Below are 124,016 nucleotides of genomic sequence, written 5' to 3'. Positions count from 1 at the left end.
TGCTGTTACTTGTCATCCCTCTAACTTTATTTTATAAAGTTTGTACATCTTAACCCCCTTCACCTATTTTACCCATCCTTCCACTCCCCCTCCCCTCAGGTACCCACCTTCAGATCTTTTATTTTATTTATTTTTTAAACTCCTTTTATTTATTTATTTGTTAAAGATTTTATTTATTTATTAATGAGGGACACACACACAGAGAGAGAGAGAGAGGCAGAGACACAGGCAGAGGGAGAGGCAGGCCCCATGCAGGGGCCTGATGTGGGACTCGAACCCCGGGACTCCAGGATCAGGCCCTGGGCCAAAGGCAGGTCCTGAACTGCTGAGCCACCCAGGGATCCCCCTTTTTTAACTCCTTTTAATAAGACTTGCCCTCTACTATGAAAGCCTCCAATGATGAGTAAGGCCTCCACGTACAAATGCCACCCCTTCCCTCCCCACCCTTCTCAGGAGTAACAATTATTTGGAAATTAACTTATTCTTCCAGGACCAAACTTGATGTATTTGCTGCTTACCTGGAGTCTTGAAAACAATATGCAACATATATTTTTATTTTTTTAAAAGATTTTATTTATTTATTCATGAGAGACACAGAGAGAGAGACAGAGACACAGGCAGAGGGAGAAGTAGGCTCCATGCTGGGAGCCCGATGTGGGACCCGATCCCAGGATCTGGGATCACGCCCTGAGCCAAAGGCAGATGTTCAACCGCTGAGCCACCCAGGCGTCCTGCAACATATATTTTTAAACGGTTTAATGGTATTTGGAAAGTATTGGTTTGCAACTTTTCTCCCTCAACTTCACACTTTCCAGGTGTTTCCACGTGCATCCCTGGAGATTTACTGTACATGTTGGGTAGCTGTTTTTCACACTATGGGTCATGGGACCCATTATTGACTCAGGAAGTCAATGAGGTGGGTTACAACTAGCATTTATTTATTTTCAGGTTTACAAGAAGGGAAGAATCGTTCATAGAAAACTTTTTATTTCAAAAATTGTTTATTTAAAAACTTGTGACAGGGGCACCTGGGTGACTCAGTGGTTGAGCGTCTGCCTTTGGCTCAGGTCATGATCCCGGGGTCCCGGGATTGAGTCCTGCATCGGGCTCCCGGCATGGATCCTGCTTCTCTCTCTGCCTATGTCTCTGCCTCTGTCTGTGTTTATCTCATGAATAAATAAATAAAATAAAATCTTTAAAAAATATATCAGGTTGCATCACATGTAGTAAGGATAAGTATCTTTTGGTAAAACCTTTATTTCTATCACATATACATGGACGTATATACTGGTGTTCCAGTTGCAAATGATGCAACAAACCTTGCCCAAACAACCACTTTGATTATGCTCATAGAGTGTGTAAATCAAGAATTTGATTATCAGGCACCTGGGTGGCTCAGTGGTTGAGCGTCTGCCTTTGGCTCAGGTTGTGATCCTGGGGTTCTGGGATTGAGTCCCACATTGGGCCCTCCCCACAGAGAGCCTGCTTCTCCCTCTGCCTATGTCTCTGCCTCTGTGTGTGTGTGTGTGTGTGTGTGTGTCTCATGAATAAATAAATAAAATCTTAAAAAAAAAAAAAGATTTTGGTTATCAACAATAGCCAAACTCTGGAAAGAGCCCAAATGTCCATGGACAGATGAATGGATAAAGAAGATGTGGTGTATGTATATACGATAGAATATTACTTAGTCACCAAAAAGAGTGAAATCTTGACATTTGCAATGATGTGGATAGAGCTAGAGGCTATTATGCTAAGCAAAATAAGTTCGAGAAAGACAAATATATGATTTCACTCATATGTGGAATTGAAGAAACAAAACAGATGAACATATGGGAAGGGGGAAAAGAGAGAGAGGGAAACAAACCATAAGAGACTCTTGACTATAGAGAACAAATTGAAGGTCAATGGAGGGTCGATGAGCCAGATGGGTGGTGGGTATTAAGGAGGGCACTTGTGATGAGCTCTGGGTGTTGTATGTAAGTGATGAACCACTGAATTCTACTCCTGAGCCAATATTGCACTGTATGCTAACTAGAATTTACACAAAATTTTGCAAAAAGAAAAAAAAAAAAAGATTTTGAGTAGGGCATGGTGGAGATGGCTTGTCTCTGCTTCATGCTTTCTGCAGCCTCAGCTGGGAAGAATTTGAAGTTGAATGAATTGATGCCTGGCTACCAGAATCATCAGAAGGCCTCTCCCTTCATTCATGTCTCATCATTGATGCTGGCTGAAGTCTCAGCTGGGCTATTGGCCGAATATCCTCTACCAAGTGCTTTTTCGGTGTGAGCCAATTTGAGCTTCCTCACAACATGGTAGCTGGGTCCCACCTGCAGGGGGCTAAAGTGCATGATGTTTTTATGATGGAATCTCAGGAGTCACATGACATCATTTCTGCTCTATTCTATTGGTGGAGCCAATCATAAAATTGTCTAGGTTCAAGGGGGAGGGGTCAAAGATTGTCAGGCAAGCAAAGGATTTTCCAGGTCATGTACAAAGAATTGTATGTAGAACATGTGGGCTTGGGCCTATTGTGGAGGTGTCTTTGGAAAGTACCTCTAGTTCACAATAAAAAGTGTATTTCTCACTGCATTTTGTTGTAAAAAAATAGTTAAAAACAGTTTTCAGAAAATCTCTGCTCAGTATTGTTCGTGGTATGAATAGGCTATAATTATTCCAGCAGGCTGCTTTTTAAAAAAGATTTTATTTATTTATTCATCAGAGACACACAGAGAGAGACAGAGACATAAGCAGGGGGATAAGCAGGCCTTCTCCATGCAGGGAGCCTGATGCGGGACTTGATCTTAGAACCCCAGTATCACACCCTGAGGTGAAGACAGATGCTCAACCACCTGGCCACCCAGGCGCCCCCAGCAGGCTGTTTTGATGAACATTTGGTTCCAATTTTTGATTGCAGAAATAATGCTGTAGTGAGCCTTCCTATTGGTGTCCCCATGTGCCCATGGGAAGGTTTCCCTGGTGTGCCCCCCAAATACAAATCTTTCCCCAAAGTTTGCTGAGAGACACATGGCCAGTGTGGTTGAAGTCTAAGTGAATGAAGGGATGAGGGAGGAGGTGCATTGAAGAGTGATAGGCAGAGAGGCCAGCCATGTATGCTTTATAGGCATGGTGAGGCGTTGGGTTTTATTCCAAGGGCAATGGGGAGCCATGGGACGTCTTTGAGCAGAGAAGAGATGGATATGATTTATGGTTCTCCTCTGGCTGCTGAGAGGACAAGACATTGAGTGGGGCAACATGTGGAAACAGGAAGAACCATTAGGAGGTAGAAGGAGGCACATGGTCCCTGATCTGCCCTGGCCTCAGGGCTTTTGCATTACCTTTGCTGTTATGATGCCTAAAACTATCTTCCAGGATCTTTTTTTTTTTTTAATTTTTATTTATTTGTGATAGTCACAGAGAGAGAGAGAGAGAATGAGGCAGAGACACAGGCAGAGGGAGAAGCAGGCTCCATGCACCGGGAGCCCGACGTGGGATTCGATCCCGGGTCTCCAGGATCGCGCCCTGGGCCAAAGGCAGGCGCCAAACCGCTGCGCCACCCAGGGATCCCTCTTCCAGGATCTTTATATGGCAGGCTCTTTCTTGTCACTCATGTTTAACTCTGCAGTCACCTCCTCTACTTTTTGAAACTTTGAAGAGATTGGTAATGAAGTAGAGCTGGTCCTTGACCTCAAACAGCTCACAGTCTTTTGGGTGAGACACACAGATAATTTTAATGGAGGTGAAAGAAGTAAGTTCCCGCACTGGGGCTGATGCACAGCCAGATGTGGGATATCTGAGCCACCGTTTCCTACCAGGCCAGGAAATTTGGGATCCACTCTAAGAAACACCAGTTTAGAAGTTAGAACTTTGATGTCAAAGTTTCAGCCACTGGCCAGGGCTCTGCACATAGCAGGGCCAAATGGAACTGGGGTGGGGTGGGGGTGGGGGGTGGGGGGTGGGGGGGTGCAGAGGGGGAGACTTCTGAGGGTAGGTAAATTTTTTTTATTAAGATTTATTTATTTATGATAGACATAGAGAGAGAGAGAGGCAGAGACACAGGAGGAGGGAGAAGCAGGCTCCATGCCAGGAGCCCGACGCGGGACTCGATCCCGGGACTCCAGGATCGCGCCCTGGGCCAAAGGCAGGTGCTAAACCGCTGAGCCACCCAGGGATCCCCCGGGTAGGTAAATTTTAAGTAAAATTTCCACAGCATAAAATTAATCTTTTTTTTTCAAAGATTGTATTTATTCATGAGAGATGCAGAGAGAGGCAGAGACATAGGCAGAGGGAGAAGCAGGCTCCCTGGGGGGACCCTGATGTGGGATCGGGTCAGGATCCTAGGATCATGATCAGAAGCAAAGGCAGATGCTCAACCACTGAGCCACCCAGGAGCCCCACATTAATCATTTTAAAGGGAACAATCGCGGGGCGCCTGAGTGGTTCAGTGAGCATCTGACTCTTGGTTTTGGCTGAGGTCTGATCTCAGGGTCGTGAGATGGAGCCCCCTCTCCCACCTCGGGCTCTGTGTTCAGGGTGGAGTTGGCTTGAGATTCTTTCTCTCTCCCTCTGCCTCTCTCACTCATTCTCCCCCCTCCCCCAAATAAATAAAGTGAACAATCCGCGGATGCCTGAGTAGCAGAGTCTGTTAAGCATGTGATTCTTGGTTTCATGATCTTAGGGTTGTGAGAGAGACACACGAGTTGGTTTCTCCCTCTGCCTGTGTCTCTGCCTCTCTGTCTCTCTGTGTGTGTGTCTCATGAATAAATAAATAAAATCTAAAAAAAAAAAAGGTGGGTGGGGGAATCCCTGGGTGGCTCAGCAGTTTAGCACCTGCCTTCAGCCCAGGGTGTGATCCTGGAGTCCTGGATTGAGTCCCACCTCAGGCTCCCTGCATGGAGCCTGCTTCTCCCTCTGCCTGTGTCTCTGCCTCTCCCTCTCTCTGTGTCTCTCATGAATAAATAAATAAAATCTTAAAAAAAAAAGAGAGAGACACGAGTTGGGCTCTATGTTCAGTGGGGAGTCTGCTTGGGATTCTTTCTCCCTCTCCCACCCCTTCTGCACCCCACCCCATGCTTCCTCTCTCTCTCTCTCTCTCTCAAATAAATAAATCTTTAAAAAATAAAGTGAACAATCCAGTGGCATTTAGAACATTTACAGTGTTGTGTAACCAGCACCTCTATCTAGCTTCAGAGCATTTCCATCACCCTAAAAGGAAATTCCATACCCATGAACAGTCACCCTCTTTCTCCCCCTCCCATCAGTTCCTGGCAACCAGTAATCTACTTTCTGTCTCTATATGGATTTGCCTAAATATGGACATTTCATATAAATGGAGTCATTTGTGACCATTTGTGTTTGAATTCTTTTACTTAGCATATTTTCGAGGTTCATCCATATTGTAAGATATCTCAGTCCTTGTTGGACTGAGTTGTGGCTCCTCAAAATTCATACGTTAGAGTGCAAACTCCCAGTATCTCAGAATGGGGCCATATTTAGAAATAAGGTCTCTAAAAAAGTAATTAAAATGAGGTCAGTAGGGTGGGCCCTAATCTAGTATGCCGGTGTCCTTATAAAAGGAAGAAATTCGGATACAGACTCACATGGGAGGAGGATCATGTGAAGATACAGGGAGAAGATGGTCTTCCACAAGCAAAGGAGAGAGTCCTCAGGAAAAAAAAAAAAAGACAGAAAAAAACAACACTAACAAGAGTGACCCCTTGATCTCAGATTCCTAGCTTCCAGAACTGTAAGAAAATTAATTTCTGTTAAGCCTCCTAGTCTGGGGTCTCTGTTATGGCAGCCCAAGCAAATTAATATGTAATTAATTATTTTTTACAGCTGAATGATTTTCCATTGTGGATTTTTTTTTTTGTAGTAACAAGATGGAAAAAAAAATGCCCTCAAATAGAGGGCTGGTTATTTAAAGTACTGAATACCTACATGATGGAATACTATGCGGGTGTTAAAAAAGAATAAAAGTAAAAAAAAAAAAAAAAGAATAAAAGTGTTCTTGGGGCACCTGGGTAGCTCAGTTGGTTAAGTGTCTGCCTTCGGCTTAGCTCATGATTTTAGGGTCCTCCGACTGAGCCCCACATTGGGCTCCCTGCTCATCGAGGAGTCTCCCTCTCCCTCTGATCTTTCCTCTTCTGCATGTGCTTTCTCTCTCTCTCTCTCTCTCTTTTTTTTTTTTTTAAAGATTTTATTTATTTATGATAGTCACAGAGAGAGAGAGAGAGAGAGAGAGGCAGAGACACAGGCAGAGGGAGAAGCAGGCTCCATGCACGGGGAGCCTGACGTGGGATTCGATCCCGCGTCTCCAGGATCGCGCCCTGGGCCAAAGGCAGGCGCCAAACCGCTGCGCCACCCAGGGATCCCTCTCTCTCTCTCTCTTAAAAAAAAAAAAGAATAAAGGTACTCTATAGATTATGGTTCTCAAAGTTTGGTTCTCAAGATTGTGGTTCTCAGATTATGGTTCTCAGCATCATCACCACCTGGGAACTTGTTAGAAATGCAGGTTCTGGGCAGCCCAGTGGCACGGTGGTTTAGTGCCGCCTTCATTCCAGGGCGTGATCCTGGAGACCCGGGATCGAGTCCCACGTCAGGCTTCCTGCATGGAGCCTGCTTCTCCCTCTGCCTGTGTCTCTGCCTCTCTGTGTGGCTCTCATGAATAAATAAATAAAATCTGTTCAAAAAATGCAGGTTCTGGGATCCCTGGGTGGCGCAGCGGTTTGGCGCCTGCCTTTGGCCCAGGGCGCGATCCTGGAGACCCGGGATCGAGTCCCACATCGGGCTCCCGGTGCATGGAGCCTGCTTCTCCCTCTGCCTGTGTCTCTGCGCCTCTCTCTCTCTCTATGACTATCATAAATAAATAAAAATTAAAAAAAATGCAGGTTCTGAGGCTCTGTCCCGAAAATCAGATACTCTATCTACAGTGAGCTTTCCAGGAGACACTGATGCATTGCTGAAGTGTGAGAGCCACCGTTGTATAGACCATCCTAGGGGTTTACAGCAGCCCCAAGGTGGTTTTTAAAAACACCAAGGTCTAGATCCCATTTCCAGAGATTCCACTGTAATTGATCTAGAGCAGGGTCTGGGAATGGATTACCCGATTAGAAATAACTCTGATCGGCAGCCAGGAATGTGAACGGCTGATTCGGAGCTAACTCTCAGAAAGAGGAAGTGCAAACATTCAGATGGAGAAGAGTCACGATCCAGATTGTTCCTTGCAGTATTGATTGTGATGATAAAAAATTGGGTGATGGGGCAGCCCCGGTGGCTCAGCGGTTTAGTGCCGCCTTCAGCCCAGGGTATAATCCTGGAGACCCGGGATCGAGTCCCACGTCGGGCTACCTGCATGGAGCCTGCTTCTCCCTCTGCCTGTGTCTCTGCCTCTCTGTGTGGCTCTCATGAATAAATGGATAAAATCTTTTTAAAAAATGGATGATGGAGAAATAAATTTGAGGTATACATGTGCAGTGGAATACTATTTATTCATAAGAGACACAGAGAGGCAGAGACATATACAGAGGGAGAAGCAGGCTCCATTCTGGAAGCCCAATGTGGGACTCGATCCCAGGACTCCGGGATCACACCCCATGCTCAACCACTGAGCCACCCAGGCGCCCCATATCTGTACTTATTTAAATGCCTGAAATAGTTTGCTTAAAAAGCAGGGGCAAGACCAATGGTATAGATTGCTTTCACTGGTACTTGTTTTCTTTTGTTTTGATGCTTAAAACAATTTTTTTTAAGTAGACTCCACACCCAGCATGGAACCACACATGGGTCTTGAACTGAAGACCCTGAGATCAAGACCTGAGCTGAGATCAGGAGTGGAAGCCTAAAGGGGCACCTGGGTGGCTCAGTGGTTGAGCATCTGCCTTTGGCTCAAGTCATGATTCCCAGGGTCCTGAGATGGGAGTTTTGCACTGGGCTCCCTGCCTGTGTCTCTCCTGAATAAATCAATAAATCTTAAAAAAAAAAAAAAAAAAAAAAGAAAGGAAAATTTAGTTTTTCTTGGATATCTTTCCACATAAAAACGGCTTCCTTAGCCCTGTACCACTGTGTAGTATTATGGGATTATGCCTTGTGAGTCTGGAGAACAACGAGGCAGCTCCGGGTGGCTGGAGAAAGGGGGAGAGGGTGGGGAAGCAGACAGTGGGGTAGTGGTGATAGGAGTGGATACCTGTGGGCTGCAGTGAGGACCTTGGCTGTTACCGCGAATGAGGTGGGAGCCCTGGAAGGTTCTGAGCAGAGGAAAGAAGTGCCTGGACACCAGTGTCCATGGGCGCCTTCTGGCTGCTGTAGAACAGGGAACAGACTTGGGAGGAGGCAGCAGGAACTGGAACACCAGGGTGGAGGGACCGTGTTGGTTCAAGTGGGACATAATGGCTGTGTCTGGGTAAGGGATCGAGAGAGGAGTGAGAAGTGGAAGGATTCTAGATAGATTTTCTTTTCTTTCTTTTCTTTTCTTTTCTTTTCTTTTCTTTTCTTTTCTTTCTTTTCTCTTCTTTTCTCTTCTTTTTTTCTTTTCTTTTTTTTCTTTTCTGATTTTTTTCAAATTTTTATTTATTTATGATAGTCACACACACACACACACAGAGAGAGAGAGAGAGAGAGAGAGAGAGAGAGAGAGGCAGAGACAGGCAGAGGGAGAAGCAGGCTCCATGCATCGGGAGCCCAACATGGGATTTGATCTCGGGTCTCCAGGATCCCGCCCTGGGTCAAAGGCAGGCGCCAAACCGCTGCGCCACCCGGGGATCCCTTCTTTTCTGATTTTATTTATTCATGAGACACACACAGACAGGCAGAGACACAGGCAGAGGGAGAAGCAGGCTCCTTGCCGGACTCGATCCCAGGATCCCAAGATCCTAGGATCCTAGGATCACGACCTGAGCCAAAGACGCTCAATCACTGAGCCACTCAGGTGCCCTGCTAGGTAGATTCTGAAGCAGCCGGATTTGCTGTCATATCAGATCTGGGAGGGGGGCCAGTCAGAGAAAGAGAGGGGTCAGCGGTGCTCCAAAGTTGGGGGCCTTAGCACCTGGCAGGACCTGCCATCAGGTGGGTCTAGAGGACAGCGAGGGGGCGGGTTGCGGGACGCTCAGGGTCTCGGAGGTAGCCGGGTGGGAGGCAAGCACCCTAGTACCTCCAGGTGGGGCGTCCAGAAGTCGGGTGTTCTGGGCGCCGCCGCCGCGCAGTCCCGAGAGCCGCCGCCAGAGGGCGAGGGCGTCCCGTCGCCGTCCCAGCTCCGCGGGGCGCGGGAAGGACCCGGCCTGCCCCTTCTCACGGCCCCGCGGCCTGCAGCTCCTCGCCTGGGTGCGAAATGGGGCCCACGGAGGTGCCAGGGCCCGGCCCGGACCCCCCCATGCGTCCTGGGGCTCCAAAGCCTGGGATGCGGCTCCCACCTGCTTTATGTGTTTCTGGCACTCCAGCCTCCACCCCCCACTAGGCTGTTCCCACCACCTCCACCACCACCCTCAGGGGTCTGCAAAAATGTCACCTCCTCAGGGAGGCCTTCTCTGACCACCCCGGGGGCAGAAGCCCCCGCCCTGACACCTGTAGGGCACAAACTACTTAAATAACTTCTTAACACTGAAGGCTCTGAAATCATCTTGCCTGCTTTCGGCACCACGATGTCAAATCCGGCGAGGCCCGTGTCTGTCTTGCCGCCCCCCTCTCCCGTGTCTCCAGGGATCAGAATGCCCGGCCTCTAATATGCACTAAAGGAAAAAACAGCTACAATGATGTTTATGGTAGTTTACTCGTGGTTCCACTGGGTATCAGCCTCTATTCCAAGCTGCTTACATGAATCATCTCTGGGGCCCTCAGAGCCACCCCACCAGGTAGGGGGTGTTAACGCATCACATATATCCCCATAACAGAAGAGGAAGCTGAGGCCCAGAGTGGTTACGGGAGTTGCCAGAGGTTGCACAGCTAGAGAGTCCCACCCTTGCAGCTGAAACCCTACCATCCTGGCTGCAACATCTGGTCTTGCCAACTGGATGGATGGTGCCCCAGACCTGGAAAGAAGCCCCTCGGAGCCTCCAGGCATTGTGCCCCTGAGCCCCTGTTTCCAGATGTGCCTTTCCCGGTCCCCGCAGCCCACACACCCACAGACCCAGCCCCTGATCCCTGCCAGGCTGGGGGGAGGGGTGGGAACCCAGCAGGCCTCAGTTTATTTTCCTCCCCACTGTGGTGGGTTTGCAGAAGTGCCTCCCCAGCTGCCCAGGTTGGGGGCAAGTCATTAAAAGTGGGTCCGAAGGGCTGAGACTCCACTCACCAGACAGCAGGGTTGACTGCCCAGGACCCTGAGCCCAGCCCCGGACTGAATGACAGGCGGACGGATGTTCCTCGGCCAGCTGACCGCTCTCCTGAGCCTGCTCTGTGGGGCCCAGCTGCACGCAGGCTCTGGGACACTGGGACTCCTGGGTCCCCCATCTCAGCTCTGGGCTGCCACCAATCAGACCCAGGCTCTGGGTCGAGGGCTCCCAGGCTCCCAGGTACAATCCTCTGCCCTCAGCAGCTGGAAGGCCTTCTTGGGACTGCAGAAAACCAGGTGGCTGGGGAGAGGTCGCCTGCACCGAGGGCAGGAGGTGGCACCCACCGTGTCTCTGCCGCTGGACCTGCAGGAAGTGGTCCAGGAGATGTGCAGGGCTGTGCCCTTCACTCAGGTGAGGGGTGGGGGAAGGGGGGTGGAGTTCCAGCATGGGCAGAGAGCCCAGACTGTGGTCCTGCACAGATCTGGGGTCAGTCTCCTATCTTCCATCTAAATAACTCCTATTCTCGGTTTCCTGTCTTATAAAATGGGGCATAAGCTTCTCCTACCTGACCATACAGTTACTTCCATCCTGGTCTCTCACCCAAGTCTATTTTCCCATTTAATGGCCAGAAGGCACCTGTGAATACCTGAGTCACATTCCCTCCCTCTTCCCCTCAGAACCCTCCATGGTTCCCACTGCACTCAGCGAAAGCCATGTCTTTCCCGAGGCCCACAAGGCCCTGCACTCTCTACTTGTCACCTCCCTGGCCTCGCCTCCTCCTCCTTTCCCCCTCACCCATTTCACTCCTGCCACACCAGACACCTGGCTTTTTATCCAGATACACCAATGTCACATTTACCTCAGGGCCTCTGCACTGGCTGTTCCCTTTTGCCTCTACCATTCCCTCTGACTCCCCAGCATTCTGTGGCTCCTTCTCTCACCTCCTTCAGGTTTTTACTCAAATATCACTTAGAAATGCAGCACCTTTCACCCTGTTCCCCTTTTCTGCTTTATTTCTCGCTGTAGAACACATCATCACCTAACATATAAAACTGATTTTGTGATTGCATTTATCATGTCTCCCTCACTAGGATCTCTTCTCCACCAGGGCAGGGATTTTTATGCCTTATTCACTTCTATAGCCCCATCCATCCCCAGGCCTGTGAGCAGAGCTAGGCCTACACTTAGGGTTTCTTGAATGAATAAATGAATGTATAAATAATAGTATCTGCCTCCTAAGGGTTATTGGGCAGTCAAATGAGACAGGTATGTTTATGGGCATTCAGTCAGTGCCCCATAAGAGCCGTGCGAACTCATGGCGTGTGTTTAGAGCCCCGGCTTTGGTGCCAGGTGTACCTAGCTTCAAAATCAGCCTTACCTGATGATTTCTGTGTGATCCAGGGGAAATGGATTCCCTTCTCTGAGCCTCACTTCCTATCTTTGAAAAACAGACTTAACGATAGATGTGATTTCATGCACAGTGTTTGGAACCATGCCCTTCAAGGCGTCAGCTCCCCAGGCCTCCTGGCTTATTATTCATTCAGCAAATTTTTGCTGAGTCCAGGTGATGCGGTGGTGATTGCATGGCCTTGGACCAGTTCCCTGGCCCTGAATCCTGCCCCCATTGGCCTGTACAGCCATGCACACTGCACACAGCAGAGGGAAACCCTGGCCTGGGGTCCAGCTGTATGCCCTGGGGTGACAGAAAGACATTCTAAGGGTTAGCAGCCCCTTCAGCAGCTGTGTGGCTTTAGGTGAGGGGTGGCTCTGAGCCTCCGTTTCCTCATCTGTAAATAAGGATCATAATGTTTCAGCTTGTAGCATTGTGGGAGGAGTGAGTTCATCTAAGGTGAGCAGCACGGGCCCAGCATGGTGTTAGAGCTCAGCAAGTGTTGGCTTTTGTTCTGATGTGCCTCAGAGGTTATGGCCATAAACAAGGCAGAGAGAGTCCCCGTCTCCAAGTAGCTTGTATTCTAGGAGAGAACAACAGAAAAGAGACAGAACTAGAAATTACTAGGAGTCCGTGAAGAAAGGGATTGGCTGGCTGAGATAGAGACCACCAGGGGGTGACATATCCCTTGGGGGTGCTTCTGAGAAAGGATGAGTTGGGATGAGCTCAGGGAAAGGTAGAGGGAGGAGTGGTCCAGGTCCAGGGCTCAGCAGGGGCAACAGGTCAGAGGTGGGCTTGCAAGTTTGGTGCCTTGGAGGAGCAAGGAAGAGAGTGGGGTGGTTAGGGCAGGGTGACCGAGGGGAGGAGGGTTGACAATCGGGGCAGGACAGGGCTGCAGGAATGCAGGGTTTAAACAGAGAAGGGCCATGATCTAGGGGTGAGTTGATAGAGCCACTTAGTTGGAAGGGATCATAGGAGGAACTTTTATTGAACACTAACTGTGTGCTAGGCAAGGGGCTAAGGGTTTTCTGTTTAATGCCCCCAGGCCCCTGTAATACCGCCCCTTCCTGCAATCCCTCATCCCTAGAGGTGGTAGCAGATTCCTATCGATTCCAGTCCCCGGGCGACCTCATCATTGTCTCCTGCTTGGGAGAAGCAGCCCTTCCCTATATTAATCCTCTCTGTTGAAAGGGCTAGATTGGTTTCTCTTCTTCCTGGTTGAACTTGCATGATTTTACAGCTGAGGAAACAGGACCAGAGAGGTTGAGTAGCTTGCTCCGAGTCACACAGCCAGCAGATGGCAGTTGGGATTTGAACCCCAGGGTGGAAGTAGATGGGAGATGATTCTCACCATTCTGGTCCCATAATCCACTGCCCTTGACCCATCTTCCTGCCCCAGGTGCTATCTCAGCCCGGCTGCACGGCAGTTCACCTCCGCAATCACCTCTGCTTTGGCCACTGCTCCTCCCTCTACATCCCCAGCTTGGACCCTGCCCCACTCGTCCTCTGCAACAGCTGTGTGCCCACTCGCCAGCGCTGGACACCTGTGGTCCTGTGGTGTCGGGCGAGCAGCCCAGCCTCCCGTCGAAGGATGAAGATGTCTACTGTGCTGGTTGAAGGGTGTCAGTGCAGCCCGAAGGCATGATCTGAGCTTGATGGATGGACACATCTTGGAGAGATGTGGAGCGGGGGGACATGTGCCCAGAAAGACACCAGCCTGGATCACGAGCACTGGGTCAAGAGACCAGGGACACAGGGACAGCCAGACAGGGCTCCAGAGTCCTTGCCCTGCTCCCGGGGACAGCACACGCATGCCTAGCTGTGAGGGTGGACCACTCATAATCATAGCACACACTTATGGAGCGCTCAGTTTGCCAGGCCCTGTACTAAGCATCTGACACGCACTATCTCATGTCACCCTCAGAGTGGCTCAGTGAGATAGATGTTAGTATCATCCCATTTCGCAGAGAAGGAAACTGAGGCTCTAAGAGGCAAAGTCACTCGCTCAGGTCACACAGCGATCTGGCACTTGAATCTTAGGCAATGTGGCAACTGATTTTAACCACCAGGCTGGACCCCCTCTCATAGAATGAAAGACACACTCCTAGATGCAGGGAGGACAGATCGTCACACACAGACCAGGAGACACAGTGATGATCTCCGTCCTAGGGACCCCAAGGAACCAAGGCAGGGAGGCCCACATAGCTGCTGGGGAAAACGTGGGCTCCCCAAATCAGGGGCAGGACCCGTGTGATCTCAGCGGCCCCTCCTGCCTTGCACCCTTAAGTCTCCACACAGTGTGGCATTAAACAGGAACCATAAAGGTTGGCCAAACCCAGTGGTGTATGTGTGTGTGTGTATGTTCCTCCAACTGGGGTTCCCTGGGAGCGGGTGCCTGTTTTGGGGTGTGGGCATCAGGGGTGTTCCTTCCTTAGCTGGGCACAGGGTCTGCAGCACATGAGGGCAGCCTGGCTTTGGGCGGCTGGAAGCAGGGCCCTAGCAGATGGGCCCGTCTGGCACAGACGCAGGGACATGTGGCGCTGTCAGGGTTGCCTCCAAATGCCCCCCGGAGCGCGGGGCGGGGTGGGGGGTGGCCAGGCCCCTCTCAGCCTTCTTCCTGCCTCAGGAAGGAAGGCCCCAGGTGAGGGGAGCAGAAGGAGGGGACCCGAGGAAACAGATGGGCCAGCAGGGCGTGGGAGCCTATGACCTCTGACCCTACAGGCCTGCACAGAGGGGTGGGAACAGGCCAGGCAGCCAGCTCCCAAGGCCCCGCTCCAAGGGCCCTGGGTGGGGGAGGGTCATGAGAGGCCCACAGGGGGCGCACTCTCCCTCCTCCCTCCAGGGTTCTGTGCCAAACCCCAGGCAGAGTCCGAGTGGGCAGCTCAGACCTGGCACCATGGGCACCCCTCTCTCTGGCAGGCACGAGGAGCCTGTTTCTCCCCGTGCCCCCGCCCCCCGTTCAGCTGTGCCCACCTCCTGCCAGCCGGGGAGCCAGCTGGGAACCTTGGTGCCAGGGGGCCCCCGGAGTCCCTGCCCCCTCCTGGGCAGTGCCAGCCGGCCCCCACCCCCGCCCCCCAGGCCCAGTAATGGGTGGGTAATGAGTGCTGGGGGAGCGGGGGAGGGGCAAGGGATGCAGGTGCCACAGGCTCTGGCACGGGGGCCGCTAATCAGGTTTGCCAACGCCATCTGTCACCGCGCGAGCATCTGGGGCTCAAGGTGACCCTGTCACCCTCAGTTACAATTATGAGTTTGGCATCTGTATTAAAGCCCGCCAGCCGGCCAGGCAGGGGAGGGCTGGGGTGGGCACGGGGGTGCACGGCAAGCCCTGTCCCGGGGGTCCTGTTCCCAGGGGCTGCATAGCTGCCAAGGCACGGGGCTTCTCCATGCTTGGGGGAGTTTGTGTGTGTATGTGTGCGTGTGTGCGCATGTGTGTACGCCTGTGCCAGCCTCCACAATTCTGTGAGTGTGTCTGGATGCAGGGCACAGAACCCAGGGTGTCCTGGGTTTTTGTGTGTCTCTGGGTATGGTGGCTGTGTGTCTGAGCTTGGTGGGAGAGGGGGTGGCTCTGAGACTGCATGGGTGCAGAAAGGAACATGGGTCCGTGTGCTGGGAGAGGACAGTATGGCAGTTCCAGGTTTCTTTAGGTGATGTTGTGTTGCCGGGTTGTAAGTGTGTGCGTGTGTGCGTGCGTGTGATTGTACTTGTGCATCTGCAGTGTGTGGCGCTGTTCATGTGATGGTCACAGGCTATAAGTTTTGGGGTGTGGGTCTGTAAGATCCTTTTGAAGTGTGTACATGTAAACACACAGGGGCAGTGGCTGGGCGAGGCTCTGTGTGGTCACTGAAGGGCTCATCTTCTGTCCTTCAGCTTGTTCCTGCCCTCACCAACCCCTGCTCCCCGGGGTCGAATGTGGGAGGCTTCCAGAAGATAGGGGGCTGACTCTGAGGAAGGCGCTGGGCTCTAGGTTCTTGATCTGAATTCTACATCGTTGTTTTTAGATTCTGGAAGATAGGATGTCTAGGTCCTGGCATTTGAATTTTAAATTCTGAAACCGGAGTTCTGGGATCTGGATTCTAGATCTTGGTATCTGGGATTCTAGATTCAGATTCTGGCTTCCGAGAGCTGATTCTAAATTCTGGGATCTGAATTTCAAGGTCTGAATTCTGGGTCCGGGTTCTCGCTTCTGGACCTTGGCTTTGGGTCTCTCCAAGCTCCTGCTAAGCTGGGCCTGTCCTCTCTGCCCTTCTATTCAGGCTGGGCCAAGGGGCCTCCCACCATCTCGCCACGTGATGGGTGCAGAGACCACACATGGCCACCAGGGGACACCCTTGGTCCAGGTTTGGGCCAAATTGACCCAGACATCCAGGAGGTAGGGGAACACCCTGGCCTGGCTTGACCCAGCCCTTTGAGGCAGAGCGAGGTTGGGCTTCACTTGGTTCCCTTCCCTTCCCAAAGTCTACTGATGACAGATGTCTGTATGTCATACATGGAGAAGTGGACCCTGCAGCCCCAGGGACCCCCAATCTGGACCAGGGGGGCAGGAAGCGGTCAATGGGACAGACCAGGGGAAAGGCACATGTGGGTCAGAGAAGATGTCACTGAATGTAGGGAGACATGTGTGGATGAGACAGAGAATTCTGTGTTTGGGGTGGGTACATATGACACTGTTCCCTGGAGCGTGAGCCTGTGTGGTGATGTGTGTCCATGTGTGACCAGGACCACATGTCTGGCAGAGTCCTTCCGAGATGGTGCATCTGTGGGGCTCTATCTGTAACTGTCGTGATGCTGTGGGGTAGGAGTCCCTGTCATGGGTGTGCCTGACTGTAACCACGACTGTCTCCGGATGTCTGTGGATGTGTATCCGTAGATATCACAGTGTCCCTGAAGTTGTCTCAGAGTGCCTGGACAGTGTCCCCAAGGACTGGATCTCTGTATCGATGGTGTCTTGTAACCCGGGTGTGAAGATGTGTAGGGCAGAGGTTTGGTGCTGAGAGTGTCAAGCAGGGGGAGGCAAGGCATGGAAAGAAAAATAAGCAAAGGGGAGTGGAGAAGGGACTGAGGTGGGTGGGCCCCGAGACCCTGGGAGCACTCCCTTCATTTCCATCCTGGGTCTCCTGGCCCTCCGTCTGGCTGGGTCTGCTCCCACCTCTCAGCGTCTCCAACTTTGTCTGGGGTCCTGCTCCTCTGCCTCCTCCCGTTGCCAGGCGCGGGCCGGGCACCGCGGGGCTCTGTTCCCAGCCTCCGTCTTCCATCTCGACCCCCGGCTCTGCCTCTCCTTGGGCCTCCTCCTCTGTCCGTCTTTCCTCGCTTGTGCATTTCTCTCCATCTCGCAGGTCTCTGCCATCTCCGTCTCCAGAGCTGTCTCTCCCCCTTGTCTTCGAAGCCTCCTCTCTCCCACCTGCAGCTCTGTGCGTCTCCCCACCTCTTGTCTCTCCCTGCCTCCCATCTCTCCCCATCTCTGTCTTTCTCCGCCCCGTCCCCGGTCTCTGCCGGCCCGGGTGGGTCCGGGTGGGTCCCGGACAGCCTGGCCCGGGCGCCGCGACGAACAATGCCCCATTCACGCGGCCCGTCGGCGCCATGGCAACGCGCCCGCCCCGCCCTCCCCGCGCGCGGGCCGCGCGTGCCAAGAGGATGCCATGGTTACGTCAGGCGCGTGCCCGCCCCGCGCGCCGCCGCCCCGCGCGCTCCTGAGGGGGCCGGGCCAGCAGGGGGCGCCCGGCCGCAGCCTCTGCCTGGAGTCCGGTGGGACCGTCCTTCCCGGGGCCTTCAGGGACTCGGTGCCTCAGTTTCCCGTTCTGTAAACCGGCAGGGATGGGCAGAGTGAGATTGTGGTGGGAGCGTGCGAGCGTGTGTGTGTGTGTGTATGTGTGTGTGAGAGAGAGACAGAGAGAGGAGAGAGAGCGCAAGAGAAAGTGAGAGAGACAGAGACGTTCATGAAGTCGCTCTTTGGGGGTGGTTGTGTGTCGGTGAGTTTGCATTTGAGAGTCGGTGGAGCTCTATGTGCGAACGTGTGGGTCCATGTTTGCACCCTTATGTAGGTATTTGATGGGAAGTAGCTTGTAGTTTGGAGGTATTCGTACGCGCGTGTGTGTGTGTGTGTGTGTGTGTGTTTTCATGCCTGTGTGTGATACTATGTAGTTTGTGTGTGATGGTAGATCTGTGTTTGTGGTTATGTGACAGTGTTTGTGTACCTCTCTTTCCATGTTGTGTGTGTGTGTGTGTGTGTTGCGTCTGTGGTTTGGGTGTGATTATGTGTTTGTGGTTGTGAGTTCATGTGATCGTGTGCCTGTCTTTGCATGTGATGGTGGTGGATGGCTGTGTTGTTGGGTGTGGTTTTAAGTTTGTAGGACTGTCGTTTGTGTGTCTGGGGGTCCATGTTCACAGATTCGCGTGTGTTTGTGTGCAGAACCCGGGGTGGGCTCTGAGGACTGCTGGGGCTGGGCTGAGCCCCTCCTCACCTGAAGGCCTCCTGGCACAGAAGGGGGTGCCCAGCTGCCTGGGACCTGCGGCTCCCCACAGGTTCAAGAGAGCCCCAGCTGATGAATATTCATGAGTTGGGGGGGCTGGCACCCACTGCCTACAGCTGCGAGTCCATTAGCCCCCTGGCTCTCTGCACACTGACTGCAGCGGGCGGCGGGGGGGTGGTGTCAGAGTGGGCCTGTCCCTGTCTCCACGACTTGGGAGGCTGGGGGGTATCCTAGTGACTATTGTGGGGGCCATGCAGAACGCTTGGCTGCTTGTTGGGACAGCTAAGGGGCTGTCTCAATGTTGTGACAGGCACTGGGGAGAGCGACTGTTGTGTGACAGGATGTTCTTGTAACAGTGGTGGCGGCTGTCATCCACGGTTTCTTTGTAGCTCTGTCCAGGGATTCTGGGTGTTGTGTGGCGGTGTGAGATGTGTGCCTGTCACCTGCAATGGTGCAGCCTTGAGTGTATGTCTTCAGAGTGTCTTTGAACACTTTTGCCGTGGCCCATACCTGCTGGCTGCCTGCTCTGTGACACCATGACAGTGAGGGGATTGTTGTTGTGTTGTTGGAGTGACTGGTTCGGCTCAAACATTGACTGAGGGACAGCTGTGTGCCACAGCCTGGGGATGAAGTGATCAGATCTGCTTCCCTTCCTTGTGACCAAGGGGGGCGGTGACTCCGTGTGGCCACGTGGCTCCCGCAGCTGCCAGGGCCCCCGGACCGAATATGTCAGGGTGCCTCTGCTGGTCAGCGTCACGCTGAGGCATTGTGAGGGTCAGCGTGTCAGGCTAACTGTGAGGACACATGAGACCATGTGGCTGAAGGCGTGTGTGACCAGAATTGTTGAGGGTGTGATGGTATTTCTGTGTGTAACAGCGTGGCTGAGGGTGTGACAGACAGTGTCGCTGGTTGAAGGTGTGACAGTGTGGCTCTGTGTGTGGTTGAAGGTGTGACAGCATAACTATGTGTGACAGCATGTGTGACAGTGTGGTTGTGTGTGACAGTGTGACTGAGGATGAGATAGTGTGGCTATGTGCGTGGCTGTGTGATCGAAGGTGTGACAGTGACACTATGTGTGTGACAGTGTGTGTGATGACATGAGCCAAGGGGCTACGACTGCCCCACCCCCATCCCCAGGCTGCACAGGGAGCCTAGCTACACTGTCACACACAACTACACTGTCACATCCTCAGCCATGCTGTCACATACAGCCTTGCCGTCATACCTTCATGCTGGAGCAAGGGGCCTCATGGCATGAGACTGGTGGCTGCCCAGTCCGGGGACACACGTGGGCCTGAGGCAGGGACACCTGGAGACCAACCTCTAGCGGATCTGTCTTCCGCAGGCTGGGTTTGGGGAGTGGCCTCCAGATGCAGCGGGGATGGGTGTGGGGAGGGCTCCTCCGGTCTGTGGGGCTCCCGCCTGGGCCCTGGTGTGTGGTTGGGTGGCCCCTGAGGCTTGGCTAGGGACATGGCGCAGCCAGCCTCACCCCCCCTGATACCTACTCCCTGGGTCAGCTGGGCGGTGGCAGCATACAGAGGCCCCATTCAGGAGCCTGGGCTGGGTTTCCAGGGCGGGTGGGGTGGGTCTCCTGCCGGCTGCAAATGAAACATTTCCCCAATGCCTTCCCTTCGCTGCCAGATGAGTGCTGGCCACGGGAGGCCTTGCTGCCTGCCTCCCCTCGGCCCTGGCCAGGCCGCGCCACCAGTGGCACATGTGAATGTGTGCCTGTTGGCCTTGTGTGCAGCTGTGGGCTGGTCTGCATATTCCCATTTGGGATTTGGGAATGTTTGTGTGTATCTTGGGGTGTTGGTGTGACCAACTAGCTTGTGTATGACCATTTCCGATCACAGGTGATCTTGTGGATCTATGTGTCTGCGTGTGTGTGTGTGTGTGTGTGTGTGTGTGTGTGATCTGTGTATCTTTGTGTGACTTTGTGTGTGCCCCATCTATGGATGATTTTGAGAGCATCCGTATGTGTGACCAAATGGATTTGTCCTGTATGAGATTTTTGTGTACCTGCGACTTTGGGTGGCCTTGTGTGTATCTGGGTAACTAGGCTCAGTGTGAATCTGGGAGTCTGTATCTGTCTCCATATGTCTGAGTGTGTCTTTGTAAGTTGGTGTATATTGGAGTCTCCATGGGGGTCTATGTGACGGTGCCGGTCTTTGTGTGTCACTGGGGTGTTACTGGTGTTATTCTGTGGATGGATCTGGGAAGGTCTGTGTGGGAGTGTCTATGTGGCTATGTGTGTGTTTGTGTGTCTGTGTGCTATTCTGGAAGGGAGCACAACAGTATCTCTGGGTGATCCTGTGACTGTGTGGGATTATGGTGCCTAGTATGACCTCCTCCAGAGGAGGAGGGTCTGTATCTTTGTGTGTATGAAGACGCCTGTGTGTCTTTGTGATTCTCTTGTGTGTGAGACGTAGTCCCAGGTGCCTGGCCAGGTGTGCCTTGGGAGAAGGTCCCATAACACCTCAGGATTAGACCCCATTAGGGGGCTCCCAGCTTGGGGTGAGGGCATCAAACACAAAGCTAGGACCCCAGGCCTGGGGCACAGACTGCCTGCCAGGCTGGGCAAGGGAGGAGGCATCAGGCTCTCTTGGAGAGTGAGGATCCCTAGTCCTGACAGGCAGGCCTAGAGCACCCGTCTCCCTGATCCTGGCAGGATCCACAGGCCGGCTCTTCACTTATCCTGAGTGCCAGATGTTTACCCACATCCCCCGAGAGGCCTGCTCAGCTGCCCCAGAGCCCAGCAATGCCTGGCCCCACCTTCAGTGGCCCAGGACAGGGCTGCCGGGGCCCAGATGTTTCAGTGCCCTCCCTTACCAACCCCCAGCATCCTGGCCAGGTAATGCCATGGGCCTGGTTCCCGATCCTCCCTCCTCCTCATCCCCCCACACACCTGCATTGTAAGAACACACCTGCCGCCAGCTGCAGCCAGGTGGGCAGTCCCGGCAGGGAGGAATGCGGGGGATTCCAGCTGTGGCATCCCAGCTGTGCCCAGCCTCCTGGCAGCGCCCTCCTCCCCCGCGATTTCTCGAAGGCCAGGTGTGCCCTAAGACCTGGGCTCTGTGGGAGAGGGGGTGGGGGGGCCCGGGTATACTCTAGGGCAGCCCCCCCCACTTTTTTTAGAGCAGCCCCTTTGCCTCATAAAAATCCTCCCAGCTGGCAGCTGTGGAGAGGGGAGCAGAGTGTGTGTGTGTGTGTGTGTGTGTGTGTGTATACACAGGGCGGGGGGGTGGTCTCAGCATGTGGAGAATTCTGAGTGCAGATATATGCATGAACATGGGGTCAAGTGTTTTGTTTGTGTGAACATAAATGGATGTAGTTTGTGATTATATAAGGAAACAAGTGTGTATATGCACACAGTGGTTTGAGAATGTGTGTAAATGGAAGAATGGGTATTGTGTGTTTATGAATGGAAGGAGGGGTGTTGTGTGTGTATCTGGATGTTGTCTGTGTATGTCTGTGTATGTGTGTAAATGGAAGGCTGGATGTCCTGTGTATGTGTATATGGATGCTGTGCATGTGTGTCTGTGTGTATGTGTAAATGGAAGGATGCACGTCCTTTTTTTGTGTGAATGTGTCTGAATGGAAGGATGGGTGTTGCCTGTGTGTGTGTCTATCTGTCTGAATGAAAGGATAAGTCCTCTGTGTGTGTGTGTGTGTCTCAACAGAAAGATGTCCTGTGTATATGGATGTTGTGTGTGTGTGTGTGTGTGTGCCTGAATGGAAGCATGGGTGTTGCTTCCACGTGTGTGTGCGCACGCTCACACCTAAATGAAAGGATAGGTGTTTTTTGTGTGTGAGTGTGTGTGAGTATGAGCAGAGTGTGTATGTGAAAGAAGGATGGACGGTTTATGTGTGTGCAAATGGAATTGTGGTGTGAGTGTGGGTGTAAGTGGGTATGGGAAGCTGGTTCAAGCAGAGCCGAGGTTTGGGGCCAGATGCAGGACTAGGAGGGTGATAAGGGAGTGGGCAGACGGAGCCCCGGGGTCTGGCATGACTGGTGGATGGGGCTGGGAGGACAGGCCATTGGGTGGGGGAGGACTGGACCCAAGTTGGGGGAGGGGACTTCGGAGGGGCGTGGCCCTTCATGGCCATTTGCAGAGAGGCCAGGAGGGTCTGCTTGGCCCTCAAGATCCCCCGCAGGCCCTCCAGCTATATTAAAGGTGCCAGACATCTCAACCCGCTCCATTTCTTCCCTGAGCCATCCAGGCCCCAGTCCCCCTTCATCTCTAAATCCCTTTCCTGTCCCTTCTTTCAGCCTCTCACCCCACCCGCCCCCCACTTCTCTGTGCAGCTTGCAGCCTGGCCCCTTCCCTTCCCTCCAAACCCTTGCTCACGACCCCCCCTGCCTTCCTCCTGCAGCGGTGCTGCTGCGAGGAGCAGCAGCAACGGCCCTGAAACTTTAAACGGTGTTAAAAGTTTCTGTTTACGAGAAGCCCTTGAATTTTTAAGGACGTATCGATTCCCTCTGCCACGGCCTTGCATCGCTGCGGCTGTGGCATAGCAGGGGAGGCCTTGTGGGACCCACAGGTTCTAGGGACAGAGCCCCTGAAGCACTGAATGATGGACACATGTACCCAGACACTTGCTCAGGCACGCAGAGACTCCCTCCCTGACACATGCACACACACACACACACACACACACACACACACACACACACACACTCAGATCCTCATCACTGCCCCAGACCCACAGAGACCACCCCGCAGGAGCACACTCCTGGTAACAGTCACACCCGTGAACACTTCTGCTGCACAGACCCTGATCACAGACTCACTGGGACCCTTACCTATGTACCCCTTGGTCACTTGCACTCTGGGACACACAGACCCATATCTCTGCCACACATACACAAGCTCATCACACACACTGGCACTCTGACGGAAAGACACTCAGGGCTGTTGCACACACTGGTCAGTTTGAAACACGCATGCTTGTTCATCCATGCAGCCACATCACCGGTACTTTCTGTCAAACCCAGACCCATCTACACCTGACTCCCACTAGAATGTCAGCCCTCTGAGGACAGGGGCTTCTGTCTTTTTTCTCACTGTGTCCCCAGTGCTTGACCCAGGGCCTGACAGATGCTTACCTTCTCTGACTCATAGACCCCCCCCCCAAGCCCACAGCGACACCCACCACTACACAACACTGGTCCACACAAAAAGACTCCTGGAGGTACACTGATCTGTGTCTCTTTTCCCCCAGAGAACACCTAGTCCCACACAGACATCTGAGGACACAGTTCCAGTCACCCTGCCTCAGTGATGTAATGTGACCAGGAGCTCCCCACCTTGGTGGGTGTGCTCTCTTTCTCTCTCCCTCTCTCTCTCTCACACACACACACACACTCACCCCCCCTTGTGTCTGCTTGCAGGGACCCAATGGGCACAGCCATGGCAGCTCCACACAGCCAGTTCTGCATGTGTGTGAGTGCATGTGTGCATACATGCATGCACACACACACACACACCTGGGCACCAACACCCCTCCAGCAGACAATGCACGGCTTAGAATTGCCACAGCTTCTTGGCCCTGGAGGGTGAGAAGGTGTTGACTGTACCTGGCAGCAGGAGAGAGCTTTGTCTCGGCAGGAGCTGCCCAGGGGCTGCAGGCACTGCCTCCCCGCCCACTTGGGGGTCACCTAAGGGCTCCCCCTGACCCCATACCAGGGTCCTCAGTACCAACCTCTGCCCCCATTCCTTTCTGCTCTGGAAATGAGGAGTCAGGGGCCTGCATGAGAGACTAGAGTCTTATGGGCAGCAGGGGGTGGGGGCAAGAGTATACATGTACCTAAGGCCTCCATGCTCATTTTTGTTCCTGCGGTTTGGGCTCTGTGGTGCTACTAGATCTGTGTATGTCCATGATCAGGGTCAAGTAGAAGTGTGTGTGTGTGTGTGTGTGTGTGTATCTGCATGAGTGACATAAAGCTAGGGTATGGGAGGGGCCTGGGTGTATACATGTCATACCTGTGTGCATGGCTGAAGGATCCTCTGGACTGTTGGTCCATGTACCCAAGGCCCAGGGGCACATCTGGGCACCAGGTGTGTCCTATGTATGTCCCTATGTTGTTGTGACTGCCAATGTCACTTTGTATCAGTGACACTATATTTCTTTCTATCAGGGTCAGTGTGCTCCTTCCCTGTGTCATTCGGCATGTGTATCCAGGTATCTAATGGTGTATGCTTGTACGATAGTGTGTTAGCACATTTCCCTTTTATTAGTGTCATTCTGTGTGTGCCGGGCTGTGTCCTCTGTGCTGCCGCTCTTGCCAAGATGTTTTGGTGTGGCTTTGTGTGTGCCTTTGGGTGTCTATATATAGGAGTTGTATGTCTGGAGTGCATCAGAGTGTGGTTGTTGTGTGATCATGCCTGTCAGTGTGTCAGCGTTAAGTGTCAGCGTGCATTGGTGTGTGTGTCTTGGTGTGTATCAGTGTGTGTGCACCCGAGGCCCGCATCACGTGTCTAAACATGGTTCGTTGTTGGAATGCGTGTGTACAGGTTATCATCATGTGACGGTGGGCCCGTGTGCCTGTCAACGCGTGGGTCGTGGGCTGGTGTGCCAGGGCGTGTGTCTATGCCGCGTGTGTGTAGGTGTCTGTGTGTGCTTCGTTGTTGGAACGTGGAACGTGTGGCAATGCGTTCCGTACGTGACATGTGTGGCGGGGTCCGAACCCCGCTGTGTGTCAGCGTGTGTCTGCGATGGAACGCGGGCCAGCACGTGTCGGGGTGGCTGTGTCGGTGTGCGCCCCCGCGCGCGCGCGTGTGTGCATGTGTGCGTGTGTGCGTGTGAGTGTGTGTGTGTGCGCGCCGGCCGCCGCTCCCCCGCCCTGCCCGCCCCTCCCCGCGCCCCTCCTCCCGCCCGCGCCGCCCGCCCGCTCCCTCTCCCCGGAGTGCGCCGCTTCCAAACTTTGTCTAAACTTTCACTTTCACAGCGCGGCGGCGGCGGCGGCGTTGGCGGCGGCGGCGGGCGAGGGTGACCGGCCGAGCGGCGGCGGCATGGAGTAGACGCGCAGCGGCGGCGGCAGCAGCGGACGCGAGAGGCAGCGGCGAGCGCGGCGGCGGCGGCGGCGGCGGCGGCGGCGGCGGCGGCGGCGGCGGCCCCGGAGCCGGCGGGGCCGAGCCTGCGAGCGGCGAGCGCGGGGCCGCGGGCCGGGCGGGCGCAGCGCGGCGGAGGCCGGAGGAGCCGAGCCGGAGCCGGAGCCCGAGCGCGGCCGCCGCCTGCCGGGCCTCCCCTCGCCGCGGCCGGCCGCCGCGCTCCCGCCCGGGCGCCCAGCTATGTACTCCCCGTACTGCCTCACCCAGGTACCGGCCGCCGCCCCTGGGCGACCGGGGAGGGGAGCGGGCGCAGGAGGCCGGCGGGCGGGCGGGCGGGCGGCCGGAGGGGGCGCGCGGCGGCCCGGGGGGAGTGAGCCCGCGGGCGGCCGCGGGGTGCAAGCCGTGCTGTGGGCAGTCCCCGCACGCATGCGGGCGTCACGGTGCGCGTGCGACCCTGGCCACCTGGCGGACTCCTGTTGGGGCTCTGGGGGTGGCCGGCTGCGTGCGTGGCGCTGCCCCCGGAGCGCGGAGCGGGAGTGCGTGTGTGTGTGCGTGCGTGTGTGTGTGTGTGTGTCTGTGTGTGCGCGCGCGCTCGACTGGGGTGCGGTGGACTCCCGCCGACCGGTGGGCGACTGTGCCGTGCACCCGGGCAGCGTGGCCACTGGCAGCGGTTGCGGGGGTGACAGAGTGGCAGGGGGTGGTCCCGAGGGCGCAGAGCGGGGACTGGGTCCCGCGGCGCTCTCCGGGGCGGGCGCGGCTTTTCCCGAGGGTGGCAGCGGCCGGCTTGCGTGGCGGCGGCCCCTGCGTGCAGCGGGGGTGCGGGGGGCCGGCCGAGCGGCCCGGGCGTCGCCCCAAAGTCTTTGTTCAGGCCTCACATGGGAGCGGGGCTAAGAAAATGGCGGGGCTCCCAAATTTCGGAGGGTTAGGGGAGGGGAGGGAGGGATGGGCGCGCTGCCAGCCGGGGCCGCGCCTCTCGGCCGACCCTGGACGTCGCAGCCGCGGCCCCCCCACCGCCCCAAACTTTCCTCGGCGCAAACTTTCCGGCCCCGGCTGCCCCGGCTGCGGCGCGGTAGCCCAGGCGGGCCGGGGGAATCCCGTCCTGCCGCCCGGAGGCGGGAGGGGCGGGAGGCAGCCGTGGATGCCGCCGACAGCGCTGCGGCCACGCCGTCGGGTCAGCCGCGGGCACCGCAGAGCCGACCTTGGCGCGCTGCGAGAGCAGAGCGCGTCCCGCCTCCAGCGAAGTTCCCTGCGCGGCGCTCGGCGGCGGCAAAAGCGCGGGGGATGCCCGCCCGGCCGGTCCACCTTCCTGGGCTGTGGCCCCAGGCTCCGAGAGGGCACAAGAACTGTCCAGAGTCCCACAGTGGCCCTGGCAGCGCTGCCTGCAGGGCCAGGCCACTGCTGGCAACACAGACTCCGAAGAGGGGACACCTGGGGGCTGCCGAGTCCTGCCTGCCAGCGGGGCCTGCGTGTGTAAGGAGAGTCTTTGGGCCAGGCCTGGGGTCCTAACTGCCTCCTCTACCCAGTCTGAGCCCTGCCAGCCTTCTGCCAAGTGTGCCCACAGATGGGAGTGGGAGTCCGAGTGAATATGGCGGCTACCAGGTGGCGGTGTGTGGCGAGGGGCAAGACAGTTTGCCGGGGTTGAGTGTCAGCCGTGGCCACGACACACGCCTATATCCACAGACTCGAGTGTGTATGTATGTGTCGATCTCAGGGTCTGCATGTGGCTCCTTTGGGTTGGCGGTGGGCAGGCCTGCATGGTATGGACTCGTGTGTGGCCCGGGGAGCGGGGTTTCCTGTACGAAACCGGGTATAAGTGTTTGTGAGGGCACACAGGCACATGTACGTATCACAGTGTGCACGCAGGTGTAAGCAGGCACTCTAGCCACTATGGCAGCATGACGGACCCCCCACCCCCAATCTGTGCCTCTGGCTGACCAATCACTCTATCTTGGGCCGCATGACAACCTTGCCCACCTAGCGGGGTCTGAGCTGTGCTTGCCTTTGGGGCTACGCTTGGCTGGACTGTGTGCTGGTATTCGGGGCCCTAGTGGGATCAAGACCCCGTGCCTGTGTAGCGCCTTGCCCACCAGCCACCGGCCCAGTACTTGGGCCTGCCCCCTGAGACCTGGATAAGACTTGGGCCCCTGGAAAAGAAAATGCCAGTTGATGGATCCATTGGTGATAAGACTAGGAAGGGGCTGGGGTAGCACCTAGGGCCATGGCCAGGGCTTGACTCTGTGACACCCCAGAAGGGAGCTAGGGCTCGGCTCTGTGTCACAGGCCTGAGTGTACCCAGGGTGGGTGGGGGGGGGAGAGCGGTCATGGTTTCTCTGGGTTGTACCCCTCAGCTCGGTGCAGGCGGCTGCTGTCAGCTGGTCAGCAGGGTCTGGTCTGCCCCTCCCGACAATCACATCTCTTGGATCTGGAGTCTCTGTTTTTACAAATCTTTCTGCTTCCATAATTTGCCCTGCCAGTCTCTGTCTTTTTCTCTGTCTCTGTCTCTATATCTGGCTTGCTCTGCCCCCCGCCCCCCCGCCTCTGCTCTTCTATATCTTTGACTGTCTCTGTCTCTCCCTGTCTCTGTCTCTGACTTTGGTTCTGTCCCCATCTCTGCTTCCCCCCCTCTCCACGAGTCTCGGACTCTCTCTGTCTCTCTGGCCTCTCTCTCTCTTTCTCCCCCTTTTCTTTTTTTTCAAACCAGAATTGGCTTCGATTTTAAAGTCAATAAATGATTGAGCAGGAACGAGCTTGGAGCAGCGGGGCCCTGGCGGGGAAAGGCACTGTGGGCGAGGGGGAAGGGCGGGGGGTGGGGGGGGAAATCTCCTTCTGGAAAAAGCATCGAAATCCAGGGCGGCTGGGCGGGGCGCTTGCTGGCGCTGCTTGAGCCCACTGCAGCCGTAGGCCTGAGTCCTGAGTCCTCGGCAGACAGGAGGGGGTGGATGGATGAGACCCCTTCCCCAACAGACAGACACACACCAGAATGTGGACAGACATATACATCACTGCCGCTCCCAAGACAGGAACATAAGTGACCTGCTCATTCTGATCATCCAGACACATGGCCATTGAGGAACCTACAGACCCAGGAAATGGTGGACCTGTGTTCGCTCCCACCCACAATGCACACACATAAACACACACATACGCACGCGCACACACACACGCACACCCCATGAGATGGGACACGTATATCGATGTAGGCTCCTGAAGACACAGCGACAGTGCCTCCGAGATACACTCCGAGACAGGCTGACTCAAGTGTGTGTTCACCCCTGTGTGTACTCACACAGACTCAAGGACAGATGGATGGACAGACACACGGCTTTATGGAAGACATAATGCTGTTGGCTCACCTGGGTGTGTATGTAGACATGCATGCTTGCCGACATTTCCTGCCACACAGCCACATGAGCAGCAGAATGTTCACGCGCCCTTGTTTCTGTGCAGCCACACACACAATCCTTCCAGGAAAGGGGATACGGGCTGGGGCCTCCCTGATGTCCCCACCTCAGCTATCTCCTTGGGTCTCCGTGGCCCCCCTTCTATCCCCATGATGCTATTGCTCCCTGTCCTGGCGCAGTGTAGGGTCCTCTTTTTACAGTGCATTTTCTCCCTGGCTCTGGCCCTGGCTGCTTCATGCCCACTTCTGGGATAGAAGGTGTGTGCAGGCATGAGTTGGGGTGGGGCAGGCCATGCTTGGGACTAGGTTGGGCTCCATTAGATGTTTTGAGGCTGGACCAGGCCACGCTTGGGGCCAAGGGCTCTGCTGGGCTGATTTGGAGGGCAGGATGCTCCCTTCTTGCTGGGTGCTAGAGCCAGGGGTCCTTGCTGAGCCAGGAATGTCTTGTGTGGCCTCAGGGGTCCCAGATGGAGGCTGTGGGTGCAGAGGTCAAGAATTGGGCTTCGTCATAAGAGTGCAGGGTCTGAACTCTGGCTCTGCATCTTTTAATCCTGTGACTTGAACCACAGATTTTCCTGGTTCGTAAAATGGGTAATAATAGCACCTATCTCTCTGGCTCTGATTAGGCTTTAGCACAGTGCTTGGCATATAGCATGTGTTCAGGAAACGGAATGAGTTGTTGTCATTTTGGTCATCATCATTAAGTCACCCCTAGGCCTTCCCAACTGAGGGAAGAGTACTTTCAGGGAGGGAAGGCAGGGTGGAACCCCTCCCAACCATAGAAGTCCGAGTGGACTGCCTGGAGGAGGAAGCAAGAAAAGAATTTGGGAGGAAGGAAGGCAGCTCATGGCCCAGCTCCTTTCCCTGGGGTGGAGTCCTATCAGCCAAGCAGGGGACAGCAGGGGTTCAAGGCAGGAAGAGATGATGGTGGGGGATGGCGGAGGGGCGGGAGAGGAGAGACAAACCCTGCACTGCCCGGTGGGGACCAGATTACCGTTTTAGGGGGCCACTGGCTGCCCCGACCCTTTCCCTAGTCTTGACCCTGACTTCAACCAGGCCCACCTTGGGGCTGGGCTCTGAGGCCCTATTCTAGAGTGTGCAGAAGTATGTGTGTACATGAATGTCCAAACGTGAGTGGGGCAAAGAGCCTGGAGTTGGGGGTGGGTCGTGATGAGGGCTTTGGGGACGTCTGCGTGGCTCCAGAGCTGTTTCTGCATTTGCATGCAGGTGGTGTCACCTGGGTCCACCATGGGGCTAGGATGCACATGGGGGATCCTATGTGGGCACCTGGCAGGGTCAGGCAGTCACTGTGGGTGTGTGCAGGGGGTGGGCACACAGCTGTGGCTGCCAGTGAAACTCCCCTGGTAGTGAGTGTCTGATTGCTGGCTTCCATGTTCAACCTGCTGGGAGCCTGGCCTTTTGTGTCTGCCTGGTCCTTGTTCTCTCTGCTCTTGAAGCGCAAATTTGGGGTCTATCGCTTCCCCCCCACCCCCGCCCCCTGGCTGCACCAAGAGAGTCAAAGGAGGCACAGACACCTGTGTTTTCCTCCAACAAAGTGCTGAGGATGGGGCTCCTGCCCCCCCACCTTGCCGCCCTCCAGCCGGGCGGGGGGGGGGGGGGGGAGGCGAAGAGGGCTGTGTATTCATTTTCCTGTCCCCAAAGCCCCAGATGTGGAGGCAGAGGAGCCAGGAGGATGGCTGTGAGTGACTAACGGGGTTCTTCCCAATCCGCATGTGTTCACTGGTGTGTTGGGCCGTAGAGCCACCATTTTGCTGCAGATGACTGTGTAGCCACAAACGTGTCTGGGTCCCTTTGCAAGTGTTCCTGTGTCTCCAAGGGTCTGTCATTGGGTGCTGCCTGCCTGTGTCTCCAAGGGTCGTTACGAGCTCTGTCTCTGCGTATCCGGGAACAGTGGGGTTGGGGGCGGGGTGCGTCACTGTGTTTATTGGGTGCCTGGTGTGGTCTCTGTGTCGTGGTGCCCCCGTGGCATGTCGGCGTGCAACCAAATGTATCCTCTGGATATCTGACTGTTGCGGCAAAGGTTGTTATCGGTGTGGTTTACCACGCGTGTCGACCTATGTCAGCAAACGTGTCAATGCCTGTGTCTCCGGGGATCACCTCCCCCGTAGCATTTTTCATGCTGGGCTTGTCCCTGTGACCACCAGGGTGTATCTCACCGCAAGGGCCCCTCTCCTTGGCCCCCTTTGGCTTTCTGGCAGCGTGTGCAATGCCCGCTATGGCGGCCAGGCTAGCGGCTGGGAGCAGGCCGGCCTCTCCATGGCTTCCCATGAGGTCGGGCAGCCGTGGTGGCCCTGCTCCGGGCCCCGCCCGTGCCCCTGGACCGGCATGGACAGAAGCCCGTTGTGTGGCGAGGTGCGGGTGTGTGTTTGGGCCGCCCACAGGCCTCCCTCTGTCTGCCGGGTGCGCATTGATCTTGGCTTCTGCCTGTGTCCGTCCTGGCCTGGCCAGCTGGGGTGTCCGGCTGTCTCTGTGGGCCTGAGCCCTCCGCCCCCGCTGCCCCCACTGTCAGGCCTGCCCTGGGTCCCACACCTCCTATGCCACCCGCTGCCCCTTTGAGGCTCTGAGAGCTCAGATTTGGAAACTGAGGGCCCCCCCCTTCTTTCTCTCTCTCTCTCTTTCCTCCCTCTCTCCTCCCCTCCTCCCGCTCCCTCTCTCCCTCTCTCTCTCCTCCTGCCAAACGCGTCTTGGCTCCGTCTGAATATCTCTCCTCCTCGATTTTTGGCTCCAGCTCTGGGCGCGTTCACTAAAAGAAGGGCTAGCTCCCCCCTCCCTGCCCCCCCTCCTCGCTGCCGCCCCCCCTCCTGAGGAGCCCCTCTGAGAGCGGGAGTGGCCGTGCGTAGGGGCCTGGGCCCCCCAAGTGGGCTGGCCAAGGGGGCACAGGCCTGATGGGTGAGGGGGCTGGATGGACAGGGCCTGGCAGCCTGAGGGGGGCGGCAGCCAGGGTGACCGTGCTGCCTGGCTGGCCGGGCGGGCAGGTGGGGAGGGGTCGGGGGCATGGAGCTGGGGTGTCTGGCTTCTGGTGGGGCTGGCAGGCCTCTGTGAGGCGCAGCTGTGCCCAGAACTCTGAGCTGCGTTTGCCACCACTACCGATGTGGCTGCGCCAGCCGGGGAGGGGGAGGCGGGTGGCGGGCACTGCGGCGATCTGTAGCCAATCGGAAGCCAGGGTTGCACTGGGGAGCTTTCCCCCTACTGGGGCCGCACCCTGAGGGGAGCTGGGGGTGGTGGCCAGCAGTGGGCAGGGGGCAGTGCCACCACCACTGCTGAGGACCCTGCCCCCTTGGCTGAAAGCTCAGCGCCAGCCTTCCTGGCACAGATTGGGCAAGGGCGGGGGTCTGTCCCCACCTCAATCTGTGGGAGCCGAGCCGGAGGAAGGGGCAGCTCAGAGGTGCACCCCATCCCCGTGGCCTGAGGAGGAGGCTTTCAATCCGGGGCAGTCAGGGGTGGGGGCAAATCATCCAGGAGATTCCATCCTAAATATTGGCTTCAGTAGAATCATCTTGGGGGTTTATTCTGGGTCCATCTCACACAAAGTCGTACACTGTCATCGGCACATGCGGGCACAAAGAATCATGCTGTCACACACAGACACGGCACACCCGGGCACAGCACACCTTCCTAAATCAGGAGCACACAGACACAGGCGTCCCCACACAAAGAGACTTGCCTTGGCACACAGACACCTAGAGACGCCCACCGCACCCGAACACATCGGTGTGGGCTACGCATGCAGGGACGTGCACACGGGAGCAGCCCCGCAGGCACACATGGTCACACAATAACATGCCACGAGACACACAGCACAGCACAGGCACATGCATTGCTGTTGCCAAACACACAGGAGTATGGAGTGTCGCACGGACCCACAGACACTCAGTGAGAAGCACATGGCACATGCACGAATTAACACTGTCAGACACCCAGAAACATACACATGAGCACTGATCCGCACCCACCCACCATCAGACACATAGGAGCACATGCACACAGTCACCCGCTCTCAGACACACAGTGATACACGCACACTTGGCAGTGTCTGGGAACATATTTGGTCATCACACTTAGAGGGGAGTTTGCTACTGGCACCTAGTAAGGGGAAGCCAGGGATGCTGCCCAACACCCTACAGAGCCCAAGATGCCCCCACCGCAAACAGTGATCCAGCCCTCAATGTCAACAGTGCTGAAATGGAGAAACTCAGCCCTAGTCTTGTCAGACACACACAGTAACACACACACACACACACACACACGAGCACAACTGACCCCCATCACATGCACGTGCACATGCACGTGCACACACACACACACACATGCACACATGGACAAGACGCTGCTGCCAGTGCAGCACACACTCGGTCTTGCTCATCAGGACCCAGGTGTTGTCTCCAATGCAACCCCCACCCCCATACATAAGCCCAGGCACAGACGGTGTGGCATTAAAGTCCCAAGTTGTCCCAGTACATGTGGATGAATGTCACACCCACACAGGCATTCACACCTGGGTTACACCTGGCCCTGTTTGGAAATGGTGTCTAAGAGATGAGACCTGGCCTCCTCGAGCCTCCCCTCTGCCTGCCTGCCCTCTGGCTGCCTTTGAACAGCCGATTCAACCACCCTGACCTCTTCTGAAGGAATTTGGGACTCTGAGCCCCTGTGCTGGTTTGTCACAGCCTGGGGGAGAAGGCTGGGAAGCCACAGGCCTACCCTGGCCCGGGACACTCCAGCCCTCTGGCCCAGCCGCCCCACTCTAACTGTCCCACTTCTGGAAGCCATCAAGACAGTTGGGGACTGAGGCAAGGCTAATTTCTGAAACTCTTGTCCTTCGTGGGGCTGTCTCATTAATCCTCTGGCTATGGACTATTCATTTTGGACACTGGAAAAAGAGCGAAGAGAGACGGCTGGCAAAACTACACGGGGAGAGAGCATCTCATAGGATTATAATGAAGTGTCCTAAAAACCATAGTGATGGCTAAAATGTGGTATGTGCTTGCTGTGTTGCACCCTGTGCTGCCTTCCCAGTTTGTCCCCGGAATCCTACCATGTGAGGCAGGTGTGGCAGGCGTTAGCTGAACCCATGTATGCGCTACTGCACGTGTCTGACATTATAATTGGGCGGAGTCTCTTTAGTTCTGCACTGTTGGCATTTGGGACGTTTGGACATTACTAGGAGTGTGGGGGCTCCAAGCCAGCTTCCCGGGTTTGAATCCTGGCTCTGCTAGTCACTGGCTGTGTGACCTTGGACAAGTCACTCAACCTCTCTGGGGCTGTAGTTTCCTCTCACAGGGTCATGGTAAAGGACCAAAGGAGTTGGCTTGTAGAAAGTGCTTTAAAATAGTGCTTGACGTGAAGTAAGTGCTTGATTTTATAGATGAGAAACTGAGAGAAGAGATATGCAGTGCCAGGGCCAAGGGCTAAGAGGTGATAGAGCCTGAGCCTCTTCTCTGATTGCCACCCCTCTACATCCTACTGATGGGACAGAGTTGCAGCTTATTCTCTGGCCCTTACCAAATTTCAGAGTGGGCCTGTACATCCCCACACCCCCATGTGGAGCTTGCCCCAGCTGTCAGCCCTTGAACCCTCCTTACTACCCTGACCTTCAGATCTTCTTCCCTTCAGGGCTCAGCGTGAGAGTGGTGGTCGGCTCACCCACTCTGCACCACCGCTGGCCAGGCTTGCTTCACTACCTCCACAGGGGGTGATGCCTTCACCCACACCTTGCTAGGCACCCAGCTGGAGCCCGAGTGCTGGGGATGCCGCCGGGGGCCTGTGCATTCCTTCAACAAATATTTACTAAGCACCTCTCAGGTGCCAGGCCCCATTCTAGGCCCTGGGGGCTCAGCAGAGAGCAAAATCGGCAGAGGTGCCAGGCCCGGTGGGAGGGCAGACAGTGAACCTGATAAACAAGGGAGTGTCCAGTACTTGAGACAGTGATAGGTGCTGTGAGGAAAAGAACGAGTAGGGCCCATGAAGTGCTGGGCAGCTGCCGTTTTAGCAGAGGTTGTCTGAGAGGCCTCGCGGCGTGGTGCTGACCTGCCACTCCATGTAGCTCTGCCACAGCTTACGTACAGCCTCATAGGCCCTTTTGTCTCTAAGAGGGGGCAAGGGTATGTGCCTTAGCATGGTTGGGGGAGGTCAAGGGTATGTGCCTTAGCATGGAGGGGGGAGGTCAAGGGTATGTGCCTTAGCATGGTTGCCCCACCCGTCGGCCCCAAATGCATGGCCTGTTGCTGCCGCAGCCTGAGATCATCCATTATCCATATGTTTGGGGTACACTGAACGCTGCCCATCCAAGACCAGGAGAAAGGTGGCTGGGGTTTCTCCTGTAGAGAAACTGGGCCTCGATGGGCACCCGGTGTTCTCAACCCTGCTGCTCTGAGCTGGGGGTGGGGCAGGGGCAGCTGGTGGCCCGGAGTGGCACTTCCACCTGGGCCCCTCGATTTAGCTCCCCCGGGGCGGGCCCAGTTTATTTTTACCCCAGCCCGTCACCTTGGCAGTGCCAGGCTGCGCCATCTTTGTAGGGTCTTGGGGACCTGCCCACAGCTTGAGGGGACCTGGCTTTGTCTGCTCTACCTCTGAAATCCGCTGGGCCCCCATCTTCCTCACCCCCCGCAAAGTTCTAGATGTGAGGGCTCTGGGCCTGGGCTGGTGGGGTCAGCGCCGCCGGCTGGCAACCACTGTGCCCAGCCTGGTGGCATTTGGTTTGGCGCCCTGCCTGCCCGCCACCCCCACCCCATGCCCGGGCAGAGCCCAGCGGCTGCTGCTGCCAGTCTCCATTTCAAAGCTTGGGGTGGGGGTGGGGGAGCGCTGGGCGCCTCCCGGCCCCCTGCCTGTCCCGTGCCACCTGGGGCTTGTCCCCCCATGCCTGCTCCCTGGAAGGCCCTGGACTGCTTTTCTCGATGCCCCTTCGCAGCCCAGAGCTCAGCGAGGATGCCCGCCTGGCTTCCATCTTCCCTGCTCGCTTCCTCCCTTGCCTGCTTGCCTGTAATGGCTCACCATTTTTGGCATCTCCTCCTCCTCCCCCTCCCATAGGCACCAATCTCACTTCCAAACCCGCCATTGCTGGCTCTCGGGCCTTCTCTGCTGCCTGGGGCTGGGACCCTAGAAATGAGAGTTTGGGAGGGCTGGGAATGTGGGCACCAGGGGTTTTGTGTGTGAGTGTGTGTGTGTGTGTGTGTGTGTCTGGAGGGGGACACATGCTCAGGGCCAGCTTGTACAACCGGCCTCAAGGCTGGCAGAGCTGGGCTGCAGAAAGGGGGCAGCACAGAAAATGTAGACCTTTCCGTGTCTAACCAGACCCAGGGACCCAGAGTCAGCCCCTGGGCTACCAGGAGACTAAGGTGGGCATTCCTGCCAAAGTCTAGGGACTGGACTGGCAAAAGCAAGGTTTTATCTGTGGGGTGCCCAGATCCTTCCTCCTCCCAGATCCCCCTCAGGGCTTCAGGATTCCTGCTCCTCCTCTTTGGAGTTTTGGGGAGGAGAACTCAGCCCCATGTTGGGCACTCGTGCCCCCAGAGGGGCAAGGGACTTTGGAGGAACCGGTTTCCTCCCCCCCCCCCAAAGCCTGCTGCCCGGGCCTCTCTGCCTCTCTCGGCACTAAACAAAGTTTGCTAAGTAACTTCAAATGTTATTTGAGGACGGCCTGGCCTCAGCCCAAGGCGGCCCTGTGGAAACTTGTTTTTCGCTGCCGAGGCTGCAAGTATCAAAGACACACTTTCGGGGGGGGGGGTGCTTCGATGCCTCTCCCCCCTCTGTGGCAGGGGCTGGCCCTGAATGGACACACAGATGCACAGAGGCCCGCACCAACAGAGGGACACATACATCCTGCTGCGGCTTGCACACCAGACACTCGACAGCTGTGGACCTTACCCTCGTGCCCATACCATACATGCAAAACATACACTTCCTGACACACGAAATGGGGGGCGGGGTTCACGGGGTGCTGCCCCTAGCCCACTGGGTCTGGGATTTTTCCAGCTAGTGAGGTTTCTGGAAACCTGAAGTCCTGTATCCTCAGGTCTCCTGGGCATGAGGTGGTGTGCAAACAAGTCCCTTCCCCTCAGCCCTTCCCCTCAGTCCCTTCCTCTCAGCCTCAGTTTCCCCAACTGAAGAGGGAAGAGATGGGCTGGGGTGATAGAAGGGGAATCCACACTGATTAGGAGGGTGCCTGGGTTTTCTCCTCCCTCCGGCAGGGTTGATATGAGGAGCGAGTCCCTAAAATCGGGGACTGAGCACAGAGCCTGGAGTACAAGCAGTGCTCTTAAGTGGCAGCCAGTCCTGCCCCCCACAAACCTGATATGCATCCACCCTGACTGCAGGCCCCAACCTCAAGGAGCTGCAGGTTCTCCAGGTCCCAGGCAAGTCTCTGGTCTTCTCACCTTTTCCATTTATTCTCCTGGCTTTTCTTGAGCTTCCCCAAATCCTTACTTCTGTCTCTACCAGCCCTGCCCAGGCCTGGAGCTCAGGGAGAGTGTGGGAAACAGGCTTGGGGTGTGTATCCCTTACTGAAGCCAGCCAGACCTGGAGTCCTCCATATCCTGAGATCTCCGGTGACCCTCCCGGGGTCCTCTGAATCCGAGCAAGAAGCTGGGCGGTGGGGTGTGGGGGGGACGTGAGCACCTTAGTTGGCAACAGTGAGTGAAGGAGAGGCTCTATCATAGAGTTCCTCCGATCCATCACCTACCCAGATTTGCCAGCAAGTAGAGTCCCACTGGACACAATAGAAAGGTCAAGGCCTGGGGGGGGGACCCTGGACTGACTCCCCATTGTCCCTGAGATCCTCCTCCTCTGTTAGCCAGAGCCTCACCGAGGTAGGTTTTCGGGAGTCCCCCAGTCCCAGCCCCACACACACTGCCTCATCTCCACTCACAGTCAGTACCCGCAACACCCCGCCACCCGCAGTCTGTCGCGCAGTGACAGCCTGTCACAGGCACTGCCGCACACCGGCACAATCTGTCGTCCACGCACAGTCTCACACACAACCTGTCACACACACGCACACACACACAGCGGCACAGTCGCACGCACAGCCAGCCTCACGCGATCACACCAAGCGTCACAGCTTGTCACAGCCATAGACTCCTCACAATAAAAATAACAGCTACCAACTCCAGAGCAATTATGCCTGGGCAGCAGGAGGAGTGTGTGTGTGTGTGTGTGTGTGTGTGCGCGCGCGTGCACGCGTGCAGATGACCTCCTGTAACCCTCCCCACATGAGGCAGGTATGAGTAACCTGTTTTACAGATGAGGAAACAGAGGCCACAAGGTCAAGTGCCAAGGTCATGGGGTTGGAGGTGCGGGGGGGGGGGGGGGGGGGGGGGGGGGGGGGGGAGGAATTACTCAGTCCGGGCCCCAGGGGCAAGCAAGGCTTAAACAGGTCACCCTGTCTTTCAACCCACTCCTATGTAGCTGAGACTCCCCCTCCCAACCCTCCCTGTGGGAGTTCCCTTCCCATTCCCCAGATGGGCAGAACTGAGGTTCTAAGCAGTCCAGCCAAGAAACAGGGGAAGGGGCCTCAAACTGTCTGCCCTCTGAGGAAATATGAGCCAGGCTCTCCACCCCAAATGCTATTTGGCTCCTTGTGGGCCTGTGGTGGCAGGATGTCGTGGGTAAGAGCCTTTGGCTGGGGCCAGGGTCTCAGTCCCTGGGGGTGGGGATGGGGGTGAAGGAGTAGGGGACTGAGGAATTGGCAGCTGTAGGCCCCAGTGAAGTCCCTCCCCGAAAGCCAGGGCCCAGAGACTAGGGCTGCCCAGCACCCCTACTCCCCAAGGCTCTCCGCATTCCAGGGCGATTCCTCCTCCTCTTCTGCTGCCCGCCTTCTCTCACTTTCCCCTTCTTTGTTCCACCCCTGCCGCTCCCCGGGGCTTCCCCCATTAGAGCTGCCCTGGCCAAAACCAACACGCCTCCAATGACTTCCCGCCGAGGCTGGCTGGGCAGCTGGCCCTGCCCCCTGGCCTGCTCAGGGGTTAGATCCAGGTTCTGCTGGTCTCGATGGTGGCCCGGCACACATGGCCGCTCCTAAGGGGCTTGCAAGCACATACATATGCCCCGGTGCAGCATCCCGGTGCACCCGGGTGCACCCGTCTGGACCCGCATGCCCATGTCCAACAACCCAGCAGGACACTCAGGCGGGCTTTCATGTGCACACATAAGCACACCCCCTCGCAGAGGCTTAGACAGGGGTCTCAAGCACACTCTTGCCTAGCACCCCCATGGGGATCCCAGGCACCGCCAGTTTATATGCACACACAGGCCTGACACCCTAGTGAGACTGCCAGGAGCACACATGCCCATAAATACGCCCTTGCCCGACATCAGATGGGGTCCCCCTAACACACATACACACACCACACACCACACCACACCACACCACATGCACTATCCTGCTTGTGCCCAGACCTGGCTCTGAGCACAGGCACTGCGCTGTGCCCCCATGGGTGTGCTGGGCTCAGGTGGGTCCACAAGCCTACAGGAGGTGCTGATGCCCACACACGTGGCTCCAGGCCCACGTAGGTAAGCACCTCCCCAGCCTGCACACGCGTGTGTTTCACGTGAGCTGCACACCTGCCAGGCCGCCCAGGGCACCTGGCTCCAAAGAAGCATTCAGGTTGTTGGGGGAGGAGACCGGTAAGCGGAGGCCTAATTCCCACCGCCAGCCGGATTTCTCTTATAACACCCGCCTCCCCAAATGTCCCTGGGGTGAAGGTGAGAGCCCCAGAACTGTTATTCGGTGGCTTTCCTGCATGTGACATATTTATATTGGAAATTTGTGCCTTTATATGTATTTTATATAGACCCTCCTCCCAATTCCTAATCCACGTTTGGACTTGGATTTTACCATCCCCCTCTCGGCTTGGTCCCAAACCTGCAAACCCATTTCGCCAAGCAGGGACATGGGACCAGGCGGCGGCAGCAGCCTTCCCCCTTCCCGCTGTGGACGCCCCACGTTCTTAAAGGCCGGGCCACACCAACGAATCCTGCAGCACTCCCCGAAACACAATCGCGGGGGTGGGTGCTGGCGGCCAGACGTTGCTTTTTGGTGTGTGTTTGCTGTTGCTGCTTAAATTAATCCTGAGTGACGGCCCACAATTCCTCTCCACAAAGAGGCCATTTAATGCCCCCTCCTCGGGCGAAACTTCCATTTGCCCCCATGAGCCCAGCTTGGCAGCTCAGACCCTGCGCTGCCCTCCAGGCCTTCCCCTCAGGTGCGCCTGGGGCGGAGGCTGATTCCCCTTGCGCACCAGGGACCTCAGGAGCGAGTGGGTGGATTTTGGAGGGGTGGGAGGTATCTTAAAATAGAAGCGCTTTGCCGAGCAGAGGTGGGGCGGGGGTTGTCTCAGGACTCCCTAGATGGTCCCACTGCCCAACTATAACGCTTTGATGCCCCAACCAGGCCGCCTCCCACCCCCCAGGTACGCGGGTGCATCACGTCGTGTGCCTTTGCGAACCTCGGCAGAAATGAGCCACCGGTATCATGTACTAGCCCCAGCATATGCCCCTTGCCAGGTGCCCACCGCCTACAAGCGCCTTTCATTGTTGCCTCCAAGGTGTTCTTTTCGTGCGTGGCATTCCCGGACCCGCCGCAATCAGCTCACGCCCGGGGTGGGCGGGCGCGGGGGTGGGGGTGGAGGTCGTGGGGAGGACCCTCCCGCGGCTCGGGCAGGGGGAGGGCTGTGTTCTTTCCACGCGGCAGGACACAGGTGCTGACGGCCTCGCTCCCCTGCACCGCACATCCCCAGGTGGAAGCGACAACATACCCCTCGACGGTGCGGGTGACCCTGGCCCCGGGGCACCGCGGGCCGTTGGCCCTGAGCGGGCCGTGCGCAAAGTCAGACGTGCGCGTGCGTGGAGGCAAAAAGGCGGGAAGCCGCAGTGCGCCCAGCGCCTGTGCCCACGACGGTTGGGTCGCTTGGGCGGAACCGCACAAGGCAGTTGAGCGAGGACTGAGGAAGGACCACCGCCCCCACGGGCAGGTGAGAGGAAACCCGAACAGGCGTGAAGGAGCGAGGCTAAGAACAAGGCCGCTGCCGCCCCCAGGCCCGGTCCCTGCGGGGGTCCTTGCCCTCCCTCCGCCCCGCGCCGAGCCGGCGGGGCTCCCTTCCGCCCCAGCGCGGCCTAACCGCCCCGGCGACCACCCAAAAGTGACCCCGCGTGGCGTCGAGGGCCAGCCCGGGTCGCGTTCTGGGGCCCTCAACCTTTGCGGCAGCAAGGCCACCGCCAGAAGGGGCTCAAATGGCGGCATTTTGGCCTGTAAGCCGCTTGGGTCCCTAGGCGCCCCGGGTGGGGCTGCGGGCCGCCTTTGCCTGTTTCCCCGCGTGCGTGCGGGTCCGGATCCCCGACCGGGAATAATGCGCGCGAGGGCTTTGGAATGAGTGCGATGTTGGTAATTCCTGATATTCTTTGGTCGCGCGGAGGACTTTTGGGGTTAAATGCCCCAGAATCTGAGGGCAGCCTCGGGACACCGATCTGGAGAGGGTCCTTTCTCTGCGCCCCTTCGCCGGCGCGTCGCTGCCTCCGGACCCCAGGCCTCCGAAGAGCCCCCGCATTTCTCCCCGCGCCGCCTCTTTTTGGGGAATGAGGGAGGGGAAATTTAGCAGGGGAGATTTTTGTTTGTTTCGAGGGTTGGCTGGGTTTGGGGGCGTTTGGCCTCCAGCAAGCACGGGGAAGAAATGTGACTAAGTGGCAGAAAATGTGCTTTCCCTTCCCCTCTCCTCTGCCTTCAGGCCCCGGGAGTTGCGCAGTCTCCAAGAACCTTTAAAAAAATTTCGCCCAGATCCCCTCTGATCAACACTGCGTTTCCTCTCAACGGATGACTTCTTGAATTTGGGGGTGCTAAGCTCCCCTGCTCCACTGCTGCCAACCATTCTGCAGCACTACCTGGGCCGGCCAAGGGGGGGAAAAGGATGGAAAATCGTGGAAAAGGAACGTGTGCACGGAGTGGGCCCGACTTAACCTGTTGGAGGAGGCTGGTGTCCGGATGAAGCCACCCAGCCACCCCTCCCGAGCTGGAGCAGCACCCCAGCATTCAGTGAAAGTGCCCCCGGGGCCTCCCAATGGGAGGCCCCTCGGAAACCAGTCATTAACACAACTTCTTATCGGCCAAATTACTTAAATGCGCTTTGGTGGTGTTAGGTCCTTTTCCTTTTCCAAGTGCAGATGACTCAGCCTACTCCAGCTGTGCCTGGGGAGGTGACCCGGGCAGCGGCTGACCCTGCCCACTGAACCCAGAGGCAGCCCATTTCAGCAGCACCCCCAGGCCCCAGACTCCCAGACTACACTGGCTACACCCCCAACACCTTATATTTCAGGTCATGTTTTCCTTCTTTCTAAAAAAATATTTTTTTTAATTTAAAGGAGTTTTATTACTTTTTTTTTTTTTTTCTTTTTTAAAGCGTGAGACAGAGGCTGATGGAACCGGGCTGTTAAAAAAAGAAAGAAAAATACATGCCGGTGGCACTCTGTGGAGCTGGCGAGGCTCGCCTGCCTCACGACAGAGCTTTTTGGTCGCCAGTTCCCTTGTAGAACCGGGCGTGGGGCACCTGGGATCTCCGACACTGAAAAGGCGCTATAGAAATGCAAGGAATTATTATGATTTTAATAAAATTGTGTCTCATTTAGGAGCGCGCTTCTGCGCTGCCTCTGTCGTCGGAGCCCGGGTTTGCCGCGGCAAAGTCTGTAATCAGAGAAAAATACCAGCTTTGTTGAGGGTTAGAATGTATCATTGGCTAATGTGTGTGGTTTTTTTTTTTTAAATAATGCTAAGCATTGGAATAATTAAAGAGTGAGAAATAACTCGTCTCTTCTCTCCCCTCGTCATTGTCTTATTTAAGGGTGAAAAGCGTGCTTTTAGGCAGAGCTGGTTAGTTTTAATGCGGGCTTTTTTTTCTCGCCCGCCTTTCCCTCCGCTCCGGTCTGATTCGCAAATCCCCAAACTGGCACAAGCCGGGAAACTTGCGGCAGCCGTTCCTCTCTTGGAGTTGGAGCCTAGCTTTCCTTTTTTCCCCTCTTTCAGAGACAACCCTCTCCTCTTCCCTCCCCCGCCTCTGGGCCCTGACCCACTGCCTGGTTTGCGCTAGAGCGATTTAAAAAAGAAAGAAAGGAAGAAAGGAGCCGGGCTCTGGTACCCCTGTGCCAGCCGAGGGCGCGTTTCCCAGGCGGCGGGCTGGTGGGAAAGTCAAACTGGGTGGGGGGGTGGGGGGGTGGGGTCTCAGAGGCAGAGTTTTGATGCCTACCCTGCACTACCCCCCCCTCCAAAAAGAAGCAAGTATTTCTAAAGATCGCAGGATTAGAGGGCTCAGATCCCTTGTCATATTTTAAATTAAGCTGAACAGTTCTTTCTTCTCAGCCCCATATGCAATAGGAAGTGAAAATTCGGTCCTTGAGCCTGACTTGGCAGCCCAGTACCCGTGGTAGGGGAGAGAACTGCCCACTTGGGCTGGGTCTGGCGTCCAGCCCCAGGACAGTACTACCACCACCCACAGGGACCAGATTTGAGGCAGGAGAACGGAGTACAGAGCCAATGGTGGGCATGGCCTGGGGAGATGTGGGAATCGAGGAAAGGGCGCTTCATCAGGGCTGTAGAGGTTTGCTTCAGGCTAGTGGGATGTTAAGTGGTGCCCCACCCTTCCCCCAGTTGTGGGGTGGATGGGCTCAAAAGGAAAAGGAGTTTCTGTAGTGCTTGGGAAGTCTTAGCTCCCTGTGAGAAAGAAAAGGGAAAAGTGGGCAAAAAATGGAGGTAGAGACTTGTGCCCACAGGCACTGCTTCGAGTTGCAAAGGAGTTAGTTATTTATTTGCTTCAGGTGTTTTTAATTAAATGTGTTTCTCTTTTATTTTCCTTGTTATTTGGTGCTTAGACTTTTTCGTGATCCCTTGCATTTTGTCTTTTTACATAAGCAGAATCCCCCCCCCTTGGAGAGATATTGTGGGAGGTACTTTGCCTTCAGTGCTTTCTCTTTCCTGCTTTTTTTAAAATTTAATTTTAAAATTATAAAGTAAATTTAGTGCGAGTGAAAGTGAGGGGGGAGCCAGCTGGGGCTGGAGCCAGGGAAGGGGGAGGCAGATGCAGCAGGATTGGGCCTCCCTTCCTGTGGCAGCTCTGCCCCAGGACCCCCTCACTCCTCACCCTGATAGACTTTTGGGGACTGGAATGAGGGCAGCCTGCCTGGATGGGTGCTCACTTACCCTTCAGGAATCCCTGGCTCTGCAGAGCCACTTCCCCATTACCCCCCACATCCCTGGAGCCCCCCAGTCTCTGCCAGCCGGCAGGGTGAACAGAGAGTCTCTTACTCCCGTTGGTCACTACGGCTATTTGGCTTTCAGCTTGGTGGGCCCTGTTTGTCCAACACACACACACACACACACACACACACACACACACACACACACACACCCTGCTGGTCTGCTAACCCTGCTGCACAGTTGGTTGCCCTGTTGATGGGATCAGAGCTGGGCAGGCACAGAGAGAGACAGAGACAGAGAGGCGAGAAACCCCTCTGCAGCAATGAGGTTTCAAGGGGCTTCTTTTCACCACACATTTTTTTGTGATCACATGAGTAGTGCATGCTGCTCTGTTAACACATGTGTATACATAGGTACTTGCATTTGACATTACTGGTGGAGGCAGGAGCTGTTTCTAAGGCATATAAACTATGAGAACTCTATAGCTTAAAAACTAAAGGCCTGTTCAGCAGTGCTGAAAATGTTATATTTCTTAATCTGGGTGGGGTTACACAGGTATGTTCACTTTGTGAAAATGTATCGAGCGCCAGACTTAGAAGTGTGCTATCTTCTGCTCTTCTTTTTACACATTTCAGTTAAAAAGTTTTTTTATTTTAAAAAAGGAAGACCCAGCCTCAAAAGAAAAGGCCTTCCCTTACAAAATAATAATAATGATGATAATAAATGATGATTTAAATAAGAATGTCCTCCAGCCTACTTTGCTTAGGTCTCCCACTAAAGAATGGTGGCAGGGCTTGTAAAAATTAGTGGGCTGATAAAAAAGCTCACAGACGTGTGGCCCACGAGGCTTCCAGACCCATCCACGTGTGTTCGGAGTGCCAGGAAACCGCCTGCAGACTCAGATCTAGTTGTAGGATTTTTAACATCTCAGGACCAAAGGATGAAAAGTGGTAAGGAAGAAGTTACTTGCCAATTACATTTTGCTGTCAACATCTGGAAAGCAAAATTGCAGCTGTTCTCTCTGCCCCCCGATTACCACCTCTTCTTTTTTTTTCTGTACACTTAAAATTTTGTATGCGTGCCATCCATATTTCGGTTTTCTGCTCTGTTAAAACATCTTCACGGCTCTGTTCAAATCGAGTTGTTGGGTTTGGGATATATATATATATATATATATATATATATATATATATATATACACACACACATATATTTTATAGTCTGAGGGTGTAATTTTTTGAGCAATTTACTTGAACAGGCTGGCAATCAAGTGATAATCCCTTCCTTTTTCCCTTTTCTTTCCCCTTCTCGGCCTTCTCAGGACTGTTTAGGCCAGAAGCTTTCAGGGAGGACGCTCTCGGCTGCCCTAGCCTCTGCTCCTCTGGGCAGGTACTACAGCTTCACCCTCCACGGCCCTTCTGCGGTGTTTTTGTTTTCCCTTCGCCCCCCAAAAATATTTGAACCAAAAAGCTTCTTTTTTTTTTCCTCCACCCACAGCAAACTGAAAGGGCTAGTGAACCGTGATTCAACAGAGCGAGGGCGCCTCTTTTCTTCCTTAGCATTAATTAACTCAAGTTCGTTAGGACGTTGGGTCTGTCGCCCACAGTTTTCTCTTGTGTGTGCTGAATCGGGTCATAGAGGGAGACTTCCCGTGCAAACAGTTTGTGTTGGAGCTGGAGGACACAGAGGGGGAGAGAGGGTGAGAAAGAAAGAGAGCCGGAGAGGGATGGATTTGTGGCCGAGGGGGTGGTCAGGTCCTGAGCTTTTGGCACCCCGGTGCCAGCTTCCGCAGGGGTTAGACATCAGGGGAATGAGAATTCTCAGGTTTTCTTGGCCACAATCCTGCTAATAAAATAGTTGGGGAGAGCAATACATTTTGAAGGATTGAAAAATGTCTTCCTTCCAACTCCTAAAATTGTACATTTTGGGGAAGCTGCTTGCCTAGGCAGGGCCGGCCCAGCTCCCCTGAGCCCTCAAGCAGTGAAAATCCCAGGCTGTTCCTATCCTGGCCACCCTGCTCTCTGCCCCTGGCTCTGGGCACTGCCTGTTGCCGCGGCAACTGCAAGAAATAGGCTCTCTGTGGGCCAAGGGTGCCAGGAGTGCAGACCGGCCGAGGGCGGGTGGGGGGGGTGTCAGAGAAACTCTCCTCTTGCCCTGGTCCTTCTGTCCTGTGGCACGGGGTAGGTGGTGGTGGGAATAGACCAGGTAAAGCAAGGCCGTATCACAGTGGAACCTGATGGAACTCTTGAAGACCTGGGAGGGCCACTAGAGGAGTCTCAGAGGTGCAGGATCAGTGTCGTGGGGAGGGAGAGGAACATCTCCCCTAGAGGATCCCTAAGCCATTTATGGGGTCGGGAGTTACAGCTGGCCTCAGGCAAATTTTCAACATTTTGCCATTTGCTCTGGCCTCTCCTGCTCTCTGGGCATTTTTACGTGGCCTCAGAGACCTCAACTTCACGTGCTGGTTTCTCCTTCCCGTGCCTTTTGTCAGTTTTTCAGTTCTCAGAGAAAGTTGTGAAGCTGGCTTGTGGGGTTCTTCCTTCTTCTGGGGCCGAGGCCATGGCTGAGTGGCACTTTCTAGTGGCACCAGGTGGGTGAGACTCAGGCTCTGCACTGTTCTTGCGCCTTCAAGTCCAAGTCCATGGCTATCCTCTGCCTTGTGCGCCCAGCGGAGGATCCCACGTAGCCCTCCAGCTGGAGGACAGGGCTCTGGCCTTCCTGGCTTTTATTTCTATTTGGTGGCATAAGGAAGTCTCAAGCTAAATAGTGAATTAAAGACTAGGGTTTTTGTTTTCTAGTCTCTGTAGAGGATGAAAGTAAATTTCCAGATGCACTAGAGAGAATAGACGGTCTTCCCAATACCTCTGTTCCTACCCTATTTTATTTGGTGCCAGGAGGGTGAGGGGAGATGCGCCTGGAGCAGGGTAGTGTTTGGAGCCAGAACGAGGCTGCCTGTTGGCCCGATCCCAGGCCACCGCTCCCAGTTTGTATGTAGACAGGAGGAGAAAAAGAAGGGAAAGGGAGGTGGTTTTATAGGAGAGGAATGTGCGGCCTGGTTCTGATGCAGGCCGTATCCTAGACCCAGCATGGGGGTGTAGGGCAATTCCATTCAGCGATCGCGAGGACGCTAGAAAAATTGTGTGGGGCTGCCTTTCCTGAGCAGAGGAAAACAGGCCCAAGTCAGCCAAAAACCCGCTTTGTCCAAATTCTCTGAGCCTCCTCGCAATGTGCATTTTCTGGTTTCCATGCCTGGCATTTCCAGATTCTTGGATGATTTTACTCTGGCTGCAGAACCCCTTCCCGCCTTCCCCCACCCCCTGGAGAGGGGAGGCCCCACCTACCTCTAGGATAAGCCGGCCTGGCCCCTTCCTTCTGCCTGCACTACAGTTCTTTTTCCATTTTTGCCCCAGGGTCCGGACACTGCCTTCTTCTGTGCCTTCTTGTGTCCCTCCTTCTGTGGGACAAGATGGGAGATATTGGGGATACAAAGTTGACCTCCTTCCGTTCAGGCCAATGATGAATTATAAAAATCCCAGGAATTGGGCAGACTAATCAGGGCTCTATTTGTGGCTTTTCACATTTTCCTGCTTCCTTTTTCACCCAGGCTGCAGATAGGCAGTAGTAAAATGGATACTGAAATATCTGGTTAGTCCTATGTAGGTTTTGTTAGTTATTTGCACTCACTGTGTATAGTTTTCCAAATTAGCATGGAAATATATATATATATATATATATAAAATCAGCATGTGTCCAGGGTCTGAGAGAATAAATTTGGGTCTTAAAGCAAGTAGGATGTGGACAAATAGGATTTTTGTAAAGATAAACGTTCAAACAGCAGCCCTGTTTTAAAGATACAACTTCTTATGCTTCTAGATGTTTCACTATTGGCAGGTATGGGTCACTTTTGAAAACTGTCTCAAGCTGGGAAGACTATTTTGTTTCCTTGAAGACTTTTGAATACTGAGGTTCTGTATGAATTTTCCTATTTTCCCTTAAGTAATCCACAAGGCTTCATTTGTTTTGTGGAGTTTTGGAAAACCACACATTTTACTTTCTTCACTTTCTTGCGATAGAAGCAGGCATTTTCCTCAGCTAGTTTTTCTTTTTTACCCCTGACCCAGAGCCCTTGTTTTTTGTCCCTGCTTGTGTTTTTTTTTTTTCTTTTTTCTTTTTCTCTTTTCACCCTTGTCTTCTCTCCCTCCATCTTTGTCTTTCTCTCTTTGCAGTTTTGGGGCCAGCTTGGCTTTCTCGCTCCAGGTTTGGCTTTCTTCTCCCTTTCTCTCTCTTATCCTCTTTTACTGTGGTCTGATCAGTCTTTTTCTCTTGGAGGCACATTATTCCTAGTGATGGCTGAAACTGGCTTGGGTATTTCAGAAATGTTTCAGTGAAAACTGTTGCTTTAAAAAAATCAAATTCTATATGCTTGACAATAAGAGAGGCCCTTCTCTCACAAAGGCAGAAAAATCCCTTTCCACAAACCAAAAGCCCATGTTAATTTTTAAAGTCTTATCTCTGGCTTCTCAGTTTTTCTTTTAAGTGAAGAAAACACCTTTCCCCCCAAATTGCCTGCTTTTCTTTTATTTTCTCTCTTGTCTTTAGTTTTGTTTTTTGCTCCCTGCTCTCACCAGCATCACTGGCTTCCTCTCCCCCCTCCCTGTTATTTTTCTCTCATCCTCTCTCCCCCCTCCCCTCTCTCAGAGGCCTGCCTGTCCCCTTGCTCCCTCCATACCCTGAACCCTTGCACTTGTGGGTGACTCAGCCCTTGGAGAAGCCTTGAATTGTCTGAGGGTTTTTTGTCTTGGCTCTTGTCCGTGTGCAGGGTGCAGAGCCTCTGAGCCCGCAGCCCAGGCGGGAGGGGAGAAGCGAAGGAGGCTGGGTCTGGGACAGGTAATCTTCCAACAGAGCCTCCACTCTCTTAACAAAAGGGGGACAGTCCCCTTTTGTCTGGGGCTCCTGAGAGGCGTGTCTAGGGCCTAGAGCCACCACTGGGGCATGGAGGAGGAGGAGGTTGCTGCGGTGGGGGCATACCCAGTGTTTCTGATGGAACCCGATTGATTCCTCTCCGTGTGTGCCCATGGAAGAGAGAGCTTCTCCCCTCCCTCCAACCGTTAGGAATACCCTGGCCTCTGGTCTCTCTTCCAAAAAAGAAACTCTCCTGCACACCCCAGACAGTGGCCCCTGTGGGAACAGGGTTAGGGGAGAGTGCTCCCTGGGAATCCACTCTGCCCACCTTCAAGGTTACAACAACTGGCAGGAGAAGGACAATTGCCGATTGTTCTCCTTCCGTGTTACTCCCCTGGGAAGGGCCTGTTGCTCCTCCTGTTAAGAGAGCATTGAGGGGGTGCAGTGGGCTCTGTATGGATCCCTGAGGCTCTATTGAGAAACTCCCCTGGCCCTCCTGGGCCACTTCTACGTCCACTCTCTCTGCCATTCCCTCGACCTTTGACCCCTCCCTCCAGAATGAATAGTGCATCTTGTCCTGTTTCCTTAACTTCCATGTGGATCTTTCCATCTCCCCACCACCCACCCTGTTGTACCACTGGTTTCTGAATCAACCCATGTTTTGCGCATCTTTTCTACCCGGCACTGTGGTCTGTGAAACAAAATATGCCAGAATTCTCCAGGAGGCCCATGTTGGCCATTTTCTGTTCGGTGTCTAATATTTAGTATAAATCAAAATGCCAGAAAAACACCCGTGTGCCAAATATAAACTCACTTCTGGTTTTTACCATCTCATCTTGACTCTAGAAAGTAAGATTGCTTCTCTCAAGGTGGAGAGGCAGGGTTTGGTATCTTATGTCACTCAGTTAACATCTTTGGCTAATTGGACTGAAGCTGGTTATTAACATGATGTTAATTATTGAATGCTACTCTGAGGCCTGTCCGCAATGACACCTGCCTCCTGCTTGCTCACCTCTGCTTCTCTTGAGGTCAGCTGTGAGCTCTCTTCAGACAATTCAGGACCTGGACCAGGGTCCCAGGTGCTGGCCCGCACCTTTCCCATTGTCAAGGTTCAGCGCCAGCCCAGGGCTGCATGTTTTGTTTTGGCACACCCCAGGCGCTCTTCCGGGAACCTTTCTGCCAGCATAAAGGCCACCGAGCACAGGGTTTCAGATGGGGAAGAAAGGGGCACGAGTGAGCAGTGACCTTTTTCTCGATGCCAGCTGAGGGCTGAGCCTCGCCTGGGGAGAGGGCAGCTGTAGGGACAGTTCTGAGCGGGATCAGTCTCTCCCTGTCTGTTCGTGTTCTCTGCTCTTCTTTTAATAACTGTCCCCTCCTTACAGCTTTTCCAAGGCCTAAGGCAGGCTGCCCAGTAGCCCCTAGCAGAGAGAACCCTGTGGAGGTGGCACTCACCCCAGGCCTCCCTCTCCTGCAATCATCCTCTCACTTGGCTGGGAGGAAGGCTGCTTCCCCATGACTCGGTTTCCCCAAAGTTGTCCGGCTTTTCCTGCTAGAGCCTTTCTTTTCTTGTTTGTTGTTTCCTGGCTTAGCTTTCTCCTTTCATGCTGATTTCTTTTTGTATGCTCTTGCACCTTGCTCCATAGGGGTTCTATGGGTGCGGGGCCCTTTAGTCTGAATTGAATTGGGGGGATAGGTGAGTGTTGCCCCTCCTCCAACCTAGAACCTAGAAGCACTAAACATGGATCAAGTAGAGAAAGCGAAGCTGGAGAAAGCAAAGAATGAAGTGTCTAGGGACTGGGGGGAGGCATCGCAAGACTCAGTGACTGTTCAGAAGTAGTGTCCATCTTCCTGCCTTTGTCACTTTTCCCTGGGATTGGCTGTTGTGTTTGTGGCTGCATGTAGTGCTTGTCAGCGGAGTGCTGTGACAGGAGGCTATTTTAATAAACTGTTGCAGTTTCTCTAGCCGAGCTGCATTGCGTTGGCATCCCTCGTCACCGCTAATGGAGCGTGCGTGGCTGGGTGTAGGCTGAGGGAGGCAGTCGAGCTCGCTGGGGGCCTGGGGGTGGGTGTACACCTCGTCTGGGAGTGTTCCTGCCAGCGGCAGCCAGGCTCGGGGAGGAAGGGGTGGCCGCACCCTGGGCGCCAGGTCCCTGCCCTGGAAGTGCTGCTGGCATCGACACTTTCCGAGCTCTCTTTCTTCTCTTTCTATTCATAGCACCGCAGGCTCGCGTGTATGGCCAGGGAGGAAAACTTCCACTCGCCCCTGTGCGCTCCATAAATAAAAAAAGAAATAGAACCAGAAAGAGAGTGTGAGGGCCTGAGAGAAAGAGACTGAAACCAAAACACAGAGAAGGCGCAGCTGCTCTCCCCAAGGCCTTCTGGGGCGCCCGCCCGAGCCAGGCCTTTATTTATTTCTTTTTCTGGCTTAAAAAAAAAGAGAAAAAAAATCCGTGTCTTCCTCAATCCTAGCACCCCCCCCCAAGCTCTACCCCCCCCTTCCAAATTTGCTGGCTGGCTGCTGCCAAATGGACCCGAGTGGGAGCCTGGAATGAAAAATTCATAACTGCTGGACTTTGCTTGTTCATTAGACGTGAACTTGTCGATTGGGCAAATTGTTTTTGGTCTCCAACTGCCGGGGGCTCTCCCCACCCTCCCGGCTCGCCTGGTTCCCTCCTCCCCTTGGACACAGCCATTGGCTGCTCGAGGATGTCTCATTGCCAAATAGGTGGATCCTTCTCTCTCTCTCTCTCTCTCTTCCTTCCCCCCCTTTTTACTGGCTTTGGCACAGGCAAATGGATGGGGATTGAGCATGAAAGGGGAGAGAGAGGGAGTTTGAGAGAGAAAAGCAAAAAAAAAAAAAAAATAAAATAAATAAAATAAATTAATTAATTAAAAAAATCCAAAACCCAACCAGCTCTCTCTCTCTCTCTCTCTCTCTCTCTCGCACTCTCTCTCTCTCTCTCTCTCTCTCACACACACACACACAGCACCATCCCATCCACGTCCTCCCTCGCTCTCTCCCTCGCTCTCTTCTTTCCTCCCTCCCTCCCTTACTCCCTCTCTCTCTTGCACGCGTCTGCCAGCGACGGTCTGCAGCCGGTCCGAACTCGTCCTTTTCCCCGGGAATCTGCGAGCTCCCCCTTTGCCTGCGATCAGGCTCAGAGGCGGAGGGAGGCAGCGCGAAGTTTACACCCCTGTGCCGCTGCCAAAGCCGAAAGCCTTTTTCTTCAGCTGCTGCTTTCCCCCTCCTGGTTTTTGTTTTTGTTTTGTTTTGTACGGGGGGGGTGGGGTGGGGTGGGGGGTGGGGTAGGGTGTACTGTGTGTTGGGGGTGATGATTGGGAGGTAGGTTTTGATTTTTAAATTTTGCATATTTTCCTTCTCTCTCTCTCTCTCTCTCTCTCTCTCTTAAAACTGAAAGAGGATGCACAGGAGGCGAAATTGAAAATTTTTTTGTTGGCTTTTGTTTACCTGGCGTGTGTGGCAACCGGCTCGCTCCCTCTCTCTGCTTGCTATCCCTGACCTTTCTTTCTTTTTGCTCCTTTTCAAAAAAAATATTAATTTCCCCCTTCTGTGCAATGGAGCGTGGAGGGGGGAGGAGGGGGAAGGGTTTGAGAATCCACCCAAGCCCGGCCCCTATTCCCCAGCACACCAATAATAACCCCCTTTAAAACATTTACCTTCCTCCCCTGCTCCTCCCCCTCCCCCTCCCCCCACCCGCCCCCAACTCACAACTCTGTTGAGTCCAGAAGCTCAGAATCGGGCGTTGGGCTTTGCCGGGTGCTTCAGATCAATGGTAATTATTTAATTTTTTCCAGTTTTATTTTTGTAAACAGAAATCAATTATTATTTAAACTTCAAACAAGCAAACAAGCAAAAAAAAAAAAAAACAAAAAACAAAAAGCGAGAGCCCAGCCCTCTGTCACCTGACTGAGTGGGAAAGAGGGTGAAGGGGTCAGTGGGGAAGGGGCTGCAGGACGCCCCACGTAGCTTTTAACCCTAATGTGGCCGAGGCAACCACCTTATTTGTGCTAACAAGAAGTGTTTTGTTCCTTATTACTGTGATTAACATTAGTATCGGTGTCGGTAACAAAGCTGAAATCACATATTTAGGATTTAGATCTGATTAAAAAAAATGCTGGGGTGGATGTTCCAATTGGAGCAGGAGAAAAGAGAATGAAAACAGCTTGGGGAGGGGAAAGCCAAATCCGGTTCCTCGCTGGCTCCTGGATGTCATGTTCGCTCTTTTTGGGGGTGGCCAAAACCCGACCGGTGTCGGGACACGAGGCGGCCCCCGCACGCCTCGCCTGTGCGTCCTCGAGAATCGGTGCAGACCGGACACTGCAGCGGGGCGAGCTGACAGGAGTTTGCGGCAGCGATAGAACATGGAGATGTCATGGGCGCGACAGAGCCTGGCGGGGATACCAGCAGCGTGTGTGTGTGGACGGCAACGTTGTCTGTGCGCGCGTGTGTGAGTGAGTGAGGGAGAGAGAGAGAGAGAGAGAGAATAGGTGTGTGCTCAGGCTCTGGGTGCCTCTGTCTGGCTGCTGAGGCTGAGATGGGAGCAAGCGGCTGGCTAGGCTGGTGGTGGCTCCAGACCACACTTTTGTAGAACAATCACAAGAGAAAATTGTTGTGGGAGGGGGGAAGAGGAGGAGGAGGAGGCGATTTTTCTTGTGCCCCCCTTCTAACGCTTCTTTTCTCCTTTTCTCTTTCCCCCTCACCCCGTCTTCCCCTCCTCCCGTCCTCCCTCGCCCCGCATGCTCCCGGCTTGCCGCCTGCAGGATGAGTTCCACCCGTTCATCGAGGCGCTGCTGCCTCACGTCCGCGCCTTCTCCTACACCTGGTTCAACCTGCAGGCGCGGAAGCGCAAGTACTTCAAGAAGCACGAGAAGCGGATGTCGAAGGACGAGGAGCGGGCGGTGAAGGACGAGCTGCTGGGCGAGAAGCCCGAGATCAAGCAGAAGTGGGCATCCCGGCTGCTGGCCAAGCTGCGCAAAGACATCCGGCCTGAGTTCCGAGAGGACTTTGTGCTGACCATCACGGGCAAGAAGCCCCCCTGCTGCGTGCTCTCCAACCCCGACCAGAAGGGCAAGATCCGGCGGATTGACTGCCTGCGCCAGGCCGACAAGGTGTGGCGGCTGGACCTGGTCATGGTGATTTTGTTTAAGGGGATCCCCCTGGAAAGTACTGATGGGGAGCGGCTCTACAAGTCGCCCCAGTGCTCGAACCCCGGCCTCTGCGTCCAGCCACATCACATTGGAGTCACAATCAAAGAACTGGATCTTTATCTGGCTTACTTTGTCCACACTCCAGGTAGGTCACTCTCAACCCCCCTCCCCATTTTATTTTACTTGCTGGCATTTGTTTTATTGTTCCTCTTCTTTCCAAAGGATACACGCAATGGGCCTAACTCGTGCGCGTGTTCTGCCCAGGGCTGCAGCATGTGTGATGTTCCCCTTTCCCTTCTTCCGTTCCCTTCCATCCTGTCCATTCTTCCTCCTTTGCTCTCTTGCCACGGTACCTACTGGATTGTCGTGCATCTCCATCTTTGGAGGACTCATCTTACCCCAAAGACGCTGCAGGGCTTAGGACTAGGACCAGGCTGCCCCAGAATTATCCACCGTGGTGAGAATTGGTGATAAACACCACCACACATGTACAAAAATCACTCGTAGCTCAGATTTAAAATGAGTCAGAAGTATTGGAAGCCGGGTGCTGGCTTCCCTGCGGCTTCCCCACAAGTCCCGGGGAAAAGCGGGATTTGGCACAAGCGGGGTGGGCAGCAGTTCGGCGGAGAGAGGGGTGTGCAAAACCCCCGGTTAGGAGCCAGGATGAATAGAAAAGAGGAAAGAAGGCAGAGGCGGAGAGATTCTGGGGCCCAGATGCCCAGGCGGGAGCTGTTTTGGCTGGGATTTGGCTGTTGGGAGAGGAGGAAAGTCATTTGACTTCATAGAGAGTGAAAAGGAGCAGGAGATTCCTTGCGCTCTCCCATCCACAGTGTGCGGCTCAAGTGGGGAGATCCCGGGGTGGCTGCCCGCAGCTCCCACCCCTCTGCTGGGCAGCAGAGATGCTCTCCCCAGCACAGGCAAGGCAGGGAGGGGCGTTTTTGCGGCAGTGGTCTGAAAGAAACAAACAATCCAAAAACTCTGCAAATTTCCCTTTTCCTTTTGTGTTCCAAAGTAGTTCCACTTCTCTTTGCTTTTCCAGTTTCACCCAGCATTTTGGGTCAGAGTGGTGCAGTTCTCTTCCTCTGTTCCTTTCACCGACTCCCCCTTTCCCTTTTTATAATTTCTTTCCGCTTTTGTTTTCTTACAAATTGAAACAGAGATGGCTGGTTAATTTTTAGCCTCCACTCAGCTACGCCCAATTTACTGCCGCCTTTGAAACCTAAACGGGCGGCACTCTGTGATTAAGCAAGGCAGAAGTGTGTTTACATTATGCCCAACCAACTTGTAATGAGAGGGCTACCAAACCTTTTTCTCTGTGTGTGTGTGTGTGTGTGTGTGTGTTTTTCCTTTCCACCATTCCGGTATTTTTTCCCCCCTTGTTTCCCTTCTTTCTCTCTTTATGCAAATGTAACAATGTGGCTTAACTTCAACTCTAGTGAATGTTCTTTCCCACAAGTGTGTGTGTGTCTTCCTTCCTGTTCATTCATAAAAAAGAAAAGCAACTCACTTTTCTGCTGTGGTCACTCGCTTGCCTGTTTGGAAAGTTGGGAGGAGCAGTATGACTTAACCCAGAGATGAAATTTTGGGGTGCTTTTAGCACTGCGTCAGGAAGGTAACCTCAACTCAGGTTAGCTGAGGGTTTAGATGTTGGACAACTCTAGGGAGGAAAAGGTGGTGTTTGAGGACTTTCTCCTTACTTACATTCTCTCTCATTCTGAGAGGTGGCTTTAGTGGTCCAATGGAGGCAGCAGACAACCCCCCATCCCCACCCCTAGAGCCGTTGCTCCTTCCAGGGATCTTTCTAGGGCTGTACCTGGCCCTGTGTGACTATCATGACCCCTCATGAAGAATGATCAGCTACCAGTCTTCTTCCTCTGTTCATCCTTTTGCTTTCTGGAAATGAGACTAAAGAAAAAATTTAAGAGTTATTCTCTCATTCCCTGTCTACACAGCAAGTCAGACTGGGGAGGGTGTGTGCCTGGTGGTGCTGGAGGTAGCTTGGGGGTAGCTTGGAGGCTTGAGTTTGTGTCTGTCAGATAGATCTTCTGCAAGGATTCTATACCTTCTCATTTCAGAACTAGGGCTTCTAAGATGGAAATCAATACTCACCTTTCTCTGGCTTCCTCCTACCCTGTTCTCTAGCTAGATTCCTATAGCCAGGCTGTTTTCCGGGCCTCTTTTATTTTGGGCCAAATTCTTGACTGGTGCCAGCATGGGGCTGAGGTAGGATGAAGTGTGTGTGATGAAGGAGACCGTTTCTGGCCAACCTTCTGGCTCCTGGACTAACCAAGCAGGTGTCTGGAGAAGGGAGGCATCCCTGCCCGCCCCCCAGCTATAATGAGATCATTTGCCCAGGAATATGAGCAAATTCATGGCCCATCGAATGTGGCCGCAGACATTTCTGTCCCGGCTGAGGTCCAGTTCCTTGACAAAAGCTGAGTGGAGAACTGAGGACATTTTAAAATTTTCTTTTTTTTTAAATTTTCATTTATTTATGATAGTCACACACACACAGAGAGAGGCAGAGACACAGGCAGAGGGAGAAGCAGGCTCCATGCACCGGGAGCCCGACGTGGGATTCGATCCCGGGTCTCCAGGATCACGCCCTGGGCCAAAGGCAGGAGCCAAACCGCTGCGCCACCCAGGGATCCCTAAAATAATTCATCTATACTCTGGCTCCCTGGACTCCAGATAGTTTCAACAAAGGTAGGATTTCTTGCTGGAATTGCTCTAATTCAAACCTGCCTTACTGCAGGAGTGGGGGTGAGTTGTTGCAGCATGGGCTACCAGTGGGCCTGGGATAGGTGGTCTCAAGAATTTGAGAAGCAGGCACAGCTTTCTCCCCAAGCCACCCCAGTTTGCTAGAAAATGTCTTTTCCTAGCTAATTCCCCAAACAGCATGGATCTGACAGTATCTGCCCTCGGACATCCCCAGCAGGGTGCCACTTCCTCCTTCTTCCTACTGTAACCTGGGAGTGGGGGCTAGGGTGGCAAGGGCTCAGACAAGAGTTGCTGTGGATTCCAAAAGAAGTACTTTTCTTCCCTTAAAACTGCGCCAGAGGACCCAGTCTGGGCTGAGCGGTGGTGCTAGGTTCGATGACAAGTGAATTTGACATGTTGGTAAGCATGAGGGCACTACTTTACCTCCAAAGCACCTGGGGCCCTTGTGTGCTCTTGTTTTGCCCTGCATGAAGCTTCAGGAGGAGTCATGGTTGGAGAGAGAATAAAGGATATGTGTGTGATGTCAGGAGCTCCACTCCCAGTGTGTGGGGTACAAAAGACCACCCAAAGTATGTTATGGCCCCCATGAGGGTTAACCTTCCTGCTGGGAAAGGACTCTTATCATGTGTCTGTCCCATTTAGGAGGGGAGGTTGAGGCAGAGCAGGGTCAGAGAGCACTGCCATGGGGAGGAGAGGTGCATCTGGGTGGTGTCCTTTCATCCAAAAAGGTTGCCCAGAGTTTAGTGGTCGGAGACAGACGGGAGTTTGGGTCCAGGAGGCCTCTGTTTGTGTGGGGATGGATGGCTGAGCTGGTCTGGAAGTGCTGCTAGACTATTTCCAAAGCTTCCATGGGGCCCTGAAGGTGAACTGGTATCTTCAAATCTGCCCTAACCTAGGCTTCAACTCCTGGAAATAGAAAAATCTTGGGCACCTGGCTGGCTTTGTTGGTGGAGCATGTGACTCTTGATCTCCGGTTGTGAGTTCGAGCCTCACACTGGGTGGAGAGATTACTTAAAAAAAAAAAATCTGAGTAATAAAATGCTTTACTGAATGGAAATGGCAGCTTCTTCTTGTCAGCTTCGTCTGACAGGCCCGTAGTGGAGGCGCATGAAGTCCAGATATGTGGATGGTGGTTCTTTCCTCTATCTTCACTTTTGCATTGTGGAGAAATTCATGCGTAGAAGGAACAGCCCCCACTACCAGTGCCAATAGTTGCCAACTTGTGGCCAGTCTGGACTCATCCATACCCCCACTGCCCACCCACACTGTTGTTTAGAAGAAAATCCAGGCTTTTCATCTGTAGATCTATCTCTGCACATCTCTAAAGATAAGGAGTTGAGGGACACCTGGGTGGCTCAGCGGTTGAGCGTCTGCCTTCGGCTCAGGGCTTGATATCGGAGTCCTAGGATCAAGTCCTGCGTTGGGCTTTCTGCATGGAGCCTGCTTCTCCCTCTGCCTGCATCTCTGCCTCTCTCTCTCTGTGTGTCTCTCATGAATAAATAAATAAAATCTTAAAAAAAAAAAAGTTGTGAAGAACGTAACCGTGGTATCACTGTCACACCTAAAAATAATCCACAGTTTCTTTAGTATAGTCCAGTCAGTCAGTGTTCACATTTTCCTAATCATCTTCTAATTTTGTTTGTTTGTCTGGGTCAGGATCAGAATCAGAATTGGGTACATACAGGGACGTCTTACTGGCTCAGTCGGTAGAGCATGCAACTCTTGATCTCGGGGTCGTGAGTCCAAGTTCCGTGTTTGGCATAGAGCTTTAAAAAAAAAAAATCAGGTGCATGCATTGCAATGGGTCACTACGGCTTTCAAGACTCATAATCTCTAGGTGGTTCTCCTCCTCCATCTTGGTTTCTTTTCTGGCAGTTTATGGGTTGTTGCTATTGAAAGACCTGGGTCATTTGTCCTGTAGGGTTTCTCCGTCTGGACTCTGCAGGCCGTGCTCCCCTGCATTGTTCAGTGCAGTGCCCTGAAAGGAGACTCTGCCTCCTTCCTCACCTCCCAAGTCCTGGGACGACTGGACCTTACCTGTCACAGAAATGGATTAGCACCTAAGGATTTGTCTAAGTGAAGTTTTTCAAGTCCACAGTCACCCGTCTCAGGTATAAGAGTCCCCTGGTTTATGCTCTGTGCTTCAGAGCTCAGGGCTTTGCCGTGAGCACTGGTTTTCAGGTCTGAGGGAGGATTCCTCATCTGGGTCCTTCCCTGGTGGTAGAGGGCATCGTTAGCCCTGCCAAGATGCAGCCAATGCCAGCAATACCCCTAAGCCTTCGCTGGACACTCAGCCTGTCTGGTGGCTCTGGTGCCAGTACATGGGAGGGGCTGTAGGAACACCAGCTGTGCTCTTGGGGAAGTAACCCCCAGTGTGGCCCCTGGGCCACCTCATCCCTAGCCTTTTTTTTCAAGGCCCAGAAATGCCACCGGTCCGCGTCTTTGAGGCAGCACCATCTGGTACCAGGGCTGGCGGAGACTGCAGGGCCCAGGAACCAGATTCATAAGATTAGCAAGTATCTACGGATCATCTTTTAACCCAATGTAAGGTCCCCTTTAGAACATCCTGGAGGAGACGTTGGTGTCGTGCAAAGGTCAACTTCGGTCGTACAATTCTTCTGTTCGTCCAACCCAGAGAACGGTTAAAGGGATGAAAGCAGCTAACATGTACAGATATGGGCACAGAGCGGGCAAGCGGTGGCTCACAGCTGCCGCACTCACTGCTGTTAGGCCTTCATGAGCCCAAGGCTGCCTCCCTATCACCTTCACCTGCCAGTTTTATTTCTGGTAAGGGATTGTGCAGGTGAGAGCTAAGTTTTCTGTAACATGGCAGCCTCTTAGATGCTGAAGCCTACTCTCATGGTTCCTTTCCACCCTTCTCCCCAGGAAGCTGTCCTTTCTCCAGGCCAAACGTTGCCAGTCCCTCCCGCCTCCCGCACTGGATGCAGCTCCTCGAGCCCTTGCCATTTTGGTCACCACTCCCTGGAGGCCCTCTTAAACTGGAGCATTTGGTATGGAACACAGAAACTCCAGGCGCGATCAGATCCCATGGTAGCTACGGGATTTGCAGGGCCTTCCACCTACGTAATTTGCGGGGCCCCATGCAAAATTAAAGCATGGGCTCCTAGTTCAGAATGATTAGGGACTGCCATGTGACAACAGTGAGAGCATTAAAATCAAGCGTGGGTCGTGTATGACTGTTCAGGTTGTACACCTGAAAAGCTGACCCAAGCCACCTGTGCTCTGTTAATGTGACATGGGATGCCTTGTTTGGTGGAATGGAAGGGTGATGGGAGCTCAGGCTAGCCTCAAGAGGGGATGTGACCCCAAAGACATCAGAAGTGTCCAGACCAGTCCTTTGACTTGTCTCATTTTAGGACTCCCCTGGCCATCTGCTGCTGTCCCCTTTGTCCATAGCTGTCTGCTCAACCGGTCAGTGGTCTGCACTGGCTGTGACACAGAGGGGGTCTTGGTGGAGTACTCACTCTGAACTGGAAGCTATAGCTCAAGGGAAAAAAGAATCACCCTTATCTAAGCTTGAACCAGTAGAGTGAGGGCTGTGAATAAGCTGGAGGGGACCTGGATGCCTGAGCATGGTGATCAGCTGTGCTCCACCACCCACCCACAGGAAAGGGGGCCACCCTGCAGCATGAGGTCTGGGCTTCAGACATGCAGAAGGACTTCCTGAGGATTCAGTTTACTTTTTGGCACTGCCACAGGATGGTCAAATTTCCTTTATTCATGAAATACGCACTTGGTGAACCTACTGTGAGTGAGGCTCTTCTAAGAATGAGAGACTCCTTCATGCAGCTGGCAGGGTTTGGGTGAAGGCCTCATGATGACTTCTAGAAGGCACTGTCCCATAGGCATGAATGTGCAGTGATCCATGCTGGAGGGGAGGGAAGACCCGCTAGGGCTTCACCAGGGGCTATGAAGAGGGAGGCAGGGCCCTTCTCTACCACTTCCTAGTGTTGCAGAGACCTGGGGCACTGGGGAGGGGTGGGCCAGAGGGGTGGAGGGCTGTGCCATGGTCCCCCTCTGCTCTGGTGTCCTGCAGCAGCTGTGCAGAGAGGGCACAGCTGAGCATCCCCTTTTCTGCCCAAGGAAGAGGGTGTCTCCCTTCCCACCCCTTTCTCTCTTTGCCCCATCGGTCCCACCCCCCAACCCTGTCTCAGGAGCTGCCACGCTTCAGTTATTTTATCCTTCAGTGTCCGATTCAGAAGTCCTTTCAAAGGCCCCAGCCGTGTCAGCGCGGTGCTCGCACAAAAGGCCTCTTTGATTTCTTGTTTGTTTTCATTTGCCAGTGGAGGGGGAGGGGGCTGGAGAGAAAGAGCTTCTGGGTTTTAAAATTTTTATTTGGGTTGCTTCATTCTCAGACGGGTCGGTTCCCTGGAACTCCTTCCTGAGTTGGGGGTTTGAAGGTGATGGGCGGTCTTCTGGGGAGAGCACTGATGCGGGAAGTGGGGGCGGCCCCACCAAGCAAAAGGGGGAAGTGTGAGGATTTGGGATATGGTCATCGGTTCACCTTTAGACATTCAGTGCTAGGCCCCAGGGTGGGAAGGGTCAGGTTAGAGCCCGCTGCTTGGGTAGGAAAAGGTCCGATATGCCTGGCACCAAAGGACATTCCCGTGTTAGCCCTGTTGGTCCTGTAAGTCCCTAGTAGAGACGTCGGCACAGCTGTAGGATTTGAGCAGTCTTGAACCTTGACTTCGCCCATTTCCCTTCAGTACCCCAGGTTCTGCCAATGTTCCCTCTTCGTTGGATGAGAAGGGAGTGGGGATCCTTCTAATGTGCACATTCCTCAGAAATTCTAAGTGTCTTCAAATACAGGCTGAGACACCCCACTCTCCATCAGAGTATGAGGTAAAGGGGTAGCCTGGTGTCCTGTTGCCTCCAGGCCTGGGACAAGCCCCTGTCCTCCCAGGCTTGCTCTCTCACCCCACCCCATACCACTTGTCTCTCCATGATGGCTGGTTTGTGAGACACTACAGCGGGGGTGCCCCTCCCAGAGGACACGGCCCATAGCTCCTGGAGGACTTTGAGGACAGGGAGCTGAGGCTGAAAGGAGATAGAGGGCTGCCTTTGCCAGCGGTTTGGGACTGGAGGTATCCAGACTGATGCCGGTCGGAGGGCATACATTAAGCACATGTAGGTGCGTCCAAGCATGCAGTAAGAAGGGGCACAGCCCATCGGGTGTTGTGCCTGTGTGGAGGCCTGACTGCCACTGCTCAGGAAGGGAACGCAGGAGAGCGGGGCTTGGGCAGGTGGTCACAGGCGTCAGCAACGGGGAAGTGTGCCCACTGGGTGAGGGGGCTCCGCAGGGCCTGGCTGGCAGACGGGAGGAGGAGGCTGGGGGGCTGAGAGATAGATAAATATAGCTGATGGCATTTCTGATGATAGGTTTTTCTTGGCACCAAGGGCACCGTGGAAAACAGCACGACAAACGCCGGCCCCACAGGCCGCCGTCGCCATTTTAAGCATGTTTGAGCCGAGGGGTTGCTGGCATCAGAAGAGGGTCCCAGCAGGCGGAGGGGCTGCGGCAGGGAGGTTTGGCTGGACTGGGCCTCACCGCCTGGGTGCCTGTGTTTTTTACTTTGTCCGTATGGATATCTGCTGATTCTCTGGCCCTCTGGGGATTAAAAAATATTTTGGGGTTGCTCTTTGTGGGCTTATCTCCCAAGTGACTTGTCCCCCCCACCAGCCGCCATGGCTTGTCTATTGGTGTGTGTATGAAGGGGTGTTCTGGCTCTTGTCCTCACTTTTGATGTCTTAATGATGACCTGGCATGCTACTGCCCCAGGTCAGGGCCACTGTTTGCTGTTATTTGTGGGGGACACCCAGTAACTTAAGGGGCACCCATTTGTTCCGGCTCCCCACAACACTTCTTGTTTCCTGTCTGATGGAGGAAGCAGCACACCTCTGCTCTCCACCCCCCTGCTTTAATTCCATTTTTTTCCATCAAAGGCCCAGTTGTGGCTAAGGCACCATGCCGAGTCCTGTCGGTGTGTTAACCATCAAAATTCTTACACTGATCCTAGTTTTAAATCTGTGCTCCCGGCTGAATGTGTTTGTGCTCAGGTGACACACAGCAGACTCCGTGCGCAGTAGAGGGATCAGTGAATCAGACCCGGGGGCCTGGGAGTCTTCCTGGAAGATGACCTGTTTGAACCACATCTTGAAAGACAGTGAGGAATTAGCTCGTTTTTGTCAGCTGGCTGAGCCTTTTCAGCTGCCAGAAACCGATTCCCTCCTCACAATGGTTGAATGATATAGGCAGGGCAGGTATTATTATCCCTGGGCCGTACAGAGACGGGAACCCGAGTACAGAGATGTCAAGGCACTCAGGTCAACGCGATGAGTTTCCGGCAGAAGGACCCCAGGATCCTGGTCACTGAATGCTTCCACCTGTGGGCCTTGCTGCTCCTTGAACTTCGTGGGGATTGCTGGCCTTGGCAGAGTCTCAGAGGAGAAAGCTGTGTGGGTCCCCATGGTCTCCGTTGCTCTCTAGGAGCTAAGACATGGGTCTGGAGCCTAGCCTGTGGCTCAGCTCAAGGGCTCCCCCAGCTGCTGAGCACGTGGGGTGGAGACAGTGATCGGGCACCTGGCCTGTCCTTGACACTGGCCTCCCTACCAGCTGGCCCCCTGCCTCTGACCTGAGAGGCAGCGTGATACGGGTTGGGTCTGCTGGATGTCTCCACCCTGTGGTGGCCAGCTTGGCTTCTTGGCACCCCTCCCTGTAGTGTGGGGAAGGGCAGGTAGAGTGGGCAGGAAGTCCAGGCCTGGGGCCAGGCAGCTCCACTGGATCTTGGGATCCCTGATCCTTGCTCTGTCACGCCCTTTTCCTGGGAGTCTGCTTGGAATGGATGTTTGAAATAAAAATGAATGTAATTATCCTAATTAACCAGATGATTGCTGGAAGTTTTGCAATAATCTTATCTACATTATCTTTTATGCTCCTTCACATAAACTCTCACCCTTACCTCTTTCTTAAAATTTGAAAACTTTGGGTCTGTGTACATTAAAAACTCTCCCAATATGTGGATGGGTGGAGTTGTAGGGATAGGCTAGCCCATGCTAGAGATTTTCCTGTTTCTGTGACTAGACTAGTAAGACAGGGACATAACCTCTTAACCACTGATAACAACTCCTGTAGAGCAGAACTTTCTTACCACGGCACTGTTGGCTTTCAGGCCAGACGATTCTGTTTTGTGGAGACTGTCCTATGCATTGTGGGGTGGTTAACATCTCTGGCCTCAACCTGCTAGATGTCAGTTGCAACACCACACACCAGGTGTGACAGCCAAAATATCTCCAGACATTTCCATGGGGGAGAGAATTGCCCCAGCTGAGAGTCTCTGACCTGAAAGAAATAGGGGGATTCCAACAGAACATTGCCCACATTTCCCTCTTGCCTCTCCTCTCAGTCACATGGCCACAGAACCTCTGAGCCCTGGCTGCTCCCCTGCATATCTTATGCCATTTTTCCTCTCTGGACAGCAGGACCCTGGGCTGAAGCCATCTGGGGTGTCCTTTGCTTCACGGGAATCATAAGCCCATCTAAGAGTCTTCTACTGAATGTCCCTCCTGATATCTTGCATCATGGTCTCTATGTGCTGGGGCTGCTGATCTGGGGACTAGAATAGGGGATCTGCTATTCAGCTGACCCAGGCCTATGTGGCAAGCCAGTGAGTCTATCAGGCCCATCCCAGACCCTGAAGAGCAGCAGACATTTGTTTCTGCAGCATGGGATGCAGAGACCAGAAGTGTCACCTGAGGCTCAGCACTACTCTTTTTAAATGCTGTATTTGATTTTTTTTATTACAGTAGTGAAACACACTATTTAAACACACTATAAAACACAATTTCTAAAAAATTCAAACAATAGAGAATTGGAAGAGACAGATAAGCTTCCCAAACAACCCTCGTGCAGCAGACAGAAACTCACTTCCCTGATCTGTGTAGGTTCTTCTAATTTTTTTCGATTCTTAGATCAAATAACTTTTAAATATGGAGATATCTATTTTAAGAGCAGATGGTGTGCTTGGGCTAATTGAACCAGGTCCAGGGAGTGCCACTGTGGTCTTGACTTTTCCCATTTCACCCGTGTCCCTATCACACCACATGTAGAGCTGATGTCTCTGTCCTCTCCCCCCCACCCTACTTCCTGGAGCAGGGTGACCAGCAGAATGTGCATTAGTGTCTGAGCAGCCAGCATCCTGCTGAGGGGCATTTCTATTGGCCATGTCACCTGGATGGTGGAAGTCAGGACCTGAGCCCCAGCCCATGCTGAGACATCACCCCTTCCCACCAAAGGCTCAGCCACCATGGCATTGGAGGTGTGACAGGGGCCCTGAGGGAAGGAGGGGCCGCTGAGAAGTGGCCTGCTTGGCTGTGCCCTGCTTGGCCTAGCCTCTCCTTTCTGGAGCCAGCTTCACAGCTCTTTCCTGGAGGCCAGAGTGATCCTCTGCGTGGGGTAGACTCTTCATCAACTAGCCTAGAGCCTTTTCTAGACCTTACAGGCTCCTTCTAGGGTCCACGGCTGCTGCTGCTTTTTTCCCTTTCTTAAAATGGGGGGTGGGGTGCCTGGGTGGTTCAGTAGGGTAAGCAGCTGCCTTCCTCTCAGGTCATGATCCAGGAGTCCGGGGATCTAGCCCACTACTATAGGGCTCTCTGCTCTGCTCAGTTGGGAGTCTGCTTCTTTCTCTCTCCCTCTGCTCCCCCCACCCCTGCACGTGGTCTCTCACTCTCTCTCAAATATATAAATAAAATCTTTTTTTAAAAAATGGGGGGTGAGGTGTCCCTCAGCCTTCTGGGATTTATTCCCTCATAATTCTTTGTGTCAGACTTAAAGATATGGCAGAGAGAAGAGTGTTCTCTCTAGGCCAGGGGCAGGGACAAGACTGGGAAAAGGAATCTAGAGAGAGCTTTGCGGTTGGGTCAGCTGGTGAAGGGGAAGCTGCAGATGACAACCGGGAGTAGGGTGACACCTGGTGACTCTTCTGGACTGGGCGGAGTGTGCAGAGAGATCAGGAGATCCCTGGAGGCGGCCTGCAGGAGGCTGACTGAGTGTAGCCTTTGAGGACTGTGTCCTTATTATGCCTGCAGATTATATCCCCATTAGCGCATAATTATTATATAATGGGTGTTATTGCATAATGGCAGTTATATAACACGTGGCCCAGAATACGGGATGTGTGTATGTGTGTGTGTGTGTGTGTAATAAGTGTATATTCTCTGGCTATAAATAGCTGCCAGCCCTGCACTGAATCTGTGGTCACACCAGAGCCACCTTATAAATACCCAGCACTGGGCTATAAATTTCCGAGTGGTGACGTAGGCAGACATGGTACCTAGTTAGGAGGTGGTGGGAGGGACCTGCAGCCCCACCCGGCCACATGACATCATTGTTTCCATAGTAATAAGAATGCTCCCTGGGGGACCAAGCAAAGAGAGGCCTTTAAAGGGAGGAGGCAAATGGATAGAAAGCTGGGCGGGGGTACTGTGCCTGGGGCTGAGCAGGGTGGGGTCCCCTGGGCAGAGGGCTGCAGGGGTGAGACAGGCCCTTTACCCTTAGGTGTTCAACCAGTGGCAAGGCAGGAAGCTCCATTTTCTTTCATCTCTTCTTTAGAGGGTCTCAGAGCCCCTCCTTGTGTGTAGCAGGTTGTACGAGACTCAGCTGCCCATTAGGGAGAATGAGGGAGCCACACGGCCTCTCTCCATTTTTCCCTCCCCCAGGTGGACCCTCTTCATAGCTCTGGTGCCACTTGAAGGGGAGCTGAACATGGGCAAACCAGAACTCTGCACCCCAGTCATGTCCTCCCCAGGGCGGGACTGTTTCCCCTACCAGAGGTTTTAGGCCAATTTGGCCTTAGTAATATAAGAAATATGTGAGCAATTTGGAGCTCGTCTCAGAAAGCCTTGTGGAAGTCATGGCACTGGGAGATGGCGCCTGGGAAGACACAGGAGACAGGATAATATTTTGGCCCCAGAAGAAGCTATGGGGTGGGATGTCATCCATTTCAGTGTATGAGACATAGTTTTATATTGGATGGTGAAGAGCTACTCTTCGCTTTTCTGAGGGTAGAGGAAGAAATCAGGTTGTTGGCAGGAGGTGGAATTGAGGTTAGTTGGGAAGAAGGAAGGGTGGGTGACCAACTTGTCACAATATGACCAGTAGTTTTCTAGTTTCAGCACTGGAAGTCCTTTGTCCCAGGAAATACCTCTGTCCCTCAAACATCAGGATGGTTGGTCACCCTAGAACAGTGGTTTTCCACGTGGGGGGACTTTGCCCTCCAGGGAACACTTGGCAATGTCCATAGACACTTTCGGTTGTCACAACCAGGGGAAGATGCTGTTGTCCTCTAGTGAGTCAAGGCCAGTGCACAGGATAGTCCCTCAACAAGGAATCATCTGGCTCCAAACATCACTAGGTGGTGAGGCTGAGAGGCTCTGCCAGGGGGCAGGGGTAAGCAGAGCTTCTGTGTCTCTCCTCAAGATGGCCCTTGCTTCTGCTAGCAAAGAGGCCACCACCGGCTGCCCCGCTCCCCCATCCCTTTCTGCATTTCTTGCAGCTCTATTTCCTGTGCTTTTCTTGGTAATGTGTAGGGTTCTGGGGCTGGGAGACCTTTTCTAGGGAATCATGGGGCTTCTCAGAGGCCACCTCCCCATCAAAGCTCAGAGGCTTTTGCAGCTAAGACAGTGCTGAGTGTAACCCCTGCTAGGAAGCATGGTGCTGGTGTGAATCTTTTGCCTGTTATTTATTTATTTATTTATTTATTTATTTATTTATTTATTTATTTATTTATTTATTTATGATAGAGAGAGAGAGAGAGAGAGGCAGAGACATAGGCAGAGGGAGAAGCAGGCTCCATGCACCGGGAGCCTGACGTGGGATTCGATCCCGGGTCTCCAGGATCGCGCCCTGGGCCAAAGGCAGGCGCCAAACCGCTGCACCACCCAGGGATCCCTGTTATTTTTTTTTTAAGATTTTATTTATTTATTAATGAGAGACAGAGAGAGAGAGAGGGAGAGAGGGAGAGAGAGAGAGAGGAAGAGGCACAGGCAGAGGGAGAAGCAGGTTTCATGCAGGGAGCCCGACGGACTCGATCCCGGGTCTCCAGGATCAGGCCCTGGGCTGAAGGTGGCACTAAACTGCTGAGCCACTTAGGCTGCCCCTCTTTTGCCTGTTATTAAATAATAATAATAATAATAATAATAATAATAATAATGGAGAAATCATTAAACAGCAATCCCTTATTGCCTACCAAAGAGTTTCCAAGAAGCAAAACCTGCCTACTTCCCTCACCTTTCAGGCAAACACTTCCCAGGTAGACCTGAGCTGCCACTAGCTGCTGGCCCAAGGGGGTCCCCAGGTGTACCATTTCCAGGGCGAGAACTTGTTTCCCCAAAAGCCCACTCCCAGACCCAGCAACTAGGGCAGGACTCTGCTACTCAAAGAGACTTTACAAATGGAACAGATGAAGGAGCTCCATCTTATTCTGGCATGTGGAGTTCACAAAAATCTGGTTTACCTGATGTCATTTGTAGCAGATTACATTTTGCATGTGTACATGAAATGTAATCATGAGAGTCTAGCACTTTCTTTCTCACCTGTGTTTAGTGCCTGTTTAGTTTACTACCTGCCTATAGTTTACTTGGTGCCCTCTGGCCCTGACCACATGCGTAGTGTGGCCAATTGGGTCATTGTTTCTTCCTGGAGGGGGCCCACAGACGGCCAATATGGTGGTTCGTTGGCCTGGTCTGCACTGGGTAGTTGGCCAGAATAGGAGGATCAGCTGGGCTGCAGGCTGCCCCTTCTGTGTGTTGAGCTCAACTTTTGAGTTTGGACTTGGGATAGAGATAGCTAATGAGCACGGACTGGGGAGGCTGGGCCCACAAGTCTGCAAGCAAGGCCCTGCCTGCTGCGCCAAGGGGAACTCTGTGGGGAGCAGTGCTGGCTTCAGACACAAAGGCCACTGCTCCATAGAGTAGTAATCCTCAGGGTATTGCCAGCCCGAGAATATGGCCAAACGAGAGGCCCCTGCCCCGAGGATGGGCCAGATTTCTCTCACTTATTTATGGTATTGTGGTTTATAAAGTGGGCCCGGCACACAGATCTCTGGGCACAGTTTCAAATACAAGCATTTCTTTTAAATTAAACACCATGCGCGCGCACACACACACACGGTCTGTTTAAGCCATGCTGCTGCCCAGGAGGGTTTGGCCACGTGGGTCAGTAACTGAGGATGATGGTCCTGAACCACCATTTAATATTAGATTTTGTAACTCAGAGATTCATTAATATAATTACTCAGATGCCAGCCTGGCTTGGCAAGGTCTCTTGAATTGTGTTCCTCTCCAACAAAGCACTCTGGCTGCAGGGATGCCCCTGGTGTGCCAGAGCCCCACTTGCTGGTTTGTGGACTGTGGGCAGAGGCATGTGTTGGCCTCTTTGGCACACCCTCTCTGGGAGAGGCTAGATGATCCCACGGTGGCAAGTCCTGCCTTTATGTGTCTCATTAGGAGATAGGCACCTCTGGAGAGTCTGCGGCAGAAGTGAACAGTCAGCGGGGCGAGGCCCCACTTGAATGCAAGTTCAACCCAGGCTTGGCTGGTGGCTAGGTAATTTTGTTTCCCTGTGACACTTTGCACTTAATTTTGTAGGTTTTTCTGCTTCTGGAATTGTGGACCTAGGACTGTGTTTTATCTGCCTTTACATATGTCTCTTGCCCAGTGTATAGCTTTGTACAACCCCAAACTCATTTTGAGTATTGAATTATCTTCAGATGGAAGTGGCCTGTGGCCCATCCTTAAGATGATACAAAGGCACGGAATGGCATAAAAAAATCAGAAAAGGGGGTGATGAAGGAAGGGAGTGAAGGCAGGAGAGAGTGGCTGGTGTGCTGAGACATCATGAGGGGAGAATTCTGACAGATGAAGAATAGTAGAAGCTTCCGGAGGGCTGGAAAGAATGTGGCAGGCAAGTGAGAATCTGGGGGTTAATATGTTGAAAGGGAATTGGTTACTCATAATATTTTTTTTCTGCTTTCTGGCAGTTGAGGTGTCAGGAAGATAGGGAAAGAGCAGCCCTCTTTCTGGTCCCCTCCCTCCCTTGGCCCTTTGTTCAGCCTGTCCCCACTCTCAGGCCTTCCCTCTTGTCTCGGCTGGCCCTGCAAGATGGAAGGGGTGCCCCCCTTCTGGCCTTACAGCAAGCACATGGTCCCCGGAGCTCATGTCCTCTACAAAGGCAGCCTGTGGGGCTGCTGAGCTCACCCGTGACAGTATCTCTTCCCGTGTCTGATCCTCTCCACCCTGCTAACCTAGAAGATGCCCAGCAGCATGGGCTGGGAGGATGTTAGGGTTTTTCTGTCCACATCCTCAGCTGTACCCCGTTCATGCTACCCAGAGCCCTGAGCATCAAGCATTGTGCATGGAGCACTGGGCATCAGGATTGCTTGCCTTTGCCTCAGAGGCTCTCCATTGCCCTCCTCTTCTTTCCTCAGAAGCCCTGGCCTCCAGGCCCCTTGTGTGGATGCTGACTCATGGCTGGCTTGTCCAGCCCTCTCTTTCCTAGAGACCCCTCTGGCCCTGGTCTCCCCGGTCTAAGATGGCCCCCGTCTCCCAGCTGGTACATTTGCACCCAGCTCTGGAGGCTGGATTTGGTTCTTAACAATAAATTATTAAATTAGGGCAGCCCCGGTGGCGCAGTGGTTTAGTGCCGCCTGCAGCCTGGGGTGTGATCCTGGAGACCCGGGATCGAGTCCCACGTCGGGCTTCCTGCATGGAGCCTGCTTCTCCCTCTGCCTGTGTCTCTGCCTCTCTCTTTGCTCTCTCTGAATGAATAAATAAATAAATCTTTAAAAAAAAAAAAAAAAAGGAATGTGAACAGTGTGTTTCTCACACACTGGCACACACACGGTCCCTTTGCTGAGCTGATCCCAAAGTCTGTTCTGCCCGCTGCCTCCCCTCTGCTTACCTCAAACCTTACAGTTGGTCCCATTTCTTTTGGAGGCGATTCCCACCTCTCCCCTCTTCACTTCAAGGTCCTCCAGCCAGCCACTTCCTCCCTGGCCCTAAACCTCTTTCTTCCAGCCCCACATGCCTGCCTGTTAATTTCTTGGAGACCACTTTCCTTTCTGAAGTCACCCCGTGTCCGTAAAAGAGTGACCCCAGTGACCAGTCTCAGAAGTGTGGCTTGTGGGAGGGTGGTGTGCTGCAGCGTGACAGGGGTTTGGGGGCATCACCCTCCTTCTTGCCCTGTGTCGTTTGGCCTAGAGTCTACTTGAGTGTGAAAGTTCCATGTGAACACTGACAGACCCCAGGACTGTGGTTTCCCATTGCCTCATAATGTTCTCCTACAATGTGGGGTGATGGGTATGGACGCCCATCTGTCCACTGTTTTAAAAAAGGTATTTTTCTGATTATAAGACTAGTGTACATTCATCATAAAAACACCAAATAATAAAAAAACAAGCAAAAAAACACAAAAAATAAATAAAATAAAATAAAATAAACAAAACAAAACAAAAAAAAAACACCAAATAAGCACAAAGCCTGGGGGGTGGGGGGCAGTCAATAAAAATCATCACCGTTCTATGACTTAAAAACCACCTTTTGTTGCATTTTTGTACCTATTCATGCACACATTCAATTTTTGAAAATTGGTTTATGATGCAAACACTTAAAATTTTAACAGCACCGTATATTCTACCAAGTCACAATTTTTTGAAAACAAATTTTTGGTGATTTAGCATCTTTTCTTAGCTGCATTTCCCCTAATTGTCAACATTTCTAATGATTGCTATCTCTTTTTCATTTTGGAAATGAGAAATTACCTTCTGTGGGGCTCCTGGGTGGCCCTGTCAGGTAAATGACTCCTGATTTGGGCTCAGTCGTGATCTCAAGGTCAAGACTCGAGCCCCCCCCCCCCCCCCCCCCCCCCCCGGGCTGTGTGCTGGGCCTCTCTCCCCCTCTGCCCTCGCTCTCTAAATAAATAAACAGGCGAATAAAATTGCCTTCTATTATCAATGTAATAGGTGCTTATTTAAAAAAAAAATACAGGGGTGGCTGGCAGGCCCAGTCGGAAGAGCGTGAGACTCTTGATCCTGGGGGCATGAGCTCAAGCCCCACGTGGGATGTAGAGATTACTTAAATAAATAAAACTTAAAAAAAATACAAACATGCCTTTTAAATGGCTGCGTGAGACTTCAGTCAGCATGCCAGAGTTGATGTAATCCCTCATCTGTGAAGAAGCCTTTACATCGTGCACTCTGCTAGGAGAGACATCCTAACGCACCCAGCTCTGTAGCTATGTGTATGGACTTCAGACAAGACTTCGTAGCAGTTGAATCACCAGGCAAAGGGTACAGACTCTTCTAAAGATGCTTCACATGGATTGTTAAATTAATTACTATCTGGAAATCTGGCTCCTGCAGATAATGCATTAGGGTTTCTTTGTCCATATCCTCAGCTATACCCCGTTCATGCTACCCAGAGCCCCAGACAGACACTACGATCATTTATACATCACGCACACATCATGTACATATTACATTACATCAGGATGCCCTTTAAAAAAATTTTTAAGTACAGTCTGTCCTGCAGCACGGGGCTGGAACTCACAACCCCAAGATCAAAAGTCGCATGCCCTACCAACTGGGCCAGCATGGCACTCTCAGGACGCGCTTTTAATGAGCCCACCCTTCCATCCCTGTCATAGATGTATGTCTGTTGCATCAGCTCACTTGTCCCAAAAGGACACATGCTATCATCTTCTGTAAGAGCTAATCTTGGACATCTCTGTGTTAGCACTGCTGGCAGGCGGGTGTGTGTGTGGGGGGTCCCCGCAGGGCCTTGGCATGGCAGTGTCAATTCCCTTGGGCCAGGAACTGGCAAGGGAGCGCCAGGGCTGCTTGGCAGTGAGCAGGTGCTGGACATAGCATCTGAATGGCAGCAGCCCCCCAGCACCACTGCTGAGGTGCAAGCCATGGCGGCCACCAGCAAGTGCCTTGAGAGCTCCTGAGGAAGCAGCTACTGCTGACTGCTGAGGTCAGGCCCGCCGTCTGCTGCCAGGACCCTGGGCCTGCCTGGGGAGATGCATTCCTCCTGTGACTGGAGGGGAGGCTAAGAGAGGGTGGGTCCCTCACTCTGGGCTGTGGACTCTATCTTCACTTGCACACATACACCATCCTGTGCCCCACAGATGGCATCCCCCAGGGCCACACAGGCTGGGACACATAGCCCCTTGTGCCATGCCCCAGAGCTGGGACTGTCTCCTCCCACAAGTCTCTAGAGGCATGCATGTGTGAGCGTGCTCTCCTCAGGCTCTGTCCCCAGTGATTCCTGCCACGTGCCGCTGCATCTGCATGTGCACACACGTATGTTCATTCACCTTGAACCTAGGCCTTGTGTCACTTTCTACATCTCTTTGGCTCATTGAGGCTACAGTATCTCAGACCTCTGGCAACTCTCGTCCCCCACCTCTTCTGCTCAGTGGTCCATCTTGCCCAGAACCTGACTGTCCTCTGCCATTGTGAGGTAGAAGACACCTCCTGACCCCTGAGGCCCAGCAGGGGCCTGTGACGTGCAGCAGTGGAGAGAGTTGTGGACAAGGAGAGGCTGTCCACAGAAGTCTTTCTTCCCTCTTCTTCTTGCAGCAGCAGCTGTGGTGTGGTAGTGCCAGGCATCCCATGCCTCCAGGGCCCATGGCCGTGCCATCGTGGGTGGGATGTGTGTTTATGAAACTTAGTCCGTTCTCTTCCTCTGCAAGTGTTCAGCATGTGTTACCCTGTGAGTGTCTGTGCGTGCGTGTCTGAGTGTCAGGAGGTGGGTGTCTGTGTATGAGCGTGGGTTGGAGTGTGTGTGTAAATGTCAGTGCAAATCACACCCTGGGGACATAAGGGGAAACTTTGAGGGTCATGAGGTTTGAACTGTTGTTGCTCCCATGAGGATACAGAAGCCCAAGGAGAGTGCAGTTACCTGCTCCCCACCATCATCCAGTGAGTACCCAGGTCACCCAGGGGCACCACCAGCAAACTCCAGGCCCCGAGCCCCTTAGACCCCTGAACAAGTGTCTGCATAGGTGGTGTGTGCATTTGCCACATAGTGTCAGACCCTTCCTTGCCTGCTCAGCAGCTGAGCAGCTCCTTTCTAGGGCTCTTTGTGAACCTGCCTCGCTATTAATCTACCTGTTAGTAAAAGAGATTACAATTGCTGTAATTACAGGGCGCTATGGCTCCACCGTCAGGAGCAGGGCTGAGTGAGAGGCAAGGGGTGGGGGGGAGTCCAGCCCCACAGGAAGCTGCTATTAAAAGCCCCATGTTTTGATATGGCACAGGGACAACAGCCCTTCCCGGGGGCTGAGCAGGCTGGGCGGGGGCGCAGGCAGACTAGGTTCCCACTGCAGGTTCTGGCATGACACAGGAGGTCAGCAGGGCTGAGGATGGGGAGGGCTGGGAAGGGCCCCCAGGAACCCTGACCTCAGGGGCCCCATGCAGAAGGCACAGGCTTTTGTAGGCATAGAATGGAGGAGACATGGCGGCACTTGTCAGGATGGGGCAGTGGTTCTTCTTCTGAAGGGGCTCCACAGCCACCAGCCCCCCACTGATTAGTATGGACACACAGAAGCACCTGGTCTGTGCTAGCCCAGAGCTGTGTATGACATGCTCCTAGAAGAGGATACAGGTGATTATATAGCACAGAGGTTCTCAGTAGGGTGTGTGTGTGTGTGTGTGTGTGTGTGTGTGTGTGTGTGTTTCTATCCCCAGGGGACTTCTGGCAATATCTGGAGACATTTTTGGTCGTCACTACTAGGGGGAGTGTCACTACTGGCATCTAGTGGGCTGAGGCCAGGGATGCTGCTAGCTGTCCTACAATGAATGGTACAGCATCCTACAACAGAGAATGATCCTGCCCCAATGTCAGAAGTGTCAGGGTGGGAAACCCTGAACATAGCAGAGGAAAAGGGATGGCAATGGGCAAGTCAGACCGGAAAAAGTCAGACAGGACTCCCTGGTGCTACGATTGGAGACCTCAGCAAGTCTGTCCCTGGGTGGGGGTGGGAGAGAGCCAACATCCCAGGCCAACAATTGCAGTGTTGTTGACCCCTGGGAGATGTTGGGGGACCACAGGCTGTGAATATTCCTGTCCATTCCCCTCCCTTTTCTGGCAAAAAGAGCTGGACCTGGATTGGGGCATTTGCCCTTTCTCACTGTCCCCCTGTGTCCTCATTGCCCACCAAAGCACTTGGGAATGAGGGGCTCAGATCTTCTCCCTCAGTTGGAGCGTCACAGGCCTCTCTGGGTGGGAAAGGTTGGGAAGAGGGTGTGCAGGCATGGGGAGGGCTTGCACCCTCCTGCTCCCATCTTGCAGGGACACCAGCCACACCCCGGCTTCTCCAGAATGCACATCTGGCCCGGGTGCTGCTCTGAGGCACAGAGCAGAGCAGGGCAGAGGACTTACCAGTAAAGCCAAGTTTGCTCCTTTCTGGATGGGCACAGGGAGCTTTCTTCCACCATTCACTCCTGGGCACTGCTGCCCCCTTTCCACTTTTGTTTCCACTTTTCTCTTCCAACTTTGGTCCTCTCCAAGGTGCTCCTTGGGAGGGGGGATCAGACGGTCGAATAGGAGATGCAGTAGGAAGTGGCCTGCGGGACTAGGGAGGCAGGTGTGGGCACTACTCAGTCCTCTGTCTTAGGGTATGTGCACTGCTTGTGAGCAGGGCCAAGCTGTGTGCAGAGTGGCTTCTGATGCCTCTCAGGCCACCAAGTCTCTGTTATTCCGCAGACAAAGCACTGAGATTTTCAGCTGTTGTGAATTCTGTGTTTCACACCGAGTCCTTAATAGTGGAGTCACTTTGCCTCCCCCCCCCCCCGTTTTTTTGCCTTGACAGCTCCAACCTTATAATTTTACCTTCTCCCGTCTTGTAATCGCTCCTTTTCTTCCCTCTCCCCTTCCTGGGGTTTTTGCTGCTCATCTCTGGGAACCCCCTTTAGGAAGGATCACTCCTGACAAGAGGGGAGGGGCTTCCTGTCAAACATTGGGAGTTGATGTTTTGTTTGGTAAAATGTCTGTAAATAGGCTGTGAGGCATTAATTCTACATGGATCCCTGTGCACTAGAGCGTCTTTTTGTGTCTGTGCACGTCTCTGTGCGTGTGAATGTCAGGAGCAGAGAGAAAGGGAAGGGAAGGAGGATGAGAGAGGAGAGGGATGGCTTCTGGGGGTCCTGGTTCTCTTCCTTCTGGGACATTGTCTTGGCCTAAATCACAAGCCCTGATTAGGAGAGGTCCCAAACCCAAAGTGTTTAAGGGCCAAGGAGAATGTCAGGAGAGAAGCTGCTGTGTGCCGCCCTGGTTGTAGGCTGGGTGTTCAGAGGCTTGGGATGGGACAGTGGGCCTGTAAATCCAAGGATCTGTGACTCTGAGATGTGTCATGGAGGGAACTATTCCTCCTGCTTAGCATCAGTTGGTCACCTTAAATTGTTGGGGACAGTGTTAGTCTTCCACCCATAAGTGGAAGCCTGTATTTCCCTGGACATGAGGCTGTGTCTTAGGTCTGCAAAGCCACTATGTTTTATTTGTTTTTTAAATTAATCAATTGATTTTTTTGAAAAGTAACCTCCAGCCCTAGCATGAGGCTCAAACTCATAGTCCTGAGACGGATAGTCAAATGCTCTATGGACTGAGGCAGCAGTCCCCCTTGTCTGTTATTTTTTTTTAAAGTAAGACTTCTTGTTGTCTTAGATTGGCCCCTTTTAAACTTCAGGTGGCTTGACGAACAGCAAACTCACTAGAAACCCTGGTGACTTGACTTCACCAACTCAGCCACATCCGTTTTCCCGCCACCAGCCTTCCAGACCAGGGAATACTTTCTCTCTTTCAGCTGCTTCTCAGCTGACACCCTCCCTGAATCCATTTTGAGTTGCTCTTCCCCGGCCCCGTTAGAAAATGTCGGCTCCGACTGCACCATGCTCGCCAACAAAGGTGCAGAACGATTTTGGCTGCTTCGTCCAGGAAATAAATTCCTCTTCAGTGCCAGAAACCATTGAGTGGTGCCATGTGTTGAGCTCCAGGGCCCAGCACCATGGGCAGGGCTGTTGCTCCAGGCAAGGAGGGTGGAAGCATGGGATCAGGAGGCTCTGGGGATGAGAGCCTTGCTTCCCACACATCCTACGTGCCTCGGTCAAGGACCTAAGAACTTGTCACTTGGCCTGTTCTTCCAGGCCTGGCTTTCCACCTACAATTGCCTGTGGTCTGGTCTGTCTCTGGACCCATGGTAGACTAGCCTCCTTCTGCCCTGCGGCATGCAGGCTCCTTTCTTTTCAGGTACCTTGCCCAGGTTCTCTGGCTCCATCTGCCTTGTAAGGGTTAGTTTCCCCAGGGCATGCCCACTCTCCTCTTTTCTTCCTATAATTGGTGATGCTGTCAGTGTCACTGAGCCCCATCTCACTGAAGCCCACAGACAGTCCCATGAACTAGGCACTGTTGTAATCCTCAGTTATGCCCAGAAGCCCCATGGACAGAAGAACCCTGCTGGAGGCCATGCAGTAGGGAGCGGCAACCCAGGGCCTGTCCCCTCCACACACATCTGCCCCGCACGCTGATCCCCCTGGCTCATCTCAGAACTGATTTCTCCAAACTCTTCTTTCCAGCTCCTGGGCCAACAGCCAGTTGATACAGTATCCATAGTGACCTCATGACACTCCCCGTTCCTCTTTTTTCTATCCATTCCATGCCTGTCTCCGTTCAGGTTGTCACCAGCTACCTGAGCTGTGTGAGTCTGTGCAACCGAATTAATATGGCTCTATGGTGGCTCTGAAGCATCTCTGCATTTTCACCACCATTGTTACTTTCCAAATGCAGCTTCTTCTCATTCTCTTCCAGATTTGTTTTTTATTGGGATATAATTCACATAATAAAAGTCACTAATTTAAAGTATATGATTCAGGGGCACCTGATGTCCCAGTCAGTCTTGATCTCAGGGGTTGTGAGTTCAAGCCTTATGTTGGATGCAGAGGTTACTTAAAAATAAGGTGTACGATTCAGTGGCATTTAGTGCCTTCACAGTGCTGTGCAGCCATCACTTCTGTCTGGTTCTGTGACAATTCTATCACACCTGCCAAAACCTCATACCCATTAGCAATTTGTCCCAACTCCTCCTTCCTCTCAGCCCCTGGCAACCACTGTCTGCTTGCTGTCTCTATGGATTTACCTGTTCTGGACATTTCCTATCAAGGGGATCATACATTGTGTGGCCTTTTGTGCCTGGCTTTCACTAACATCCTGTCGTTGCAGCTCATCTATGTTGCAGCTTGGATCAGGACTCCATTCCTTTTTCTGGCAAAATAATATTCCACCATGGATGTACCACATCTTTTTAATCCATTCTTCTGTTGATGGACATTTGGGTTGTTTCCACTTTGGGGCGATTGTGAACAGTGCTGCTGTGAACATGTGTATACAAGTAGTTTACGTGGACATATGTTTTTGATTCTCTTTAATGTATACCGAGGAGGGGAATCACTCTCCTGTAGTTTTGTGACCACCTTCCAATGGGCAGCTGGTCATGCTGTCTGCCAGAGATGCCTCCTTCTTAGATTAGCAGTCTAGCCTCTGCTAATCATTCCATTCCATTCTGCTAAACATCTCCCCTCACACCCCCTGGCTCTGTGTTCCAGAAGACGGAGCTCTCTGCAGGCCTTCAGTTTGCTGTGCCTGGGGTTCTCTGCGTCTGGGCTTCTCCTGTTTCTCTCCATCTACTGTTGTCTTTCCCCCTTTGTCCAAACACCTTTATCTTTCACACTCCCCTCATGAAGCCTTCTCCTACCACTTCTCACGCCCAGAGCTGAGCCCTCCTTCATTGGGAGGCCCTGCATTGTATCCATTATGCACCCAGTTTCCAGCTGCAGGGAAATTGCCCAGGGCAGCTTCTCTGGTTCTGTATTCATGGGCGTTTGGCAGGTAATAGGTGCTTAACAAACGTAACACACAGATTAGATGAACATTAAGGAAGTGTATGCACTTTTCCTGCCTGTCGCAGATCTGTGGGTGAGCCACCTGGGTGCCCCTGCTGATGCACAAACGAATATACTCCTGCAGTGTGCCTCCCATCGCCTTCTGGGCCCCAGGGTGTCAGTGTCCTCATGTTTGCTTCTCCATGGCCTCCTGGGAGCAATTAAAGGAAGTATAGAGGACAGGAGTCCAGGAGCTCCACAGGTGATTCTGAGGGAACTCAGTCTCCTTTAGCCCAAACAGGTGAACAGCAAGTCATATGTGACCTAGTTTTTTACTGTTCCTCGCTCCTCCTCTAAGGACAGAGGGGTTGTTCTCTCCTCTCATCCAAACCAGCCCATCTGGAGGTGGTCCCAGAGTAGCCACCCTGTTGTAGGCTATAAGCACAGGCTAGCCTTGAGCGCCAGCCCCTGCCCCAACTTTCCCCAGGCAAGGGCAGGGGTTGAGCAGAGGAGCCAGCTGCCCCAGGCTTAGGTGGATGCTGTGCCTTGAATCCCAGATCCTGTCACAGAAGGTGGGACTGAGGTAGTTCCACAAGGTGTAAAGGACACTGCCAGGCCCCTGTACCAGCTCCACTCAGGCTCTGCCAGGTGGCCCAGGTGGGTAGGTGGCTCAAGAGGGCACAGCACCACCCCAGCCACCCCACTGCAGGCCCAGGGAGGAGCAGGGGTATACTCACTCAGGGTAGGGGGCATAGAAAGAGAAGGGGGGATGCTGTCTGCACCTGAGGGGGTCTGTATCCAACAGCAGTCAAGTAAGGCCACGTTTCACATCTTGTCTCCCCCCACCCCCCGACTGGATCCTACCCAGTCCTTTCCAGGCTGGGGGGGGGGTCTAGCTCTAGTCAGCTAGCCACACACAGGCAGGTTCCCCAGGCAAGCTGGACGCCTAGTGGCCCCGCTCCTGGCAACTCACTGTCTTCCTAGGCGCAGCCTGGCCCTCCTCCTCCTCCGCCTCCCTCCTCAGCCCTCTCCTCTCCCTGGGCCTCTTCCCCACGTGGCTCATTACAACTCCAGTTGTTCAGGTCTTGACCTCAAGAGCCTTCCCTATTGACCCCTGACCAGCGATACTAATCTGTGTCAACAGGCCCCAGGGGTTAAAGAAACACAACCGCCGAGCTGCCTCCTTAGCAGGTGCCTGGAGGGGGCAGGGTGGCTCCTGGGAGTGCGCCTGGCGGAAAGGAGCTTCCACAGCACCGCCCCCTCCCCAGTTCACTCCGCCCTCCAGCTCCCCCTTTCCTGCTCTCTGGGATTCTCTTCTTCCTCTGCGGACCCCCTCCAGCCCAATCTCCCCTCCTCTCTAGTTCCCTTCTGTCTTTCCTTTGCTCTCCACTCTGCCTTGTAGGATTTGGGACGAAATACCCCCCCTGCGTCCAGATGGTTCTGCCCTTGTACCACCCCCTCCCCCACTGCACTTACCCCCCCCCACCATTTTTTCCTTTTTAAAGATTTTATTTATTCATTATATACACAGAAAGAGAGGGGAAAAGACAGGCAGAGGGAGAAGCAGGCTCCATGCAGGGAGCCTGATGTGGACTCGATCCTGGTAATCCAGGATCTGCCTTGAGCCGAAAGCAGATGCGCCCAACCGCTGAGCCTACCATTTTCCATCCGGGTCAGGATCCTCCCTTTAACCAATGGTTCTCACATTAAAGCCATCATCAGAATCCCCTGAAGGGCTTGTTGCGACACAGGTCCTAGAGCGCTGCCCTGAGGGCATCTGCATTTTCAACTGGTTCCCTCACTCTGCTGGTCCTCCAGGCTACCCCGCCCCCAGACTCAGCAGGCAGCCCACTCCCCCCAACCTTGTCTGCACCTTTTTCCCCAGGGATGCAGCCATCCTTGGAAGACTGAGAAGGCAAACTGGTAGCCACCTGGGTGGGGCACAAACTCCCGTTGAACAATTGCCGTGTTCCCAGAGCACAGGGTGGGTGGGTTACCTGAGGGTGGCCTGGTGAGAATGCAGGAGCTGGGGTGCCAGGCTGGCTCAGTCAGTAGACCATTCGACTCTTGATCTTGGGGTCATGAGTTTGAGACCCATATTGGATGTAACTACTTTAAAAAAAAAAAAAGGATACTGCAGAGGCTGCCAGGGGGGACCCACCATGTATTCTTGTGAGTCATGCAAAGGAGCATCCTCTGGTCCGGACTCTGCTGGGGGCCCTGTCAGAGTGAAGGGCCACTCTCCTGACTTTGACAAGACAGTCTGGGTCTTCTCAGAGAAACAGTTGTGTGTCACATGTGTCTCCTTTCTTGGAACGAGCCTGGAGTTATAACGTGCTAAACCCTACCGCTTGATGGAACCAGAGGCCATCTCAGCCCAGCCTTCTCTGCTCTGTGCTGCAGGGGGTACCCCCTCCCCCTCACACTCTCACACACACCCCGGAGGAGGGAGAGTGCTGGGCTCAGGGACGTTGACCTCTGTTATTGTCCAGTATGGCCCTGGCACCTGGGAGTCTGTATTCCCATGTAGCCCTCATGCTGCTCACAACAAGATGGAAACCCAGAAAGAAGAAACCCACAAGCCTGGAGTCCTCCTGCTTTCTTCTTTGTCCCTGTTTTGAGCTGCTGTTACTGCCTCTGGCCACCCATCTTAACATGACCTCTTGTTCTGTGGGGCCACAGCCACAGGCTGCCCCTCCCACTGGGTGCACACATGTCTGACAGGGATGGTCCCAGGACACTGAGCAGGGTGCTGGTGGGACTCTAGCAGGGAGAGGCCACCGAAGGCCTCATGTGCTTGGGTGGGCTTGACAATACTTTCCAGGGTCTTTTTTGCTGCCTGGGATGCTATTAGCCCCAGGAAACCCACCCCTGGGGGGTCATGCTGGCTAGTGGGGCACCCCTGGGTGCTCCTCACTTTCTCTGGGTGCTCTTATTCTCTTGGGACTTTCTACTCTGTCCTCCACTCTCCCAGACCCCTCCTTCCCTTCTTCCTCTTGCCTATGGCTCCCTGATGAGGCTGGGGAGAAATAGACAAACTCTTTAAAAAAAATTTTTTTTTTTAAGTTTCCCAAACTTTTCCAGATGCCAAGAAGAGGCCAGAGAAACCCTGCAACTGCAGGGCGGGTGTTCCAAAGCCTTTCCCCACTCCCTCTCGATGGAAAGGAGGGGAACTAGAGGAGCAGAGTGACTTTGGTACCTCAGACAGCACACCTGAAGGTCAGAGGGCCGATTTGCCATCCCCAAAAGCCCCCCATCCTCACTTCAACCTCCAACCAGTGTGGGGAGGCAAAAGCAGAGGATAACATCCGCAGGACTGCTAGGAAGTGCAGCATCACATTGCAAAGGCAGTGACTTCTGGGGTTCAGAAGGATTGAATTTGGGACAGAGTATCCCCCCTCCAGTTAGTGAGGTCAGGAGCTGAGAAGGGAGATAACCTGGCCTCAAGGGCTCCCTCCCCTGTAGTCTGGGGCCTGACGTGAGAAGCCACCACTGCTGGAGCCAAGGGTGGGGGGGACAGACAGGAGGGACTGGTGTGTGGGGACCATGCAGACACCACTGTCCTCCCCAGATCGCACCCATAAGGGATGCTGCCCCCAACTCTGCTGTTCTGTCCATCTACTCCCTGGACACCTCCTAAAACAAAGGCCTCTTTGTGGTCCTGGCCTACTGGCCCGCTGCCAGCCACATTCTTTGCGTGTTTCCTGAGCACGGATCCCAGCTCAGTGGTCAGCTCCTCCCCCATTGGCCCAACTCCTCCGGGCTCAGAGCTGTCCCCTCTCCGCTGCCCTGCCCAGGGTCCTCCCACAGCTCCCATCCCTCCTGTCAACGGATCAGGGCTGAGAAGGGAGAGCCCAAGGAGTTCGGCCTCTGGGCCTGTGGCGCTATCAGAAGCAAGTAGAGATTCTATCCATCCTGGCTCTGAGGGATCCCAGTCAGTTCCACTGAGCCTGAGCCTTGTTGTTCTCATCTGTGAAAATGGGGAAAATAACTACCCCATGGGACTATCAGGCAGATTAAATGTCTCCCAAACACCCAGCTCCTGCCTGCCACACAGTGGCTGCACTAAGTAACTAGAGCTCCCCACTCGGCACAGCACCCTGGGGGGTTGGGGAGCTTGTCGTGACTTTGGTGGGTGGCTCAAGAGCTCAGAGGGTCTCTAGAGTGGGACATTTCCTTCGGTCCTACGGGAGACCCAAAACCTAAGGTCTACTCCTGGAGGAGCCCTTCCCCTCCTGTGGGATAGAGCTAGGTCCTTAGCAAGTGACCCACCAATCCCAAGCACAGTGCTGCTCCCTGTGCCCCTCCTGGCTCCCACCTCAATCTGTAACAGCACTGGGGGCCCCTGTTTGGGTTAGACATGGGGAAGGGGAGGGGCTAGATCTGAGTAAGGGGATCTGGGGTGGGTGAGGCAGGGAGCCCCAAAGAGGGATGCCTGGGCTTTTAGGAGTGGAACACTTTGGAAAATCAGCAGATACATCCCCTGTCACCTCCAGTAACCAGTTACTCACGGTCACACACGGTCCTAATGAAGTCCTAGATTGCTGCTCTGGAGTCCCCCCCCCCTTGTTAAAAAAAATGTTCATAATTTGGAAAGAAAAGAAGCTTTTTACAAGCTGGCGGCTCTAGGGAACTTTCCGTCGGGTTCTTTCTGGCCTCGTGATGGGTGGGGCCCACTTTTCCCTTCCCCTCTCGTGCTCTCCTAATAATCCCCCTTCCCTAGCCCCACCAAACACACACACACTTTAGGCGACCTACAGCCAGCTGTCACCCCAAGAAAGCTGAAGGGAGGCTGAGGACCTGTCCGTGCCCTCCTGGGCCCCAGCCAAGGCCCCCCGCACCACCTCCCCTGCCCCCAGAGGTGTCCCGACAAGGGCCCGCGGAGTCCTCAGATAGCAGCTCTTCCCAGAATCCACCCCAGGACCCCAGCCCTGCCTGCCCTCCCCCAGGGCTAGCCCCACTCTCCTGCTGAGTGAGGGTCCCCCGAGTCCTCCTGCAGTCCTGAGGCCCCTCCGGGGAGGAGGCGAGAGGTGCTGAGCTCACCGCCTCGGCATCTGCCCTCCCCCTCTCTGGTGCGAGGGCCGGCCGCACTCCCGCCAGCGCCTCGCTCCCTAATAGCTTTTTAAGTCCAACCACATGTGTCTGCGGAGCAAGGAGCCGCCCCTCGCAGGGCCTCGGCTCCCCTCCCTTGCCGGAGACCACCCTCCACTCGGAGCAGCCTCGGGGCTGGGGGAGGGGGTCTGCCTCCCGAGAGCCCATCTGCTAGCTGCCGGCCCAGCTGAGCAAGAAGGGCCGCTGAGACGGCTGAGTGCTGGGGTCTCTGAGTGCTGGGGTCTCTCTCGGGAGTGTTATGCGAGGAGGCCAGCCCTGAGGCTCCTCTGGGCTCAGGGTCCCCCAGTCTCCCTTCCCGGTTCTGGGGTCTGGTATCCTCTCTTCCTGTGGCAGCAAGGAGGGGCGAGCTGTCTGGGTTTGGGAGCCTGAGGTGGGCGGCTAGGAGGCGGGTGAGGAGCTCTGACCTCCTCTTGAGGGCCTCCCAGCCATGGCTTTGTGCCAGCACCTCTCCCCTGCACCCGGCCCCATTGTCGTGACCCCATGATCGCCCCTCTGACTTGTACACGTGTGGCTCCCTGTGCGTGTGAGTGGTCTGTGGGGAGGCCTGTGGGGTGCGGTTTCGCAGAAGGGGAGTGAGGGCTGAGAACCAACGGGCAGGCAGGCCTGGGGTCCTAATGAGAAAATTGCTTCCAGCCAGGGAGCCCTGCTCTGCGGCTGAAATTGCATCCAGCCCGAGCCAATTCTGCTGCCGCGGTCCCGCCCTTCGGAAGGAGGTGGGGGAGCTGCCTTGGGCAGGGGGAGGAGCGGGGCTTGCACACTACTCAACCAACACTCCCCCTCCCCAACACCTTAGAGTCTTCTGCCTCTTGGGGAGGGGACTCAAGTGAGCTCCAGGGCCCAGCTTGGCTCGAGACCCTACTGCTGGATCCTTGGGAGGCAGAGGCTGGAGAGGGAAATGGAGAGATTCTCCTCTCTCTTCTGCTCAGTTCTACCAAGCCTGTAGAGCCCCCCACTGCCTGCAGAGGTTCTCAGAGAGGTGAACCCATTAACAGGCTTACCGAGGAAGGGTGTGAGGAACGCTTTGTTTCCACAGAGGTCCTTTGGGCAAGTTTGTCCACCTGGAGTAACTTGAAATTCAGCCTCTCCTAAAAACTTAGGGTCCGGCCCCTCTTGCCTACCCCTCCACTCAGGGGAGCCCAGTGCCTGCACCCCAGGCTAGGGACCCAGTCGGTGAAAGGTCAGCGAAGCTTGCTTTCTTCTGTTACTCATTCTGGGCTTTCAGTAGAACCACCTACAGGAACAGCAGAAATCAAGGCCACGAAGTCAGTCCTGCTTCTGAGGAAGGCTGGTACCTACCATTCAGCTGCCAATTGGCTCCGTGAGCTCCAGCCCCACGGATTAACCAGCCTCAGGCGTGCCCTTGCCATGCCCCAGTGAACCAGAAGGTCCACCTTCTGGTTACCTATGGGGAAGACCTATCCCAATCCTGGGAAAATACTTTCCTCACCTGGGGCTCTGATCTCTGCTGCTGCTGCTTTGCTTATAGACTCTGGATCACCTGTTTCCTAGATTTCTGAGATGGTGGTTAGGGAGGAGGGTTGGGGGAGGGCACAGAGAGAGAATGGGGCCACATCTAAGTACTTAGCTGCCCTTGCCACCTGCGGTGAACCTGGCCATGCGGTTGTTCCCCAGAGAGGTAGCTGGTCACCCCGGACCTTCCTGCCCCCCCCAACCTCCTGGGTGGGGCCTCCCTCTGGCACTGGCAAGTTGTAAAGACTGTGCAGAGCAGGGAGTGAGCAGGAGTGCTCGGAGGGAGGGAAGAAGGCAGGAGGAAGGAAACAACCCCATTGTCATCCCCCAAATTACTGGCTGGGATGGCAGGGGAGGAGGCGGAAAGCCGACATTGTTTACTTAATTAAAAGTAAACAACAATTTGCCGCTGCCAGCCTCCCATTAGCTGTGTGCCGGAGCCCTACGAGCTGGGGACTCGGCTTTCGCTCCCGCCAAGCCTGGCTCCTTTCACCACACCCCCAGCCTGGGCTCCCCCAGGGCCCTGCACCCTTCCCTGGTTCTGCCCTTCTCAGGCTGAGCAGAGGAAACAAGTTAAACCGCATAGTGTCTCAGCATCCTCCAGGTTGGGATAAGAGTGTCAAGGAACTGTCATTTGGCAGGTCACTGTGGGGTGAGAGACCCCTGAAAGTGTATACTGTTATGCCTGGTTGAGGTCCAGTGGAGCAGTGCAGAGGGCACCATCTTGTCAGGTTAGCCAGATGTCTGGCTCATTGGGGGAGGTGGTCCCCTTCCCCCTCCCCACCTGAGTGTCCAGTCTCTACTACCTGGAGGCCTGGGCCTCTCTGCCCCACCCCCCTTTTTTCCTTTTCCCTTTTAGCAGCTTATAAACATCCTTCTCCCATCTTTTTGGCTCTGCTCCCAGAAGGGGGCTGTTCAAGGCTCCAGGAGGGCGGAGGGAGAGATGCAAGCGCTTGGGGCCCTTGGGGCATGGGCCTGCGGGGAGCAGGGCTGCGGGAACTGAGTATCCCCCACCCTTGCCAAGACAGCCACAGGTGTCCCCAGGATCCGGGAAGGGGAGTTGGACAGGTTAGGGCTGCCCTAGGGCGCTACTAGGGTAGCATGGTGAGAGGGTTGTGCATTGATTTCTGTTGGCTTCCAGCGGCTTCCAGAGTGCCTTGGGAGGGGGGGGATGGGTGTGTGTCCCCAGGCAAGTCCCCACCTCTCCCATGGGCTCCACCCCCAGCGAGGTACAACTCAGGCTGAAGGGCTGGCCCAGGATATATGACTTTGGCTCATGACTTTAATGGTGACAGCTTTCCCTTCCCCTGTAGAGGTGGGGGCTAAGTCACTTCCCAGCACTGTGCTGCTTATAGAACCACTGCTGAGCTGGAGTCGCTATCAGGCTCCTGTGGCCAGATGCTAAGGTGGGGAGAATATCTCAGGGGAAAAAAAGCCAAACCTGAGACACTTGGGGAGCCAAGCAACTGGGATTTAAGCCCAAAGGGGGAGAGGTGAGGCAAGGCATGGGCAGTGGGCAGTCAATACACGAGTCCCAGTGTGCATCATATGTCCCAGAGTGCTGGGTCCCACCAGGCTGATTCTTCCCCCAGGGCACAGTTGGCAATGGCAGAGACATTTTTAGTTCTCACAACTGAGGGGGCGTGATGCTACTGGCATCTAGTGGGTGGAGGCCAGAGATGCTCAAATCCTGCAGTGCACAGGACAGCCCCACCGCAGAGAATGATCCAGAGGGTAGGGGTTGAGAACCCTTGTCTGGAGTTTGGCCCTTCAGGAAGATTTAGACACATATTCACTCTCTCCATGAGCCATCCTGCCCCACCTCACTCCTCCCCCAACATTTGCATCCTTTCATCTTCCTCTTCCCCCTTCAGGATTCACACATCCACATGCGTGCACACATGCTCACAGCTCCCGGGATTCACACACATCAGGGTTTTCACATGCACTCACACACAGAAAAATCTGGGAAGTCTGTCCTGCGCTTAATTGAATTAAAGGACTGGGGTTTGGCAGGACATTGTGTATCTGAGCTGCAGCTTCTTGCAGCCGTTTCAGCCCTGGACAGGACGGTTCAGGCTTCCTGCGATTCCAGCTGCTGCTGCTCCTCTTTCCTCTCTCTTTCCCCCACTTTCCAAGCCAGAGACCTGGGAAGGGCCCCTGGTCAGCGGTCAGCGTGACAGGCTTCTGCTCCTCCCTTCTCTCACTGCTTTGCCTTGTGGTACTGCTTGTAGGAGGCTGGGGCCTCCAGAAAAACCGGTATCCCCCATGCATGAGGCCAGGGGACTGTCTGGAGCAGACCGGTCCAGGCCAGTCCCTCATTCCAGGCTTTCTGCTGTCTATGCATGGGTTGCAAGGTAGAGGGTACCGCTGGTTGGGAATGGGATACACTTCTTGGCTGAGTGTGAAGCCATCCAGCTCTGCCTGAGAGGCCTGAGGGCTCCCTATCTATAGGGAGCATCCTCCCTATAGCCTGCATCCCTATCTTAATGGACAGAGCTGGGATGTCAGCAGAGGGCACAAACTATTTGGGGGACTGCCATCCCTCAGATCCTTTTCCCAACCTGAGCCCATAGGGTGGGATAGGGGATGGGGTGTGCTGCAGGGCAAAGGGATGCTTTTCTGTGTCTCTTCCCTCCCACTACTGCAGGGTCCCACTGAAGCCTCTGCTTTTGTCAGGCTCTGGAGGTGGACTTGTTCTCAGTCCCCCCCTTATAACCCCATTCTAGCCCCTCCCGGAACAGGAGTGAAGCTGCCTCTCATCTGAGGATGACCCCAGCACCAGAGCCCAGCTCTCACTTTGAGGAAGCTCTGCCGGAGCCACCTCTAGCCCAGAGCCTGAGGCTAATGGGAAAGGTCCTTCGTCTAGAATGGGTACAGGAGATGCCCTGGGCCTCACTGTGGGCAGGAGGGGCGTGGTCAGCAAGCCTGTGCCTCCTGGGGCGCCATCTCCTAGCTTGTGCCACCCTCTCAGCCCTGCCTTTATGGGGGGCTTACTGAGTGCAGAATCTGGCCCCCCAGCCCCCCAGCTTAAGAGCAGTCTGGGCATACCAGCTAATGGCTGGTAGTGCCACCATCCAGAAGGCCCATTGGAGGACCCAGCCCCGCCCCACATGTGTGACCCTTGGAGCTTGGACAAGGCAGGGGGGGTAGGGGGCAGTGCTTCCCCCCACCACCCCTGCTGCTGGGCTGTTTCACTGGCTGGCAGGAGGAGTGAGAGAAGGATTGGGGGGCCAGGGAAGAGGCCAGACCCAGTCCGGAGCCCTGAGAAGCGATCTGCACTGCCCAGGGTCAGGGGGGGTGGGGGGAGCGGGCCTCACCTCGGCTAACCTCCCTGACGAACAAAGGGGCCTTTCTCCACACCCGCCTGGGAGGGTGTGCCTGCCCGACGGCTGCCGCCACTGCAGAGAGCGCTGTTGTTTTCTTCTTCTTCTTCTCCACTTTTCTCCATTTCTCTCCCTCTCCTTGGTTCCTGATCCCTGACTTTTAGTATCCATTTTTAACTTTGAGAGGGGCGGCGGGGGCGGGGGAGGGGAGGAAATCTTCCTCTTCAAGCGATTATCAAGTGCAGGGGCATGTCTGTAATGCCAAAAGGTGGGGGCGTCGTGGGAGTGTTGGGAACAGCCCTGGGGTCACGCGGCCGCAGACTCGCGCACACCCAGAGCAGCCCCGTTCTTGGGGAGGAAGGCAGGGACCCAGAGCCGCGGTGGCGCCGCGCAGGGTGGGCCCGGGCTCATGGGTTTACCCCCACAGCCATGCACCTGGCAGCTCCCCCTTTCCTCCTCGCTCGCCCATTCCGCGGCCCCCTTCCATCCGGCCCCCGCACCGCAAGCTGTTCCTAATCAATGAGAACGGGAAGCTCGGCCCTCACATCACATCACGGGATGTGCTTGGCAGCGGCAACGGCAGCAACGGGAATCGTCGTCTCGGGCAGCACGGCCTGGGGTTCGAGTGGCCTGGCTCTGGCCGGGCCTCCTCCTTCCTGCTTGAGCCTCTAGGGGGTGCAGAGGGAACCCCGGCCCCTGCAGCCCCGGCGGGCAGCGCGCAGGTTCGCCGCCCCGGCCCGGGTCCCCGAGGCTGCCTGCCGAGGGCAGCTAGTGTTAACTCGCTGCGCCACCTAGCTACGGCATCTAGGAATGCAGCGCGCCGGTTCGTCGGGGTGCGGCCGTTGAGCCCCGCTGCCCCGGGGCTCTGGAGTACCTGCTTTGGTCCTTCAGGGCATTATCCATGGGGGATTTGGCACCTGCCGACCTGGAGGGTCGATATCGTTTGGTCTCTTCAGCAGCTTAGACTGCCCCAGCTTAAGTCTGGGTAGCTGCCTCCTACCCAGGTGGCCTTCCTCAGTACTGTGTGCACGTCCAAGCTTCTGGAAGTTGCCTCTCGGCTGCTGTTCAGGATCACAGTAAAACTGAAACATAGGGTCCTGGAAACTGACTTCCCTGCCCCATCTATGCCTTCCTTATGTGTGCTTGGCACTTTATCGTGTATAAAATCATCCTATCCTCTATGTAAAAATTCCTGCTCACAGCTCACTGTGCTGAGGCAAGCTTGGCATGTGTTGCACAGGGAGGGAGAGGAGGCCTAGGAGACACACTAGGTGCCCAATAACTGCAGGTCTAGGATTTGGATCCCCGGCTCACAGCTCCTTCTGACACTTAGAGCCATCTCATCCCCCAGAAGGCCACCTGCCTACCCATCTATTCAACCCAGCCTGGGCTTTCACTGCTGGCGATTTGGAGTCAAAGGCTCAAATTCTTCATGTACTGTCTGGGTAGCTCTGGACAGTGGCTGCCTTAAGGTCTTTGGGGGTGTGGGGAATGGGGAGCAGAGCAAGCTTGTAAGAGTGCTCCCCTGCCCTGCCTTCCACAGGGAGACTGCATCCTTCCTCTGATTCCCTCAGGAATGGGGGTCCAGATGGCCAATGCTGCACTCCAGGCCCTGTTGGGCTTTACGGAAGAATTACTGGTACTGGAGTTTCCACATCAATTCCTTGGAATTGAGTATTGAGGATGGACCCGCAGGAAAAATGTTCTCTTCTTGAGAAGGGGAAGGTGCCAGCCACCTGGTGCTTCTGTCCTCTGGGTGGTCAGTGTAGCCACAGTAGGAGGAAGGATCTAGAAGGATCTATGTAGAGTCTCATTATCCTTTCCAACTGCATTTCCAAGTGTAATGGATACACTAGTGAACAAAACAGATAGGCCTTGACTCCAGGAGGCTGATGGTCTGGTGGGGTGCACCCAGCTGGAAACCCCTGGTCTGGGAGGCCTGGTGACCAAGTCCTTGGGGCTCTTGAACACTCTAGAGCCAGTCTTCCTGTCTCCCACCCCTGGCCCAGCCAGAGGCTCACAGTGTGGATGGAATTTGAAGGTAGGATTACTTGGCTTCCAGCCTCCAGGCGGAAGTTCTGCGCTTAGACATTTGATTGTGGCACGCGTTTGTGTTTGTTGCTCTTCCAGGAACCCACGTATGTCTTCCCCCAGAAGGCCTCCCCTGTAGAGGAGGCTCCTTTAGAGTCACCAGCCTGGGTGTCAGGTCCTACCTCTTAGGGGGCTAAGGAAGTTAGAGCACCTGAGGATGGGAGGCAGGGGGCCTCGGCCTGCTCTTGCTTAGATCGGCTCTCCTACCCCAGGCCCTCTGGATTCTCATAAGGAAAGGAGTCAGCAGGAGGCAGGGCAGGGGTAGGATTCTGCTCATGGCCAGAAAGAGAGAGGTAACCTGGAATGCAAGGAGGCCAGGGAGCCCCAATATTCCCCATCCCCCTATCCCCACCATCTTCTGGCAAGCCTGACCCTCTTCCTATAAGTAAGGAGGCTCCAGCTGTGGGAGCTTCCCCTGCCCAGGGCTGAGAGTGACTTTGCCCTCTGTGGGGACTCACTCCTCCCACCTTCTTTTCCTGGTCCGTTGTTCCTTTTCTGCTTTCTCTTCTCATCCCTTCCCCAGAACATTGCAAAGGTGTATGGGTGTATGAGTGTCCCCCATCAGGTGCAAACAGCTGGATGCAGCCCAGCTGTGCTTATGAAGCCACTCCTGAGTATTTTTAGGAAAGTTTTCTTTCCTTCTGGTTGTTGTTTTTTTTTTTTTTTAATTTTATTTATTTATTCATGAGAAACTCAGAGAGAGCGAGCGGCAGAGACACAGGCAAAGGGAGAAACAGGCTCCATGCAGGGTGCCCGATGTGGGACTTGATGGGGTCTCCAGGATCATGCCCTGGGCTGAAGGCGGCGCTAAACCAGAGCCACCTGGGCTGCCCAATGTTGTGTTTTTTTTTAAAGCAGTCTCTTTTTCCTTTGCTTTCTCTTTCTCTCTCGCTTTCTTCCCTTTTTCCTCCCTCTTGGAACCTTCTACTTCTCTGATTCTTTCTATTGCAGTCCTCTTGCTTAGAACCACTTTGATTTGGTTCTGATTTTCTATCTTGACCCCTTCCTCCCTTAGTTTTAGTTTTGTGTTTTTGTCATTTTTCTTGCTCTGGGGTTCACTGATTTCTTTCCTCCTTTTCCCAAACTCCCACGTACGCCAGGCATGCCCCTTAAGCGGTCTCTAGAACTTCTGAACTTCTGAATCCCTGGTTGGCATTAGTGCCTGGAGGACTCTGTACCTTTACAAATAAGTAGACCAAGGGCAAGTGCAATTGGGGGATGGGGGGAGTTTGATGCCTGACCCTGGGAGGTGGGGACACTATTAATAGTCCTGAGAGCAGCTGGAGGTGAGGGCAGTTGTCTGGCCAGGCCTGGCCTGGGCAGCTCAAAGGGTCAGAAAGGGCAGTGCCAGAAACAGAAAGCAGGAAGGGGTTGGGAGAGGCTCTGCATGCCCCTAACCTGAATGGGGGCACCCCCTCCGCAGGGCCCATATTTTCTTGGTGTACTGGGTATGGAGGGCATTCTCCACTGTCAGTTTCTATCAGGTTCAGGAGGGGACAGAAGCTTTAGGGGCTGGGGGCCATTTTTATGGATCCAACTATTACATGACTCCTGGCCCCAGGCCCTCTTGGAAATGTTGGCTCCAGCTGCTGGCTGAGTTGTGGCACCAGCTGGCACTCCCAAGAGAGGCAGCTGGCCACCCATAGGGAAGCACCTATGCTTCTGGTGTCCTCAGCTCTCTATATCTTTAGGGCTGGGCTAGGACAGTCAGGGCCTAAGGCCCAGTGCCCTTAGAATCCTGGGGAAAATCATTTTCTCCCCCCTTCCCTATTGGCCTTACCCATCCTCTGGGCTTCCCTTTCATTGCCTCTCCCCCACCATTTCCAATGTGGTGGCCATCCTGAGGCCATTTACTGTGGCTACTGACTTTGGAGAGGGACACACTGTAGAAGGCATCCTGCTCTTTTATTTCCAGAGAAACCTCTACCCCTCTTTGCAGATGGTAATGGTTCGGGCCCTGAGGAGAGCCCCCCTTGATTTCCTGGCTGTGTTCTCAGGGGCTAGACACCAAGAAATAATAATTTGGGCATACTTAATGTGTCATTATGAGTGTACGGTCCTGTGGGATGGGAGCTGAGGGTTACCCCAACTTCCCTCACTGAGGCAGCCTTTGAGCCCAGTGGGAGAAGGAGTGGAGTTTCAGCTAACAGAAGTGAAGGGAAGTGGTGGTCCTAGTGGAAGAACAGCTGATGTTTGAGTTGGGCCCTGGGCTAAGCTAAGCACCTTATACCTGTTCTTTCATTTATTCCTTGACCAAGAGCCCTAGGTGGCAGGTAGCATCTGCATTTTACAGCAGACGAAACAGCTCAGAACTTGACCAAGGTCACTGGACTGGTAGGTTCTGGAGCACGGATGCAAACTCAGGGGGAGCCCCTTTCCACTGTCCTTTGCTGGCTGTCCACCTCCATCCCCTACTGCCCTTGGTGTGCCCCCTTCACCCTCTCTGTGCCTGGCTGAGATCCCCCTTAGAGTGGACATGGGATCCAGACGAAGGACATCTCCCTGGCTAGACTCAAGGGCAGGCTCCAGGCAGAGGTGGGCCAGGACCTGAGGTGGGGAGCTCCTGCCTTCCTCCATCTCCCCAGAGGTCCCTCCCTTACCTCCTTCAGTAGTGGCCGCGTCACCTCTAGTCCCTGTCTGATGGGAATTCTGCTCTGATGGGACTTCCTACCCGCTGAGCATCTCTGGAACATCCCAGATGGTGCTACTTCAAGGCCCCAGGTCTGCTTGTTCACAGACAGCCATGGATCACTGATGTCTGAGATGCTGGGGATGGGTGCTAGATCATTCCCCCTCCCCCCCACCCAAAGGGCAGACCCTGGAGGAGCCTGCATGTCCATTGCATCTCTCTTGAATCTCATAGCATCTCACATCTCTCACATCTCACCAGTGCTGCTGGGCTTAACTGCTGGGAGTTAACTGTTTAACTGCTAGGCTGGGCTTGGAGGGGCCCCTAACAGGCTGACTGGGCTTTTCCATCCATCTGCTGGGTGTCATGCTCTGCACCAGGATGCATCCCTCCTTCTCTCTCCTTTTTCTTTGGCCACTGTCTGTCATCTCATGGGGATGACCAACTTGGCACCCAGTTCCTCTGGGCTTCAGTGATCAGTCCCCATCTCTAGTTCTTCCTGGGCTAGGGGCAGTGCTAAGGCAGGCTCTCCCATCAGGTGCAGGGTGGAGAATGCTGAGCAGCTCACACCAGGAGAGCACCCTAGAGGCAGCAGGGCTGTTTGCCCGAGTCCGACCTTTGGAGCCCATTCTGCTGGTCTCCTGGGCGCCAGATGAGCCCACTTTCTTTCCTTCTCCCTTCCTGCAGTTTTGCTGCTGGGTAGTGAGCTTTGCGGCAGCCATATCTGGCCCTCGCTTCTGGAGGATGGGAGACAGCATGTGTTGAGGTGGAAAAGGTAGTGCTGTGGGGGCCAAAGACTGAGTGGAATGTCCCATCCAGATGTTCCCTGTGGCCTGAGCTGTTGTCCCTGCCTCACCCTCCCTTCATGTCCTTTATAAGCTCAGGCTTCAGGGACAGCCAGAGGAGATCTAGGCTATGCAGGTGTGACTGGGCCTCTTCCTTTTCCCTGGCACGCAGCCTTCCTCCCCTGCACAGGTGACTCAAGTCAACGACTCAGGCCCTTTCAGATCCATGAGTAGAGGGGGAATGAGGAAAGAAGAGATGAAGTGGGGGTGACATGTGTGCCCATCGTGCACCTGGCCACACCCCTGCCCAAATCTTCAGGGCTGTGCTTCCTGGTCATGCTCCTGCCTCCCACTATGTGGGGTTCTAGGGAGGACAGAAGAGGGATAAACTTCAGGATGGCTCCAGGGTCTGTATGCACACACACACAAGCTGGCTGGCTTGTGGGGGTGGACTGCAGAGTGGAAAGAGGGAAGGAAAGATCCTAGAAGCCCTGTGGGCTTGGCCAAGTCCTAGCCCCTCCCCTCTTTGCCCTCTGGCTGCCCTGTACTCTCAAGGACTTCCTCAGTCCCCGAATCTCCTGTTTGCAGAGATGAGGAGAACCCCTCTGTGACCTGTCTCCCTAGCCCCCCATCTGTCCACCGCTCCCCTCCTCAGGGTGTCTCAGATTCTCAGACTTAGGTTTCAAGAGGCACAATAGTTACATTCTCCAGCTCTGATTGCCACAGGCCAGGCCTCTGGCTCCCCTTGAGATTGGGTTTCCAGTGCCCTGGAAGCTCTGGAATCACAGAAGAAGGGGGAGACAGGTAGGGGGAGGGAAGTGCCACACTGGGGAGGGCCAGGATAAGCTCCTGAACTGCATCAGCTTTTCAGAAGACAGCACCCCCAGAACAGAGCATGCCCCCACCTGCTTCTCGAACCTCAGACCTGGAGAGAGCCTGGGGAGGGGCAAGCAAACTGTGAACCCTGGGGGCTGTCCTCTTCCAGTCCCCAGAAGTCAGTGGTCCTTGCAAACCTAGAGGTGGGTTCCTCTCTGGCCCAGTGCTTAGTGCTGAACATGCTGTATACAGTGGGACTGCAGCTGTGAATGCATCATCTCCTTCTACCCCTATGGGACGGCAGGAAATTGCTGGTGGTATGTCCACATGTGTGCGTGTTTGTGCTTGGCCGTGTGTATGCATGTGTGGGTGTGGCTGAGCTGGGTCTTTCCACCCCTCTTGGCCACCTAAGAACTCACTCTGTCAGCGATGTGCGTGGAGGCAGCTGGCCAGCAAGTTACATGCGGCCCCCTTCACAGAGAGAGTTTGTTTCGGGTGGGAGCCGAGGCAGCGGGTTCCCTGCAGCAAGGAGGAATTCCTCCTTCACCTAGCAGGAGCCATAAATATCTGCCCGGCTGTGACTGGAAATGTATATACATATACATAACATGCTGTCAATTGGGGTTTGTGTGCAACACTGGGCTCTTCCTGGCAGCTGGAGCTTCCCCTCCAGAGCTCCAATGAAGAGACAGAGCCTTTCTGGATGGACACACATACACACAGAAACAGGCAAGGTCGGGAGAGGAAAGAGAGCAAGAGAAAGGGAAAGTGAAGAAGGAAGGACAGAGAGAGAGGAGTGTGGAGCCAGGAGAGAAAAATGAGACCAGAAATGGGATTCCAAAGGGGAAGGTGAAGGGCTCAATAAAGCAAGTAGGGGGGGCTTCAAGGGCTGACAAGGTGGAAGCTGGTGCAGGGTTGAGAAAGGCAGTCGGGGGTGGAGGGCTTTGTGACTGTTCCAGGGGATCTGGAGGGACCTAAGGAAGAAGGGCCCACACTGCCAACTGTTGGCTGAGCTTGGCCCAGGTCTGGGTACTGCAGAAGGCCACAAACCATTGATGCAGGGGGAAGACTGACGACACATGTGCAGATGAATGGGGAGTAGCCCTAGACCCAGAAGCCGTGCTGAGACAGGGTCCAGATCCATCACCTGCCCTCTGTAGTGCTCCCTTCCGGAAGCCTCGATAGTGGTCAGGGCCTTACTGTCAAGTGGCCTCTGCCTTGGAGATGTGGATCACATGAGTAGCCCAGGTCCCACACAGAGGGCAGCCGGCAAAGCATGCTCCTGGGGGTGACCGGAGCCCGCCTAACTCCTGGCAGCATGGAGAATGAACTATGGGCTCTGAGATTCTCTGTATCCCCAAACCTGGCCCAGGCTCAGGGACCCTGAAGCCTGTCTGCTCAGGGCATCAATCCCAGTCATCAGACACAGTGGCTGGGCTATTTTTAGGAGGCTACATTTGATGGGCTTCCTGCAAAGAACCCTAAAACCAGGGGAGATGCTCTCTGGTCCTCAGGGCCAGGATAGAGAGAAAGGTTGAATTATGTCAGAGCAAAGGGAGGTAGTGGTGCCTTCTGCTGCTCTGTCTCATCCCAGTCTCTAGGGTGTGGAGGCAGCAGTAGTTGCTAGAGATACCCGCACGGGTGTTAGGGTTGCTTTGCTGACCTTAGGGTAGCCCTGAACTGAGGGTGTGCACTTAGGATCCCCACCGCTCTGGCAACCAGACTGAAGAGAGCTGAGGCTGGGGAGGCTTCTAGGGGATGTGGCCCTGGCAGGCTGGGGAATCAGAGTGACAGCCTCGGGGGCATGGGGTGGGGGGGGGGGAGGTGTGGAGGGGGGAGGATAAAAGATGGAGCTGGGCACCTGTCTGCCTTGTGCTCGCCAACACTGTCCCTGCCTCTCCACTGGCCCATAGGCCACCAGCTGGCCCATTATCCCTGGCGAGAAAGCAGACACTGGAGGGGGGCTCCCATGTGGCAGCAGCTCACTCATGCAAACCCGCCCGGCAGGGACTGCCAGGGGAGAGCCACCCTGTTCTGGGTCGGAGGCGAGGGGAGAAAGGGGGGCAGTGGAGAGAGGAGCCCCCGCTGTGCAGCAGTCAGGTCTCCTCCTGTGCTGTTGGCAGGGGGCAGTACGTGGGGCCTGTGAACAGGAGATAAAGAGTTCAGGCAGAGGGTTTTTTCTCACTAACCGTGGATTTGTATGTTTGTTCAGCTGGTGGCTCTGATAAGCCCCATTCTGCCAGATAAAAGCTGAGCAGCCATGAGGCGGGGCGTGGGGAGGGGTGTCATAAAGGGACCTTCCCCCTGTCTGTCCTGAGGCCTGGGGTTATCCCCTCCCCCAGGGAGCCCAGCAGGGAAAGGAGTCAAGATGCTGGGGTGTTATGCTCCCTGTTGTGCCAGCCTGTGGTGCAGCTTCTGATCCCAGAGGGCTGTCTATAGAGTAGGCCCTGACCTCAGGGCATGGCTCCCCGAAGTGCCCAAGAAAGCTGGCCGGCTGGCCCCCACCTCTGGAGGGGAGGGAGAGCAGGGAGGCGTGGTCCCCTCACCGTCCCTAGAAGCCTGTCCACCAGGGCCCAGTGGCCTGATCGCCCAGCAGCTGCTGTATGGGTTCCTGCCAGCCCCCTGTCCCCTGTCTGTCCAAGGCGCACCCCTAAGCCCACTGGGTGGATAAGGGCCCGCCCCCATCATGGCCCTTACTGTCCCTTCCGGCAGCGACCCGAGTTGAGCCCTTGGGCCTGGGTCTGGCCTGTGGGGGCTTCAGCTGCCCGTGCGCAGACCACGGTGTCCCCAAGGCCCCCCGCCTTAGCCCTCCCTTCGCCTTCTGCTGGGTGTTGGCCGCGAGGGCAAGGGGGTGCCGCTAGGGCAGGACGGTGGGCCCTGGCTGAGCTGCCCTGCTGCCCGGCTGGCTCCTGAGCCTCGGAGCCTGGGTCCAGATTTCCAGCGTTTCTGCCTTTTGTCCTGAGCTGGGCTGAGCCTGCCGGGGCCGGCGGGGGCGGCATTGTGGGGACGCTGGCTGGGCCGCCAGCCTAAGATGGCTGCCAAGGGCTAAGATGGCTGCCAGCAGCGCCTGGAGGCGCGTGGCAGCGGGCCTCGCCCGCGCTGGATCCCCGCTCCCGCTTGCTCCTTTACATCAAGCTAATAGTAATAACAGCAATAACGTTTCGGGACAGTGTCCTGGTTTAGAAGGATTTCCTGTCTATCGCGCTCTCCTGGAGCCCCATTTGTCTCTGCCGTAGTCGCTGGCCCACCTCCATCTCTTTGTCGGGTTCTCTCGCGCCTTTCTGTCCTTGGGCTGGATATGCGCATGCGCGCAGCTTTCTGTCTCCACCTGGCCGTTTCCAGGGGGCCCTGGGACCACACCCCTGGGTGGACTCTTGTGGCTCCCCCAGCTGCACTGACCCAGACCTGCAGGCCTGGTGGGGACTGCGTTGGTCCCAGGATGGGTGGGGTCAGTTGCAGGAGCCCCGGGGCAGCAGAGCCTGGAGCATGTGCCACCCTCACTGGGCTCCACATGCTGGGCCTGCGGCTCTGCCCTTTCTACATTTTGAATGGAGGAGAGGGCAGCCGGCAGAGAGGAAGCAGGCTCAGCGCACCTGCGATCTGCAGAGGTCCTAGAGCAGGCCACCCACCACCTCTGCCCCTCACCGGCTCCTTCCTGGAGCCTGGGGTTGAATCAGACCCAGATAGCCAGGAATAGGCCAGGGCAAGACGATACAAAGTTCCTATCCACAAGACACCGGCACAGAGGTTGCCCTCCTGGGAGCATGGGAGGAGGTCCTATAGGTCTCTCCAGAGCAGAGAGTGCCACCAGTGAAGGGGTGGCCTGGGGTAGGATTCAGTATCCCTAAACACACCACAGGGGTGAGCAGAAAGGGAGGTGTGGCAGGCTGCACCTCATACTTCGGGAGTGAGGGGCTGTCATTAGCACTTGCCTTGTAAACCTCTGTTTTCTTGATTTGTGACAAGATTTATTATTTTGGGGGCAAGGTAAAGAATGAGGGAAGTGGGGACTGAAACTGTCCTGTAGGCAGCTTGTCCTTTCCCGCTGGTCACATTGAGGCAGGTTCCCAAGAACTTGGCCTGAGCCAAGCCTGGGCCTTTGCTCCCAGGGATGCTGTTCTTACCGGCCCCCCTTGTGCATTACCCTTCCATCCCTCCTGAGGGGCTCAAGTGGCCACAGGGCACCTTGCTGCAATCCCTTGGGCCCACATCTCATGGGCCCTATGTTCTTTAGGAACTTCCTTGCTGGTCACTCCTCAGTGTGAACAACTTGGCTGTGAAGCCAGTGAGGGGTGGACTCTCCAGCCAGTAGGCTTGACCTTGGGATGGTGGGTGAGACGCAGGAGGCAGGGTCAAAGAGTTGGGCAAAGCCTTGGCCAATACCAGGGCCTGGTTTTCTGATGCCACCCCCATGTTGTCCCCTTGTGAGCAGCTGATTCTTTATCAAATGCCTAGCCTTCCCCCTGCCCCACAACCTGCGCTGGCCCCCCTCTGCCACCCTCTCGCCAGCTGTCGTGCCTGGGCAGGCATTCTGGAGGTCCCCATTGTGCCCCTGGCACACAAAGCTTTGAGGACCAGGGGGGCGGGGGTGGGGGGGCTTTCCCAAGCTCAGCAAAATATTCACACACACACTCCACCCTGCCCCGGCCCTCTGTGAGCTCCCACTGCACAATGGGCCCTTGTCTCGGGGCTCCCTCTGAGCAGCTGTGGCACTGGGGCATGAGACAGCCCAGACAGGCTGGCACAGAGCGGGCGACAGCGTTAGGGCAAACCTCCCCCCTCTGTGTTGCCAGGCACTGCCTATAAGCATAAAGGTGAGGTGGGGGTGTTTCGGGCTGACAGGAATGGCTGTAATTAATGAAGTGAGAGAAGGAAAGGCTGCTCCTCTGGTAGCTTGAGCAGAGTGGAGGATGGAGGACACTTGGGTTCATCCCAGCTGTGCAAAGAGGTGGTCACTGGCTTCTCTCCTGTGCATCCTCCTTGCCCTGATTCTCAACCACTGCTGCTCACCCCAGGGTGACTTTGCTCCCGGGCCACAGTGGGCAGTGTCTGGAGACAGTGTTGGTTGTCACACTGGGGTGCTACTGGAATCTAGCATATGGAGGCAAGGGCTGCCACCAAACACCCGGCAGGGCCCAGGATATCCCACCACAGAGAATGATCTAGCTCCAGTGTCCATAGTACTTCCTTTCTCTCTTTGGGTCCTCCTAGGCTGCTCACCTCAGAGGAGAGGGTGCTGTAAAGGTGTTAACAGGGCTTGAGGGGCAACTGCTTGGCTGGTGTGAGTGGGGAACACTTTCATCTTGACCCATTCTCCCCTTTGTGTCTCCTGCAGAATCCGGACAATCAGATAGTTCAAACCAGCAAGGAGATGCGGACATCAAACCACTGCCCAACGGTCAGTGCCCCCCAACTCCCACTGGCCCCTGCCTTGCCTTATGGCCTGCCCTGCTCCCCATCGCTCTCCTCTGCCCTCCTACTCCCTGGCCAGCCTGGCCTCCCCTCTCCCTCTGTTTCTTCCTCTTTGCTCAGCCATTCCTCAACTGAACTTAAGCTGATGTCCCAAGGAGTGGGGGCTTACCTGAAGCATACTCACTCTTTTGTATAGACATGAGGGCCCCTGAGGGCCAGCCTGTGTCTGGAACGAGAGGTTTGGGAGGGGGTGAGTCAAAGCAGGAGTGGGGAGAGCTTTGGGGAAACAGGCAGGCAGCCCCTCCTAACCTTGCCTGACTCACTCACTTGTCCTTTCCACTCCTCAGGGCACTTAAGTTTCCAGGACTGTTTTGTGACTTCCGGGGTCTGGAATGTGACGGAGCTGGTGAGAGTATCACAGAGTAAGTGAGTTCTTTCTTCTAGCCAGGGTTGAGCTCAGCAGATTGGGGGTATAAGGAGGTGGCACTCAGACCCCATGTGGCCGGCCCCCTGCTGGTGGGGTCTTGGCAAAGGGGCAGGCAAGGTTTCCTGGGACACTCTGTCCATTGGTACTGGGCTTAGTGGAGCAGAGGTGCCCAGAGAGCCCAATCTCTAATCTCTACTGCTTTGGAGGAAAAAAAATCACAACCAAGGGCTGTTTTCCAAAGACCCGCCCCTCCCCCCAGCTAGGAAGAGGCTTCTGGGGTTAAGGTGTTCATGACAACAAAACAGGCTCCACTGGGCCTTCCACACCTCAAACCTTATCACCTTCTCCCTTTTCCCAGCTCCTGTTGCGACAGCATCAGGGCCCAACTTCTCACTGGCAGACCTGGAGAGTCCCAGCTACTACAACATAAACCAGGTGACCCTGGGGCGGCGGTCCATCACCTCCCCTCCTTCCACCAGGTGAGCCCAGCAGTCTGCCCGCCCCCCCCAATCCCTACCCAGGCCATCTCAAGTGCTGTAGACAGCTATACCTCCAAGGCCTGGGTGCCTTCAAAGGTCACCGCTTGTTGAAGGTGTTGGCTCCAGAGCAGCCAGGGCCCACCATGCTACCAGACATCGCTGAGCTTTTGGTACTGGGGACGTAAACCTGAACAAGGCACAGCTCTGCCTGGAAGGCACTCCCAGTGGAGATCTGAGAAGGCCTTTCTCTTGGGGAAGAGACATTTGAGCCCAGGTGTAAGGTGGGGAGGAAGGGGCTGCTGGTACAGGCATGGGGTGGATGCTCCAAGTACAGAAGCCTCCATCCCAGCCGAGGAAAGACATCCTGGTGGGACCCCCAAAGAGGGCTTTGGAGGCCAGCGGAAGGTGTTTAGAATTAAAACCCATGGAAGGGTTTTAAGTAGGAGATGCTAGGGATATGTGTTCCAGAAAGTGCCCCTGGCAGCAGCATGTGTGGGCAGGACTGACAGCCAGGTAGAGGCCCTCCCAGCAGGCTAGAGTAGAGGAGGACCTCAGTTGGGTGGGGCAGCAGCCTGAGAGGGAGGGATAGAGTTGAGAGGTGTTTGGGAGGTGGACACATTCAGGCCTTGTCAGAGCCATTTGTTCAGGGCAGGAAGGAATCCTGTGCTTTTTTTTTTTTTTTTTTTTTAAAGGAACTTGAATATTTGGTTCATTTTGAGGTTTTTGGCATTCATTTTGATTTGTTAAAATATTGCACTCTAATACTCTAATAGCTTCACATCAATACTATTTTAATATAAAATAACATAGTACCTTGATGTCTGAGTTTTGTAGCTCCCTTGGGGTTTTTGTCCCAGGCAAATGCCTTTCGACTTGCCCTGGCCCTAGAGCCTGATGGGAAGTAGAAGGTGGGGCCAGGGAAGCAGTTGAAGAGGCTTTTCCTTCTCTTTGACATGGGCAGTCGATGAGGGTATCACAGACTGAGAAGGGGCTCAAGAAGGAGGAGCAGGAGGGCTGGGCCCCGAGGGACCCCGGGACCAGTCTAGTCTCAGGGGTAGGCACGTAGTGAGTGCCTGGAAGTGCTGCTGTCATCAGGACCCTGCTCCCCACATGATGGGTCATCAGTGTAGGCTCCCTCAGTTCGAGTACCTATACCTCAGTCTTCCCTTGGCCTACCTGATCCCTCTCCTCTTCCCCAGCACCACCAAGCGCCCCAAGTCCATCGATGACAGCGAGATGGAGAGCCCTGTCGATGATGTCTTCTATCCTGGTACAGGCCGCTCCCCAGCAGCTGGCAGCAGCCAGTCCAGTGGGTGGCCCAACGATGTGGATGCAGGTATGGGTGCTGTAGAACCAACCCAGAGCAGGGCAGCCAGAGCCTCTTCATCCCCCTCAGCTTACCTAACAAGCTTCTTCTGGTTCCCCTGCTATGGGTAGACTACCTGTCTTCTTGCCTCCTGATCTTCCAGAGGAGGGCAGACCAGGCTGAAGGAGAGAGCAGAGACAAGGAGCTGGGCTGTCCCTACGTGGGCAGCAGAGCCCATGGGTGTGGTGGAAGGAAAGCCAAGGCCCTTGGCACCAAGCTTGCTTGGTCTCCTTCTCTTGCTGTTTCTCTGGAGACGTTGCCCCAGCAATGTGGTCCTCATGGTTTAAAGCAGTTCCTCAATCCTGGGCACCATGGACATTGGGGCCATATCATTCTCTGTGGTGGGGTCATCCTATGCGCTGTAGGGCATTGAGTAGCAGCCGTGGCCTCCACCCACCAACTAGTAGCAAGCCCCCTCTCCTCTCCAGAGTATAATGACCCAAACATCTCTGGACATTGCTGAATATCCCCTGGCATAGGGAAGAGGAGAACAGAATCGTCCTGAGTTAGAAACCACTGATCTGAAGGGCCCAGGATCACAGAGAGGAGCAGAGCCTAGTAAAGAATGACCAGAATCATTTTCAAATCAAGCAGGAAAGCTAAGGAAGGGCGAGGGTCTAAGGGAAGCCTGCTCAGTCCTCTCAATACTCTCCAACCACCCCTTTCTTGGTGAACCCGCCCTCCTTCATTTCCAGTCTTGGCTGGAGACATGAGCAGACCCAGAGAACACAGATGGAAAGGAGGGAGAGTACGTGTGTGTGTACTCGTGTGTGTGTGTGTGTGTGTGTGCACATGCACATATACCTGTACGAGGAGGCTGGCTGCAGAATACTTCTGCCTGGCATACTGCTGGTACAATCTGTGTGTATTCTTGAGGTGTGAGTTTCTTGGACCCAGGGTACAGACCTGTGGGGGGTGAGGGGTTGTACGCGGGGCATGTCTGCTCTGGTCAGGCCTGGGGACAGGGGCTTCGCCCCTGAAGCAAGAAGAGGAAGGCCTGACCCAATGTTGCTTTCCCTGGTGTTTTCCAGATGCACTTCTACAGAGATGGGCCAGGTGGATGGTCCTGGACAGGGGCTGGGGGAAAAGCAAGGCAGAAGGGTGGGGAAGTACTCCTGCTTTCCTGCTGCCCAGACATAGGCTGCACAGGCTCCCCTCTCTCAGCTCCCTGGGAGGAGGGGCGGTAGAGAGGAGGAGGGCTCATCTCCAGACCTGGGGCTGAGGGAGTGGGTTCCAGACCAGGAGTGAAGCTCACCTCTGTGGGACAGCTATCCTGAAAGTCTTTGGGTGCCTTTCCCAGTGTTTCCTTGTGGCAAGCAGGGACCGGGGTCAACACAGCCCAGATACTTCCCTGGGAGAGAGAGAAGAGGTTGAAAAGGTCCTGAAGCCTCCCCAACCAGGGCTTCAGTCAAGTGACTGCCCCTGAAGGACTCAAGTGCCTTGAGAGCCACATCCCTAGCTGTCTCCTGCGGCTCTGCCCAGACCTGGTGCCCAAGGACCTGTCCCTTCCTTGGCTCCCACTCTTTTTTCTCTACTGTCTGCTTTGGTGCCTGCCATTTCTGCTACTTCCAGCTGTCCTGCCATGCACGGCCCCCAATACCCTCGTGCAGCACCCCTAGCTCCCTTGCTTTTCCCTCTTTTCCTCTGTATCCCCCCCCCACGGCGTTGTTTCCCTGTGCTGCGACAAATCGCCAATTAAGCAGCCCAGCTGCAGGACAGGCAACAGCTGGGGAGGCGCTGTGCGGCCATGGGGACAGCTGTGCACAGCTGGTGGGGGTGCTCCCCACCCCCTCACCGTGCCAGCTATCAGGTGGCACACAGCTGCTGCCAGATAACACCTCTGCTGGCAGCTGAGAGTTCGCCCTTCCCCCACCTCTTCCCTCTGCGGTTAAGACTGTAGCCCCCCTACCCCCCACTCAAACGGATTCTATGCCTCAAAGATGGCAGCTCTGCTGATCTGCTCCACTCCATCTTACCCCTCCCAGCCTGGGCACAGCCTCCAGGCTCAGCGCAGGACAGGAGACAAGCTCCCCTGGAGGACCTCGCCCAAGGGTCTTGCTGTGTCATAGCATCATTTAGATATCATGCCCATGGGGCACAAAGATGGCCTTAGTTGGCAGAGCTCCAGTGGGGTATTCTCTGTGCATCCTGTCTCCCACTGAATGCCACCCCATTTCTGGCACCAGGAGCAGGGCAAAGCTCCCAAATGACCCATCCTACAGCTGCCCAACCTCTGGATCCCCTGACAGGGGAGTCCTTTCCTGTCCAGCTCTGTCCCGAGTACCCATCCAGGTCCTCCAGCCCCTTCTCTACTTTCTTGTCTGGTGTTGGATTACCCCTTCAGTCCCTCCCGAGGACCAGTGGATTCTCTCTACCAGAGCTTCCCCTAGTCCAGGGCCCCACAGAGCAGACCCCAGCCCATCCCTCCTCCGGGTCCTCCCTCATTCTGAAGCTGGCTCCCCAGTTCTCCTACACACCTTCCCCACCCTCCTGCCCCTGCGTCCCACCGTTTCATCCTGTGCCATGTGAGTTCCTATGAGGTCCTAATCTGCTCATCAGGGAGCAAGATGGGCCCCCTTTCTTGCTCATCTCCTACCCAGCACACCCAAGGGTTTCATGTTCCTCTCTGATCAGAGCACCCGTAGCTGGCCAGTCAGCATACCAGGCCGGAGAAACAGAGTCGGAATGGGGCAAAGGAGACAGGAAAGGGGTGTGTGGGGGGGCAGGGGTAGCCGTGAGGGGGCCGAGGAGAGAAGGAGCTAGCTGCTGGCTTCCCACCTTCCCTTGCTCTTGCCCCAGCCCAGCTAAACCTGCCCTGTGTTGCTGGTTCCTCCCCCCAGGCCCGGCTTCTCTAAAGAAGTCAGGAAAGCTGGACTTCTGCAGTGCCCTCTCCTCTCAGGGCAGCTCCCCGCGCATGGCTTTCACTCACCACCCGCTGCCTGTGCTTGCTGGAGTCAGACCAGGTGAGAAATGGGGAGCCTGGGGGGGGCAGTGGGGTGGGCGGTGGAGCACATAGGGGCAGCTGGCCAGGTGCAGGAGCTAGGGCCACAGCCCCTGAGTCACAGCCCCAAGCTCTCTGAATAGTCCCCGGTCTAGTCTGGTCTGGTGGAGGGCGGGCACGGGACTGGGCTCTCCCTCCAAGGCAGCACCTCCTCACCTTGTTCCCGAGCAACCTCCCACTTGCTCCTCACTCCCCATGTGCACGTGTGTGCATTGGTGCATGTGTGTGTGCATGTGTGTGCACGTGTGTGTGCTGTGCAGCACAGGCCTGTCCTGAGACCCTCTCCAACCTGCCTTTAGCTGCAGAGGCCTCAGACCCATTCCTACCCGCTCTGCTTTCCTCCTGCCAGTTGTGGGCGGGAAAGCACAGCTTATTCTGTCCTCCTTTCACCTCTTCTCTTCTAGTTCCTGGCTGAGCCCAGGGTCTGGTTTCCCAGCACCAACTCAGGTTGGTGTGGGGCACAGATCCACAAGAGGACTCAGGGGAGCCCAGGCTCCCTTCTTAGGCCTTCCCTGCCCTTTTCCGAAAGTGAAGGAGTAGGCCCAGTGGCTGGTAGCTCCTGGGTTGTTCTCCAGGGAAAGGAGCAAGCCCTTTGCCTTGGGAGGCTCTCTTGCTTGATGGGTGCTTGGTGGGGGCAGGGGGTGGGGTGGGGGCGGTGTCAGAACATCTCAGCATTCTTGAGGGGATGGAATCAGGCAGGAAATTGTGGGAGCTGAGTCCTTAGCCTCCCCGCTCCCTTGTTTGCTTTTTCCCTCTCTTGGTACCCTTCTGGCAGAAAGGGGCCTGGGCTTTTTTCTGGACACTGCCCTGTATCTGCCTGCCTGCCGTCTTGTGGGCCCTTCTGTAGGACACGGAGAAGAGTGAGGTTTACCCTCCCGGCTTCCTCCTCGGGGCCTCCTGGCTGAGAGCCCAGAGGCAGCCTGTGCTGGGGCAGGGTGTGGTGGCCACAAGGTGGGGGCGGGGACCCGAGGCCCTCTGTGTAGGCAGCGGGAGGGCGGCAGGCCCAGCTCGGCTCAGCTTTTATGAACTCCAGAGAGAAGCCAAGTTTCCTCAGCCCCCTAATGAAACTGAGAGCAAGAGCGAGCTGATTGGAAACAGACCGGAGGGGGAGGACTCAGCCCAGAGAAGAGCTGGGGCCTGTGCTGGGGTGGGAGCTGTATGTGGGGAGGATGCGTGTGCAAGGACCGTGGGGCCAAGCACGCAGGGATGTGGCCTGGGCAGCAGCAGCCAGAGGCACAGTCATGTGCACGCAGGAGTTGGGTGTATGCATTTTGAGGGCTCGGCCTGCAGGGGCAAGGGGTCCTGTCCCTAACCAGAGCCTAGGAGTTGTTGGCCTCCTCTGTCCCTCCCCTAGACTCCCCCTAGGCCCTAGACCAGGGCAAAGCCAGTGAGGCACTTGCCACAATGCAGTGTCACGAGTCACCAAAACTTTAGTCATCAAGATAAATAATATTTAAAGTAATATTTTTAAACAATTAAAACGATTCCAAAAAATAGTGATGAACAGATACCGATTTATTTATTTATTTATTTATTTATTTTTTTTTTTTAAAGATTTTTATTTATTCATGAGAGACACAGAGAGAGAGAGGCAGAGACAGAGGTGAAGGGAGAAGCAGGCTCCATGCAGGGAGCCCTAGGACTCCATCCTAGGACCCCGGGATCATGACTTGAGTCAAAGGCAGGCACTTAACTGCTGACCCACCCCTGTGTCCCGATACCAACATTTTAAACAAAGATGGGACTGGCCTTGCATTTGCACAACCAGGCACCCTTGACCTGTTCTTGTCACCCTAGCTCTAGCCCTGGTTCTAGTCGGACTTTTTTTTTTTTTAAGATTTTATTTATTTATTTATTTATTTATTTATTTATTTATTTATTTATTTATTTATGTGTGTGAGAGAGAGAGAGAGAGAGAGAGAGAGGCAGAGACGCAGGCAGAGGGGGAAGCAGGCTCCATGCAGAGAGCTTGATGTGGGACTCGATCCTGGGTTTCTAGGACCAGGCCCTGGGGTGAAGGCGGTACTAAACTGCTGAGCCACCCGGGCTGCCCTCTAATCAGACTTCATTACAAAGACAAGCAGCTGGGTGACAAGCCCTAGTTTGCCAATTTGACTTTTTGTTTTTTTAAAAAAAACAGGATTTATTTATTTATTTTATAGTCGGAGAGGGGCAGAGGGAGAGGGAGAGAGAATCTCCAGCAGACTCACCACTGAGTGCAGAGCCTGGCACAGGGCTCCATGTCACCACCCTGAGATCATGATCCTGAGATCAGGACCTGAGCCGAAATGAAGAATCAGATGCTTAACCGACTGAGCCACCCAGGCACCCTGCCAGTTTGACGTTTTAAAAATATTGCATTAAGATGTTATTTACCTCAATTGCTGAATTACCTGGCACTGCCTTAACTTTCTCACCAAAGGCCAGTACCTCACTCTCCTTACCCTGGTCCTGGCCCTGCTCCTACCTGGTTCTCCCTTTTCCTCTGGTTCCTCAGTGCTCTGTCTGACCAGCAATCAGTCCCCACCCCACCCCCGCTACCCCATTTTCTGTCACACCCCTGCCACCTCCTAAGCCCTGATGCCCTTTTCTTCCTGCCGGCGTGCATGCAGGAAGCCCTCGGGCCACAGCATCAGCGCTGCACTTTCCCTCCACATCCATCATCCAGCAGTCGAGCCCGTACTTCACGCACCCGACCATCCGCTATCACCACCACCACGGGCAGGACTCGCTGAAGGAGTTTGTGCAGTTCGTGTGCTCGGACGGCTCGGGCCAGGCCACCGGACAGGTGAGTCCAGAGGCCCCAGGAGCCCTACCACAGCTCATCTCTGCATCTGTCCGTCTGTCTCGGGGCTCACAGGGAGAGGGTCCAAGAGCCAGCCCTCCTAGGGCTGGAAAAGCAGAGAGCTAGTAGTGCCAAATACCTCGATCTTCTGGATCTGGGGGTAGGGGTCCGTGTGTAATGCCAGGGCCTGTCTGTCACCATCCAGAGTTGGGGGAGGCAGTGGCTGGGCCCACCTTGTTCTGAGGGCTCCTTGCCCTCCTCCCCCCGGTCTCTCTTACCCCAGTAAGAGTGTATTCGTGATCTATCCAACCCAGCCCAGGCTCCTTACCTCTTAACACCCCTCTTAAAACCTCAGGGCTACAAGGATTTGGTAGGTTCTAGACCAAGGTTTCCCAACCTTGGCACTATTGACATTTGGGCTGTTCATTCTCTGTTCTATGGGGCCAACCTGTGCGCTGTGGGGTACGGAGCAGCATCCGCGGCCCCCACCCACTCAATGCCAGCTGCATCACCCCCTCCCAGTCCTGATGATCCAGAATGTTTCCAGATTTTAATGTGCTCTGCGGGCACCATCATTTCCTGGTGAGAAGCTGTGGGTAGAGGAAGGCCCTCCTTTCACAGGAGCTATCATGGAGTCTCCTGTTGGCAGAACCCTTAGCAAGAGGTTCCCAGGTCAGTTATTATTCTGGAGCAAAGCCCTTCTGCTCCTCAGCCTAAGAGAGACACTGGTTGCCCATGGAGCTCTGCCACCCCATGACCCTGCTCCGTCAGCAAGCCCTAGGGCCCAGTCACTGATGAGCAGAAACACAGGCCACTCAGCAAACGGCTTATCCCAGATAATGGTGGGCCAGAGGTGACCCTTCAGTGGGACAGTGGTCCTCTCTTAGTCCCTGGGAGACCACTCCAGATTGGGACATAGTGGTCTCTAGACCTCTGGGAAGGTTCTAGAGTCCCAGCAGCACAGTATGCTTTGAGCAGGCCCAGCCCCTCTCCCTGCAGCTGGTCCAGCCTGGAAACTTGTTGTGAGAGGTTAGATGGGGAGGATGCTCAAAAGGTCGTGGTGGGGAAAGGCGTTCGGAAGCCCATGACAGAGGCAGCCCAAGGAGAGCCGTGGTGGCCCTCGAACACTCAGTCCAGTGCTGCCTCAGGGCGGCCTGTGCAGAGTGGGCATTTGCTAAGTGCTGGTGTATTGATTTGGGGCAGGGCTACGGCTCAGCCTCCTTGATCTTGCTGTCCAGACCGGAAACCAGTCCTCTTCCCTCTCTCCTGTTCTCCCTCTTTCTGCTTTCCTTGTTTCCTTTTCCCGTTTTCCCTGTGAAATTTTCTCTTGCTGGCTCTGTAGCTCCTTAGCACACTCAGAGCCTTGCCCACCTCTCTGGGCAAGCTCTGTCCACTTTTAGGGGCATGGAAGGAGAAGTGGCCATGGCCCCTACAGCTACTACGCCTCCATCAGAGATACCAGCAGAGTCTACAAGAGCTGCCAGCCTGTGTCTCAGCGCCAAGGGTCCTGGGGTCCTGGAATATGGATCAGAGAGTCCAGGAGCTCCACCTTGCCTGCCTTCTTACCCACAGAGGCAGCTGGGGTGTGGAACCAAAATGCCATTGGCCTGAGGGATCAGTTTAGCCCAAAGACCCCTCAAGAGTATGGGTCAGTCTATCCTTAAGCATCCTGATGATGGCTGGGTCCTGAGCCTTTTCCTTGACTTGACCATCCAAGATTAAGGGCTCAACTGGTCCAGAAGGCAGATGCTTGCTCCGAGTAGACCATGGATAAAATACTGCAGACAGGAGGGCAAACAATCACTCTGATTAAACAGAGCCTAGGCTGGCTGGGGAGCAGTCTCTCTGGGTTTCCTCTTATGACCTGTTGCCCAGAGAGGGAGGAATGTCTTTAGGGAGCCTGCTCCCTAGGCCTCGGCAGCAGGCTCTGGAGGAGGAGGGAGGCCAGAGGCCCCAGGCCCTGCAGCTGACCTGGTGACAGGGAGTGGCAGTACCTGCTCTGGTTCCGTGGCTACCTCCAGAGGAATAGTTCTCAGTCTTAGCATGCATGAGCCACCTGAAAGGCTCGCTAACACACAGGTGCCTGGGCCTCACCTGATTCTGATTCAGCAGGCCTGGGGTGGGGCCGAGAATCTGCATTTCTCCCTAAATTCCCAGGTGATGCTGGTCAGGTGACCCACTTTGAGATCCATTGATCTAAAGCCTAAAGGAGTAAATTCCTAACCTCTTTGAGAATGTGAAGTTACAGATCATCTTTGCAGAAAAAAATATGCATACAAAAGTTTTGCAATTTGCAAAAGGGTTCCCAGGCACCACCCCTATGCTCATCCTCGGACCACAGCATGAGGCCCTAACTGAGAAGAACCAAATCAGTAAAGGCCAAGGCCAACGGACACACCATTCAGAGGAGATGCAAAGGGCAGAAGGAGGATGCCTGGTTAGCGGTATTTCTGGCAGAGAGAAGAGACCGCCAAGTGAACATGAAGGAGAAGTCACAGGGCCTGATGGGATAGCATGACTCCGGGAGGCAGGAAGACTGGTTGTAGCTCAGCCTCAAGAACCAACGCTGGAGCGGTCAGGCCTGCGTCTTCATCTAACAGATGAAAGTGAAGAGCTATTCCAGTCTCCAGGTTCCTTCTAGCTTTTAACTCATGAGGTTTTAAGGCACCACAAAATCACAAGACCTTGAGATTTTTAAAACCTCAACTTGTACCCCAACCAGAGCTGAGATATCCTAGCCTGGTTGGAAGTAGCTTCCAGAAACTAAATGTTGTAAATCAGTGGTTTTCAATCTCTGGCCATGTCCGGCTGGGATTGGCTTTATCGAGTGTGATTAATGATTTAGGTCCTCCTGAGGGGAAACGGGATCTGAGGACTAGAAGGAGGCACAGGGCACTGTGTGGGAGCAAGGGCTACCTGGAAGGCCACGTGTCTCAGCCCCTTGGGGGAGGCCCAACCTCAGGATCGCCTGGAGTAAAGGAGTGAGGCTGTGATCGATTGAGACTGTCCTGTTTCCTGCCCTGATGGAAGAACAAGATAGGCAGATAGGTACCAGATAGGCTGTAGACATGGGGGCAGGCAGCTGCCACTTGCATTAGAGCATTCTCCTCCCCACCCCTAGCAGAGCTGGAATCCTCTTTCCTCTGGCCTACGTTTTTGCCTGTTTCTAAAGGGACACCTGGCACAAAGGGTATCCAGCCCAGGACACAAACAGGGATAAGCAGGCCCTGCTTGCTTTTGTCAGGGGACCACTGAGTGGGCAGGAAAGAGCAAGTCAAGGGAACCATTTGGAGGGACAGTGTCACACCTAGGTGCTACTGGTCTTTAGAGGTAAAGGGTGGTGGCCGTTCTGGTGGACCAGCCAGAGTTTGGAAGGGTGTGGCCTGCACGGGTCAGGCATGGGACTCAATGGTTTTATATTTATTTATTTATTTATTTATTTATTTATTTATTTATTTTTAAAGATTTTATTTATTTATTCATGAGAGACACAGAGAGAGGCAGAGACATAGGCAGAGAGAGAAGCAGGCTCCATGCAGGGAGCCTGATGTGAGACTTGATCCTGGGACTCCAGGATCACACCCCAAGCTGAAGGCAGACACTCAACCAGAGCCACCCAGACATCCCAGGGCTCAATGGTTTTAAAGTACAGCGGGATGGACTAGTTAGTTCAGCTCAGTCAGTGGGACTTGAATACTGCATGCCTGGCCATAGCAAGGTGGCAGTCCCTGGGCTTGTTGGGGAGCCTCGAAGGCAGCCTGCTTCAAAGGCTACAGTGGCAGTCTAGGAGCATCCTAGAAAAAAAAAGGCAGAGAGAGATGGATGGTGATTTAGGGTATCTGGCTGGTTACACATTGGTGATGGTGTTTTCTGAGCAGAACTTAAAGGGTGTGGGAAAGGGTGTTGTAGACAGAGGGTTCTGCAGTGAGCACATGTGCAGCCCCAACTGCTTAGGCTGTGTTCTAGAAACCCTGGTTGGTTTGCAGTGGGAAGTACTCGGGAGGAGGTGAATGTAGGGGCATGAGTGGTGGAAGACCCCATCTGGGCTCCACCAGAGGAGTCTTGAATGCCCAACTGGGAAGCTTGTATTTTATGTTACATGCAGTCAGAGCTGTGGAAGGGGAGGGGAGAAACCTGAGCACCTTTGAATTTGGAGAAGAGGGTTGGGCTGAGCCTGCTGGAAAAAATCCACAGGATTCCCAGAGTGAGACAGACATGGTTATGAATTTCAGGCCTCACCAGTTACAGCTGGGGGAGTTTGGATAAATCACTTAGCTGCACAGAGTCTCAGTTTCCTCAGCTGTGAAAGGGGGAGAATAGAGTTTCCCTTGTATCAGGGTTTCCCAGAGGTGCTATTAAACTTTGGATTGTTGAGCCTTCCTCCTGGGGGCCATCTCATGCGTTGCAGGGTATGTAGCAGCATCCCAGCCTCCACCCCTCAAATGCCAGCAGCAGCGCCTGAAGTGGTGCTACCCAAAATGGCTCCAGACATTGCTAATGCCCCCTGCCGGAGCAGAATCCACCCCACCAGCCCCACCACCAGCGAAAACTGCTGCCTTATAGAGTCAGAGGATTGGACACAACGTGAGTCAAGTACCTGGTACACTGAGCTAAGGAATGTGCTGTTAGCATAGGGGAGACCCCTTGGGAGTCTCATTGTCCTAGCCCAGGTGGAACCAGTGAGGATAGAAGTTGGGCTGACTGAAGACATCAGGGGGTGGACTCTGCAGAGTTTGCCTACCAACAGAAGCAGCAGTAGCACAGGAGCCTCCCAAAGCCTTGCACCTGAGTGGCTGGGTGGCAGAGCTCTGCCCCTCGGGAGAGGGGACCATTTAGGACTAAGCTCTGGCCCATCCACCCTGAGCCCAGGCTGTAGGTGGTCATCGAGGGCACTGCCCACAGCAGTGGGAGATATGTGCTCAGAGCCCCAGGGAGGCCTCTCTAGCAGAGCCATGGCTGCCAGAGGCCAGGGACCTCTGCCCCTCCCTGTGGTGCCTACATTCCCTGAATCCCAAAGGCTGATGCACACAAGGCACGCACGGGGCTTGGGGAGGAAACTTGAGTTTGAGGCACGAGAGGGAATAAAGCCGAGGAATGGATCTGGCAGCTGATCCCAGGCTTCCAAGACTTCCAAGGGCACTGTACAGGGAAGTCCTCTCGAAGAGCCTCGTGGGAACTAGCAGCGATGGATTTTCCTCTTGGGCTGTTCTGTAGAGAATTGGCCGGCACCCTACGATCCTCAGGCTGCCGGAGCCAAGGGCGAGACCCCCGGCACCTGGTGTCTCCCCAGGCCATGATGTGGGATAGACGCTGAAGGGTCTGTTGCCCTTGGTTGGGTCAGCTGGCCCTACCCCAGGGGCCCACAGAGGGAGGCATGCGTGTGTTTTCCAGGGACAGTAGGGGGTGAGCTGGTGCATCTTACCTGCTGAGGGAGAAGGTCTTCAAGAGCATGAGAGCTCTAGGTGCAGCTGCTTATATGGCTAGGTGGCATGTTTTGGTACCTAAAACATGTTACCTAAGAAATAACAAACCACTCGTCGGACTCCCCCTTTCGTCCCTCCCACAACTTCAAAAGAGGACCACCAAAAAAAAAAAAAAAAAAGAGAAACACCTGAGAGACCAAATAGAAGCCTCACACCCTCACCCACCCTGTGTCCCGGAGGAGAGGACCCCATCCTGCATCTTCTACCGGGAGCGCCCGCTCTCAGGAGCGAGCTGGCGTGGCCGCGCAGGGGAGCGTGTGTCTGTGTGTGATGTGCCTTCATGCGTCACTCTATTTATGTTGTTCGCAGCCCAACGGTAGCGGCCAGGGCAAAGTCCCGGGGTCATTTTTGCTACCGCCGCCGCCTCCAGTGGCCAGACCTGTGCCCCTTCCTATGCCTGATTCCAAATCCACCAGCACTGCCCCAGACGGCGCCGCCTTGACTCCTCCATCACCTTGTAAGTGGACGATGAAACCGAAACCACAACGCCCAGCATCCCTGGCCCATCCAAACAGTCTCCACAGCAAAAAGAAAAACCCTTACCCCGCCCACCGCCAAAGCCCCCCAACCCAGAGCGCCATGGAGCCTCCCACCCGGACAAGAGCAGAGCTGAGCCCCCTAATCGAGACCTCCTGGGCCTCAATTGCACCAGCCAGCACCCCACGAGCCCCCCTGCCCACCCGCTGCTCCCAGCCGGGGGGCCCCTGGCCCAGGCCCCTCCCGAGGGCGGGAGGGGGAGCACAGTGGGGCACGCAGGCCAGGGGTGCTGGCCAGGGTGGGAGGGGGGTGGGGAGGCGCAGCCATGCCATCTTCATGCCTGATTGCTGTTTTTTTCATTTTTCGTTTTTTTGTTTTTTGATTTTTGTTGTTTCGTTGTGCCCTGCTACACCAAAAAAATTAAATGTGACCACAAGGCGACGCCACCACCATCCCCTTTTGGCCTTGCCCCCTCACCTCCATTCCGGGGCCCTTGGGCCTCTAACTGTACAGAAGGCCGGCCCCTGACCTCCTCTCCTTCAATATCACATTTGGTTTCTCGTTGTTCCTCTTTTTTTTTTTTTTTTTTCTCCTTCCTCCTCCCATCCCTCTCCCTTCCCCAGGTTGAATGTTCCAAGGACAAGGGAGGGCTCTGGGCCTCGGCTTACTTCATCTCTTTCTCTCTGTCTCTCTGTCTCTCTCTCTCTCTCTCTTAACCAATGACAAATTTTGTCAAAGGGAAAAGAAAAATCTGAGTTGAGAGGCCCAAGGTAGACCCGACGTGTGAAGGACAGGAGAGGTGGAGGGTGGGCGGCGTGCCGTCTGCGGGCAGGGGGGTGGGCAGCGCTTTGGGCGCTCTGGGGGCTGGCAGGCTACAGGCCAGGACTTCCTGGCCAGCAGTGGGAGGGGCGGCCCATCTCACTTTTCTCCGTCTCGCGCTCTCTGTTGCCTTCTTTCTCATAGTTTGAGTTCTTTTCCCCTCTCCATCCTCTTCATGCCATCTTCCCATCTGCATCCGCCATAAGACACGAAGTCATGGTCATGGTCATTGGAGGTGGGCAGGGTGGGGGAGGAGGCGCCAGGCTGCAGGGGGCTGTGGGGCACCCTGGACAGAATCTGGCAAGCACGCAGTCCCTGGGGTTTGTCTGGTAGTGGGTGTGTGTGTGGGGATCCCCGGCAGCCTGTGACACTCTTGTCCCTTCTGGGGACATCCTCCCTGTTGGGGGTGCAGGACCCCTTCCCCCCGCATTGGGCTCCAGCCAGAAAACCTGAGAAGAGCTCAGGGGTGTTTGGCTGCCTGTTTGCCCCCTCAGGCTCTAGAACAACTGCTCCCAACTGCACCCAAGCCTTAGGACTCTGCCAGGCCCTCCAGCCTCCTCCTCCTCCTCCTCCTCTTGTGCTTTGGCCCATTTCAGGCCCTGGGAACCGCAGGACCACAGGATCTGGCTCATCTATCAGAGGAGGAGAAGGCCTGCTGGGCCTGAGCCTTGCCACCGTGGGGCCAGAGCTGGCAGCCAGCTCCTCTCTCTGGCCCTGTCCCACCCAACTCCGCCCTCTGTTGAGCCCCTTCAGGTTCCCTGTGCCATCAGCCCCATTCTTGGGACTGCCTGGTGTGCTTAAATGATGCAGCACCCAACTAGCTGCCCTGGTTGGAGAGGTGGCCTGGCTCAGTCGGCCTTCCCAGAGCAGGGTGGGGCCAGTCGTCAGAGCTCCCACCCTCCCACCCTGCCACCCTCCCAGGCTCCCTCTTTCCAGACCCAAGAGAGTCCGGGGGAAAGCAAGGGTGCCTTGCTTCAGTGAGGGCTAACCTCAGTCCTGCTCAGTGCCTGGCTTGGAGACATGACAAGGTCTGTGGGACCTCCGCTAAAGCCTCCAGGGCCCCTGTCTCACCCCGGACCAGGAAAGAGGACACCTGGCTGAGGTGGAATGCTAGGGGTGGGGGACAGTGTGTGCTCCCGGTCAGTGAGAGGATGATGGGACCCCTCTGGCCTGTCCTTCCCACTGCCAGCATGGTCTAAGCCCTGGCAGCATGGTCTAATCCAGTCTCTCCCTCTCTCAGCAGCCCCGAAGGGCAGTGTCTGGGCAGGCCCCAAGGCCTCACGGGGTCTCTCCCTCTCTTCCCTGCTCCCCACAGCATTCGCAACGACAGGCGCCTCCTCTGCCAACCGGTTTGTCAGCATCGGACCCCGGGACGGCAACTTTCTGAACATCCCACAGCAGTCTCAGGTAGGAGGCCCCACCCACGATGAGGATGTGGGCATGGGGGGACAGGCAGGGGCGGGGGCATGGTGAGCATTAGGGAAGAGGCTGGTTCCTTGGGGCCAATCCGGGAGAAGGGGCTAGGGCAGGGCTGGAGAGCCCAGGCTTTTGCAAGCCCAGCTGAGCCTGCCTCCCCAGGCAGCCCCCAGGTCCCCTGGCTAATCAGCTAATTGGATAATTAGCTCTGACAGCCCCGGCCCTGGGGAAGGCGGCCAAAGACCTGAGGCTAGAGGCGCTCTGGGCCAGGCCTGGTGGTAGCCCGAGGCCCCATCAGGAAGAGGACAGCGTCTGCCTGTTGCTCTCCTCCCGCTCCAGCTGGAAGCCCTGGCCCCCAGCCCTCCCTTCTTCCTTGGCTTTGGGTGGGCTGGGCAAGGGGTGGAGGGACAGGGCCGTCCTGGTGGGCTGTGTGCCCAGAGACTCTGGCACCCAGGGTAGGGCAGGGCCTGTTGCCACCCTGGAGGCCCCTCCCTCAAGTCCCCATGAATCCTGTTAGAGGGGAGGCTGGGCTGCCGGAACCTCCAGTCCAGCTCTCGCCTGTCCCTAGTTTGCACAAGGGAAACTCCAGCCCTCCTGCTGGAATCCCCTGGATCTGGCTTTGTACAGGCATCTGTGCACACACACGCATGGGGGCCCCCTCCTCCCTGTGCCTGTTCCCCAGAGGCTGGCAATAGCCCACAGAGCCCCGGGCTGTGGGGTGCAGGGAGGACCCACCTCAGGAGCGGAGCAGAGGCAACTTTTATAGCTCCAGGCTTCTCGGAAAAGAACATGCAAATATCTTTCTCTTTTGCACATTTTACAAAAACACCACCCCTTCAGCCCAAGGCCTGGAGGCTCTAGAAGCCCCAGGAAATCCACCTCAGCCCAGAGCCCCAGGGCCACCTCTTTCAGCTCAGGCTCCTTTACTGCTCTGAGGCCCGAGTCCAGAGAAAGTTGGTGGATGGAAGTTTTGTGTGTGTGGTTTGAGGTTTTGTTTTTTTTCCCTTTTCCTTTCCCTCCCTCAGAAAAAAAAAAAAAAAAAAAAAGCCAAAAAACTTTGTCAAACTTCAAACTTCAGAGCTCCCTAGTGGCAAGGAGGGGAGGGGAGGGGAACTTCAACCCCTCCAGCTTCCCACCCCCTTTCCCCAGAGTCACGTCTGACCCGTCTGGTTTCCAGGAGCAACCAGACATGATGTAACACCCAGATGAACTTGAACTTGGGGGTGTTGAGAAGAAAAACAATGGCTCCGAGCAGGGGCTGGAGCCAGCCCCCTCCGCTGCTCTGTGCCAGGGAGGCCGAGAGAGTCCTGCTGGCAGAGGGCGGGAGGGGGTGCCAGAGGAAGGGACAGCAGGCGGCCTCCCCTCCTGGCTCTGGGCTGGCACCATCGCTCTCGCCCTCCCTCCCTCCCTCCGCCCCAGCCGCCTATAGCTCTGCGTTGCTTGCTCACTCTTGGGGACCACTGCCACGAGTCCTCCCCCGCTTACCCTGTTTCCGCCTCGCCTCCATGTGCTTTCCCTTCTCCACTTTCTCTGCTCACTTTGCTTAAACTTTGGGGCCAAGGCAGAGTTGGAGGCAAGTTCAGGAAACGGTTTTTCTCCCCCTTGTTTTTGCAAGGGGCCTGAGCCCCGAGCCCCAGCAGGCAGGTGTGTCTGGGGGTGATGGTGGGGGAGACTGTAGCCGGACAAGCCCAGTGCAGCCGAGAGCCCTTGGGCCTGGGGGCAGGCAGGCGGCTGCAGCGGGCGCAGGGGGTACAGTGGGGGGCGGTTTCCACAGTAACCAGTGACTTTAGCTGATCTCTGGAGCACCAGATGGAGAGAGAACAATAGAATGAGGGAAGAAAAGAGAATTTTAGCAATTTTGTCATTCCCTGGGCAGCGCTTTTTACTTAGTTTTAATCAATTTTGGACCTGGCTCAGGAAGCAGAAAGGGTGAGCAGAAAAAGCCACTTTGTGCTGGGCAGCAGATGCCCCTCCCTTTCCTGGGACCTGTGGGGGAGACACTAGGGAGCTATCCTGGAACCACCTTTGTCCCTAACTCCAGGCCTTGAACTGAGTCTTCCTCCCCTGGGAGGGGGGCTCCCCAATCTGAGGACTGGTGGTTGTTCCCCTGCCATGCCACTCGGGGGGACATCAAGGGGACCAGCCTGGTGCATTGGCTCAGTCTGACAAAGATAGAGGGGCCAAGCAGGCCTCCAGGTCCTGGTTGTTCCCTGCCTCCTTTCCCTCACAGGGAGGGTGAGGGCTCACATGGCCGTGGTATAAGGGTTCCTGTGTAGACTCCCCTTGGGAAAAGGGGTTCCAGAGAACACCAAGGCCTGAGACTGCAGTAATAGGGGCTCAGCTCACCCAGGCAGCTTTCTCCTCCTCGGGCTAGGACTGGAAGCCCAGGGGCTGGCTGCTGACTCAGCCTTTGCCCCACTCAGGGGGTGCCTTGGGCCTGGGTCCCCCCCCCCCCCCCATGCGGTGCCAAGTATCCCATGAGCCTCCCTTTGGCCTTTAGTCAGTTGATGGGGTTGGACTTTGGGCAGTTCCTCCAGGAGCCCCGCCACAGGAGGGCAGCTCTCCTCTGCATGTTGTCCAGGAGGTTTAGTGTCTCTGCCCACCCAATAAACGCCAGCAGCTCCCCAGCCATGGTGGCAACTCCAAACCCCCATTGTTCTAAATGCCCTCCATCTGCACCATCCAATGGGGCCCGCGCTGGCTACATGCAGCTGTTGAAGTTTAAATTAAATAACTAGAGAAAACCTGAGTCCCTCAGTCACACTAGCTACATTTCAATTGCTTAGAAGCCACGTGCAGCTGGTGGCTACCACATTGGATAGAGCAGAGAATGTTTCCGTTGTTGAAGGTTATAGGTGATCTTCCAGGTCCTTTGTGACACTAAAACTCAATGTCTTCATCTCCCAATAGATGACAGCCTGTGGTCCCAGACCAGAGCCAGAGGGACGGGTCCGGCCTACAGGCATAGTCTGTGTTCCTGAAACAAGTGGTTTTAAACACGGACAACTTTCACATACCATTCTGTCTGGACTTTTGGTGCCTTTTGAAAAGCTGGCTGCCCCAGCTACCCCAGGCCCTCACTCTAATGCGGAGTGAGCAGGCCACATGTAGCAGTTCGGAGAACAGACTCTGAACTGTCCCCTGGGTTTGAGTCCTGGCTGGGCCATGCTGTCAGACTGTGTGGCCTCAGGCAGGCCAGCCATCCTCTCTTCACTTGGCTTCTCTCTGGGGCTGGAACAAGGGTAGAATGGGATACTACTAAGTGCATGCTCTGTAGTTAGCTCTGCGTGGCTTCTGCAGATCGGCCTCTGTGACCCAAAGCCTGGGAGAGACCCTGAAATACATTTTTAGACCCCTTTTTTGCCCCAGAGGGCACTACCAGGCCTACTACTCAGGTACTGTAGACCATAGAGAACACTTCCTTCCCAACCTTACCCCCCCCCCCCCCCCCCCCCCCCCCCCCCCCCGCTTCCCCCGCTGCCCTTTGACCGCAAGGTGGGGCAAGAGTCTGATGGAGGGCTTTGCAGGCAGCCCAGCCTCTGGGTCAGGTGTATTTTGTGATGAGCAGCCACCAAGACTTGTTTGTGGGAAGGTGGCTCCCCCTGCTGGCACCCTGAGGGAAGTGACTCCTGCCCCAGGGAGCCCCCTCGCCAGGTGCCCTGAGGGTAGAGGATCAGGCAATGTGGGCTATGGCCCCCTCCCCCAGGCCACGTACCGCTAGGGACTGAAGCCATGTGGTGTGTCCCCCCCCCACCCCCCCGCCTCCCCAGCTTTTCAGCCTGTGGGACCTTGGCTGGGGAATACAGACGGGAATTTCTGCTTTTAATCCAAAGAGACAGAAAGAAAACTCAGCAAGAAGCTGGGCCACCCCCACCCCACTCCCAAAACCCCTCTGGGGACAAAAGCTCCAGCCTGGCATCCTCCCCACCCTCCAGGACCCATACAAAAACCTAAACAATTGGAAACATGGCCAGATCCCAGGTCTGTGCCTGTGCCAGCTCCAGCCATGGGGGTCCCACCCGCTGGGCACAGTGCCCACGGGAAGGCCAGCTGGACCCTAGCACTGGGGGGCAGGGTCTCTTGGGGGCGGCAAGATTCCCATAAGAGGTACAGACAGAATGGGGATGTACCTCTTGGTGGGGTGTTGGTGTCCTTGGCTGTGCTGGAGGTGGGCCCTCCAGGGGCCTTGGCCACTGGCCTGCACTCAGCAGGCCAGGTGGGATGGAGAAGAGACTTGCCCCTGTTGTTCTCAATACCACCTCTTTTTGTCCCATTTCAGTCCTGGTTCCTCTGATAAGATCGACAAAAGAAATGACAAAATGTAAAGAAGAGGTTCCTCAAACGGGGGGAGAAGAAATTTTGAGACGTGGAAAAATCCCCCAGCCCAGCCCCACCGAAAAGCAAAAATTAAACGTCGTCAGCCACTCAGCCCTTCTCTCCTCCAGCCCGGGGAGCCCTGCAGGCCCCCAGAAGCAGCCCAGTTCTCGGAGAGCCCTCAGAAGAGGTCTCGGTGGAGCTGTGCACCAGCAGCCAAGCAGAAAGAAACATGCAAAACGGACTCTGTTAAGTAGAGGACAGAAAGAAAGAAAGGATGCAGCAGAACTGCCTTTCTCCCCTCCCTACCCCGCCCCGACCTTCCGGGGAAGGAACAAAATCAACCCGACAAAGCAACCAGCACAGTTCTAAAGGGGCCTGTCCTACACCCTCACCCTTCCTAGGGGAACCCCACCCTCGACTCTGGCCGAAGCTTCACTAGGGAGCTCGGAGGACAAGCTTGTACAAATGATGGGGTGCAGATCCAGAGGGTTCTCCCTCCAGACTCCGCCCCCTCCCTGCCTGTCTCCCCCTCCTCCCCTCCCTTGCCCCCCTAGTCCCCACTGCCTTGGCCTCTGGCTTCTTCCCCCCAGCTGCTCTGGACTAGGTGAGGCCCATGGCTTCCAGGTCTCCCTGCCCTACCTTCGGGCTAGAAGCCCCCCTCCACCCTGGGGGTCAGGGAGCATCCCCTGGAGCTAGTTTCTTGCTCCTGGAATGGAGGGTGTTGTCACCCCACCCTGAGTTTCGGGGGTAGTTTCAGGGCCTCAGACCCCTCTGTACAGTCCATAGGAAAAAGTCGGAATGCTACGACAGCCCGTCCCAGCCTGGGACAGGCCCCCTCTTCCCTTTCTCTGCAGGCTGGGAAAATCACTCTCTCGCCATGCCACAAGTGAGGGGAGGTGGGCCCCAGGTCACCCCCACACCCCAGCCCCCCGCATGCAGGTGCCCTCGCTCCGCCCCACCGGTCCCTGCCCCTGCCCCTCACACAGACAGCCCTGCTGTGGCCGGGCCGGAGAGTGGAGCAGAAAGGGGACCCCGGAGCCGAGCGAGGAGGACGAGGCAGCCGCCGCTGCCACTGGCTAAGCTGCCACCTGCGCTAGGTAGGCGTCCTGCTCGCCGACTTTCAGTTCCTTTGGAGGGTGTCGGGTGTTGTCCTTTTTCAAAAGTGTTTTGGAGCTTTCTCTGTCCCCTCCCCCCCCAACCCCACTTTCTCCACCACATGGGCCTCCTGGCCACTTCTCTCTGGATTTCAGCTGTAATGTCTTTACTCTTTATTTAGGGGTGGGGCATTCATTGTTTGGGTCTTTTGCCGTTGCAATTGGGAACTCCTCCTCCATTTGAGCAACTTGGGAACAATTTGGTAACACACCACAGGAAGTAGCTCTCCTCCCTCCCCCTGCAGCCCCTTCCTCCCCCCAAGGGATGGTTGGGGGCCTGTCCAGAGGGTTTTCCGAAGCCCCCTGGGAGGGAGGGAAGCAAGAGCATGCCCAGCCCCCCTCCGGGGTGTGACTTGGCCCCTCTGGCTTGTCTTTCTGTGCCTTACTCCCTGCTCCCTGCATCTCCCTTCCTAGGCCCCCTTCTCGAGTCCTTGTGCCTCTCTCTCTCTCTCTTTCTTAACTGTATGAAAACACAAAGCACAGGTCAGGATCCTCTGAAAGTCAGTCAACCCAACATTGCACCATAGGGGTGGGTTGTGGGCTTTATTTATTGTGAATCTAGTTTGTGAGGCTGTGGCCCCAGCAGGGAGGGAGGGACGGAGGGGAGGGAGCTGGCTGGGGAGGCGAGGAGGGCCCTTACCTGGGGCCAAAGGGGCCAGCGTTCGTTGCCTCCTCCTCAACTGGAAGCCACTAGGTGGCTGGCCCCAGGAGTGGCTTTTGTTGGAAGTTGAGCGAAGGCCCTCCCCCAACCGCGTGCAGCCCTCGGGGAAGACCGGGACTGAGAAGCAGGGGACAGGGGATCCCGCGGGAGCCTGGGTGGGGGGGGCGTGGGGAGTAGGGCGGGGGGGTGGGGGGCCGGGTGGGCCGGGCGTGACGCGCGGTCAAAGTGCAATGATTTTTCAGTTTGGTTGGCTAAACAGGGTCAGAGCTGAGAGGGGAGCGGAAGGGACCCCCTGCCCGGCCGCACGCGCCCCTTCCCTCGAAGACAATCGGGGCCGCGGGCGCGGTGGGCCCGCGGGAGCCGGGGTCTGCGGGGCGCCCGCCCGGGCGAGGTCGGAAGCTGCAGGCCAGCTGGGCCGGGGCGGGAGCACGCCCGGCGGGGCTGCCCGGGCGGGCAGGGGGGTGGGGGCCGCTCCTTTCCTAAGTGGCGTTGTGAGGGGCAGGCGAGGGGCGACGAGGGCGACAGGAGATGTGGGGACGTGTTAGAAGAGAAAAAAAACCCACAAAAAATATATATGGGGGAAATGAACTTTTTTTTTTCATTGAACCAAGTGCAATGCATCAGAGAGTTTTCCTATCTTTGTATGTTAAGAGATTGTTAAGAAAAATTCTATTTTTGTTGTAATGTCCTCGCGGCTCTGGGGACGCTAAAAGAACTGGGCCTGCCCCGCCCTGCGCGGGGATAACGAAAGCTGAGTGTTTTTTCCTTTTTTTTTTTTTTTTTTTTTGTTCGTTTTCAGTTTTTTTTTTTTTTTTTAAGTCGTTTTCCTGCGTTGACGAGGATGATCTGGGGTTTTTATTTGTTTCGTCGTTCGTTCTCGGTTTCGGTGGGAGGGCTGAAGGAAACGTTCACATTTTAGAGTTAAAAAAAAAACACCTCGACATTAAAAAAAAACACAAGATCAAAAAGGAAAAGGACGAGAGAAAATTATTTTTAAGATAATTCAACATAAAAACCCTGGTGCTTCTTACATTATAAAGTACGTTTAAAAAAAACCCACAAACTATTATACATAAGTTTATGAATCAATTAAATATCCTGCACTTGTTAGGAACACGCATATCCCTTCTTTGTTGAGTTTAACGGAACGGGACAGCGGCATACGCCCGGCGGCTGGGCTGCTCTGGCCGCGGGTCTCCCCGGGCGCCCCCTCCCCAGGGCCCAGCGCCCCCTCCTCGCCCCATCCCCGTCCGGGCACGGGGGCGCGGCGGGGGGGTCCCCAGCCCCTCCCCCGCAGAGGTCAATGCCAACGAACAAACGTCCCCTCCCTCCCTCCCTCTCCGCCCCGAGCGCCCTTCTTTGAGCCAGACGCCAACTTGACCCTCACCAGCATTATCAGGAGCGCGCTCAGCAAGTTGGTAGTTACCCCCCCTCTTTCCCCGGCGCCCCCGACTCAACATCACTCCTCCCATCCCTACCCCTACCCC

At 54.9% G+C, this 124,016-nt stretch overlaps 2 protein-coding genes and 2 long non-coding RNA genes across 21 annotated transcripts; 2 read left to right on the top strand and 2 right to left on the bottom strand.

Moving 5' to 3' along the window:
- Positions 1 to 5,069: 5,069 nt before the first annotated feature.
- Positions 5,070 to 17,175, bottom strand: LOC106560091. Of its 6 annotated transcripts, XR_005375076.1 has the most exons (7): positions 16,796 to 17,175; positions 11,638 to 12,232; positions 10,280 to 10,622; positions 9,146 to 9,719; positions 8,183 to 8,394; positions 5,598 to 5,661; positions 5,071 to 5,504 (listed from the first exon to the last, which is right to left on the bottom strand). It is a non-coding gene; the product is annotated as an uncharacterized LOC106560091 (long non-coding RNA). The 6 variants fall into 6 exon arrangements; XR_005375080.1 differs by having other exon boundaries at positions 5,070 to 5,661; positions 9,146 to 9,735; XR_005375075.1 differs by having other exon boundaries at positions 5,070 to 5,661.
- On the top strand, positions 10,344 to 13,982 carry DAND5 (DAN domain BMP antagonist family member 5). Its single transcript, XM_038567119.1, has 2 exons — positions 10,344 to 10,670; positions 13,049 to 13,982. Exons 1-2 carry the CDS (start codon positions 10,344 to 10,346, stop codon positions 13,292 to 13,294), a joined length of 573 nt encoding a protein of 190 aa, XP_038423047.1. The 3' UTR covers positions 13,295 to 13,982.
- Positions 17,176 to 17,402: 227 nt separating the features above from the next.
- Positions 17,403 to 121,958, top strand: NFIX (nuclear factor I X). Of its 13 annotated transcripts, none has more exons than XM_038567101.1 (12): positions 25,351 to 25,435; positions 53,446 to 53,977; positions 81,588 to 81,722; positions 100,068 to 100,130; positions 100,492 to 100,566; positions 100,930 to 101,050; positions 102,250 to 102,386; positions 105,257 to 105,379; positions 108,030 to 108,205; positions 113,995 to 114,142; positions 116,297 to 116,388; positions 120,677 to 121,958. In XM_038567101.1, the coding sequence occupies exons 1-12, from the start codon at positions 25,409 to 25,411 to the stop codon at positions 120,689 to 120,691; spliced, it is 1,644 nt and encodes a 547-aa protein (XP_038423029.1). In that variant the 5' UTR covers positions 25,351 to 25,408; the 3' UTR covers positions 120,692 to 121,958. The 13 variants fall into 13 exon arrangements, 12 of the variants coding, with proteins under 12 accessions (XP_038423039.1, XP_038423029.1, XP_038423035.1 ...); XM_038567109.1 differs by lacking the exon at positions 25,351 to 25,435 and adding an exon at positions 40,406 to 40,555; XM_038567102.1 differs by lacking the exon at positions 25,351 to 25,435 and adding an exon at positions 52,029 to 52,457.
- Positions 111,708 to 115,753, bottom strand: LOC119864734. Its single transcript, XR_005375074.1, has 3 exons — positions 115,085 to 115,753; positions 113,625 to 113,717; positions 111,708 to 111,996 (listed from the first exon to the last, which is right to left on the bottom strand). It is a non-coding gene; the product is annotated as an uncharacterized LOC119864734 (long non-coding RNA).
- Positions 121,959 to 124,016: the final 2,058 nt, after the last annotated feature.

This window comes from Canis lupus, chromosome 20 (assembly GCF_011100685.1).
Source record: "Canis lupus familiaris isolate Mischka breed German Shepherd chromosome 20, alternate assembly UU_Cfam_GSD_1.0, whole genome shotgun sequence".
Lineage (NCBI taxonomy): Eukaryota > Metazoa > Chordata > Mammalia > Carnivora > Canidae > Canis > Canis lupus.
This window is presented reverse-complemented; position numbering and strand designations above follow the sequence as displayed.

Excerpts from the sequence above, each read along its gene's own strand:
- DAND5 (XM_038567119.1), top strand. The coding sequence starts at position 10,344 with ATGTTCCTCGGCCAGCTGACCGCTCTCCTGAGCCTGCTCTGTGGGGCC. Across the intron at positions 10,671-13,048 it reads GGGCTGTGCCCTTCACTCAG|GTGCTATCTCAGCCCGGCTG; the intron begins GTGAGGGGTGGG and ends TTCCTGCCCCAG.
- NFIX (XM_038567101.1), top strand. The coding sequence starts at position 25,409 with ATGTACTCCCCGTACTGCCTCACCCAG. Across the intron at positions 25,436-53,445 it reads CCCCGTACTGCCTCACCCAG|GATGAGTTCCACCCGTTCAT; the intron begins GTACCGGCCGCC and ends TGCCGCCTGCAG. Across the intron at positions 102,387-105,256 it reads GCCCAACGATGTGGATGCAG|GCCCGGCTTCTCTAAAGAAG; the intron begins GTATGGGTGCTG and ends TCCTCCCCCCAG.